The sequence below is a fragment of the Taudactylus pleione genome, unplaced genomic scaffold (genome assembly GCF_031769625.1).
Source record: "Taudactylus pleione unplaced genomic scaffold, aTauple2 ptg000003l, whole genome shotgun sequence".
NCBI lineage: Eukaryota > Metazoa > Chordata > Amphibia > Anura > Myobatrachidae > Taudactylus > Taudactylus pleione.
In genome coordinates, this window is record NW_028284406.1 from 2649253 (window position 1) to 2771148 (window position 121896).

The 121896-nt window shown below is 46.6% G+C and overlaps 4 protein-coding genes across 5 annotated transcripts in view; 1 reads left to right on the forward strand and 3 right to left on the reverse strand.

Moving 5' to 3' along the window:
- The window catches only part of PIP5KL1 (phosphatidylinositol-4-phosphate 5-kinase like 1), a 23598-nt gene extending 13866 nt beyond the window's left edge, over positions 1–9732 (reverse strand). Inside the window, exons 1-4 of one of the 2 annotated variants that reach the window (XM_088457629.1) lie at positions 9123–9732; positions 6795–6968; positions 3922–3972; positions 3508–3662 (exon numbers count right to left, since the gene is read on the reverse strand). In XM_088457629.1, coding sequence (XP_088313755.1) covers positions 3508–3662; positions 3922–3972; positions 6795–6968; positions 9123–9173 — 431 coding nt within the window. In that variant the 5' untranslated portion in view covers positions 9174–9732. Of the gene's footprint in view, positions 1–3507; positions 3663–3921; positions 3976–6794; positions 6969–9122 lie in introns of both variants that reach the window. The other variant, XM_088457547.1, reaches the window with a different exon arrangement.
- A 14908-nt stretch (positions 9733–24640) lies between these two features.
- DPM2 (dolichyl-phosphate mannosyltransferase subunit 2, regulatory) lies at positions 24641–29767 on the reverse strand. The gene is made up of 4 exons (XM_088458188.1): positions 29663–29767; positions 29296–29385; positions 27467–27569; positions 24641–26176 (listed from the first exon to the last, which is right to left on the reverse strand). The coding sequence occupies exons 1-4, from the start codon at positions 29663–29665 to the stop codon at positions 26118–26120; spliced, it is 255 nt and encodes an 84-aa protein (XP_088314314.1). The 5' UTR covers positions 29666–29767; the 3' UTR covers positions 24641–26117.
- Positions 29768–37781: 8014 nt separating this feature from the next.
- On the forward strand, positions 37782–49738 carry LOC148543438 (uncharacterized). Its single transcript, XM_088459211.1, has 4 exons — positions 37782–38071; positions 39633–39742; positions 46650–46865; positions 49446–49738. Exons 1-4 carry the CDS (start codon positions 37782–37784, stop codon positions 49604–49606), a joined length of 777 nt encoding a protein of 258 aa, XP_088315337.1. The 3' UTR covers positions 49607–49738.
- Positions 49739–53513: 3775 nt separating this feature from the next.
- On the reverse strand, positions 53514–116764 carry EEIG1 (estrogen-induced osteoclastogenesis regulator 1). Its single transcript, XM_088464662.1, has 12 exons — positions 116626–116764; positions 98867–99669; positions 75972–76092; positions 70792–70821; positions 69536–69652; positions 67919–67965; positions 67418–67557; positions 66392–66496; positions 64765–64954; positions 61981–62102; positions 60524–60593; positions 53514–58458 (listed from the first exon to the last, which is right to left on the reverse strand). Exons 2-12 carry the CDS (start codon positions 99010–99012, stop codon positions 58413–58415), a joined length of 1134 nt encoding a protein of 377 aa, XP_088320788.1. The 5' UTR covers positions 99013–99669; positions 116626–116764; the 3' UTR covers positions 53514–58412.
- Positions 116765–121896: the final 5132 nt, after the last annotated feature.

The window sequence follows — 121896 nt, forward strand, 5'->3', positions numbered from 1 at the left end:
GGGTACAGACATATAGAGAGTAAAAGAGGGGGCACAGGAGAGCAGTAGGGGTACAGACATGGAGAGAGGGTAAGAGGGGGCACAGACGTTAGAGGGCAGAGTACAACGGGAGTGCAGAAGGGGTACAGACATGGTAAGAGGGGGTACAGGAGAGCAGAAGGGGTACAGATATATAGAGAGGTTAAGAGGGGGCACAGGAGAGCAGTAGGGGTACAGACATGGAGAGAGGGTAAGAGGGGGCACAGAGGTGGGAGAGCAGAGAACGGGAGAGCAGAAGGGGTACAGACATGGTAAAAGGGGGTACAGGAGAGCAGAAGGGGTACAGACATGGAAAGCGGGTAAGAGGGGACACAGGAGAGCAGAAGGGGTACAAACATGGGGAGAGGGTAACGAGTGGGAGGGAAGAATACACAGGAGAGCAGAAGGGGTACAGACATGGGGAACGGCAAATGGGTGGGAGGGCAGAGTAGGATTTAATAATGGTCATAATCTATGTATAAAACAGTACAGACCAATGGGTTTATCAATGAGAAACATCAAACAGTTCACTCCAAGTTGTTTTATTACCAAAAGTAAAGTGTCTGCGGCCCACCACAGTTATACCCCGAAACGTGCATCACTCTGTGAATAATAGGGCCCTCAGTGTCCCTAAGGCCTGACGCTGTGCCCCTCAATGCTTCTAGGCAGGACCCTTCAGCTGAACTCTCCTCTCCTGTGGGGAGCCTCTGGCCACGGTGGTGAACAGCAGGTGGCGCCCTGTCACAGATATCTGCAGGGTGCCCAATGATACAGGTATGAGAGGAGCTGCATCATTCAGTTGATGGAAATGGATCTCTGTCCGTCTCATAGGTGAAGCCTCTTGGTGGCAGATCGGTTGTGAGGGGGCTGGAGGTAGACACAGCCCGGCTGCAGTCCCATTGCTGTCTTCAGCTGCCACTTTCTGAATTATTTTAATCAATTGGAAGAGCCGGGCGCTCGCAGTCCTCGATACTTTGTACTCCCAAGCTCAGCCTCGCACAGACAGTCACTCTTCGAAGCAGGGCACCTGGAGCAGCGCGAAAGACAGGTGGAATGCACAGCCCACGGCTTTTGGATGAGAGACACCGCCGGCGGTGATTGGTTGGTGAATGCTGCCGGCGGTGATTGGCTGTTCTGCGATGCGCACACAACGCGTCTTGGGGGACCCGGTCATTTTTAAAAACAGAGTCCCTCACTTCCTGTATCATGTAAAACCGCGCTATAGCGCTATTTTGCGATCACTGATATATATATATACATATACACACACACACACACACACACACACAATTACAACTATTATTGAGGGTCCTATTTATTAAGTAAATATGATGGGGCCATGCTGCTTATTATACCTTATCACAGCATATTGCGGCAATACAGGTTTTTCTTTTTGTAGTTATTTACCAATGTACAGCTCCAATAAGAGGCTGTCCCGGCCAGGGCACCATGGACCTCATTCAGAGTCGGTCGAAGCGGTCACACGGGAAAAGGGGCCGGATATGCAAATGATACACTCGCATGTTGCGTCCCTAAGTTCGGATCGTTAGCTGCCCGACCAAGGGGAGGAAGCGGCCGGAAGATAAAAAATACGCCCACTTCTCGTACGCATTACACGTCATCTCCGGCCATATAAGCATTAATCGAGACCATCGGGCACCATCGGAACTGGTCGTAGAGCTTAAGGTTGACCATACCCTCTCTTAAGCTCTACAATCATGTCAGTGTAAAAACCTCCCATGTCACATGTGCCATGACGCTACTTTGTTAATTATGCACTCCCATAAACCGTATGCACTCCCATAAAACGCTGTTCGCATAATTAGGCACGCCTGTGTTCGGATCTCCACTCCCCCGTTTTCAAGCACCTTCCCCTGTTACCACCCACAAACGCCTCATTCTGTCACTCAAACTACCGATCTGGCTGTGTTCAAGGAGAGAGAAATTTCTGATCGTAGCGGCTAGTTAGCGCACGCGCATTGCGAACTTTACGCATGCGCAGTATAGCGAACATCGGTGGCGTACGACCGTGCGGCCGCTTCGACCGACTCTGAATGAGGTCCCAAGACTTTAGGCGGGTCCATGTGGTAAGGGGGGCATGGTCATGGCTAGTGGAGCTACGCCCCCTCGTTGTCTACATACAACGGGGGGACATGATCACGGAATCACAGGGGGGCGTGGTTACTTCTCCTCTGCATTCCAGGGCCCCCATAACATGGGTGTATCTACAACACTTTGTTATCCGTCGGTGCCGCAGAAATTGCCAGGAAATAGCGCAGGGGGGCGCCATTTTCCTGAAGATCTGTGCATGCCCTGTAGAGCGGTCACTGGGAACATGTTCCTGGAGATCAGCACATATGCAATAGACTCTGGCACATTGACATGAACAGATTAAGGGCCTGATTCAGAGGCACTCACTATTTGCGTGCGCTCGCTCTGAATCAGGGCGGATTTTTTTTTTTAAGAATCCGCCTCCAGGCCGCTCGCATAGCTGTGGGTGACAGCTATGTCCAGCCAGCCCCCCTCCCCGCCTACAAAACGTTTTGTAGCGAGCCCCGGAGAGAGTGAAGTTCTCACTCGCGCCGGTGCTCGAGCACCCGCATTGCGCACTGGCCGACTATGCGCTCGTGAGCGGGTCTGAATCAGGCCCTAAGACCGCAGTTAACATAATGCATTAGGCTCTTGTTAAATAGCCTCAATAGCTAAATCGTGTGGAAACTGCAGTCTTCTTAGGAATTCTGGGCCCGATTCAGACCCGCTCGCGAGCGCTGAGCACTCGCTAGCGGGTCGATGTTGGCCCAGTGCGCATGCACGAGACCCGGATAGCGACGGCCAAGCCGTCGCTCCGGGTCTCGCTACAAAGGGGGCGTGCTGTCGATGGTGAGTGACAGCACGCCCCCTTTGGTGGGCGTGCCGGGGGCGTGGCTGCCCAGACGGAGGCGCTCCCGTGGGAACGCCTACCGTCTGGGGCCGGCCCCACTGACATCACAAGTGATGTCAATGGGAGTGCTTTCGGCTCTGATAGAGCCGAAAGCACTCCAGGGCTTGCGGCAACGAGACCCTACCACAAGGGTCTCGTCGCAAGCCCGATGGTCGCGAATGTCTTGACCATCGTGAACATCTTTTTGGCCGCTCGCTATAGCTGTGGGTGGTCACCCACAGCTATGCGAGCGGCCAGGAGGCCGCTCTAAAAAAAAGAGAAGGACGGCCCTGATTCAGAGCCAGCGTTCTGTCAGAGCGTCCGGCTCTGAATCAGGGCCTCTAGGTGGAAGGGGCTTGATAATTAGGAACCTAACACCATAAACAAATCCTATTTGGGTAACCACTGAGGTAAATGTGTGGTAGATTCAAAGACCAGTTAAAGAAATAATTTTTGCATAAACAACAGTGGTAAAATACTAAGCACCAAACTCTGAGGAGAGCTATAAACGCCGTTAGACTTACGTCAGGAAGAACCCTGAGGAGAGCTATAAACGATGTTAGACTTACGTCAGGAAGAAGTCCGCCTTACTCTTGGAATTGCTAATGAATTGTAGGTACAGGCTGCAGGAGGAGAGAGACCGCTGGTAACCTTCCTCCGATAACCCCAGGGACTGACGAAAGTGCCTGAACACGGGACCTGCATACGTCCTCATAACATAGCCCTGTTGGACATAATACCAGTGAGATAAGACAAAGGGCCACAGGCTGGTGAAAGGCAGCGGTAGACAACCAGTGGATCTCCAGCTGCTGCGGAACTATACATCCCAGCAAGCCTCGCTACAGCTTTAGCATGCCCTAACAGTGAACCTGTAGCAATACATGCTGGGTTGTGTAGTTCCCCAGCAGCTGGAGTGCCACAGGCTGGCCACCCTGATGTAACGAATAATAGGACACAGGCGGAGGGATGAGATTGGGCCTTACCTCATGGCCCTGCGTGAGTTTAGCGCTGTAATCCTCATCTGTCAGGGACAGCTGCTGCAAGAGAGAGTTATTATTCTTACATTAATATAGAACCCTCATACGTCTCCCTCAAACGCTTACTGTTTGACACCAAGTACAGCTGATAATGAAACTTACTAAGGCGCATGTAAAATATTCACGCCAATAGATAAGCAGCTATAGTGTGCACTATTATCGGTGTATATCATTTCATTTATACAATCTAAAATAAAAAAAATCCTGGTTATTTCAACATTTAAACAAAACATCCATCACTGAACGTTCCCTTCCACATTAATACTCCAAGTCCCTCTAATTATGTGCTCGGACAAGGCCTGAGCACAGCCTGCGGGGGTGTAGTAATACTTACACCGTCAGCAAACTCACAATGGTGTACACAACAATATAAACGCAGCCTGCTGGGACTGAGCTGGGTCAATGGGGGAAATTTGACATGAATGACTGGAAAAGTCACAAGACACTTGTGAATGACGGCGCACTGACTTGGCTCTCGCACAGTGGGCGGAGCCACACCCCATTACCCTGGTTGGTGTGACAGAGGTGAGTGCAGCGGGTGGGGGGATGGGTGATTTTTGGAACGGTCTCTTTTTATATACAGGGAAAATTGTGACGGGGATTAAACTGTACAAATGCTCCTGTGTATTCTTTCCATTTTATCAGAGTTGTCCTTTAAACATCAAAATAAATACACATTGTTGGCATTTATCAAAAAATAAATAAATTGCTATGTACAACAGACATATTGGACCTCCTGCTGATTTCTATGATCATAATGAAACAATAATACAAAAATAATTTATATAACGTTTTCTCCAATAGGACTCAAGGCGGCTTACAGGAGTTTAGATTTATAATACAGAGGTTTAAGCTGGGTACACCCTAGACCAGGGGTCGCCAACCTCGGTCCTCGTGAGCTACCAACAGGCCATGTTTTCCAGACCACCTAGTAGGTGCACAGGTGTGTTCATTACTAACACATTTGAAAAGATCCACAGGTGGAGCTAATTATATCACTTGTGATTCTGTGAGACCTGCAAAACATGCACCGTTGGTAGCTCTTGAGGACCAGGGTTGGCTACCAATGCACTAGACGATATATAGTCCGACCCCGTGACATGCGTGCTGATGGGGGATGTCGCCAACGATGCCATTCTGCAGAATGCAGCATGAGACGTAGCACCCCCGTCCCTCGTCGGACCCGGCTTCGGCAAGTGTGCATACACTTGCCGTATGCAGGGTCCCATCGCCGGCGATGTCATGCTGGGCACACATCGTGTAGAGTGTACCCAGCTTTAGATCGCCATACAATACAGACACCATGAATGTAAGGTGGCCCTCGGGCTTGTGACGAGACCCTTGTGGTAGGGTCTCGTTGCTGCAAGCCCTGGAGTGCTTCCGGCTCAAACAGAGCCGAAAGCACTCCCACTGACATCGTGATGTCAGTGGGGCCGGCCCCAGACGGTAGGCGTTCCCATGGGAACGCCTCCGTCTGGGCAGCCACGCCCCCAGCACGCCTCCCAAAGGGGGTGTGCTGTCACTCAACATCGACAGCACGCCCCCTTTGGTACGAGACCCGGAGCGACGGAGTGCCCGTCGCTATCCGGGTCTCGTGCATGCGCACGACGGAGCCGGCTCCGTCGTGCACATGCGCACTGGGCCACCATCGTCCCACTTGCGAGTGCTCGCGAGCGGGTCTGAATCAGGCCCATAGTCTCCATCATTAATTAACATATCATCCTCAAAGTTGATGGTCTAAAAAGCTTGCAGTCAACCTACTATAGCAGCGTTTCCCAACCTCGGTCCTCAAGGCGTACTAAGGGCAGAATTCAATTGTTTGCGCCCCTCTTCGCGTCTGATGGAGCCATTCAATTGTTGCTGCTGTTGGGCGCAAAAAAAATTTAACTTTTCGCGATCGCGCCCAGCACTTTGGTCGGGTGTAGCGGTTTTACGCAGCTAAACCCGACCTCTATGGGAGCGCTCAGCGCAATAATCAGCATCAATTGAATAGCGCCCCGCGATCTTTAGACGGGAGACCGGGCACACTAAAACAATTGAATTCCGCCCTGACAGTCCAAGTTTTAAAAATATCCATGCTTGAGCACAGATAATTAGATCACAGTAACTGAGGTACTAATTAAACCAGGTGTAGTAGGTATTATTCCGACAGCGGAAGCCTGGCAGGGTTGAAGCTCCCGAACATCAAAATGTAAGTATTAACTAACCCTATTCTACCCCCTAACCCTCCCTTAGGGGTGCCTAACCCTAACCTCCCCCGTAAGTGCCTAACCCCCCTCTAAGTGCCTAAACCTAACCCCCCTTCCCCACAGCCTAACCCTAAGTCTCCCAGGGGGGGATGCCTAACCCTAACCTCCCCCCGGGGGTGCCTAATCCCCCACCCCCACCCCCCTTCCCTAGCCTAACCCTAACCTCCCGATGGGGGTGCCTAACCCTAAGTCCCACCCCGGGAGCCTCCTAACCTAACCCTCCCCCCCCGCGGCTGTCCGCGCCCGGCTTACCTTCGATCGGTAAGCCGGGTGTTGGGCTCCAGGCGTAGGTCTAATGACAGGCGTCGGGATTTCGACGCTTGCGATTAGTACCACGCTGGGATTAGAAAGTCGGGAAGGCGGCGGTCGGGATTTAGACAGTCGGCTTCCTGACTTCATCCCATTAAACCACCTCTGCTCAAATATGGCTATCTTTAAAACCTGAACTGTTAGTGTGGTTTGAGAATCACTGTACTCTAGGGTAGTATTTTAAATGAAGCTGATTAATTATACAAGTTTTAGGTGTACCACAGAGAGGGGCCGTAGGCGTGGGCACATAGCCAGGCTCACCGTGGCATCAGTGTGGACAGTATCCTGAATAGCATCTCTTAGTCCATCTTTTAGATCACAGGTCAATGGGTAAAACTCATGTTCTTTGTCAATCTCGAAGAGCCCAAGTAGTTTCCAGCGTTGCCGAAGTTTCCAAAATAGCCGGTGCCTCCTTGAGCTGCCGCGGGACTCCCCCTGATACAAAGAGAGGCAGAGAGGGAAACAGTTAGGTACAGACTAATACTACAGCGAGTAAAGAGAGCACAGCATGAAACAATTTAAATAAAATAAACTCACAGGGGTCTATTTACTAAGCAGTGCTAAGAGACAGAGTGAAAAGTGATAAGAAAGTGATAAGGTGCCAGCCAATCAGCTCCCAACTGTCATTTTTCAAACACAGCCTGTGAGATGACAGTTGGGAGCTGATTGTCTGGCACCTTATCACTGTCTTATCACTTTTCACTCTGTCTCCTAACACTGCTTAATAAATAGACCCCTCAGAGTGGTTCTGTCACGGAGCAGGGTTGGATGGGGAGTTATACAGTAGATCAGAGTGATGCAGGAGACAGATACATGGTTAGAGACAGAGAGCAACACAGAATGATAACACTACCACAGATCTCTCCATAAAGAGTACCAGTGACCGGTACAATGGTTCCAGTCTCCGTGATGCACAATCACCATCTGTAACAGTGAGCATGTCAGCCCTGTGTCATCACCAGAACGTCACTAACATAGGAGACACACAGGAGGCAGACAAAACATGGCTGGCTAGGAATGAGACACAAACATAGGATCAGATGAGGGAGACCCACAAACACTGACTACAGCTGGCAGAAAGACACACACACGCCACAAAGGGCTGAAAGCAACACACAAAACAGGTGGACGAATGACACACAAACATTCCAAAGCTGGCCCGAAAGATGCACACACTAACCACAGCTGTCCAAAATATACACAAACACACCACAACTGGCCGATAGACACACACAAATAGTTATATTCCACATCTGGACGAAAAATACACACCACAGCTGGCAAATATACTACCTGCCACTGCTGGCTGAAAGATATAACACACACGCTATAGTTTGCCGAAAAAGAGACACACCACAGCTGACCAAAACATACACACACAATACAGCTGTCTAAAATACACTCACAGCTGGCCAAAAGACACAAACACACATATTCTACAGCTACAAACATACACCTCCAGTGGCTGAAAGTAAGACACACACGGCACAGTTATGGTGCGTATACACGGTCAGATATTCTGGTCAATATAAACGATAACTATAGCGTTTATGCTTCGACCGTTTATATAGGCCGGAATATTACCCCTTTCTACGACCAAACGATGGTCAATGCATCGCCATCGCCCGTGCATGCAAGCTAACATGGTCGATATCGATATATATTAGCCTGTCTACTATAGGGACCCTCGATAGTAGTTGGGGGGTTGCTGCATGTGCAATCCTGCACATGCAGGGCGGTCAGATAACAATCGTTATCTGCTGGTCTGACCGTGTGTATCCTCCTTTAGACAAACAAACGCATTCTACAGCCAACCGAAAGATGCACATGTACTCCACAACTGAAAGAAAGAAAGACACACACCACAGCTGGCGGAAAGACACACAATACAGCTGGCGGAAAGACACACAATACAGCTGGCGGAAAGATACACCACAAGCTGGCCAAAATATAGACAGACACACAACTGGCCAATACACACACATTCCACGGCTGGATGAAAAATATACATCACAGCTGGTGGAAAGATGTTGTTACACACACACACACAGCTGGACATAAGACATGTACACTACAGCTGACCGAAAGGCACATGTACACCACAGCTGGAGGAAAAATACACACACATACAAAAGACACACACACCTGGCTGAGAGTCAAACACACCACAGCTGCACAGAAGACATACACAGCTGGACATAAGACACATGCACACCACAGCTGACTGAAAGGCACACATGTACACCACAGCTGCAGGAAAAATACACACACATACAATACAGCTGGACAAAAGATACACATGTACACCACAGCTGGAAGAAAAATACACACACATACAAAGGACACACACACACACACATGCTACAGCTAGACAAAAGACACACACATACACACACACACAACATAAATGATGCACACCAGCAGCTCATACAGGGCTATTGCAGGCAGGAACCATAGAAGGAAACAGCAGAGGCACAGATCACATTATTAACAGAGTATATTTGCATTATTGACCCTGATTGGAAATAAGGTGTGATGCAGAATGCAGGGATGACAGGGCAGGGTACAGGGGATACAATCACTGCTCACCTTATTAATCATGGCACTATGGACTGAGTCAGCTCCTCCTTCCATTTCCATTCTCAGGGGTGTCACAGTACTCAGCCCCCCTGTACCCTCAGGCTGCACTCAGTCACTGCTTCTCCTTACTCCCTTGTGTCTTCAATATCACAGCCCAACCCTACACCTGCTTCCTCCCCTCTCTCACACACTGATCTGTTACACCCCAGTGCTGCCTCCTCTGTCACCCATCAATGCTTCATCTCATGACACACATTCCCCTGTGCCCAGCCCTGTCCTGCTGCCACTAGCTCCTGACCCAGGACCCTCCCTGCCCAATACACTCCACTAAACTAAGTGGACACACAGAGTGGTGCCCAGCCAGCCAGGCATGTTCCATATGCAGCCGTGAGAGGGTGAGGTGTGACCGGGGGTGGTCTGTACAGCTCTCCGCTTATAGAGGATAACCACGTATTGGAGAGACTAGAGCGGAGAGGGATCTCAGGACCACCTGCTCCTGTAGATCTGCTGAGATGGCCAGATACTCCCCCTGCCCCATACGAGTAATAGACTGTTCCATTAAATCACTGCAGCAGAACACAGTGGATGACACACAAACCATCCCATAGACAGTTTCAGAGGAAGGAATAGCATGCTGCACATGTCAGCACACACTGATTGCAAGATACCAGCTGACTGGGTAAAACAAAGGGAAGAAGCCCATTATCTGTACTGTAGGGAAATACAGAGCAAATCTCTATTAATGACATTAATTTAAGGGCTGTAGCAATATTGGGCGCCTTAAAATTCACTGTGCCTCATGCCTCAGGGACATGACAGAAGCATGAGGCACTGGGCTGACCCTGAGGTGCAGGGGCAGAACTATGGGAGTCAATGGAGGCGCCTGCCACCGGACTCCAGCACCGAAGGGGCTCCTCCTCCATTGCCCACAATATATTCACCCCACTTAGGGCTGTAGCTGTGTACTCGGAGTGTACCGTTATGGCTGCCCAATACATGGCACCTGAGAAGCCACCATACACTAGAGCTCTGTGTCAGATCATCAGCTGCTCCCTCCGTCTATCTATAGCCTGTCCCTACTGATTGGTGTTGCTGCTCCTCAGCAGTTTCTGTCAGTGTGACACGTCCGACGCCCTCCTCACCCACAACTCTCTATTTCACTCCTCCATGGCATGTCTATATTCTGTGTGCAACTGCGGGTGGATCTGCTTGGGAAATGCTACAATACAGTGACGGTGGGGGGGCACCAAATTATAACTTGCATCCGGGATGAATTTACGCTACTGCTGAGGTGGGAGTAAAGCAAGAAAAAAGAGCAGGTAACTTTGCACCTTGGCAAAATCCAGTGGCATTTCTAGAGAGGAGGGGGCCCGTGTGCAGTCTCCGACATGGGCCCCCTCCTCTGCGACCGGCCGGGCACTGAGCTGTGCGCGGCCAGTGCTGGAATTATAGACTCTGGACACTAGAGTGTGCCCAGAGTCTATAGTGTATGCACAGGTCACCGGGAAAATGGCAGCGGCGGTCATTTTCCCTATACTGCGCATGCGCAAACGACGGGAAAATGTCCGCTGTGGCCATTTTCCAGTCTTACAGCGCCGGACGCCCGCGCCGACGTGGGACTCCGGAGAGGTGAGCAATATTATGGGTGCAGGGTGTGCGGTGCGGAGCCCCCCTGGACCCAGGGGCCCGTGTTCACCGCACACCCTGCACCCATTATAGATACCTGGGTTGAGTGACCCGGCAATCCAACCCAGGTAACTTGCAGGGTTTAACACGGGAATGACCCATGAAACCCTGCAGTGCAAACGGCGCGATCCGAGGCACGATGACCTGGAGCTCTCCGCATGCCGGCCGACCGGCCGCCTTCAGTGGCGCTTGGAGATGACGTCATCTCCAAGCGTCCACTTCCACCCCGGAAGAGCCGGGTCACTGCAGACTCGGCTCCAGTGTGAATGGCGCCTACTCGGGAATATCCTGGGTCAGCGCCGGCTAAATTCCATGTCTGATCCGGTTTGGAACCCTGTTCCAATCTCTAGGTCAGACCCGGAATTTAGGTATAAAAGCGGTATTACACTGCAGATGGGGCAGGTTTACAAGGGGAATGAGCCGCAACGGCACAAATGTGCCCTGTGCTGGCTCCACCCCTTGAGCGTGAAACCTCATGAGGTCGTTTGCTGAAGGGGCGGGCATGATGCTGCGCAAAACGGGCTTTGCTGGCAGCCCCGGTAAGTGCAGCGCTGACCTTGCCATCACCTGTGCTGAAACTCAATTCTCATCAATTAATCAGTTCAACACAAGTGGCTGCAAAAGTGAAGTCCAGGAGCAGAGAATTTTGTACCTGGTGGAAGGGGTCACATTTTAGGCTATGCTGCTAATTCAGTGGTTCTCAAACTCGGTCCTCAGGACCCCGCACAGTTCACGTTTTGCAGGTCACCCAGCAGGTGCACAGGTGCAGTCTTTACTCCCTGACACATTTTAAAAGATCCACAGGTGGAGCTAATTATTTCACTTGTGATTCTGTGAGGAGACCTGGAAAACATGCACTGTTTGGGGTCCTGAGGACCGAGTGTGAGAACCTGTGAGCTAATTGAATGCGCAGCCTGATTCAGTTCGCTGCAGGAACCCCGCGCACTAAGCCCCAGAGGGTGGCTTTTTTCTTTCAACCTCAGGAGCAGTTTACATTTTACCGTGCGGGGAAACCCACAGATTCCAGCAGTCTACGTGTAATCTATGGGTTAGTGCTTGTTAACCCCTGGTTTACTGTGCGCAGAAAATGCAGATTAATTGAATAGCTCCAGACATGACACCTGGAGCTTTTCACCACGCGGTAAACCCCCAACCTAATTGAATTCCCCTCAGAATGTGCAGAGAGATTTAGTGGTCCATCCAATTAGCCGCGAAGGGTTCAAATTGCCGTTGCCATGGTGCTTAAACACCAGCAACTCATTTTGCACCCCTCGCGGCCCGCTCTCAGATTTGCACAAGGTGCGGCTGTTGCCTCGATGACTTGCATCCACGAGTACTAAGGGGCTAATTGGATTAGCCATTTAGATTTGCGAGGGGCATGTCTAAACCAGTGGAGTGCCTAACATATTTGACACCTTAATAGGACTGTCAACTACCGTTTACAGGATGGTATATTGTTTATTTTATCCAATGGTTATATTCAATAAATTGTATTGTTTTTAATGCTATATCCGTTTCTCTGTTACAGTATTTTTTAATATTGTTTATATAGCGCTGGTGCCTTTTAAATATTTGACACCTAGGACGGGTCCTTCATTTTGCACAAAGACATCCCTCCCTGCAAACATTTTATAGTATGAAAGAGGGACTTTGCGTGCGCCTCCCGAAAAGGGAGCATGTCCTCACATGCAAGGGGCATAGCCTTGTGGGACTGCCCCACCAAAGTAGGGATGGTCATCGAACATGTTTTCAAAACATCAATGGTTGCTGGTAACTAGTTTAGCCACAGATGACAGAGAAGCAATGGTGCCATCAATGTTTTGTGGGGGGGGTTCAGTTGCAGGACAGAGCTTAGCCCTGCCCCCCAGTGGCTGCTAAACCCAACCCCTAAGTCCCCCCTGGGAGCCCCTATCCTAACCCTCCCCCCCCACAGCTGTCTTCGATCTGTAAGCCGGGTGTCGGGCTCCCGGTGTAGGTAAAATGACAGGCGCCAGGATTCTGACACCTGTCATTTAGCCCTTGCCGGGATTAGACAGTCGGGAAGCCAGCGGTCGGGATTCCGTCCTTCGGCTTCCCGAATGCTTCCCCTGTAGTATATGGGAGTCACTAATGCTGTCTGTAGTATATGGCGATCACTAATGCTGTCTGTAGTATATGGCAGTCACTAATGCTGGCTGTAGTATATGGCGGTCACTAATGCTGGCTGTAGTAGATGGTGGTCACTAATGCTGTCTGTAGTAGATGGCGGTCACTAATGCTGTCTGTAGTATATGGCGGTCACTAAAGTGGTCTGTAGTAAATGATCAGTTACTTATATAGTGCCTGCATATTTTGTTGTGGTTTGCAATTGGGAACAAACAGTAATAGAACAAGACTGGATAATAACACTGCTTGCAAGCTCACTATCTATAGAGATATAGGCATTTATACACAAGAATAGGTGCTACCTATTGCATATTGGCTAAGCCAGACTGCATAGGTACTTGGTGGGCTATATGATCCAGTCACACAGGTATGTTGGCCTATGGTCAGGAGAAAGTGAAAGTGAAGAAAGAGCACATATGTGCGGTCATGTATGGACTGTATAGAGGGGAGATAATTGGGTAGGGTAGCTTGTGGGTGATTGCGGAATTTGAAAATCTTATCGGAAGAGGTGAGTTTTTAGAGAACACTGGAAGGTTTGGAGATTAGAGGAAAGTCTTGTTGTACGTGGGAGGGCATTCTTCAGAGTGGGTGCAGCCAAAAAAAAAGTCTTGTAACGGTGAATGGGAGCAAGTAATGCCTGTGGATGAGAGACACAGATCGGGTTGGGAGATATTTTGAGGTAAGTGAAGAGATGTATGTTGGTGTGGTTTGGTTAATAGCCTTCTGTATAAGTAAAAGTATTTTATATTGAATTTTGTAGAATACAGGTAACCTATGGAGCAGCAGACGTGAGCGTTTAGCAAGGAAGATCAGGTTCGCAGCTGCATTCAACATGGATTGTAGTGGTGGTGAGAGTCTGTTTTGAGGAAGACCATTAAGAATCAATGCTGTCTAGTATATGGTGACTAGGCCATATCCCTACCCAAGGCCTGAGCCTTGATTTAGGGTTAGGAGCCAGAGGCCCAAACCATTTTGTTGTACCTGAGCACCTGGGCCCACCACACACTAGTTCCGCCACTGTAGGCAAGTAAGTTGAGTACTGTAAACAGTAGCCAAGGTGAGGTCTCGCTTCTGACCTATAAACGTGGCAATGTACCCCTTCCTACACAACTAAGCAGCCTACAGGCTCCTCCCACTTCCCATTACCTTCATATCATCAGACATCTATCTCCGGGGTACCTTTCCTCTGTTGACATTATTTTGCCATTCGTTCAGTATTAAGATTCTGAATTTTCAATTAAAATTTCTCATGCTTTAACAGCACTTTTCTGAGGATTGCTGCATTGTTTAGTATCAGGGCCATTTTCCATCAGGGTAACACCACATACATATCCCTCATTCTTCTGTTCTTGGACCTCTCGTATTCTCCCTCTATACTTCCTCTCTAGGTGAACGCATCAGCTCTTTTGACCTCCATTATCATCTCTATGCTGATGATACTCAGATCTTCCTTTTCTCCCCTGACCTCCCTCCCTCTCGCCTCACTCGTATCTCCAACTGTCTCTCTGCTGTCTCTTCCTGGATGTCCCAGCGATTTCTTAAACTTCATATGTCTAAGACAGAGCTGATCGTCTTCCCACCCTCCCACATAACCTCACTTCCCACTATTTCTTTATCAATTGATGGAATAACTATCTCATCTAGTCATTAGGTGCGCTGTCTTGGAGTTACCCTGGACTCATCCCTCTCCTTCAAACCACATATTCAGAATCTTTCACAGTCCTGTCGTTTCCATCTCAAATATATATCTAAGATCAGACCCTATCTCACCCAGGATGCTACTAAACCCTATCTGGCCTCCCCAAATCCCATCTCTCTCCTCTCCAGTCTATCCTTAATGCTGCTGCATGGCTTATCTTCCTCTCCAAACGCTCTACATCTGCCTCCCCTCTCCTACAAGCCCTCCACTGGCTCCCCTTCCCTTTTAGAATCCAATTTAAGGTTCTCACGCTCGCTTACAAAGCCCTCACCCAATCTTCTCCCATATACATCTCTGATCTCATCTCCCTTCACTCTCCTCTCCGCTCTCTTTGTTCAACGAATGCACGCCGCCTTTCATGCCAGCTGATTACTTCCTCCCACTCCCGCCTCCAAGATTTTGCCCGCACTGCTCCCCACCTCTGGAACTCTCTCCCACTCCCCATCAGACTCTCCACCTCTTTGCAATCCTTCAAATGGGTTCCCAAGACCCACTACTTCATCAAAGCCTTCCAGCTCTAATCATAACTCCCTGCTATATACTCCTTCCTCCCCATCTACCCTATCTGTGTCGAACCTGTTTGTCTTCCCCTCCCTTTTAGAATGTAAGCTCTCACAAGCAGGGCCCTCTACCCTCTTGTGCTTCTCCCTACTTTAGTTTCATCTACTTCTTACCCCCCACCAGGGCACCTAACACTTGGTTGCTTATGCTCTGTTGCTTATCTGGGTGTTATGGTCACTAATGTAGCAATACATATTATCCATGTCCTGGTCCTGTATTGTATTGTTCTGTAAGTCACTTGTCTAAAACTTGTTTATGTACTTTGTAAGACGCTGCGGAACACTTGTGGCGCCATATAAAAAAATTATAATAATAATAATTCTTTCTATGGTAACTGCGCAAATGGGCAATTGACCAAGCTCTGAAGAGCTTAGCATTCCCAAGCAGCACTAGGTAGCATTCAGGGAGAGTAGGTAACTACTGTATGCCACACTGAGTTTCAACATTGAATACAGGGATGCCAGTTACTGGGCAGTCTGCAATTTCTTTGTCTCCTTCAATGTATCCAACCCCTTCAGTTTGTAGTTTTTCTACTGCTGCCTTTGTTTCTATTCCTTTCACTAATGAATCTAAAGGATGTTTTGTGTGTTTTACTGACTGTGCTATGTTTTCTTCTTTTTGCACTTTAGCACTTTTAATTTGTGTGTGTTTAGTCTTTTAGACTAGTGTTGTATGCTTTGTTTTTTTCCACTTAAGGGGGGTATCCACTTAGCGATTTAAACAAGCGGTTGCACGATAACGATGTCGTTATCGTGCAATCGCTTGCAAATCGCACATGCATCGGGCATGTTTTGGACCGAAGCGACCCGCGATACGCGTGCCCGCGGGTCGCTTTTCCGACATCGCCCATACATGCAGGTCAACCTGACGATCTCGTCAGGTTCAGCATGTGCGGGGATGAGGGATGTGCCGGGACTGAACGAGTGAACGTTCAGTCTAGGCACATCACTAGCTATACAAACGACAGCACGATTGCAATGTCGCAATCGTGCTCTCGTTTGTATATCACTAAGTGGATACCCCCCATTATAATTGGGTCTGTTTATATTTCTGAAATGTGGTTTTCTCAGCACTTCTAAACCTTTGTCACTTCAATACAGAGCCAGGTGGAATTATCTTTACTTTGCATTTACTAATGTACTGTAATCATTGAATGATGCGTTTTGCAGTTTTATGTCAATTTAATATATCGACATTCATAATTTCATCATGAGAATGTTGACATGATTATAATGCCGACATGTTCAGCAGGTCAACATTGGCCATGTCGACACCACTGAAACGTCTACATGCCAACAATGTCGACAGTCGGCGATGCTGTTTTTTAAGCACTTGCGGAGGTAAGTACCCTAACCCGGGCGTCTGCTGCTAATGTTCCAGTGGTTGCGAGTAATGTCACAAAACCATTCCTCCCAACCTTACAGTTTTCGGATGCGGGACACCAAAAAAGGGGACAGGGCTTCACGTAAAGGGCATGGCCTTGCGGAAACGGTGACGGAGGCTCGCGGCACCGCCGTTCGCGTCACTGTGGCGGCGAACGGGGGTGTTGGGCTGCCCCCAGGCTCCCCCTCCACTGTGAATAGATGCGCACATCATTTATTCTCCCCCTGCTTCCCCGCTGATCTGCTATACAGAGCATCGGTGTATGCTCCCCCCTCCACTCACCCAGAGAAACGGGACTGTCCTGCTGAATGCGGGACACTTGGGAGGTATGACAAAACTGCAGTTGTGGCGGTAAGTATGTTCCTATCTCTAATCCTAACTGTAATGTCGGTATTTCTCAGAATTTCAGCATTTTATTTAATATAGAGTTCTCTCCTCATCTAAGGTCAGTCTTTCTAAAAACTAAAACTTTTGTTTTGGTGCAGGTCTGCGTTACCGCTGACTGGCACCTAGACACAGTGGCTATACAGGGGAAATATAATGAGCGCCAATTGTCTGCAATCGCCCCTTTAAATTCTGCAGTTAAATCTGCAATTTTGCCAAATGGGTGCTAATCTAAACTTGCTCCTAATGGGATAGACCCCTTAATATCACTTTACATAAATGGCTTACCCTCTGTTCCTCCTCCATAGGATAAATATGTTTGTGATACACGGACCTTCATAATCTAACAACCATGAATGTCCCTGCAGACTCTGTACACGAAGTGTGTGGAGGGGTCAGTTCTGCAGCTCTACTCACTAACTGCTAACATACCTAATTAACACAAGTATCCTAGCAACAGCAATGTGAGACACTCACCACTTAACACTTAAGATATCACTTCTGTATACCTTATGTGTCACGGTAAATAACACGTCATTTGGCTCACGTCCAGGCCATGAGATAATGTTTGACCAAGTGGGTGTGGCAAGCATGTTAAGCCCCACCCACATTAATGAGCATGATGCCACAATTAGGGATGGCTATCGGTGGGTGAATCATAAATGGTGCCATCAGTGATTAAATTCGATGCACCTATCGATGGACGTCCCTGCTGTGGGGAATGACAGGCAGCAAGTCAGTTACTGGAAAGGTTTAGTGCGTCACGAAGTAGCCGGGGGTGAGGCTAAGCTCTATTTCTCTGCGCCAAGGAAAAAATAAAAACATTGCTGCCTCTCAGCCTTAGGAAGTAGACGTTGGTTCTGTGAAACGTGTTGCCAAGTACCCACTGATTGGTACTCTCCACTTTTTCATTGATAGCAATGTTTATATATATATATATATATATATATATATATATATATATATTTATTTATTATTATTTTAATTTTATTTTGTATTTTTTTTAATTATTTTTTTTTATTATTTTATTCTTATATTTTATGATTATTTTTTTTCATTTTGTAAACTCTGTATTTTATTGTAGAAATTGTCTTATGTAGTATATCCTTTTACATTTGTAAACATTTGGGTGTAAATTTACTAAAGTGAGAATTTTTAGAAGTGAGTTTTAGAAGTGATGTTGCCCATAGCAACCAATCAGATTCTACTTAACATTTAACTAGCACCTCCTAGAAGATAATAGCTAGAATCTGATTGGTTGCTATGGGCAACATCACTTTTAAAACTCACTTCTAAAAACTCTCACTTTAGTAAATTTACCCCCTGGTGTTATATGACCACACCACAATAAATTAATATTTTATTATTTTAACTGGATCTTGCACAATTTTTTTGGATCCAAAGTTATTGTCGATCCATCCAACACCGACGGACATCGGGTTCTGATAAATAAATGTCCTAAGCTAAATTTATTTCCCATTCAAAGTGAGTATATTACTTGACCTTATAGGACCTTGCATTGGGTATACTGATTGGCACTATGGAGGCTTGTTATGTGTTTTCCCCAATTATACACATCAATCCAGAAGTACTCACAGACAATATTGACGGGCTCTACGTTGCATTCCACAACCACCACAGGACCATGGTGAAAGTTGGATCCAACGTCTATTTATCACCATAAAAGGGTGAGTGTACACCTATATCCTAGGAGAACTAACTTTTTACGTTATTACACGATATTGTTGTTTTCCATTTTTTAGATATATCTCTGAACAAATTGAGAACACTATCAAGAAGTTCTTTAATTCAGAATAGATCACAGACAGCGCCGGAACTACCCTTTTAATTCCAAATATTTCTCAGCCATCGATGGCAAAACCATTGACCATCAATGGCCGCAATTAATGTCAATATGTCCCTACCAACCTGAATATTGCAGCCTGGTGTACTGTACTAGCACTGTTGGTTACTTGTTTAAAAATTAAGAACACTAATTCTGGACTTATAACACCACCTACTAGTTAACATTGAATTTCTCCTGAAATATATATTAATAAGCGAGAATGCGCGTCTGTATGAGTTTTGGACCTAGCTCCACCAAATTTGGTAGGGTGGTGTAGTTTGACAAGGATTAGGTTTCTGCCTAGGTTTGTACTTCGTCAGGGCCACACACTGTCACACAATCCCTAAAAATGGGGACATTCTTAAATTACACAGTTCCTGGGGCTGGCTCAAATGGAAAGTGGCAGTCTGCCAAAAACCTGTGTGAAAGCTACAAAAGTCTACAGTCTGAGCAGTCATGGGCTCAATCCAATTAGTTGCGAATGGCGAGCAGGGGCGTATCTAGCTATTGGCCAGGATGACACTCGCCAGGGGCGCCGACCAAAGGGGGGGCGCCGTCCGGCAGTGCCACCAGCAGCCAAGGGGTAGACAATTCCCCAGGCCCCACAAGTGTAGGGCAGACTGCAGTGAGAACGGTCTGCCCTACACAGTTTACAAACTGACAGCCGCCGCAGGCGGTGATGTCACTGCAGCTTAAATGACTGCAGTCACATTTTTTTCTTCTGTATCAGATCCCATTAGGACCTTTCTCCGCTTTCTGTAATAGAGTAGAGAGGTAACACTTTACTTTTTAACAGAAACGAGGAGGAATGTTAGGGTAACACTGAATAGTGTATATTATCTGCATTCTATATATGTGAATATTTATACTTGGTATTTTAGTGGCCCTTAGGGCTCATGCCCAATTGTTTTATAAATGGGTTTTATATGGGTATATAATAGGTCTGATATGAGAAACCGTGGTTTAAAGAGTTACCATAGCCACTGGCATTTACTGTTTTTTTTTTTACCTTCACGGGGCTGATTCGGAGTGGGTGGAAACACCGATATTAACATAAATGGTGGATGATTTCCAGCTGTGCATGCGTCTAAGTCGCATAGCACATGCGTCACATGAAGTGCGTGTACAGAGGCCCTGATTCAGAGCCGGACGCTCTTTCAGAGCACTCGCTCTGAATCAGGGCCGTCCCTTCTCCTTTTTGGAGCGGCCTCCTGGAGCTCCCTCCGTCGTGCGTATGCGCACTAGGGCAACATCGACCCGCTTGCGAGCGCTCGCAAGCAGGTCTGAATCAGGCCCAGAGTTACAGGACTGATTGAGATTCACAGTCTCAGAAATGTATTGATGTGGGACTGGCTATACAGACGCATGGAGATGTACTGTCCTATGGCTCTGTCATGGGTATGTTGCAAAACTGCTTGCAGTCTCCGACGCTGAATCGGGTATATTGTACGCCATACTCTGCACTTAGCCTGGGGCTGGTGCAAATTTCGATGGTGTGCCCGATGCATCGGATTAAAGACGCACCATGCGTGACTGCAGCATCTAAAGACGCAGAAAGTCTCAGTCTAATGCAAGGATGTACGCAAGGGAAGGGCTTATACCAGAATTTAGCATTAAGGCGCAGACAAGACTGCGGCAAAAGACACCCACGGGTGTATGTGTTTAGGGCCTGATTCAGAGATAGACGCTAATGACGCCAGAGCTGCAAATTTGTACTCAACAGCCGTGCAAAAAATATGAAAATGGCGCAGCCGCCCGGATTTGTATTGAGGCGCTCACTGGCGGCTTCGCTAATCCATGCAACTGCGAACAAAGACACAGCATCGGTCGTAGATCAGATGTTTATCGGACTTTTGAGTAAGCATATGGTCGCACAGAATGGCTGCCAGAACGGAAACACCGGAGCCATTTTGCCTGCATACAGGATCGAAGTCGCAGGTAGAGACACACCCCAAAAACAGCTGCGACATGCCTACGTTTGGGCCCCCTCCATTGGGAGGCCCATAGATTGTAAGAGAACGCGAATGAGTCAATGTTTTCTGGCAAGCATTATATGATGTGGTGGCACCGTTGCTTTTTGTTATGTAATGGTACTCACCAGCGCACGCAGGGGGGGATTCTGAGTACCCGGAAACCCCCCCCTGACAGACTGGAGAGCAGGCACCTTCTCTTCTAAGTTAAGCCCCACCCCCTCGTGGCAAAATGCCACGATTCGCGGGTCAATCGGGAGGAGGCGGGGCCAATATGACGTGATTCCATTAGAATTGCATAATTTGCCTCCGGCCCCTCCCGATTGACCCGCGAATCGCGGCATTTTGCCGCTAGGGGGGAGGGGCCAGGTCCCATCCTTCAGATCTAGAAGTCGCAGTTGCTGCAAAGTAAATATGTGTGTAATGTATGTGTGACATACTGTAAGTGTAAGGTATGTGTGTGTGTATATATATTATATATACATATATACACACACAGTATGGTTTTTTTTTTTTATCATTCTTACTTCTTAAAACTAGTTACTGAAATAGAAAGAAAATGGTGAAATAGGTTAAGAAAAGTAACAAAAAAGAAAAAGAAACATCTGAAGTGTAAAAACTAGAAGAACTTTAAGCTATTCTAAAAGTGTCATAAAAGGAGTTAAATAATGTACAAGCTGCAGTGACCGCTATGGGGTTGTAATGCTGAAGACTTTTATATTCCCAGAAAGGATTTCCCCTAGAAGCAGGCTTGCAGATCTAATGCAGTAGACTCATTTGCTGACTCACTATCGGGCCGTCACTGACCGGGGGGATGAATACTTACGGAGACTCTGCTTCCTGTCTGGGACCTGGTCTTTTTAATCTTCTCCATTTGCAGAGATCGGTGTCACCATAATCACTCTGGAAACGGGGGAACTGTAGAGATGACGCACAAGCCCAGAGGTGTCTAGAGATCCAAAACGCACAAGGTGAGGAACGCGATGAAGGTGAAAACCTAGACCGGGCTACAACCTGCAGAAAAGTAAGATGGCCGGTGGATGAAGGCAGACCATCGAGTGGTGAAGGACCAAGGCTGAGGGTATGTAATATTGGAGAGATGTAAGATGGCCAAAAAACATGATATGGATTGTCCTAAGCGCAGAGGCTTAAATTGGCCACGCGTGGTGTGATACACAAGTCATGGTGGTCAGCAAGGCCAAGGATGGACAAGACAGCAGAAGATGGGCAGGCTGGTCAAGCACAATCATCGGTTTAAGATTTGCAGCTGGTGAGGTGAGCCAGGCAGGGAGAGAGCAGGCCCGGCTGTTGGTCAAATGACAAAACCAGTTCTGCCCAAGCAAGAAGCCCCTAGCAGAGCAGTCACATCAAGACAGGATTGAAGTGTTGAGGGTGGGGCTGCAGGTAAAGGCAGACCCAGGTGAAAGGCTGAGATCACAGCGGAGTTACCTGCCTGGGTCTTGTTGCCAGGTGACACCTTGCTTTGTTGTGTCCCATGGGACTATTCCGACACGATGTGATGGCTCCTCAGAAAACCTTGAGACAAGTTTCCAGCCCCCTCTCACACTGCACAGAACCTGCTTACACCCCAATGTGCAGACCCTATACCTGTACAGCTCGCAGATCATGGTTATGGTCTTTTCTGAGCTATGGTTATGATATCCCCTTTACCAGCAAGCGGTACATCTCACACACACTGCAACGTACTGACTAAGCTGTTCCTGTGCGGAAACAGTAACTGTGATGGAAAAGAAAGCACTGGGCTCCTGTCTATGTCTGGATAAGAGCCATGTTAAAGCCACTGCCTGCGAGTCACATCCCTGGGGACGTTATAATCCTGTCTCTATTTACAGCAATCAGCGTACAGATTGCTGCCATGATTCTCTCACTGCAACAAAGAGGCACTCAGGGAGCTGGCGTGTTAATGATGTGTACGTGTAACTCTTGCCTGCTTTTCAGTGTAGAGTCTTCATGTCACGGTAACACACGTATGATTATACCATGCGTGTGTCTGCTGTTATACAACCATTGCTAACATGAGCGCAATACAAAACACCTGACAGCCCGCACACAGTGCCTTGATAAGACGGCAGTGCGTCCTGTGCCGGCCCTGGACGTGTGCCGAGTGAGCGCGGCCACTAGCACCGGGAAGTACAGGCTGCTCGGTGCATGCGTGGAGCGTCCAAAAGGCTCTCCGGACGGCATTGCGGCAGCCATACTGGTGGCAGGGTGCCGTGCCAAGCAGTGGGACAAATTTTATCTACAGATCATGCGCAGCAATTGGTTAGCGACGGCGGTGGTAGAGAGGATTTATTCGCAGGCGTGTCGGCGCAACTTTCTAAGTGAGCCTCTGTGACTGGTCACAGCTGGAGAAGCACCGGCGTCTTAGGCGAGACGCTCATTGTTGGCCAGCATAAGCTTACTCAAAGGTTCCATGTGCGACCGATGTTTCTGAAAGTCCTATTAATAATCAACAAACTACACCCACAAAATGGCCGACTCCACTTCACACAAAATCACAGGTTTGGGAGGCTCAGTAGTCCGTGACTATTGCAAGACATTACTTCTCCTAATTTTCAAAAAAACTTGTTTCACAAGAAGGAAATGTTCTGTCATTGATGATGACATTAGCACTGAGTGTCAATGTTACGTTGCAATTTATACTTACATTTACCCCACTACAGCAAAAGTATGGTGCCTTCTAAACCAGTACTATGCATAATAAATTATTTAATAATACATTATTTCTCCCGGTGCACATTATCCTACATATTAATTTTGTTACCATTTAGTGACTAGGTTAGGACCAGTCATGTTTTTTTTACCAGTAATAAATTTGATATGAAGTAGCTTTCGCCAACCCCCCAGCACAAATTCCTGACAGGAAAATAATTAAACGTATCACATTTTGGCATCAACTTTCCAAGAATCCTTGTTATTAGCTGAAGCTGGGAGCCAGAATGTATTACAACAGGCAGTATAGAATGACGCAATCCAACCAGCTCTCTGATGGAGCCTTACATAGGATTGCAAAGAGCGAGTCTTCCTGTACTGGGTACCGCACTGCAATACTGCTCCTTACTGCCTGTATCTGGCGAGGGTCTACATATTTACTACATGTGGTACTAGATGAAAGAGAGGGTGCCAAACAATATAACCCCTATAATAACAGAAAAAATCAGAACATCTTACAAACTTTAATTTATATCTGAACCCCTATGGTATGTCGATGGTACTACCTGAAATGTTTAATACATTATACAAAAAAAAAATTCCATTAGCATTTTATATCCCAAATGAAACTGTCAGTATTGTCAGAAAGTGCAGATTGTATATATCATAATGAGCTTTATTTCTAGGGGGAGCTAGTCAATTATTTCTGCTTGCAACCTCCTGGAGTGCGAGCAGATACCTGCTGCCATCCAAAGTGGGGCTTTTGGGTGCCTTAACCTGATCACGCTTTTGGGATTAGCCTCTTTACGCTGTTAATCCCCTACATTTTAAGCGCAAACATCCACGATTAGTGATGGGAGCCCAGTGGTACAAACAATTGAATAGCTCCTGTCAGTTTAGATGGGAGCTGTGGTGACAAAAAAAAACAACTTTTTGAGACAGGATAGGTTAGTATTTTTGTACTTGTAGACACCGGTGTTCAACTTTTTTTTATGTATTTTTTTTTTTAAACCCAAGTGTCAGTGCACGAAATAAATGGCATATCGCACAATTAGAGGAGCCCAAGAAAAAAAAAAAAAAAATTATGGCGTCCCAACCAAAAAGTATGAGGTAAAATCTCATCGCCTGAAACCTCCCAGCAGCGTATCAGTGGCCATTTCTCATACTAGAGGAGACATTACATTATTCTGTTTTTTTTTTTTAAAGGATTTTATTTGTGCTTTTTTATTTTTAACAATGAACAAAAGGAGGTCACACACCACAAGTATAAAGCAAATAAGAGAGCAACACAGGCCATGAAACTAAACCCACCATTTCCTAAAATCTCATATGGAGATCTCCAATTGGTCGACTGTTCAGTCATCCAATCAGCACAGCAGAATAATTCACCAGCACTGGGAGGAAGGTCTTTCACAATTTATGCGGGTTCGAAACAACCACTGCTGTTCTGCTATTTCTGGAAGGAAGGGGTGGACCTAACCTTTCAGAAACACTTTTGTTGAATCTTTCTGCACATATATAAGGTGGAGCATCCGATAACTGTCCTAGATTTCTGCATGGCAATAATACTCCTATAATAATAACCTGGAATGTATGAAGAATGTCCAGCGTCGTCAGTTTCTGGATGGTGCTTTTCTGCACAGAGGATTACAATGATCAATGGTTTTCATTACTGGGTTTGGGTTTAAACTATAACGTAACCCCAAGTCAAGCAGCTATAAGGAAAGCAGTACTTCACAAATCACTCTTTAACTTCCTATTTCCATATTAACAAAAGCGATCTTGCTGAGAATGACCACTTTCTTCTCAAAGGCTACACTGACGCTAAACTATTGCATCAAACATATAGGGGCCTATTCAAATAGACCCCGCGCCTATTTACCTCACGGGGAAAAGCTCTGGGTTTCATGGCCAGTCCTATACAATTTCTGCTTCCCCACCCCATGCACGGTAAAACCGGAGGGTAGCGTGAGCCCATAGATTATATGCAAAGTGCTGGAATCTGTGGGTTTCCCAGCGTGTTAAATGCAGAGGGTGCATTTTACTGCAGATTTTTTTCCTTGCAACTCCTGAGGCTGAGGAAAAATCCACCCTCTGGGGTTTAGCCCGTGGGGTTCTCGAAGATAATTGAATCAAACAGTGCTGACAATTAGCAGCAGGGTAAAAAGAAAAATGATAATAATATAAACTATTAATCACAATTCAATGTAGAAAGTATTATATTCAGGTCATATCCACTGTAGGAGCATTTCTCTGGGACCTCAGGTATAAGTAGGTATCTGCTGGGCTTTCTAACGAGAACACAAATGAAGGCTGTACCACTGGCTGTGCGATTATGCCATTTTAAACTGTAGACCTGGAATAGTGAACTTCAGTCAACAACCTACATACATGCTGTCATAATAAAGTTCAACCACAAGGTGGCAGCATTTCTTTACCAAATTTTGAGACTGCAGGTGCAAAGTTTACACTAATGGTCGCGTAGCATGTTAGTGTTCCCTTGATAACGGTGTTCTGTGATGCTGTGAGAGCTCACGGGTGTCTCATATCCCATCATTCCAGGTGTGAAAGGAGTAATGTCACGAAGGATGTGACCAATTTGTCTTGGAACCTTGCTGGTCAAAGTCAGTCACTTCAAGCAGGGAATATTCATATCTTCACTGTGATTTCTTCTTAGGGCTACGACTTTTCATCATGACATAAGTCACAAAGATTCCTAAGGGAACAGACAGGGACAAAGCATAAATGGTATGCATACTGTACTCTCTAGGTAGGGCTGGCATATACAAATTGGGTATCCTGTGAGATATCCAGAGCAGGGCCCCCCCCTATACCACTGGAGAGAGGGGACATGAGTATTGTCATAGGGGGCGTGGCTAATGTCCAACAAGATCTGGCTGCTCTCATCCTCCTTCTCTTCTATGCCGACACTATACAGCTGAATAGCTTTGACAGATGGGAATGTGACTGTGCGGACCAATAGGAATCCGCAAGCTCTCTGCTTGTGCTTTCCTATTGGTCAGAAAGATCACGCTTGCATAGGCGGTGCTAAATTACAGCATGCAGTTCCGCTACAGAAACAACTAAAGAATAAGGCAGGCAATGGGAATTAAGTGTGGGTGTCTGTACCATGGGAGCCCTCAAAAACAGGCCTGGTTTCTATTAACACTCCTGCACATTAGGATGGTTGACACACTGCCAAACATGAGCTGTCCCCCTAGAAGAGACCACCTGAATGCAACAACAAGAGGGATGGATGCAGGCAGGAACGCAAGTGGACGGACACATGGCCTGATTCAGAGACGCTCGCTCTGACAGAGTGCTCGCTCTGAATCAGGGCCGGGCTTTTTTTTTTTTTTGGAGCGGCCTCTTGGCCGCTCGCATAGTTGTGGGTGACCACCCACAGCTATTGCGAGCGGCCAGGATGATGGTCGCGATGGTCAAGACCATCGCGACCATCGGGCTTGTGACGAGACCCTTGTGGTAGGGTCTCACCCATCGCAAGCCCCAGAGAGATTTTGGCTCTAACAGATTTTGGCTCTTCACTTGTGATGTCAGTGGGGCCGCCCCCAAACGGCAGGCGTTCTCATGGGAACGCCTCCGTTTGGGCAGCCACCCCCCCGGCCCGCCCACCAAAGCGGGCGTGCTGTCACTCAACATCGACAGCTGGTCCCCTTTGGTGCGAGACCCGGAGCGAAGGATTGCCCGTCGCTAGCCGGGTCTCGCGCATGCGCACGACGGAGCTGGCTCTGTCGTGCGCATGCGCTGTGGGCTACCATCGACCCGGTTGCGAGCGCTCAGCGCTTGCGACCGGGTCTGAATCGGGCCCATTATCATCCTCAAATAGGGGACTAGACATCTGCCCTGAGCTGTGAGGGTCCAAGCTTCCTGCCAGACTCAAACAATCGCCTTCTAACAGGAATCTGCCATCAGGATTTGCTCATTTATACTCAGTCTGATATTAACCTTGTATAGATTTCTCCCAATTCCCCAAAATGTGACTCACCTATAAGCAGCAGCAGAATGAGGGCCGCCAGTAAGGGCAGCAGCACAGCGTACTCTCTTGGCAGGAAAAAGGAATGAATCACATGCTCGCTGTCAATGAATGGCTGGAAACAATAAGAGTTTGCATTAAAGACAAAGCTTATTTTAGTGAATGGTCACAGATTACAACTGGCATTATCTATATACAGAAGTAAACACAGAGTATAATGTACCAACCTAGCAACTGGTCTGTGTGATAAACAACAGGCTGGATGAAAGAACTTTGGGCCTGATTCAGACCCGGTCGCAAGTGCTGAGCGCTCGCAACCGGGTCGATGGTGGCCCACAGCGCATGTGCACGACATCGCTCCGGGTCTCGCAAACCGTCGCTCCGGGTCTCGCACCAAAGGGGGCGTGCTCTCGATGTTGAGTGTCAGCACGCCCCCTTTGGTGGGCGGGCCGGGGGGGGGGGGGGGTGGAGAGATTCCGGCTCTGTTAGAGCCGAAATCTCTCTGGGGCTTGCGGCAACGAGACCCTACCACAAGGGTCTCGTCGCAAGCCCGTTGGTCGCGATGGTCTTGACCATCTTCCTGGCCGCTCTATGCGAGCGGCCAGGAGGCCATTCTAAAAAAAAAGAAAAAAAGACCGGCCCCCGATTCAGAGCGAGCGCTCTGAATCAGGGCCATTGTTTTTAATAGAGGGGTGTCTGACTACTCAGTCTTTCCGCATCAGTAGGTACCTCTCGTCTCTACTGTGTGCTGCTGGGGGATCCTGCGCCTCCCACTATGTAAATTTCAGTCTGTGGCTTCCTGCTGCCACCATTCCCCTCCTCACACCAGGTCACTGCCCCTGTCACATGCAGCCCTGTTCTTACAGACACTTCACTCATCTTCTGATATACTCTGTGCTGCTGGGGGACCATGTGCCTCCCACTGTGTAAGTTTCAGTCTGTGGCTTCCTGCTGCCACCATTCCCTTGCTCACATCATGTACCCCTAGTCACATGCAGCCAAGGCCGGACTGGCTATTGGGCACTTCTGGCATATGCCAGAAGGGCCAATGGCTTAAGGCCCGGCTCGAGGAGGGGGAAATGAATAGTCCCCCGCCCGGCTCTGGAATCACTGTAATATCTAGGAGACGGAAGGGGTGGAGACGTGGATGGGCCAGTGGCTGCTGTGCTGGGCCGGGGAAAGACAGGGGCGTGCTGCGAGGCCAGCCCCCGTGACTCGCAGCACGCCCCTCTGAATTTAACCACGCACCCCTTCACACGCAAGTGCAGGGTGGACTGCCAGGGCTGAAATACAGCCCCAGTCCGTCCCTGCATGCAGCCCTGTCCACACTAACACACCACTCATCTCCTGATATACTCTGTGCTGCTGGGAATGTGCTCCTTTCTGTATGTATGTTTCAGTCTGTGGCTTCCTGCTGCCTCCATTCCCCTTCTTACATCATGTTACTGCCCCTGTCACATGCAGCCTTCCTAACACAACACTCATCTCCTAATATACTCTGTGCTGCTGGGGGACCCTGCTCCTCCCACTATATAACTCTCAGTCTGTGGCTTCCTGCTGCCTGTCCAACATCGATGGTGGAGAACTATCAATCAATGGTGGCTAACCATCCATGCTTAGGTTGATGGCCATCTCAGTCATTTACCCAAGTAAGCAAGGAAGTGCAGAGCTGTCTGGCCATCAGTTACTTATAAAGATCCCCTTCTTAAGTATGGACCTCTCCAGCTGTTACAAAATCTAAAAGTCCAAGAATTGATGTGGTTGACAGGGCAGCGGGAGCACCACACCAGGAGCCCAGCAAAGGCATGCAGGCACTTGTAGTTCTACAGGCAATGACATACCAGGCAAATGACCCACACTGTGTAATACCCGAACAGGAGGCTGCTGAACGCCACCAGCCCGGCCCCCGCCACCCGATCACTTCCAGTCGCCTGAAACGAAACACATAATGATGGTGAGCCACAGACAGGATTATATTATATCATTCATATGATCTTATAATACTGCAGGGGTATTCAATTTGTGGAACTACAAATCCCAGCACGCCCTGACAGTCTTAGCATGTCCTTAATAGCCAAACTGTGGCAGGGCATGCTGGGATGTGTAGTTCCACAGCAGCTGGAGCGCAACATGTTGAATACCCCTGTTATACTGTATTATATTATTATAACCATCATCCCATCAGCCTGGCAGCAATCCCCGGCTCACCATGGCCGCTCCACGTCACCGGACTCTTCCGGGTTACTCCCCCTCACCAATCAGAGGCCGCAGCCAGCGCGGTGCATCGCGGGAATTGTAGTCTTGTCCGTGGTCACGTGTGAGGTTTGGAACGTTCAGCGCTTCCTCAGCCAGCAGCTGCATAGAACGTGAGGTTTCTTGTTGCTAGGTTACTGGGAGTGCGCAATGTTCTATTAACCCCATAAATGATAATAAATTGCATTTTTCCCTATTGTTGCTCTTTTTATCTGTCATAAGCCTGCAACGTGATCCCTTTCATGCAGTACAATATGCTCTCCTAGCTTCTCACTAAGGGGCCCATTTATCATCAAATATTTGCGGCTTTTTCCCCGAAAACACCCATTTTCAGAAGGTAACTGCAAATACTTAGTATCACCCCCAAGTCTGAAGGAGGGACTGCAGCAGATATTGCCCATACCTGCTGTGATCCCTCCATCCCCCATAGAAACCGCGGCCGCCAGATTTATCAAATCCCAGAATTACGGAGATTGGCCCTCTTAGTGAGAAGCTAGGAGAGCATATTGTACTGCATGAAAGGGATCACGTTGGAGGCTTATGACAGGTAAAAAGAGCAGCAATAGGGAAAAATGCAATTTATTATCGGTTATGCAGTTAGCGTAAGCCGAGGAATAGACTGCTAGAGGCGCTGTAAGCGCATATAAAACGTGTGTATCTTTTTGGAAAGTGTCCCTACATCATATAAAAGTCATAGGCCCTGATTCAGAGTTGGGCGCAATGTCAATGTCGGACGCAGTGAAGCAATTTTTTGCCACTGCGCATGGGTTACACTGTGCACGTGCAGCGATTGATTAGCGATGACAGACGCAGAGAGGACAGGTAGAGACCATTTGGGGGAGGTAACGGGGGTGGCTGCAAAAACGTAGGCGTGCCGCCACTATTTTCTGGGCGTGTCCTAATCTGAAATCGCGGTTGCGAATGCAGCTGCCTCCACCTCTGAATCAGGCCTATAGTTACTTCTGAGAGGCGTATGTGTGTTTTTTTGGGTTGGTCTGTCAGAATGTAGGTGTTGGCCTTCTTTGCAAACAGCCAGAATGGGCCACAGTGTGGGCAGACTGGCCTGAAGCCGGGTACACGCTGGAGCGATGTCGGCACGATATGTAGTTTCCGGGCGAATCGGAACGACATACCGGCCGGATCGCTCAATGTGTATGCCCGATCTGCACGCTCCCGCGGGCGCATGCTTTATCGTCTGGTAGGGCCGAGCTGCACGGCCAACCGGACGATATCGCATGGAGCGCCGTGCAAGGTGATAAAAGGCGGAACGAGAGATCGTTCAGGCCTTTTTTACATCGCTCTGATGTGTAGTGCGGATACGATATATTGGCTGCCATATCGCCTGGGTACACATTGTCTAGTGTGTACTCAGCATAATCCTGCATTCTGAGAGGGGGGGTAAAAAGCCCTCTAGGGACCAATGCCACGACTATGCCCCCTGGTGCGTGTTCTGTGGCGACACACACCATAGGAATCTGCACCGTTACAGGTCCGCCCTCCAGTGGCCACACCCCTCAGTACCCGCCCAATGTCATGGTGTCCATTTTGAGCTGTTACCCATAAAAAGTTGCTCGCCTCTGACGCAGGGTTGAGAGACTCTCTACTAGAGAGAAGGTAGAGAGTCTGAATCCTGCCTCTGAGAGTTTAGAACAGTTTTACTTTTGAGCTATCTAATGGGGGCTCTCCAGGCTTGCAGGGTGCCATTCTGGGCACCGAGGAAACCATATACAGGGGACAGCGCCAGTGCTTCCCCCTCGGCCTTGCACTTTGAGCAGTGGCATCACTTGCATACCCCCAGCTACAGACCCAGTCCTGGGTGGTCCTCAAACCAAACGTGCATTATGCCATATAGGCAGGTAGAGGTAAATAAAGGATGAGTTTGATAAGAACATAAATCTGTAGGCTTGCGTGAGAGTTTTAAATCTTTTCGTTACCAATCTGGAGCAGTGTACCCAGCTCCAGCAATAAAAAGGTTTTAGCAAAATAAAAGCTATTTCCTCCAAACTCGTTTAGCGGCTGTAATTTCCCTTCTACTTGTTTTATCTTTAATTTTATTATGTTTTATATAATCAGGCATTTCCTGGATGATTGTTTACTCGCCATGTGAATTCAAATAAAAATTTTCCATAAAACTTTAACCCTTTGTCCCATTATTCATGTCACAACTCTACTCCTTGATCACATATAAACTTTATTCACTAGGACTGTATGAGTTTTACATCTAACATTTGAGGGGGTCTCAATGGGCCCGTGCTGCTTCCCATTCTACAATGGAAGGGGAGAAGCACAGGTGAGAAATTGCGCACTGATTACTTGGGAAAATGCGGACCACGTCACATGATCACCCATCATGTCCTTTATCATTATACATACAGCAGGTTACATTATTGTATACTGTTTTCCCGCTAGGTTGATTTAGCGGGGCACCGCGCCCTGCCCTATTTCTGAATGGCAGAAAGCACCCTGCCCTATAGCGCTGAAACAGCCTGCGGGTTCTGTCCTCCACCCGCGGGCCGCAGTGTCCCGCGGGTGGGAAAATGGCAGAGCAGCGGTCAACGCCAGTGAATGGATGCTGGGAGCATGCGCCCTGCATCCATTCACAGTGACCTCAGCGCTTGGGGGCTGCCCGGCATGTCCGTAAGTGTCGGGCACGCCCCCAAGAGTGTCGAAAAAGGGATGCGTCATAAAAACTCTCTCCTTTTCATTGGCCATGCCCCCTTTTCGGGCGCGCGCAGAAGTGCCCTTGCTCTAGGTCCATCGCCCTGCCTGCCGCGGACCTAGAGTGAACACTACAGGACTATGGTGTATTCACTAGAGTGCATAATCTGATAGATTACACTACATTAATTATCATGTAGTGGTTTTGCCCGTGCTGCTCCCTACCTCTGGAACTCTCTCCCTCTCCCTATCAGACTCTCTTCCTCACTACCAAATTTCAAACTGGCTTACCAACCCACTTCTTCACCAAAGCCATCCAGCTCTCACTCTTCCTCACTGTCTCCCCCATCTGTGTCACCCCTGTCTTTCTGACCCTCCCCTTTAGACTGTAAGCTCTCACGAGCAGGGCCCTCTTCCTTCACATGCTTCTCCTTCCCTTACTTATACTATCACCTACACCATACTGCCTCCATACTGGTTGCTGCCTCACTGCTGCTTACCTGAGTATTATGACCACTGATGCAGCGATGTTTATAAACTATGACCCTCATTCAGAGGCGGTCGCAAGAAACGATCGCTCTCTCTGAATTAGGGCGGCCGCTTCATTTGTGAAGTGCGGCCTCCTGGTCGTTAGTTAAGCTGTGGATTACCACCCACAGCTTAACGACCGACCAGGTTGATTGCGACCATCGGGGCTTGTGACGAGACCCTAAGGTTGGGTCTCGGCCGCCGCAAGCCCCAGGGAGCTTCCTGCTCTGATCGAGTAGGAAGCTCCCCACTGACATCACTGCTGATGTCAGTGCAGCCGCCCACAAAACGGCAGGCGTTCGCTTGGGAATGCCTCCGTTTGTGTAGCCACCCCCCCCCCCCCCGCTCCGCCTACAAAACGGGTCGAGCTGTCGACCACCCCTTTTGTAGTGAGCTCCGGAGCGAGAGAAATTCTCTCTCACTCCTGGGCTTGCGCACGCGCAGTGCGGCCGCTGCGCGTGTGCAGGGCCTTAACATCGACCCGGTTGCGAGCGCTCAGCGCTTGCGACCGGGTCTGAATGAGGTCCTATATCCTTGCCCTGCATTGTTTTGTCATTTGTTCTAGCTCATTCTGTTTATGTACTTGTAAGTGGCTGTGGACCCCTTGTGGCACCATATAAAATGTATAAATAAAGGATAATATATTACCGCAGTTTTAACGTTGATGCATACGCCCCAGATGAGACTCAGATTTCATAATAGCATATTATTACAAAAGACATGTAAATCCTAAACAAGGCAGTAATGTACAGAGCAATATTCCACGTGTGCTAGGAATGAGGGGGCTGAAAGCAGAAGCTTCTCATGTGGAGCCTAATACCCCAGCATCTGCCCTGCAAGCACACTAACCTACCCAGCATGCTTAAAGACCATGGGAAGATATCCAAACAAACACGGGAGAACATATAAACAACAAGGCAATAGTGCCTTGTTGGAGCGGATCCCATGGACCCCAGCACTGCTAACCACTGTACCACCTAATATTGTCAGATCCGTCAACTTTGAATTTTAAATAAGCCAATTTTGCACAGAGATTTATTTAGATAGATCTAATTATACATACAGTTTGGTGTTTCTTGTCATAATTTTCCTGAGCTCTAGCTGCCTTTTAATCTAAAAATGGTACAACATGGCTCCATTATTACAACCTGATCATTATGTTTATTTTATGTCTTGGCTGCTATTTAAAGCTGAGCCGTGTATAGTAAACGCTTCTGGTCTTTAATCCTGTTACACCGGTGTACCTATTCATTTACTGCCCTGTAATTTTGGATAAATTTGAGAAGTTCCTGGTTTTATGCTGCAGAGGGAAACAAACGTAACAGAATCGCCCTGTTTAGATGTTTTCCAGCCGTCATCGAGAGTCACACTATGGAGCTCATTCAGACCCGTTCGCAAGATGCGATCGCTCGCTGGCCAAAAGGGGCTGGATATTTAAATAAAGCACTCGCACTGTGTCGTGTAAGGACGCCCACTGTGTGTTATCGAGCTACGGCAAAGTGCGCTCGCAAGTGTCTGAAGACGCCCCCTTGCCTCTCGCATCACACGTCATCTCTGGGAAATGTATGATTAATCAGGACCAGCGTGAGCCATCGGAGCAGCTCGCAATCCTTGGGGTTGCCTTTCCCCACCGCAAGCACTGTGATCAGCGCTGGCTGAAATACATGCAGGTGACGTGTACAATGACGCTACTTTGCTAATTATGCACGCCCTTTAAACAGCGTTTTGGGGGACTGACACGCCTGCGTTCAGGACACCACTCCCCCGTTCACAAGCACCTTCCCCTGTTACCACCCACAAACGGCACTATCTGTCACTCAAAGCAGCGACCTGATAGTGGCTTGCAAGATACCAAAATCAGATTGCAACGAATGGCTTCTGCACGCGCACTGCGATGGGCGAAAATCGCTAGCGAGCGATCGTGCCTTAGCGAGCGGGTCTGAATCAGGTCTGTGGTCTGCGGGAAATTATTTGATTACCGTTGATGGTAAAAGTATTCAACATCGGCCATAAACTATCAAAAATTATTTAGAATCATTGATGGACGTTGGCCATTCCTACCCCTGTATATGTCAATACATAAATAAATAAATAAGTAAAGTCTGGGAAAAAAATAAATAATACAAAGTTCCTGTTTCTTTAATTTACATTAGAAATCTGTGACATAAAGTCCTTAAAAACAAAATGAATGGAGTGAGGAACGGAGGTAATACTGGTGCTGCAGTCAGGGCCACCGAGGTATTGGAAGGGTCCTGGTACTGCTTGGGGAATAGCCTACAGAGGGAGTGTTGCTATGCTCGTAGCTCACAGCGGGGGCGTGTTTGCACCATCGCAGGGAGGGAGAAGTGTACCATCGGTGGTTGACCTCGATGGTATTAAACCATCGGCTAGTAACCATCAATGGTTTCATCCACCGATGGTCATCCCTGCTTTCATAATTGCCATGCTGCGGACCAATCAGGGAGTGGGAGCGGGACTTCACAGGTCATCTTGGGGGGCAGAGCTATGCTCCGTGTCCTGGCACACGAGAAAAAAAAAATCCTGTTGCCCTGTGCGATCAATGGCAAAACCATTGATCACGGTGTAATGATTAGCATTACTGCCTCACAGCACTGAGGTCATGGGTTCGATTCCCACCACGGCCCTAACTGTGCGGAGTTTGTATATTCTCCCTGTGCTTGCGTGGGTTTCCTCCGGGTGCTCCGGTTTCCTCCCACACTCCAAAATTATACTGGTAGGTTAACAAAAAACATAACCCTAGTGTGTATGTGTGTGTACATGTACATTTGGTAGGGAATATAGATTGTAAGCTCCACTGGGGCAGGGACTGATGTGAATGGACAAATATTCTCTCTGTAAAGCGCTGCGGAATATGTGTGCACTATATATTTTTTAGTCTACAAACGTGAGTTTGCCTGTTCTCAGACTCTACAGTATTACATTGAGCGAGTTTAAAAAGTGTTAGAGTTTACTGCTAAACTCACATTAACTAAACTTTCACCCTATTACATTTGTCCCTTGTTGTTTATTTTAAAGATTTTGATTTATTATTATTATTTTTTTTTTTTTTAACAATTTTTATTAGTATTGTAAGAGCAAATAAAACAACAGATTAATTTTGCACAGAATATACAAAAATAATACAGTCAATCTCAATTTTTAAAATACAAAATAGAAAATACAATAAAATATATTCAGAGATTATAATAAAACCGTAACAAGTAGTACAATTACTTTGAAAATATAGATCCAATACCATCTTTTTAATTATATGTCAACAAAATAGAGGAAAGGAAAAAACAGAAATGAAAATAAAAATAAAAAGAAAGAGGAAAAGACAAAATAAAGTTACTTTTTGATTAGTATAACGCAGTACACATTCACGAGTGTAAAAGAAACAGAGCTTGAATATCATAATACAATACACTTATTTATGTAAGATTTTGCATCAATGATCACAAAGTGTTTTCAAATATTTACATTATATATGTCACATTTTCCGGAGGGAGATAGTCCAAATATAACTCCCATTTCTTATTAAAAGGTGCAATCCCAAAAATGCGGCAGCTCTTATTTTCGCAGAATTTTCAATATGGGAGTCTGAGTCCTCCTTGGGCCCATGGAAACCTGCTCTGAGAGTCATGGTTACAGTAGCTAAACAACTTATCCTTAATTACTGGATCTCAAAATCAGCACCTACACTAATGGAATGGAAAATTGCGCTGCTGGAGGTTATTTATGCGGAGAGACGTATGGCTATCTTTAACATCGAAAGAGGGGTACGGATTTTTTCCAAAAAATGGGAACCATACATACAATGTTTACCGGTCCAGATTCAGAATAACATATGGAAAGTCTTTGATCACACGGAATGGTTTATGCTAAGAAATATCACTTAAAATACCCCTATTGGTGCTATTTATATGTAGCTCTCTGTGAATCCCCCCAGACAAGGTATCTCTCACCTTCTGTCAGTGATTCCCCCTCTATTTCTATTTCACCTTTCTTTCTTCTTCTGTTTCTTTTATCATTTTATTCTAACTCTCCCCCCCTTTTTTCTAATATAATTCTGCATTGATGTAGATTATATTGACGCAACGATTGACTGATATACCGAAGTTGATGTGATAATTGGTTAACTCAAAATTCAATTGCTGCTTACACTGGCTCTATAAGTTGCATAGTTTGAGTGACATTGATTGTATATTTACTTGCATTTCTATACGGTGTACTATATTGATTTTTTTATACAGTATTTGTAATTTTGTAATTTTCTACATTATATTATATTCAAGTACTTTGTTTCTTTGTACTTTGACATAATTTCAATCTATATTTGTACTATTTTCCAAAAAAGTTTGAAAAGATTAACAGTAGTTTGTATATTGTTTGTTCCAAGAAACAGACTAGTCGTTTATCAGACAATTTTATTTTCTCTAATTCTTGGATTGTGCAATGTATAATTGTTTTATTGCTGTTCAATAAAAAGATATTTAAAAAAAAAAAAAAAAAAGGTGCAATCCCTTTTTCTATATCAATTAAAGCCCTCCTTCTCTCAAAATATAGGATAGAAAGTAGTTCAGTTCTCACCATACTAATCGATGGTGGGTTCGGAGACAACCAGTTTTGCAATATAGCTTTTTGAGATTTATTATTATTTTTATTTTATTTTTTATATCAGAATATTCTACCATCAGCCTTTATTTGTGATTTTTTTTTTTTTGTCCTTTATATTTTACAATACTATCAGAGAAACTACAACTTATTATGAGTTGCTGAGACCGTGGGACCCTCTGACAGTGCCCTGTTAGTATGGATGGGGTCACGTGCACTATTTCTCACCCAGGTGTTGCATATTTGCTCTACGTGCTGTTGCCTGTGTGTAGCAATGGCCACCGGATACATTACTCTGCTTTGGTGCTTGGGGCTGTATTTCGGGGCCTCCTCCGGCTGCATGAGAGTGAACCCCTGCAAGTGCCTGATGAAGGACGGCTCGGGGGTGATTAACCTGGCTGCGCTAGGGAATATGGAGGGTTTCCTGGTAAGGGATAGGAAGGTGCAGCGTGATGTAAAGGGAAGCACAATGGAACGATCTGTAACCTTCAGCCCCTGCCACCCTTTTGGCGAACCTATGGCTCTTGTGAACTGTTCCCGTGTCGCTGTGTGTGTTGTCACCAGGTAACGTACAGAGTGGGGCCACTTGACCTGTATATGATTTGTTACATGTTTATATGTACTGTGCATATCCAAATAATCTACATTCATCAAGTACTTGACTTTGGCACTACCATAGATAAAGTGGGGAAAGTCTAATGTCATATACAGATACAGTAATAAAGGTCCATCTGGGGATATATACCATAGGTGCAAGGGGTGCAGCTGCTATGGGTCCCAGAGCTGAGGGGGACCCATCTTCCTTGTCAAAGTTGTGTGTCATAGGCAAACGAAGGGGGGGTTCCGGTTGCCTAGAAACCCCCCTCCCTAGCTCACACCATGATGACCACAATAGAAATAGCATATAATACTAAAGTTGCATGTTTGTTTTTGTTTTTTTAAGATCCCCACAGTGTCACAAATTGAATAATTAGAAGTACCTGTTGATCTTTGAAAATGTGTGAGCCAGTAATAGATATACTTGGCAACCAAATAGGAGATCTGGTAAACATGCACTGTTAGGGGTGCACTGATATAAAATTTCTATAGAGTCAATTATTAATATTGTTTAATAATACACTTCCCAGTACATAAGGAGACCAAACTAGACGAGACCAGGGCAATGCTAGGTTCTTTTGCTGCTCCCCCAGATTTCCGAACTTGTTCAAATGATCTGGAATAGTGACCCTGATTCAGAGACTCTCTGAAAGAGCGCTCGCTCTGAATCAGGGCGTTTGGTTTTTTTTGTGCGGCCTCCTGGTCGCTCGCATAGCTGTGGGTGACCACCCACAGCTATAGCGAGCGGCAAGGATGATGGTCGCGATGGTCAAGACCATCGCGACCATCGGGCTTGCAACGAGACCCTTGTGGTAGGGTCTTGTTCATCGCAAGCCCAAGAGAGCTTTCGGCTCGAACAGAGCCGGAAGCTCTCCACTGACATCACTCGTGATGTCAGTGGGGCCTCCCCCAAACGGCAAGCGTTCCCTCGGGAACGCCTCTGTTTGGACAGCCACCCCCACCGGCCCGCCCACCAAACGGGGCAAGCTGTCACTCAACATCGACAGCTCGCCCCCTTTGGTGCAAGACCCGGAGCGACGGATTGCCCTTCGCTAGCCGGGTCTCGCGCATGCACTAGCCGGCTCCGTCGTGTGCATGCGCTGTGGGCCACCATCGACCCGGTTGCGAGCGCGGGTCTGAATCAGGCCCAGACCGGGTCTGAATCAGGCCCAGAGCCCACATCTGACATAATAACATTCAGCTCAGGCAGGATGGCCCTACTGCTGCATATAATGACATACTGTGATTGCTGGTCCTGTATATGTCAGAATTACATACCTTTGTACGACATGTATTATAACTGGTTAAGTGACGATTATGCCCTTTTCATGGACTGGCGACACTATTGGGTGGTACATAGGGGCCCTTATAAACTGTTGCTATGGGGCCTTCAAATACCTAGTTACGCCCCTGGAGACCATGTTTAGTGTCTCTTTAATGAGCTACTAAACTATATGCTGGTTTGTTTGACTTGTTTTATTACAGCCCAATCAGGTGCAAATTCACAATGGTTGTTTTGCTTATTTAGAGACCCAGAGACGAAAGGGAGTATCGCCCAGTATTTAGGATTTGGGCAGCATGAGGACAATGAATTCACCTACAGCAACGACAGTAAAATTCTGTCTGTCACATACAGAGGTAAGCAGCAAAACTATAGTCCTGATACAGAGGCGGACGCCATTCCCGCGCGTATGTGACTTCTTATGGATACGCACTTGCGAAAATATGTAAACGCCAGTTTAAGCGTTCCCCTTTGTGCAGTAACATGCGGCGGGCTGCACAAACCCTGCGACGCACACTTTGCATATCTAAGCAAAGCTCAAGTCCGCTGGTGGATCTGACCACTCCGCCATTGACGCACTATTGGACGGAACATCGTCTCTTCAAGTAGTCCCTGGCCTGAGCTTAAAATATGGCCACCGTGGCTGTGGTGCTGCAAAAGAGAACGCAGGCGTATGCCGAATCACGCCATTGACAAGCCCAAAACATGCCCATAAGACGCCCTCATTTTGCGTCCACTTTAGGTCACCTCCCAGACTCCATTCTGAAACATCCATGAATTGCAGATGCCGTCCCTACTCATAGCGATGCCATACGCAACTGCGTACGCCAGGAGTTACCGAACTCCGCCATTACAGTTCAGGTTTTTTAAGATATCCATGCTTGGGCACAGGTAACTTAATTAGTACCTCAGTCAATTTGATTTACCCGTCTGGATTCAAGCATGGATATCCTTAAAACTTGGGCTGTAATGGCAGAGTTTGGAAACCTCTGGCGTACGCCATCGCACACCTAGGTTCACCAGTGAAAACTTTTTGCCGAAAAACGGGTTATCGCAGATAAATGGATACCCCGCTATATATGTAAGAGTACATTTATTCTGGTATATTAATCATGAGAAAGGAGGGTCCTGAGTATTATTCCACCTCAGAAATAATCTAGGGCCACCAAACTTTGGCTGAAGTTGTACTCTCTACTCCCAACTCTCCGGGCTGCATGTGGAGTGTTAGCCTGCGACTTACAACATATGGGCAGACTCAGTGATACTAATGATGATGTTTGCGACTGTGGTTGGAAAAACTGCAGCACGGACCCTCGCATTAGCCCTACGGTAGTAAATATAGCCTCTGCTGCATCACGCAAACACAGACACTTTGCGTCCAGCTGAAAATCAGCCCCTGCTGAGAACTATGGGTCTAATTCAGAGATGTATACAGATTATTATTATTATTATCATTTATTTATATGGCGCCACAAGTTTTCCGTAGCGCCTTACAAAGTACATAAACAAATAGATTGATATACAGTGACTTACAGTACAGTACAGTACAATACAATACATTACAGGACATTGGTAATGTACATTGCTACATTCACGACCATAACACCCAGATAAGCAACAATGCAAAGCAATCAAGTGTTCGGTGCCCTGGTAGAGAGTAAGAAGTAGATGAAGGTATAGTAAGGAGATGCACAAGAGGGTAGAGGGATGAGAGATCGACAGGGTCTACATAGACACTCAATACGTCAACACCAGGTGGTCGACAGGTACAGAAGGTTGACAAATTGTTGACACAAAAAAAATGCTAACACCTATTTTTTTTCATGTTTTTTTCACCCTTTTTAAGGTTAGGGGTTACGTTTGGACACTTGGCGGAGGGTTAGGGTTAGGCTGCCAGAGGGGGTGGTTAGGGTTAGGCACTGGGGGGAGGGTTTGGTTTAGGCACTAGGGGGATGGTTAGGGTTAGGCACAGGCATTTGGGGGATGGTTAGGATTAGGCACTAGGGTGAGGGTTAGGCACTTGGGGGAGGGTTAGGCTGCGGAAGGGGGCGGTTAGGGTTAGGCGCTAAGGGGAGGGTTAGGTTTAGGCTAGGGTTAAAGTTAGGCACCAGGGGGAGGGTTACGGTTAGGTACCAGAGGGAAGGGTTAGGTTGAGGATTAGGCTTAAATTTAAAGGGGAAAAAAAACAGTATCAACCATTTGTCCCTGTCGACCTTTTGTCAGAGGAGCTAGACCTTTTGACCCTGTCGACCATCTGGTGTCGACCTATTGTGTGCCTATCTAGACACTGTCAAACTTTTATACAACACACCCGATTCAGAGGTGGCGGTAAATCAGGTTGCAGCTGCGATCCGTACACAGCGGTTACAGCAGCAGCAATGACAATGTAGCTCCAGTCGATGGCAGCGTGTCTTTAGGATGACTGGTGGTGACTGACAAGCTGTGACGTGAAGCCTTTGATAGTTATATTAATAAGGTGTGTTCTAGAAATAACCCAAAGGTAAAAGCTACGTGGTGTAGATAAAGGTGAAAGGGAATATGACTAAGGATACACCTGGATTATTACTATTTAGAGCTGTATATAGAAATGTTTAGCGTGCCTGGGGTCAGAAGATAAAATGATGCCTCAACTATAAAAATATAGCCTGTGCCACAGAGCTTTGCACCATGGGCGGTTGCCCTTTTGACCCACCTATTAATGTGAGGGCACAGTTTTATAGATTTCTGCATGTATTTCCAGCCTGTGGGAGGTTGGACTTTGTAGGCTTGTAGCAGCTCTCAGGTTTTAGGGAGAACTCTCTTCTGTTTTTAACATCCAGTTGTTTGGAGGCAGAGCAACTCTTTGGTATCAAACTTCATCCCCTGCTTGTCCACCTATCCCCCAATTTTACAGTGGGTGGGAATAGAAAAAAAACTATAGACAAGCAAATCATAGGGGTTTCACAGCAGCACATTGCATTTAAGGAAAACTGTGAGTATATGTTCTTGGGGGTTAAAGAAGTGACAAAAAAGGTATCCCCCAGCACTCAGTATGATATCAGCAATAAGACTTGAAAAACTACATGGTGGTAGATAAATCAGAGATCTTAGGCCCTCATTCAGAGCCGTACGCTCTGAGCAGAGCGCACGCTCTGAATGAGGGCCGCCCTCCATAAAAATGGAGCGTCCTCCTGGACGCTCGTATAGCTGTGGGTCACCACCCACAGCCTATACGAGTGTGCAGTTTGATGGCCGCGATGGTCGTGACCATCGCGACCATCGAAACTGCGAGCCGGAGCCTGCGTTTGAGGTTTTCAACCGCAAGGCCCGGAGTGATTTTGGCTCTATCAGAGCCAAAATCACTCCCACTGACATCACTAGTGATGTCAGTGGGCCGGCTTCTGACGGTAGGCGTTCCCTTGGGAACGCCCCCGTCAGGGAGGCACGCCCCCGGCACGCCCACCAAATGGGGCGTGCTGTCAATCAACATCGACAGCACGCCCCCTTTGATCAGACACAACGAGCGAAGGACTTTCCTTCGCTCATCACGTCTGGCGCATGTGCACGACGGAGCTCCCTCCGTCGTGCGCATGCTCAGTGCAGACCATCGACCCACTTGCGAGCGGACAGCCGCTCGCGAGTGGGTCTGAATCAGGCCCTTAGTTGCATATATTTGCAAAGCTATGTGTAAGCCTCCAGGCCACGTCACGGCGTCTCTGATACTGGAGGTTTCTACTTCTAGGTGCCTGGGGTGCGGAACCCCTAAAAACCAGCCACCCCAGGGCAGCACACCAGTGAAAAACTAAACTAAAGGTGTTAGTAAGTGTTAATAATATTATTAATAAGTCTATGTGTTAGGGGTGATACACAGGTGAAGGGTGTAATTAAAATGCTAAGTAAGTAGTATTAGTAGAAAATAAGTATTAATAATGTGCTAAATGGAGTGTTCTAGAGACGCCGTGACCTGGCCTTTTTTGTTTCTTGTATAGACTAACCCCTCCCTTTCATGCACTTGAGTGGTATTACCAGGGCCGGCTCTAGGGGTGTTCGAACAGTGTGGTCGCACAGGGGTGCCACCCGTAGAGGGCGCACCCCTCCCCAGCATCCCGATTTCAGCCGGACAGTATAGTGGCCCGCGGGTGGTCAAATCGGGAGGTTGGGGACCCCCAGCTGTGCGTCGGTGCCGGACCCCCGGAGTGTGAATGGATGCCGAGCGCATGCGTCCGGCATCCATTCACTGACGAGAGAGGGCTGGGGAAGCCCAGCCAGTGACTGAGTGCTGGGCATTACCCCCAGACTGACGTTATTTGGAGGCGTGCCATGCAAATAACATCACAATGGGCGTGGCCTATGGTAATTAGGCCACACCCCCAAATTTGTAAGTGCTCATTGTTAAGGGTCGGCTATGGGTGCTCCAACCCCTGGACCTGGCCCTGGGTATTACTCAGGTTATTGAGCAGCTACCAATATGCATTGCGGGAAGACAGACCTGCGTATGACAGAAGCTGTATCATGGTGGGTGTGAGGCTAAGAAATAAAGTACTAACCAACCAATCAGCCTCTAACTGTAATTTTACAGGCTGTGCTAGTAAAATGTCAGGAGCTGATTGGTTGATAGTTACTATAACTCTCACTGCTTCATCTCTTTCCAACATTTGATACATTTCCCCCATCCGGAAGGAGCAGGGTGCCTGATTATTGCAGAGCAGTGATAGGAGGTACATGTCGCACTGACACAGGGAGCTGGTGGTGTCAAACACTTCTACATTAAAGTCACACACATCCGAGTCAGTAAGTCCACGCACAGGTCAGTTGTGGCTTGTAATCCCTTCAACCAACAAAATGGAGGATAACATTACAAAGACTTTTTCAGCAAATGTACTGTGCCATAAATCTTAAAACTAAAACACTGTTCAGTTGTCCTGTATTTAAAGATGGAGGCAATAGTCTGCAAAAAGCACAAAATGGCAGAGGCGCCGCTCAAATTCCACTTTGGCGTTTAGGGCCTGATTAAGGTTTGTGGGGGCCCCAGGTCAACTAACTTGTGGGACCCCCCCACCGTTAAAATTGACATGCGTACTCTACATATATGTACCCCTGTTTCTTTGCACTCACAATCATTCCCACGCTATAAATCTCGTACCATGTATGTTCACATAAAGGTCGCCCCCCCCATTTCCCAATTGCATTCCTCCACTTTGGTGGTTTAAGGGTCTATTTACTAAACAGTGTTAGGAGACAGAGTGAAAAGTGATAAGGTGCCAGCCAATCAGCTCCCAACTGTCATTTTTCAAACACAGCCTGTGAAATGGCAGTTGGGAGCTGATTGGCTGGCACCTTATCACTTTCTTATCACTTTTTACTCTGTCTCCTAACACTGATTTGTAAATAGACCCCTAAGTTACCTCAGGCCATCCTGTCATGCTCCTCTGTCTCCAGACCGCTCCTCCAGGCTCCACTGACTGTAAATTTCATTACATCACGTCCGCAATGCTGCCGGGAACCAGGCCCGGGAATAGCGCTGGTGCGAGGGATCCAGGCACCTCTTTAGGGTGCCCATTTATTAATAATCACACCTGGAATGCGACCTGGGCATGATATTAGCAACCATGATCATATTGCAGGATACGATAATAGTGTCGGCATGTGCGGATATTTTTGTGGAAAATGCCGCAAATATTTAATGATAAATAACCCCCTAGGTGACCTTGACAGATACCACTAAGGCAATGGTTAGGGCCCTCCGTGTGTGTGGTGCCCCGGGTGACCAGCCCAGCCGCCCCACTTATAATCTGGTACTGTGGCCCTGGTGCATTTAGACCACCCTGGTGGATTTTTGACATTTTGGGGGGCGATCGTATTTCTTTGTGATGTTGGAGCAATGCACATGATACGAAGTTGAACGGCACGTGAAGTGTGATCATGGTGGCTCTACATCGCTCCAACATCACCTCAAAATCACGAATTTCGCTTTATGTTACGCTACTGCAGGCCTGGCCAACCTGTGGCTCTCCAGCTGTTGTGAAACTACAAGTCCCAGCATGCCCTGCAACTGTTTTAGCATTCCCTAATAACAAAACTGTGGCAAGGCATGCTGGGACTTGTAGTTTCACAACAGCTGGAGAGCCACAGGTTGGCCAGGCCTGCGCTACTGCATGTAAGGGTGAAGTGCACATTACAAATCACCGGTACATTAACTGAGCAAGACCTTGGTGTTTGGGAGTGGGAAAATGTGTTATTCAATGGTGTTTCTACAGTGCTAGTTGTTCGGACTCTTAAGTAGTGGTTAGGTTTGTATACAGTACACGCCTCTTGAGTTTTTACCACAACTTAGGTCGTCTTCAGGTTTACAGAGGTGTCTCCCCCAAGGGAGAAAACAGGATGTGCACACTGATGTTTGATGCTAGGACCTTGTAGGAGCAAAACCAGCTTTTAAATGAGGCCTAGGGGTAAATTTACTAAGGTGAGAGTTTTTATAAATGGAGATGTTGCCCATAGCAACCAATCAGATTCTACTTAACATTTAACTAGCACCTTATAGAAGATAATTGCTAGAATCTGATTGGTTGCTGGTTGCTATGGGCAACATCTCTACTTCTACAAACCCACACATTAGTAAATCTACCCCACAGACAGTCATCTGAATTCCAGCTACCACGGTGGTTTTAATTACTTTGTGTTCTTGAATGTAAAATGTCTACACAAGTGGTTTGTCTATGAAATACCCCATCTGCACAGTACAATAACAAGTTGCGGTTTTTAATTTTGAGACAAAAATCAGGCTCGTCATTTTATTTTGTTTTTTTTAAGCAAATACGTCCAGTTATTTATGTAATATATACAGTTTTTGTAATGATTAAAGCATGAAGCACTCGCCTGTACTGAACACGTACAGCAGCACGCAATACAAAATTACAGTACAGCCGCAATTTCACAGTACAATATGCCACATGCAGGTTAATTTTCTGGGATGTAAAATATGGGAAAAGACCATGCAAATTCACCAAAGTGGGTCCATTGTCACGCATTAGGGCAGTGGGGTTCTCAACGCCAGGTCATGTTTTCAGGATTTTTGTATGTGGATACCGGTGGGATAATTACTGACCCAACAAAATAGTTCAACTTACTAGTGCATAATTAAAGATATCCAGAAAACTTGACCTGTTGGGTACTTGCTGACTGGAGTTGAGAACCACTGCGTTTAGGAATGATGGGACCATGAAATTATAAAATTAGGTTATTTAAAATGGGGGTTTCATGTATAATGTCTTGCTCTCTCTCCAGCCGCACATGACAGCCCTGTGAGAACAATTGTCCAGTTTAACTGCAGTCCAGTCACATCGGTCAGCTTCTCCCCCCTGACGGACAGTACTGAGGTGCTTGAGATTGCTGTACAGAGCCCGTGTGCTTGTCCCAGCAGCTGCCAGGCTGAAGATGTCGGCCCAGGGAACACTATACTCGTCGTGTTTGCCCTGTCACTCACAGCATACTTCCTGTTTGGTGAGCATACGGGGTTGAATATTATTGCACGTTCAGCAGTAGATTGGGGTGAAGCCCTCAACAGATATTCAGATGCTAATTAACTAGTTAGAATTATTATCTTTTATTTATAAGGCACCAAAAGGGTTCTGTAGCGCTGTACAAAAGGGATAAAACTGACAACAGGACACATAAGTACAGACTAATACAGGGAGTGTATACATTCATGGATACATAATTACAGCGTGCAGTTAGCATAATGATGTAACCTTATATAGTTATGCAGAGAAAGCAAAGGGAAGAGGGTTTTGCATGCAGTGGTTTCTGAAGGTGATCGCTACACTGTGGAAATGCTGCATGCAGTGGTTTCTGAAGGTGATCGCTACACTGTGGAAATGCTGCATGCAGTAGTTTCTGAAGGTGATCGCTACACTGTGGAAATGCTGCATGCAGTGGTTTCTGAAGGTGATCGCTACACTGTGGAAATGCTGCATGCAGTGGTTTCTGAAGGTGAGCGCTACACTGTGGAAATGCTGCATGCAGTGGTTTCTGAAGGTGATCGCTACACTGTGGAAATGCTGCATGCAGTGGTTTCTGAAGGTGAGCGCTACACTGTGGAAATGCTGCATGCAGTAGTTTCTGAAGGTGAGCGCTACACTGTGGAAATGCTGCATGCAGTAGTTTCTGAAGGTGAGCGCTACACTGTGGAAATGCTGCATGCAGTAGTTTCTGAAGGTGAGCGCTACACTGTGGAAATGCTGCATGCAGTGGTTTCTGAAGGTGATTGCTACACTGTGGAAATGCTGCATGCAGTGGTTTCTGAAGGTGATTGCTACACTGTGGAAATGCTGCATGCAGTGGTTTCTGAAGGTGATCGCTACACTGTGGAAATGCTGCATGCAGTGGTTTCTGAAGGTGAGCGCTACACTGTGGAAATGCTGCATGCAGTGGTTTCTGAAGGTGAGCGCTACACTGTGGAAATGCTGCATGCAGTGGTTTCTGAAGGTGAGCGCTACACTGTGGAAATGCTGCATGCAGTGGTTTCTGAAGGTGATCGCTACACTGTGGAAATGCTGCATGCAGTAGTTTCTGAAGGTGAGCGCTACACTGTGGAAATGCTGCATGCAGTAGTTTCTGAAGGTGATCGCTACACTGTGGAAATGCTGCATGCAGTAGTTTCTGAAGGTGAGCGCTACACTGTGGAAATGCTGCATGCAGTAGTTTCTGAAGGTGAGCGCTACACTGTGGAAATGCTGCATGCAGTAGTTTCTGAAGGTGAGCGCTACACTGTGGAAATGCTGCATGCAGTGGTTTCTGAAGGTGATTGCTACACTGTGGAAATGCTGCATGCAGTGGTTTCTGAAGGTGATCGCTACATTGTGGAAATGCTGCATGCAGTGGTTTCTGAAGGTGATCGCTACACTGTGGAAATGCTGCATGCAGTGGTTTCTGAAGGTGATCGCTACACTGTGGAAATGCTGCATGCAGTGGTTTCTGAAGGTGAGCGCTACACTGTGGAAATGTGGCATGCAGTGGTTTCTGAAGGTGATCGCTACACTGTGGAAATGCTGCATGCAGTGGTTTCTGAAGGTGAGTGCTATACTGTGGAAATGTGGCATGCAGTGGTTTCTGAAGGTGAGCGCCACACTGTGGAAATGCTGCATGCAGTGATTTCTGAACGTGAGCACTACACTGTGGAAATGCTGCATGCAGTGGTTTCTGAAGGTGATCGCTACACTGTGGAAATGCTGCATGCAGTGGTTTCTGAAGGTGAGCGCTACACTGTGGAAATGCTGCATGCAGTGGTTTCTGAAGGTGAGCGCTACACTGTGGAAATGCTGCATGCAGTGGTTTCTGAAGGTGATCGCTACACTGTGGAAATGCTGCATGCAGTGGTTTCTGAAGATGAGCGCTACACTGTGGAAATGCTGCATGCAGTGGTTTCTGAAGGTGAGCACTACACTGTGGAAATGCTGCATGCAGTGGTTTCTGAATGTGAGCGCTACACTGTGGAAATGCTGCATGCAGTGGTTTCAGAAGGCAGAGCGCTACACTGTGTAAATACTGCATGCAGTGATTACTGAGAGTAACTGCTGCACTGTGGGAATGCTGCATGTAGTGATTACTGAGAGTAACCGCTGCACTGTGGAAATGCTGCATGCAGTGATTACTGAGAGTAACCGCTGCACTGTGGAAATGCTGCATGCAGTGATTACTGAGAGTAACCGCTGCACTGTGGAAATGTTGCATGCAGTGATTACTGAGAGTAACCGCTGCACTGCGGAAATGCTGCATGCAGTGATTACTGAGTAACCACTGCACTGTGGAAATGAATGAGTGTTATGAGCGCCCTCCAATCTCTTGTCTAGATACAACCGTAAGCATAAATTCAGGAGGACATATTTTATGGTCGCACTCACTAATATTAATCACAAACCTCCACCGCAAACAAACAGCCAACCCTTTGTAACCTCCATGTTATATAGTATTCTGCATTAACAGTATAAAATGTGTGCTACAAGCAGTGGTCCTCTGTATGTGACTTTCCTGGGGACCTTTAATGTACTGATATTGGGTGTATTATGACAACTGTTTTCTTAGGTGCCTGCTCCCTGCACTCTATGCAGACCCCAGACGGAAGTAACATCACCCCCGAACCTCGTCTCTGGTGCTGGATTTGCTGCCTGTTCGACCGACAGCGGGAACTCAACTTGACTGACAGTTTTAGTGAAGTTGAGTCCATTGACTATCTCAATGTGTAGTCGAAATGTCAGATGAGACAGACACCACTTATTACCATTTATTATTGATTTATGGCATAACAGCAACCACGGTAACTGTTAGGAGTATAGTTACTAAAGTGAGAGTTTTTAGAAGTGGAGATGTTGCCCATAGCAACCAATCAGATTCTACTTAACATTTATCTAGCACCTTCTAGCAGATAATAGCTAGAATCTGATTGGTTGCTATGGGCAACATCTCCACTTCTAGAAACCCGCCCTTTTGTAAATATAACCCTTATAAATCTTTACAGTATGTACAGAGACCACATGAGATAAATAAGCAACTTTGGTCTTAAAGGCTATTGTTTAGCTCTCATCTGCCCAGAAAATTTAACAAACAACAGTTTTCGTCCATTTTCCGGCATATGGGAGCAAATTGCTGATTGTCATTTGCTTTCATACCTTACCAAATTTTCATTCCAACCAACTAATTGGCTGGTTGGATGTAAGTTGGTCTAGTGTGTGGCCAGCTTAACAGTCCAGGTTTTAGTGATATCTATGCCTGAGCACAGGTGGTTAATCAAAATAACTGCAGTACTACTTAACACACTTGTGCTCAAGTATGGCTATCCTTAAACCCTGGACTGTTAAGTGTGCCTTGAGAGCCGTGGTTGGGAACCCCTGGTCTAGGGGGATATACAGAAAAGATGTGAATTTAGACAGTTCGTGGCTTCAAGGTCAGGGAGAGAGGTCAGTGAAAAGAGGGAATACATCATCATAATAATAATAATACTAGATGGGGGTGTGGCAACATCCATTCGTTAAAACAAGTGGAAGAAATACTTTAGAAATACTATGCACTTCACCGCGGCAGGCAGAGGAGGGGGGCAAGCAAGCCAGGGCCTGTGTAGTTAGTACCACCTCCCACCCGTTGTTCCCCGGCACCCATGCACATGCCATGTTCCATGGGTATGTACAATATATAGGGTGTAGATATATATCCAGTGGTTGGCAAGGTGTAAACTGACTCTCAAAGCCATTCGGATATCACTTGAAAAGTTGATCGCAAATAAGCTAAATGAAATGTACAGCTTAAAGATTTAATGCAAGGATCTGCATATTTGTGGACTGTGTTGATCAAACAGTAGCGCGTCAGTCATTGAGTGGAATCCTACATATTTACTTAGGAGGTATGTAGCCCAGTGTTGGGAGCTATTTCAGATACTTTGTACATGTTCATCCATAAGGGTGGGGCGTTTGATATGTTATCACAAGCCTTTGCTCAAGTTGCTAACAACATTGGCAAGTCAGAAGGGCAGGTTGTACTAAGCAGGTGAAAACAGCCCGTCCTACAATATTAACGCAACAGGTTTATATTCAGGGCGCTGCAAGAGGGGCGTGCGGGCGATGTTTGGACGTGGTCACACTATCACGGGCGGAAGTGCGATTAAAAAAAAACAATAAAGTGGACAATCATTAACCTATAGTTGAATAGATTGCATAAAAGTGAATGTGATTGTATGCCTTAACTATTAAAAAAAAAAAGTGTAATCGTATTATATTTATTTTTAAATAGAATTTTGTGTTTTGGGTCAAGTACAATTAATATTTTTTATGGTTTGTTTTAAGATTATTATTTTTACCTATATCTTCCCAATTTAAATGCCCTGCTCACCTGTTCTTATGGCTGAAGGTCACTGTAAGAATAAACAGACCCCACCCCCAGTTCTTACCTTGCTACTATCTCCATTACTAATCCAGCTGCCAAATTCCTTATAGATGTAACAAAGTATTAAGTTTACATGTAGTTGCAGGTGTCGCTACTTATTTCTGTCCATAACTAAACCTCTGCCAGTGTTAAACAATAAGGAGCATCAAACAAAATAGTGAATGACTTGGCTGTAAGGGTAAATAGCAGCCAATAACTCTTTCTTTGTGGTTGTATATAATACCGCTTTTATACCTAAATTCCGGGTCTGACCCGGAGGTTGGAACAGGGTCAGACCCAAAATTTAACCGACGCCGACCCAGGATTTTCCCGAGTCGGCGCCGTTCACACCGGAGCCGGGTCTGCCGTGACCCGGCTCTTATGGCGTGGAAGTAGACGCTTGGAGATTCCGTAATCTCCAAGTGCCACTGAAGCTGGCCAATCAGCCGGCATGCGGCGCGCTCCAGGTCATCGTGACCCAGATCACGCCGTTTACACTGCAGGGTTTCACGGGTCATTCCCCTGTTAAACCCTGCAAGTTACCTGGGTTGGATTGCAGGGTCACTCGACCCGGGAATCCAACCCTGTCCCTTTTACACCAAGGAGCTACCTGGGTTAACCCTGCAATAACCCGTGTTTAGCTCTGGTGTTAAAGGGGTATAACACACTTCGCCCTAAATACGTAAACTGTTTCCTCCTAGCTTCTTGGTATCTGCTAGACCTGGTTGCCCCCTGGTCACCGCCAAATGCGTTTCGTTTTGCAACTGTTATATTTCTGGATCTGCATGATCATTTGTTCACAAGTTACAGCTTGGCGTAGCCAGCCAGGTGTTCTATCATATTGCATGATAAGCATTATATGAGCATTGTGGAACTGCTCCATTAGAGTTTATGATGATGGTAACTGTTAATACATTAATCTATGAAAATGACTGATGATGTCATACTCAAATACAACGGTAGTATTATCTTTTCAGGGTTTTTTTTTTCAGTTTTTTTATTGTTTTTCGTATTGACAATAACATTTTGTTTAAATAATATAAGTTAAAAATCATGCATGACATGGTTTAAGAATATCTAGTTATACACACACTGTATGTACAGGACCACACAAGGTGAGATGTTATAGATAATGTTTCTGTATTGCATCTTTTACATGTTGTACTAGCACCTCATTTAATAAAAAAAAGGAGCGTTTCTGGCTTTATATAAACATAAATTCTTTTTACGTTAAAATATATTTAAATTGGTTTCTTGCATTTTTTTGGGGGGTAGCATTTTGGGTATCTCTGTGACCTCCTCCCAGACATCATCGCTTAGGGGACCTAGAATACTCTCTTAATTACTTTCTGATCTTATTGAATTTAATGTGAAGAACACCAATAAGCCAATTATATGCAGTGAAGTCATTATATGGGTGCTCCCAGATGCTAGCAGTCTTATAATCTCGGTGTCTGTATGGTAGTGGTGAAAGCCATAATTTGTGTGATAGAGTTGTACGTACACAGATGTGCCCTCACTAACCTCTCTAACCTATTCTCTAATCACTCCAAATGGACCCGTTTGGTGCACCACCTATAAAGCAACTAAGATCTGGTGACTCAGGAGTGTTAGAGATTAAGGTTAGGGGAGAAATACCAGGAAGCTACAGAATCGGAGATCTGACCCGGCCGGCAGTGGCGGTCTCATGACCCCTGAGACCCCCTGAAGACACGGTGGGGCCACAGCAGCTGTCAGGAGCAGGTAACCCACCACTGGACCAACAAGGACGATCGTATAACATGTCAACATTTCATCAGTGTCTACATGATGACCATGTCAACATGCTCATGTCGCTATGACGTCTCCTAAATATGCTGTCATTTCCCAATGTCATACATACGTACATGGTTTTATTACCCGCAGGTCGCCGTGCCTGCTAATGTTCACAGGATTCTGTGTCATAAGAAGTTTAACATATTACAGAACAAAATTATGGTTACATTCATAACATGTCCACTGGTATGTACTTACTACAGATTTCAGCACCATTTTTCACAATTAAATTATAACCACATTTTTCCAGTTTAGGAAATAAGTCAATCTAGTGGTTTACTGGGGTGACAGCACCGGTTACAGGTTACCTGTGCATTTGTTTGTGTAGGCGAGTCCTGGGGACATGAAACAGACAAAACTCCTGTTCTACCCAGGTAAATGATATATGACGAGCAAGGAAAAAGAAAAACAGGCAGACTACAGTTGCATTAACCAAAGAAAACTTTATTTTGCCCAAATCTCTCCCGAATGCCACCGATCACAGGGGTACAGTCTGAATCAGAAGAGCGTTTACAATGTAACAATTGAAACAGGTGAGATGTAGGGACAATGAAATGTGCCGAGCTTATCTCCAACTCCAGAGAACAAAACAAAAATACTGAAGCAGAAATATACATTTTTCAATCATTTTCGCTTTAAGAAAACTATACGCCGTTCACATCACCAGTGGATTCTGAATTATGTGCAACTCCGGACCGTCCATTTGCAAAAATAGCTTTTATACTTTTTTTTTTTTTATTCATATATCTCTCAATATACTTTATCATCTGAGTACAAAAAAATCCCCCAAAATTCTCATTGGAATATCTCATTATTTACTATTCAATTTAGAAAGGGAAAAAAAATAAAAATAGTGGTTATTTAGCCTAGTTTTGTGAAGTACTCCGGCATAGGTTAGGCTAAACCAAGAATTGCACAATATGGATTTTAGGAAGGGGTGAATCAGACGGAACTGCCCAAAAGCGAACCGGTTACTATTTTCTGAGAATATATCTTTTCTAGTATCTTTACAATAACGATAAATTTGACACTTTTGAGATGGCAGATGTAGTACTTAATATGCATTGTTTAAATGGAGGTGCTGTTAGTTAATACAGGAATTGTCATACCCCAAATGTGGCATGTTATACAAACCCGGATCACCATTGGACCATCAGTCTCGATTGGTTGCTCCTTCGGCCAGGATGCATAAGCTGAGACTTACCCAGCCTGGCCAGTTCCCGGTAGATTGCGAGGCCAGGAAATCTGCGTCCACAGACGCAGGCCCTGGCCTTGTCCCTCCCGGAAAAACGGGAACGATGGTCAGCTCTGTGAACGAGAGTAATGCACATGCACAGGCCATAAAATATCCGAGATGTACGCAAACCATCGGGTTTGCGTACGTCCCTGAATCAAGCTCTGAGGCAGTATGGCCTACAGTACGTACATTCGTTCTATGATGTCCCATTCAAGAAAGTGTATCCTACTCCTTATGAAAAGACCCGGATTCCCTGCAAACAGAGTCACCTCTTTGCAATTTACATTACTGAAAAGGAAATTTTGTCAACGGTAGGGAGATATATTGGACTGTACATGCCCTCCTGCAACTTTTACAGAATACATAGCTATATTCTGGCTCCTAGAATAATGCCTATAGTTAATACATGTCTCATGTGCAGTGTCATAGCTAAAGGTAACATAAACAACAACCTACCGGTAGATAAAAATAAGCCAAATATGAGAAGAGCAATGTTTAAAGTATAAGTTGCACGAGGGTGTATACAAACAATTGATTGTGTGAAGGAATAAGAGCTCCTATAGCCCAGTGGTTCTCAAACTCGGTCCTCAGAACCCCACACAGGTCATGTTTTCCAGGTCACCCAGCAGGTGCACAGGTGTATTCCTTACTCACTGACACACTTTAAAACATCCACAGGTGGAGCTAATTATATCACATGTGATTCTGTGAGGAAACCTGGAAAACATGCGCTGTTTGGGGTCCTGAGGACAGAGTTTGAGAACAAGAAGTCAGCTCTGCGCATCTCTGAATATTTGCTTAATAAATTTGCTTTATATAAAGCATACAGGGTTATAAAAATGCTTTTGTTTTCCCTATTTATCAAATTGTAAAATGATATACCCCCCCCTTGGTTTATCTGTCTTAATATGTGTAATAACCTTCGATTTGCATAATGAAGTAGTAAATATTTTGTATAGAAAATATATTTATATTATCCAAATATGGGACATAAAGCTACAGAATGACATACATGAATATGCCATCAAACCTGATCTGACAGAACTATTCGCAATTATAATCCACTTATTTGATATAAAGTGTTTTAAAACACAACATTAGATTAATGCATTATTGACTGCATGGTGCAAATAGTGGAAATGTGGTATAACCCAAAACAACCAATCAGATACAAGCTTTGCTCAAACTGGAGTAGTCTAAAATAGTGAAAGCAAATGTCTGATTGGCCGTTGAGGGATACAAAGCATTTGTTGTGATTTATTTGTACTATATTGGCCTTTCAAGCAGAGGGCATTATATTGTACAGGTTGTTCATTGCAGGCATCCATTATTGTGCAAATTGTGGTTTAGCCTAAAACTATGGCCCAGTGGGGAAGTCTTGAGACAAAAAAAAAAAAGATAACTCCACAATAGCTTTAAATTGAGGAGCTGTAAAGTGTATCCTTCGCTTACACACAGTGGAGGTAAAACGTTGTGTGGGTTAAACAAAGTGCAGCGTGTCCCATTCTGGGGAATGTCACTGGTTCCTAGTGAACAGGTTTCCATTTTCAGGAATATTGGTTCAACCCACAAAATGGCCGACTCCATTTGTCTTAAGGAACAGGTCCACTTTACCAGCTGGGTGCCTGCGGCTCACTCTAGTTTACACAAACTCCTTGTGGGAAATAGAGAGACGTTACTGTCGTTGACTCCATTATATATCATACTGGGAGTTGTAGTCCAACAAAACCCATTGCAGAGCCACAGGCCGCCTATACATACAGACAGTCTGTCACTTGGATACCTCAAGGAATGCAGTAACCGGATATTACCACACCCTACGATTTCTGCTATTTTTTATCATTGACGAGTCTGACCAATTACTCTAGCACTTCTGTACATAATCCCCAAACCAAATCGAAGCATTAAGCCGTGCCTAACACACAGGACAAAGTAGTAGGGGAAATATTGGTTAGTGAATTAACCCCTCAAGTCCTTAGGATTTATTCAAAGAAGGAATTGCAATTAATTGAAGAAAAAAAATGTTACACACTTCTGAATTTTCCAAAAATATTTTGTAAAATTATTTTTGTAGAGACATTTGAGAGAAAAAAAAAAAAGGAAAAGTTAACAATATAAACATTTTAGATTCCCTGCACCATTTACAACAATCATTAAAGTGCTGTGGACAGAAGTGGTTGTTTATACGGAACGGTAACATCAGTCGCAGCAAGTCGTCTGCCGGCCCTGACCTAAGGTTCCAGTTCGGTTATGTTAACAAAGAAATAATTAACAATCAAAGCAGTAGTGACATGGGTGACAAATATGGGGGTGAAAACACTCCTAAAAGGGGATTTATTCATTTTCCATGCGTGCACCTCGTTAAGGTGACCGAATATAGCAAAACAGATGGGGTCGGCAATACTTGCCGGCTTGCAGGTGCCGACAGAAGATTTAACAAAACACAACAAAAACCACACGCACTGCCCTGAGCACCAGATGACGGTACAGAAGAAGAACGTTTCACATTGAAAATCTAGAACAGGTACAGGAATGAAATGAAACACCAGCCTGCTGGTTTTAATGAAATAGCTGTGCAGTATTCACCAGTGGATATGGCCGAGCTAGATTCCACGAGGACGGGCTTCGGGGGGAACGGGAGCTGCGGCCGGCACATCTGACTCCTCCCCCCTCCCCTACCCCCTCCCCAACCTCTCCTCCTGACAACTGTCCCGTGGGTTTCCCATTTAATGGAATGTCTGGAAGAAAGATTCCAGTACAGAAAACCCGTGGCCCCCTCGTCATCCGATCTGACTTTTCGGGGGGGGGGGGCACACGTGTGTGGGCTTCACTGTCCCGCAGTGTCACCCCTGGGCTGGTTCCCTAAAACATCTTTTTTTTTACAGTCCTGCTGTCTACGCGTCCTTGTCTAAGTATTGACACAGCTCAGCTGCGCATTTGTGACTCCTACCAGAGGAGTACCTATACAGACCCGCTGTTTTACAAGACCCCCTCCCTGAGGGTGTCTACAGACCCGCTGTAATACTTGGCCCCTGCCAGAGGGTGCATTATTCATTATGAACAGTCCCGCTGTTTTCTGCCACCTAGTGTAGGGACCAGCCTCAGTTCTGCACTGAGATCTTTCCATTGGATATAAAGAATAACCCAGGAGAAAGTTCCATAGCTTTGCGTTACAGGAAACAGGAATGGTACCGTGTAATAAGAATAAATGAGGAGGGGGTAAGTGGATGCCTGATTGGACCTAAGGATCTTTTTATATTATTCTTACTAATTACTCATCAATGTTTCGTTACTCTTTTTTTTTTACTTGCCTTGTAAACAAGTGCCGACACATTACTGGGCTTACTGAACATAGTGGTATGTGTATAAATGTACTTTAACCCATAGCAACCAATCAGAAGTCTGCATTCCATTTGCTAAACTGCAAATAAAAAAAAAAACATGACAGCAAGATTTCGATTAGTTGCTGTAGGTTACAACACATTTGCACTCATAGCGCCATTTTATCTAATAAGCCCCTATGTGTTGCTTTCTAGGGCTCATTCCGCAGCCAGTTAATTTGGACCCAGATAATTTTTTTTCCTCCCTTTGATTCCAACCTCGCATTTTCGGATGTGGCATCTCGGGCAGATCTGTACAGCGCTGACGCGGCCCGGTGAGCACACAAAAGGTTTAAAAGGACACGTAACAAAGAAGAACAGTGGCTGCAGTTTTCACACAGTAAGAACAATGCTTTGTTGCCTCCCTTCTCCTGCCATGCTCCGCACTACCACAGAGCTGTAAGCGGGGGGGGGGGGGGGGGGGGGGTAAGAAGAGTCTGGGGTGTCCATGCCAGATGCCTGGACACAGTTGTAGTGATTAGAAGCAGACGAAAAAAACACTGTCACACGCTGGATATGTGCACACGACTGATGGACAAGTGCCAGGATGAACCGAGAACAGGAGAGAGAGTGGTGAGGGCTTCCAGCCGTCTGCGGTGTCTCATCCACCCCTCACGTGGGTACGTTTGTAAGCCCTGCAGCCTGGGATGGCGAGCTTGGCTGGGGGCCTAAGACTGCTGGCTGGATCTGCAGCCTCACTTGCACTTAATGGATTTCAATCACCACAGGTTCAAACACTCCTGCAGAGATTCTGAAAGGACAGAGAGAACAAGTCATTTAATAAGGATTATGTAATGTCATATACAGGCAGAGCCGTGTACTCTGCAAATACACCCGCTAGTGACGCCTTGAAGGCGTTTGGGTTATACCAGGCCAGATGTAGCTGGCAGGACACGCTGGGACTTACAGTTCGACAACAGCTGCAGGATGCTTTTAAGCCTGCTCTACAGTCATTGAGCCGAGCGTGAATGGCTTCTCGTGTGTTATTTGGCAGGATAGTCATAGATAAAGCCTACGGTCTAAATAACCTTATATAATCGGCTTCATCTGGGGTTATTGGATAAATGTCAGATTCCATCATAAAAGTGATATCTTATCAGGAGACACGCCTTAGAGAAACTGTATTACTGTCAGACAAGCTGGGTGTTGTGACGACCAATTAACCAGCCCAGATGAGCCACTGAGGTGTGTTGCCTGAGAAGCGGTCACTTTTATTAATGGATACCTGCCCTGGGAAGTAGGGGATCCAACAGAATACAAACAGAGGACCAAACACTTCACATTGGGATACAGACCCCACTGTAAGACATCTCTTAAGTCTAAGCACTTCCAAGTACTCGGGGTGGCAGACAGCCATGTTAATAGTAATCTTGGAAGGAAACAATACAGAACAGTCTTCCCATAAGGTATAACAGAGTGCAATGTAAAAAAACGCAGAACTCTGCAAACTACACAGGAAGGATGGGGGAGGGGGAGGGGATATACAGTGCGGCCACTAGAGGTCAAAGCGTTTCAAATTAAAGTCTCACAACATAAGAATTCCTGTGTATGTCAGCAGCCTGTTTATGTTTCACACAACCCAATTTCTCCAATTACTCAGGGTATAGTGTTCCCTCTCTGGTACGTTATAAAGCGATTACATGTCACAGAGGCATTCGGTTACCATTATTATTACGATGTAGTATACAGCATCATAATCATACAGAAAATAGGAATATATAAAATCACAAAAAAACTGAGCGCTGTCAGAGAGCTGCTGGTATATAGGGGCTGTAAGCCCCTAATATATAAATACAAGACAAAAGAAAAAGTATACCAGCGCTAATCAGTAGATAACAAACTATTACCCCAAATATCAATGGACAGTTGATATCACATTAAAAAGTAATTTCATAAATTGTAACAAACCTCAGAGAGGCATAAGACATAAAAATAATGAATATAAAAAATTGCCACAAATGTAAACATGAATGAACCAAGAAATAAGTTCCTTAATGAGTGCTCCCTCCAAAGTATACACAGTCATGTGCTGGGTGAATCAAGGTATATGACGTAAAGTGTCCCTTAGGCGATGATATTACAATAGTGTTCGAGGGACACGTCTGTACTTGCTGGTGCAGATTGAAATGAAAGGTTTTACTGCATTAAACTGTACCCACAAACAAAAAAAGCTGCCCCTCCCCCCCTTGATACCCGATGGAACTGCTCCCCAACCAGCCGGCCTCCAAAAGACTTGTTTGAGGCCCCGGCTTCCGTAAGGACTCCATAGTCATTTATGGGTTACTTGGTCCATTCCATAGAAACGCTCGGGCAGCACTTGTCCTATTATAATCCTCTCATTACTGACCTATTAAGGGGCCTATCCACTTGCCGACTTTCTGCACGATGCGACCAAAACCAGGAGGTTTTGGTCGGAACGTGCAGAAAGTCTGCTAGTGGATAGCCGGCAAGGACCAGCGATGCGCGTGCACTCTGGGTCCTTGCCGACCACGACTATCTATCGAACATGCCGATCAACCTGACGACGGTTGTCAGGTTCGGCATGTTAATAGATCGGGAGGTTGGGCTCCTGCACTGAAGACGTTCGGTGAACATCTTTCAGTGCGCTGCTCGCACCTCAGCGACATGAAAGTCTGAACGCTGGACGTTCAGACTTTCATGTTGTCAAATGGATAGGCCCCTTTACTGTTATTCAGGATACCGTATTACACTTGATGTGATAAATAAATGTAGTGTAATACCAGATATGCAGTACATGAGATGCAAGGTGCGGCCTTCAACTGTCATGTGCGGAATGGAAAATAAGCCCCATTTACCTGTTAGCCAGCTGGATTCCGCTGAGCGTGGTTGAGCCGTCTCTGCTGACGAACAGCCTCAGGTGACTGTCTGAATGTATACAGAGAGAAGGAATGGAGTGTGAGCCAGGGTTACATCTATAGAATCAGATACACAGCTTATAGCACATTACGAGAAAGAAATATTTCTACGTGTGTTTTCTGGAAACTCTCTCTACACAGCCTGGGGACTGTCAGGGGGATTAACTGTGGGGAAACTGAACGCTCATGGTCAATCCTCAGGGGAATAAATCGTCACGGTCCTTATTTACAATGACATGCCGACTTCCTAGTGCAGGCCCACCGAGACTCACCCTGCAGCTTTAGGCTGTGGCTTCACTAAACGGCCTCTGTCCTGCTGCACACGGCGAAGCAGCCAAATTATAGACTTGCGGGATTGATTCCGAGACTTACGCTAATGCAAACGCAGCTGCATTCTCTGACAGATCGCAGTTGCTAAAATATACTAATGTCTTCCACATGAAACGATGTTTAAACGGTGAGACACGTCTGCGTTTTTGTAAACCCCCCCCCCCCCTCGTTACCATCCCCAAACGCTGACTACCTGTCACTCACTTTGTGATTGGTACCTCGGTGCGGGCATTATCTAATTGCAATTGCTGAGCGTGCGTAGTGCGGCATTCGCGCATGCGCAATAGCAAACAATCGCTCCATCTGTGAAAAATATCGGCTTTGCGATAATCCCTCAATCAGGCACTGAGCCAACATTCAGCCTATTGGCTTTCTCAGCTGGGAGGAAGCGATGGCGCCATAATCTGATCTAATGATGGCCCCGACTGTAAAAGGGTGTTAGGGAGACATACTGCAGCCAGTACCTGCATGCCGTAATAAGGAGGAGCTATTTTATAAGATGGACATGTTCAGAAGCAGAATAGGGACCTTTAAATGTCATCATTGTTGGAGATATCTTTACTGTCATTAATGGATTAGAGGAAACCATGAGCCCTACTATATAAAATCCTATGGCCAGATCTGTTAAAGGTCTGACATGATCAGAAGTACTTCTAGGTTGCCTGGTATCACGACTGATACCTAGAAACGACTTTTAGTCATCAAATAAAGATCTATATATTATATAATGATCTGTGATGACTCCGTCATGGGCAGCGGGAGCCAGAGCGTGTGCCATAGGCGCCCCCATCCCCACTAACATCTCCTACCTCGGGTTGGCAGAGTGAAGGGGCAGAGCCTCTTTATCGGAGCTCCTGGGTGCATATTCTGTTCTCTGTATAAACTAAATGCAGAATTATGGACTACTGATAATGGTCACAAAGTGATCCTGGCCAGACAGACGCTGGAACGGAGGAGGCTCGGGAAGGGTGGGCTGGGAGAGCGATCTCTAAGTGGGAGCCAGGACTGTAGGCTACATTCCTGGTGTGTGCAGACTAGTCTATCCCTCAAACATTCTGCTCATTTACCTTCATTGTTGCTGACGTCGGTGAAGTCCTGACTCTGCATGATCTTCTCCACAATGTCGTCAGCATCTATTCTGGTGTCGTCCACCCAGGTGGGGTGACTCTCCACGGAATCCTTCTTTCTCCTACGGGAAGGGAGAAGACATGAATGAGAGGAGGAGGCCTGGGAACGATGCTGAGCACAACTGGCAGCATCTCCTCATACCCTGGGCCTGGGCACTGGTGACCAATCGCATAATAATAATGGAATTATTGGGCCCAAGCGTAGAGCTCTACTTGCTTCAATGACGTTTACAATCATTGTTACATGTTATTATTCTCAAGACCTGTAATACGGGCATCGGTACGACATACTGCCGGACTAAAGCCCAGCGGATGTAATATCGACGCCGGAAGGCAGAAGAATTAAGATCCCGACAGGGTAAGTATTTAAGCTATCCTTATGCCTGACCCTAGCTTCCCCCTCCCCGTACCCTAAACCTAACCTCCCCCCGGGGGTGTCTAACTAACCCTAACCACCCCTTCCCTTAGCCTAACTACCCTCCGGGGGGGGGGGGGGGGGTGCCTAATGCTAAGTCTCCCCGAGAGCCCCTAAACCTAACCCTCCCCCACTGCGGCTATCCGCTCCCGACGCCTGGCTTACCTTCGAATGGTATGCCGGGCATCGGGATTTTAGCGTAGAGATAATGATAGGTGTCGGTATTTAGACGCCTATCATTAGTCTCATGCCGGGATTTCACAGTCGTGAAGCCGGCGGTCGGCATTTCGACCGCCGGCTTCCTGACCGCATACCGGAACACGAATGTTATAAAAATATAGTGATCCAGTAGCTGGCTGTAATCAAAAGCAAAGACATTGTTAATTCAATATTAACCCGTGGATCCCAAACCTAAATGGCTATACAGGGACACCCCCACTGGAAAGGTTATTAACAAAGAGGGTAAACTTTTAAGGGCAACTGACCTAATTGTACTTTGTCTGCATTAGGAGTCTTATTGAATTGGTGTTGAAAACCAGGCGTGACGCTAGACCAGAACAGACGTGCCCTGAAAAAATCAGCACCTGGTATATAGGACAGCACCCAGCACTAGTACCACGAGTATGGCCTTCTCCGTCAGTGGTTTAGCGTCTGTATACGCCACCACTTTCACTGATGCTCCCACAACACGCCCATAAGACGGACCTTCTGCGTGTGTGCACTAAGGCACCTCCCAGTCACTGCCCAGGAACGCCCTTTACTTTTCCCAAGTAATTTCTGATATTGTGCATCTCAATCAAAATGGCACATTTGTGCGTAGACTCTGAGTAACGCGTGCGCCGCAGATCTTAGGGATTATCGTGCACACGCAGTAGCAAATAAATAAAAAAAAAATCGCTCAACTTGGTGAACCTCGGCATTGAGTGCGGCACTGAATGAAGCCATGTGCTTCATGGCTCTCTGGTAATGCTACTTCCTAGGCGACGATCTGTTGGACAAGGTTTCACCTCACAAAATGGTGTCTTTCACGGTGTGGGCCTAAACAGATGCTCTTGGCCTTGCACCAGTGCCTGTGGAGGGAATACTCAGCTCCATGCGACACCCTGTACTTAAGAGCGTAGAAGTCACGTTAAAATATCATTAGTACCGTCCCCTAGATTACGTTCAACTTTTAAATTTTTCTTCTAAAGTACTAATAGCCAAGCCTCATTCGTGTTTTCCAGAGAGCACGGTCTTCATTACGTGGCACTTGTGGGGGCAATGTTCCCAGTGCCTCTATAAAGTTCAACATGGGAGCGCAATGGGTCCCCTTACAAATAGAAGATGAGACCAGGGGCTTTATTCACGAAGTAGCTGCTTATTATTGTAAGCCACTGCTTCATGGTGGGTTTCTAGTGAAAATTCAAAATGGCCCCCGCAGTCAGTGTAATGCCCGGCGTGCTTCACACTAACTGCGGGCAGCGTTTTAAATGATCACCTGCAACCCGCCAGGAAGCGGCGCCTTACAAAAGCCTCTGCCTCGTAAATAAAGCTCCAGATCTCCTCAGCTCTGAAACGGTACAAGATTCAAGTCTCTGGCAGAGTGGAAATAGATGTGCACCCTTTCTCACAGCAAGTAACACCCCCTAAAAAAAGGCCTTCTCCGCTGCCCCTTAATGTCATTTCAATAATCTCACTGCGCTGTACCTGCCCGGGAATTTCCTTTCACTCAGCCTAACTCGTCTCCTCAGCCCTGTGCAAGCTTATATCCTATTCAGAAGGAGACGGTCAGGATAACACAAGGGTGAACTGGACTCCAATGAGAAGACAATTACCTTGTATGACCATGTAGCTGCATATCACTGAGCAAGCCCTGCAATAGGGGGCAGAAGAGCCATAATGATCAGAAACGGAATCTGTACCCCGAGCCAGACCAACAATAAAATCCACTGATGGAAGCCAAGTGGGAAAATCACGAGATTTCTATGTGTCAGAGGAGCTGGCTCCAGAATCCAGAGAAACCCTGAGCCAAGGTTCCAGGCTGAGTCAGTCCCAGCTGAGTCACATCACATATTCCATACTGAAAATGGGGGATGACACTCGCCGCCCTGTCACTAACTTGACATTTCAAAAGACAAAGGTTTTTTTTATGTATCTTCTGGTTTTCAAACTAGTAATTGAGAACATCTGTGAAGCGTTTGGACTTCCTTAAAATGAACGAAGATAAAAGAAAAAAACACCAGACAAACAGCTGTCTGGTAATTTCCAGAGGACCAATCTCATAAACCACCGCGTCTGACGTGGGCCACCTGTTTTCTGCACAGCCTTACCTGGACTGTCTGTCTAGGAGGAGGGGCTGTCTGATTGGCCTCGGGGGCTTTTCTGGTTTGGTTTCTTTTTCTCCTTCCGGTCCGTCCGCCGTGATGCTGATTCCCCCGGAGGCGCTGCTGCTCGTGGACGTGTTGCGTCTGTGGGTCAGGTCAGACATACTTGAACATCGGGAGTGTTCGGAGCTGTGCCCTGTTTGCCAAAAAGAAAAAAAAACAAGGTCAAGGTGGAATGGAGGAAGAGAGAGATGAACGGAGAACCACGCAAGCAGCTCGTTGTTACGTCATCGCGTCTCATGCCGATGTCACCATCACAAAACACCGTAATCACCATAACAGTAGTAATCATTCAGGAATATAATCATATTTGTTCACCCAAAAACATTTGCATTGCTATGTGTGTGAGCGTACGGAGCGTGCTCGCTGTACGAAGTCTATTGGCATTAGATCATTATGTGTGTGGCAATGAAAAAGGTCCTTTGTGCAAAGATCTTTCCGTAGCAATCTACAGAATTGTGGCGTGTGTGTGGTCACCTTCAGGTTATCGCCGTAAGAAAATCTGCAGATGGGCGGAAAATAAAAATGGCATAGTGGCCGATGCATCAAGGAACGCAACTGCTAATATGCACGCAATCGGCCGATTGTTGCGTACTGCTTATGCGCCAGCCGGCCACTGCGATCGCAGCAGCTACACAGACCCATCGAACAGTGATTAACGGTGGTAAAGGGGGGGTCGGGGAAACGCAGGCGTGCATAAATTAGCTACTGCCATGCCCTACGCAGCCTGAGGCCTCTTAGCGTGCGTGGCTGTTAGCAATTTCTGAGTAAAGTCAGGGCTTGTGCAAGTGTGCATGAGGCTGCGATGGTACCCGATTGTACCGATGTTTTCGCAGTCTTGCTAAACATTCTGGATGTGTGTAAGGTAAAGTGGGCGTCCTTATGTAGTGCTGCGGTGGCATAGCGATCGCAGGGGATTAGCATACCATCGTAGTTGAACTGCGTGCGTAATCGCTATTGCAATTCGCAGTTATGATCCGTAATGAATCAGGCCCACAGATAGTACATAATGGATTCAATTATTAATAAACAATTGTGCACATATAATAAAAATAGGAGTTGTTACCTCTGCTACTTTAAGGATATAATTAAATTCAGCGTTGTGGACGCGATGTGCTGGCCCGGAACGGCACACTGCGTCCATCCACATGGCAAGTTTTGTCTCACACCCCGCAGAGGTGCGCAGGAAACTTGCAATGTCGGCAATACCTTATATGGGTGATATGTGCAGAGGCCGAGCATCGAGGTGATGCTGGGCAGCACATGCCTTAGAATTGCACTCCCCTCTTTCAACGCTAACATCCATTGTTACTTACAGGACTGTTTATTGGGCACAGTCAGTGGCTAGGATTCTGTAATAGACTTTTAGAAAAATATGGCAGGATGTAGTGAGCAAATTCTCACTTGAATATTCAAAGAAAAGCACTCTTTAGTGTACATACCATATTTGATATAATTCCTGTTTCAGTAATAAGAACATAGTATTTAAGGTCCTTACTATAAAGAGCCCCCACTACATGTATGTACGGTGGTACTGTGCGGCACTGTGGTTAGTGTAGGGGAGAGGAGTTACCGGATGCTTTGGACTGCTGGCTGGCTTGGCTGGAGTTCCGCGAGTGGCCTGAATGAGACGTCTCCTCAGGGCTTGAGAGATTTTGATCGTTTTCCTCGAAGACCCCTGGATTATTGAGGGAAAATAAAAGGCTTAGATGAGGTTAGGGGGGAAAGTACATGGAAGAACACAGCTGTTGAAACTGGCTTCTATCCCGCAGTCTGTCCCCGTGAGAAAAAGCCAAAAGCGAGACATTCCTTGCTGGCTGTAAAACCTTACCCCCTAACCGATGCCGGTGACTACAGCTAACGATGGCGGTAAGAATAGACATGTATGCATGTATTAATAGAAGGAATCGGTATGATTTACCGCCGGATGCATGTGAAATCCCGATCGTCCTCAGGTAAGTATTAGCTAACCTAATTCTACCCCTTAACCCTCACTTGGGGGTGCCTAACCCTAACCTCCCCCCCAGTACCTAACCCTAATCCCCCCTCTAAGTGCCTGAACCTAACCCCCCCCCTTTCCCCCACCTAACCCTAAGTCCCCCGGTGGGGGGTGCCTAACCCTTACGCCCCCCAGGGGTGCCTATCCCTAACTCCCCCTTCCCGTAGCCTAACCCTAACCTCCCTAAACCTACCCCCCCCCCCCCCCCCGAGGCTTTCCGCGCTCAGCATATGTCTAATGACAGGCATCGGCATATCGACGCCTGTCTTTGGACCCTTGCCGGGATATGACAGTCGGGAAGCCAGCTGTCGGGATTAGGTCCGCTGGCATACCTAATAGAAGGCCTCTTCAAAATCACTTGCTAAACAAGCTCGTGCATGAGGTCATCCTCTTTTCTGGGTGTGTTTGCTTTTAGTAATTCTGCCAGCACTTTCAAAATAAGTTACGTAACAAGAATGATATGTTTCTGCATTTTGCTACAACTACCACCAATTCTGGAGGACCGCGGTGTACGTTTTTTTATGCATTTCATTCTAATTAACCATGTGGGGGAAAAAAGAAAGAAAGAAAAAAAAAAAAGAGTCAGTCGTGCCCACGCACCTGAACTGAGCAACGCCTGCCGGCTCCTATTCTGGCGCATGGCACAGCTGGCAGAGCGCACCGTCCCCTCACCCTTGCAGGTCATGTGCAGAGAAGAGTCCTGTCCTCGGGCAGAGATGGTTTTGGCAGTCGGCGGAGGCCTGAAAGAGACCGGATAATGCAATAGGCTTATACCAAATTGTTAAAAACAAAAATATAGCTACATAAACTTCAGAACTCCATTAGGCATCAGCGGTTTGTGCCCCTAGATCAGACATTATTGGCTGCTGTCATATTGATAACAGAAATGATTATCGGGGGTGTATTTACTAAAAAGTGCGGGGTTTTTAAAAGTGGAGATGTTGCCCATAGCAACCAGATTCTAGCTATTATCTTCTAGAAGGTGCTAGATAAATGGTAAGTAGAATCTGATTGGTTGCTATGGGCAACATCTCCACTTCTAAAAACCAGCACTTTAGTAAATATACCCCTCAGTCTTGGTTACACTGTCTAACGACTTACGTTTTGAAGCAGGGGTCTCCGGAAAGGAGGGACATTCCAATGATGACCTGCCATGGAAAGGAGCATAATTAATAAGGGGATTACAGTGTTAGGTGTGCTAATCAGTATACAACATTACAGTGATGGCAGGCAGACGGATAAGGCTATTTTAGAAGTAAGACATAAAAAAAAAAAAAAGCAAGATGGAGATGGACAAGACAAATAAATGCTAGTAAAAAATTATGGAGATCATATCAAGCTGCGTACACACTTGCCGATGTGGGGATGGGTATGAGATGCCAGCTTTTGGGATCCACGCATTAAAAATATTGACGCCGGCACGCCGACAGGGTTAGGATACCGACACTTGTCGGTCGGTATCCTAACCCTCCCCCTCTTTCTACCATAACCCTCCCTTCTTGGTGCCTAAACCTAACCTCCCCCCTAGGGCCTAAACCTAACCTCCCCCTCCCTGCACCCTAAATCTAACCATCCCCCTAGTGCCTAACCCTTACCCCTAACCTCGCTTCTTACCTTCGGGATGCCGGCAGTCAGGATGCCAGGATTCTGACTAGGGATGTGCAGGCTCGGATTAGTTCGGATTTTCCCGACAAATTTGGATTTTTCCCGGCAAAAAGTCATCTTTCATGGACTTTTGTCCAGGAATGATGATGTTTGTCCATGAAAAACTGTTTTGCCTCTTTCTGAGACACGATTTTTGTCGGGAAAAATCTGAATTCGGCGGGAAAATCCGAACTAATCCGAGCCTGCACATCCCTAATTCTGACAGGTGTCACTGGCATTCTAAACGCCGGAATCCCATCTGTCGGGATATTGAACGTATCCCGCCAATGTGTACCCTGACGATATGTCGGCCCGACATATGTATCGTTACCGCGGGTAAACATTGAGTGATGTTATCAATGACGGAACGATACCTCGTTCCGTCCTTCATCACCTGCAACAGCGCCTCATGTGATGTCATCCAGGCGGCCGCGCAGCGCGGCCAACCGGACGATATCGCATGCGTCCACGGGAGCGTACAGAGAGTCCGTACACACTATGTGATCCGCAATCTATGGTTCCAATCTGCGTCAACGGACGCTGGTTCAGTCAAGATAATGTCTGAAAATGGATGAACCAAAATGTGATGAACAAAATGGCTGCCGCTACTCCATCCCAACGCCTTGTCACTAATTTCTAGTGAATTTACAGGCTGAATGCTAACGGCAGGTGCACGTTAATGATGCCTGATGATATTATTGGACGTTTTATTTGGGGCCTTTTGCACTATGTATGTCTCTTCCCAGGAGAGAACAGGAAACCTCTGAGCTACATTCAAATGCTGAAGGTCACCTGCAGATAAGGACTGATTACCAGTACGGTGCGGCTTCCTCGCCAGTCACAACTCCCCGCCTTTACACGCGCAAGGGAGCTGTACGGGGAAGTCACCCAGGACTGATATCTGTCTGTCTCTATAGCTGACGCTTTAATAGACAGCATGGCCGCAGGGAGCATCGGGAGACTTGCGTGTAACATGAGGTGACAACATGCAAAATTATAACAAACATGGGGAAATGATCTGGAACATGCAAATCGGGATAATGAGACTATTGTGAGCGGACGGACGAATGCTACCTTTAGGATAGAGTTATCCTGCCTGGTGTGTCGCGTATCGTATCCTTCCAGAAGGCAGCATCGAACTGTGGATCCGGAACCCGCAAACTCGGACAGATTCAGGTCAGCAAAGCCCAGCTTGGAAGTAAAATAAAGACTGATTGGAGATACAGAAGCCAAAACTGTGGCGGCAGGACAGCTCAGAGAGAATGACAGGTGGCCGCCTGACGCGGGACATCCGGGTGTATCAGAACGGACATCCCTGCCCCTAGAGTTATGGGAGTTGTAGTCCTACTGGTCATAAATCTGTTCTCACATGTACCACAGGGGCCCTTACTGAATAGCCTGCCAGTTATAGGCACAGGGCGCGGTTCCAGCGAGCTAGCCAGGCTGGTTTTGCATTTTAAATTATGGCCGCTTTGATACAACGGGCAAACTCGCCACAATCGCGGGACGTGCCTGCAGCTCCCAGGCTATTAAATAAGGCCCATGGTCTGCTTGCATCAACAAAGGTCAGCAGCTCTTCATGTAATGGTGCTTTGCTCACAGACAGGTTACTTATGGTTACGTAAAGGCTGCAAGCACAGTGCAACTACCCCCATCCTATCAGGGAGGCGTTCTGCAAGGACGAGTGATGGTTATTTAACCCTGTATCCACCAAGCGTCCCCAGCGTGTTAAGAGAGAAATCATTTTTTTACCCTGATGTTTGTAATCGCCATCCGCTCTGCTCCCAATCTGCGTCACAAACCGCTGCTGGCAGGGGGTCCCTACATCACACTAATAAGGCAGGAAACTCAGAGGAAGGGGCTCAGGCATGGAAGGATGCTCAGCCCGGAGCGTCCGCTCTCTGCGCTTCCTTCTCACAGTGCTGACCAGGCTATTCTACCCGCACTCTCCTGGTCTGTGCCCTTCAGCAAGAGGACTATATAGGTCCCAGCTATTTGTCACGTGTTACACTACAGTACCAATCCCAAAACTGTGACTCCCTCTCTTACTAACAACAACCTGCACCTTGGGCATTGCATGGACGAGTACGGTCACATTCATAGGCAGTTACACATACTAGAGATGTTTAGGAATCCTATCGCAGCTATATACGGGACAGGCAATTATAGGTTTAATCCCCCCCCTCCCCATCGGTCAGGATGGCCTGAAATCCAATTTGTTTCTGTGGTAGGGGCTATTTTTGCACTGCGATGTGACAGGGAGGTGTTGTGCTGGGGATTAGGGGAGAGGGGACGGGAGGGCAGTGACTGATTTACGTCTCCTATCTTACCTTTGAAAATGTTTTTCCACCCTTTAATTCCTGTAACAGGAAAAGACAGATCATCATTTCCACTGTGTGACACCATCAAACAAACATAAATGAACGGTTCGAGACAAAAGGCCCATTTATTCAGCTGTCTGTGGGCCCGATACGGCAAGGAACGCAGTTGCTTATACGCACGCAATCGGCCGATTGTTGTGTTCTGCGCAAGCATCGCAGTGCGCGAACCGGCCACTGCGATCGGGATTGCGATCGCAGTGACTACGTAGACCCGTCGCAGAGTGATTGACAGGAAGTGCCGTTTGTGGGTCTTGACAGGGGGGGGGGAGGGGGGTCAGACAAACGCAGGCGCGCCAGTGCGTTGGGACAGCGTTGCAGGGGCCTGCATAAATTAGCCACTGCGATACCATACGCACCCTGAGGCCTCATAGCGTGTGTTGAAGTTAGCAATTCCTGAGTGAGGTCTGACCTGCCTTACCTGTACGTATGGGTCCGATGGTACCGTTTATTTTGCTATGTTTCCAAAGTATACGGATGTGAGTAAGGGGAAGTGGGCGTCCTTATGTCAGGCTGCGATCGCAATGCAAATGCAAACATTTACATATCACTGCTGATATTAGCAACTGCGTTGCGTGCGTATAAGATGAATAGCGATCCTTGCTGAATCAGGCCCTAGGTCAATGGCCAGGGCAGCAGAGTATTACCTCCTGCAATGTAAATGGTTAAAACTAAGTCTAGTTTTTTGTGTACTGCAGCCCACATCCTGCACCACTCACGCTAAGCCCACATCCTGCACCACTCACGCTAAGCCCACATCGCACACGCAGAGCATGTTATACAGTCTCCCACACACAGCTCCTTACATCACACTGAGCCCCTCGTCTATAGCACACATAGAAACATACCGAGACGCTCGTCTGTAGCACGTATATAAATACACCGAGCCCCACGTCTACAGCACACACAGAAATACACCGAGCCCCACGTCTGTAGCACGTATTGAACCCCAGGTCTGTAACACGTATATAAATACACTGAGCCACCTGTCTGTAGCATATATATGAAGACACTGAGCCCCACGTCTGTAGCACATATATAAATACACTGAGCCCCACATCTGTAGGTATATAAATACACTGAGCCCCACGTCTGTAGCATGTTCATAAATACACTGAGCCCACATCTGTAGGTATATAAATACACTGAGCCCCTCATCTGTAGGTATATAAATACACTGAGCCCCACGTCTGTAGCATGTACATAAATACACTGAGCCCACATCTGTAGGTATATAAATACACTGAGCCCCACGTCTGTAGCATGTACATAAATACACTGAGCCCCACGTCTGTAGCATGTACATAAATACACTGAGCCCCACGTCTGTAGGTATATAAATACACTGAGCCCCACATCTGTAGGTATATAAATACACTGAGCCCCACGTCTGTAGGTATATAAATACACTGAGCCCACATCTGTAGGTATATAAATACACTGAGCCCCACGTCTGTAGGTATATACACTGAGCCCCACGTCTGTAGGTATATAAATACACTGAGCCCCACGTCTGTAGCATGTACATAAATACACTGAGCCCCACGTCTGTAGGTATAAAAGTACACTGAGCCCCACGTCTGTAACACATATAGGAACACACTGAGTCCCTTGTCTAAAATGCGCACATAACACTGTGCCCCTCATCTGTAATGTGGACACACACTGAGCCCCCCGTCTATAATGTGCACATAACACTGAGCCCCTCATCTATAATGTGGACATAACACTGAGCCCCTCATCTATAATGTGGACATAACACTGAGCCCCTCATCTATAATGTGCACATAACACTGAGCCCCTCATCTATAATGTGGACATAACACTGAGCCCCCCTGTCTATAATGTGCACATAACACTGAGCCCCCCTGTCTATAATGTGCACATAACACTGAGCCCCCCTGTCTATAATGTGCACATAACACTGAGCCCCCCCTGTCTATAATGTGCACATAACACTGAGCCCCCCTGTCTATAATGTGCACATAACACTGAGCCCCCCTGTCTATAATGTGCACATAACACTGAGCCCCCCTGTCTATAATGTGCACATAACACTGAGCCCCCCTGTCTATAATGTGCACATAACACTGAGCCCCTCATCTATAATGCGCACATAACACTGAGCCCCTCATCTATAATGCGCACATAACACTGAGCCCCCGTCTATAATGCGCACATAACACTGAGCCCCTCATCTATTATGAGTACATAACACTGAGCCCCCGTCTATAATGCGCACATAACACTGAGCCCCTCATCTATTATGAGTACATAACACTGAGCCCCCCCTGTCTATAATGTGCACATAACACTGAGCCCCTCATCTATAATGTGCACATAACACTGAGCCCCCCTGTCTATAATGTGCACATAACACTGAGCCCCTCATCTATAATGCGCACATAACACTGAGCCCCCGTCTATAATGCGCACATAACACTGAGCCCCTCATCTATTATGAGTACATAACACCGAGCCCCCGTCTATAATGCGCACATAACACTGAGCCCCCCTGTCTATAATGTGCACATAACACTGAGCCCCCGTCTATAATGTGCACATAACACTGAGCCCATCATCTATTATGAGTACATAACACTGAGCCCCTCATCTATAATGCGCACATAACACTGAGCCCCCGTCTATAATGTGCACATAACACTGAGCCCCCCGTCTATAATGTGCACATAACACTGAGCCCCTCATCTATTATGAGTACATAACACTGAGCCCCCGTCTATAATGCGCACATAACACTGAGCCCCCATCTATAATGCGCACATAACACTGAGCCCCCATCTATAATGCGCACATAACACTGAGCCCCCATCTATAATGCGCACATAACACTGAGCCCCTCATCTATAATGTGCACATAACACTGAGCCCCCGTCTATAATGTGCACATAACACTGAGCCCCCCTGTCTATAATGTGCACATAACACTGAGCCCCCGTCTATAATGTGCACATAACACTGAGCCCCCGTCTATAATGTGCACATAACACTGAGCCCCCGTCTATAATGTGCACATAACACTGAGCCCCCCTGTCTATAATGTGCACATAACACTGAGCCCATCATCTATTATGAGTACATAACACTGAGCCCCTCATCTATTATGAGTACATAACACTGAGCCCCCCCGTCTATAATGCGCACATAACACTGAGCCCCTCATCTATAATGCGCACATAACACTGAGCCCCCATCTATAATGCGCACATAACACTGAGCCCCTCATCTATAATGTGCACATAACACTGAGCCCCCGTCTATAATGTGCACATAACACTGAGCCCCCGTCTATAATGCGCACATAACACTGAGTCCCCCATCTATAATGTGCACATAACACTGAGCCCCCCTGTCTATAATGTGCACATAACACTGAGCCCCCCTGTCTATAATGCGCACATAACACTGAGCCCCCATCTATAATGCGCACATAACACTGAGCCCCCATCTATAATGCGCACATAACACTGAGCCCCTCATCTATAATGCGCACATAACACTGAGCCCCCATCTATAATGCGCACATAACACTGAGCCCCTCATCTATAATGTGCACATAACACTGAGCCCCCGTCTATAATGCGCACATAACACTGAGCCCCCATCTATAATGCGCACACAACACTGAGCCCCTCATCTATAATGCGCACACAACACTGAGCCCCTCATCTATAATGCGCACACAACACTGAGCCCATCATCTATAATGTGCACATAACACTGAGCCCCTCATCTATTATGAGTACATAACACTGAGCCCCCGTCTATAATGCGCACATAACAATGAGCCCCCCTGTCTATAATGCGCACACAACACTGAGCCCCTCATCTATAATGTGCACATAACACTGAGCCCCTCATCTATTATGAGTACATAACACTGAGCCCCCCCGTCTATAATGTGCACATAACACTGAGCCCCTCATCTATTATGAGTACATAACACTGAGCCCCCGTCTATAATGCGCACATAACACTGAGCCCCCCGTCTATAATGCGCACATAACACTGAGCCCCCATCTATAATGCGCACATAACACTGAGCCCCCATCTATAATGCGCACATAACACTGAGTCCCCCATCTATAATGCGCACATAACACTGAGCCCCCCGTCTATAATGCGCACATAACACTGAGCCCCCATCTATAATGCGCACATAACACTGAGCCCCCATCTATAATGCGCACATAACACTGAGCCCCCATCTATAATGCGCACATAACACTGAGCCCCCCGTCTATAATGTGCACATAACACTGAGCCCCCGTCTATAATGCGCACATAACACTGAGCCCCCCGTCTATAATGCGCACATAACACTGAGCCCCCATCTATAATGCGCACATAACACTGAATCCCCCGTTACACTACTCTGAGTGTATGTAGTGCAAATTGTTTAGTCTTAATAGTGCAAACAAGGTGGCAACGATCATGCAAAGCAGCTCACACAAGTGTAGCAACAAAATATTCAGTCTACAATAAATTACTTCATCATGTTTTACTGGACATCTATAAAACAGTAAACTGAATATAAGATGTATTTCTAGATTTCAGTCACAGGTACATCTCAAATTTGTTATAGATTTGGCTATAAAGGTACCATTCCCTCACGGCTAATGGGTAGCGCATTATTTTAAAATGATTTTATGCAGAACAGTCATTATTACCTGTTTTTATTGCATAAACACAAACAGGGATGTTATGTTATACATTGTCTTTTGGTTGCAAGTTGTTTAAAGCACAACTATCGCTGACACACAGTGGAGGAAGCCATTTTGTAGGCTAAACCAAAATCCATGAGAAAGCAGTGCAACAATTCACCTCAGTATGGTCAATGGTTATCCTTGAATGGATACGCTGCCTACTCATTTCAGCACACAAAATGGCCGCCTACAGGATAGTTGACAGACCCACGTTAAGTGAAGCAAAGTTGCATCCATGCTAATGATGTCATTCAGCCCATTCAATAGCATAATGGCTCGGTGCACAATTACGTAGCCTCAGCATCAAACTAAATCCGTGGGCCACACGCTCAGATTATACAGTTTAGTGGCCATAATGGCCTCTTCATGCGAACACCACACAATGTGTCACAGTCATCTGCTTACCTTCCGGACGGAGACTCTGCAGATACAGGGATCCAGCACGCCAGTCGTAGGATTGGCGCTCATTTTACAGACAAAGGTCAGCTTCTTCTTCCAGCGGACGCAGTTTTCCTGCACTTCCTCCCTGTGTAAGGAAACACAAGGTGAGAGCCTCAGCCAAGTAGATCCTTCAAACTACATTATATGACAAAACGCGCACACACAAACACATTATTTAGTATATATGTATTATACAGATATATATATATATATATATATATAAAATCATAATCTCATAGAGTGCTTTCCACTTCTTATTAACGGACTATATTCCCTCACAAGTCCCATGCCGATTACAATGCATGTTGGGAGTTGTACTCCAGAAACTACTGCAGGTTTTCTAGCCCTAGGTTAGAGCATCGTTTTAATCTGGTTCTCATTTCTGTGAAAGGAAATAGCCAAAGCCACAAACGTTTCACAGTATCCTGTGGAGGCCGTTCTTCATCACCGACCTACTTCTGTACACCTCAAGCGGTTTTCCGAATAATAATAATAATGGCTAGTTTGCAAGAGAAGGGACATTAAAGAAGATCCTATAAAAAATACATTCTGATATATCTTCTTTAATGCAATGCTCCCCCTTTATACCCCCTCCATCAGCTTATAATTTGTACAATCGTTGCTTCAAAAAATATTATTAAATTCCCTTACAGTTACCCTCCTTATAAACCAGCGTTATAATCCTGGGGAAACGACCTTTTTCGAGTAGTAGGTAGCAAAATTGCTGGGTGGCCACTCATTGAGGTCGGACATTGGTACGCCAATTTACTGACCACCACCATGTTTTACTGACAGACTGTTTAAGCAACATAAAAATCTCAGTCACAGACAGGTGTTGTTTAATACTACTAACAGGGCGTCACATAATACAGATGACCGTTTTATTTTACCTTTAAAAAAAAATTATATATATATATATATATATATATATATATATATATAATGTGCAGGCTCGGATAGGTTCGAGTCCCTCCCCAAACCCCCCCCCCCCCCCCCGAGTTTGGATTTTTCCCTCCAAAAAAATGGAACTCAGAAAGAGGCAAAATGTCATCTTGCATGGACAAACATCATTCCTGGGCTTTGCCTCTTACTGAGTTCCGTTTTTTTGGAGGGAAAAATCCGGACTCGGCGTGCAAACTCGAACCTATCCAAGCCTGCACATCCCTAATATATACATCTCAAAGTTATTTTTCCGAGTGGCTGTCAGTAAATTTCCTGACAGTTTATGACATCCGGTTGCCCATGAGATAATTTATTGGGGAGTCTTGTTTTATTATGTTATTGCGTTTGTCTCTAATATGTAAAGCACAATGGCGTGTGTGTTGGCCCTATATAAATAATGGATAATAAAAATAGGCAGCTGGGAGAGTCAGGTAAAGCAACAAGGGCGCCGGTCTAATAAACAGGACACAGAGCCGCACAGCTATTCCTGGGCCCTGATTCCTATCTCAGCATCTGACTGGAAATCTGACAACAGCGCAGAAACCTGGGGAAATATTTGCAGTAATTATGCTGATGGATGTCTAGCGGTGCAGCAACCCAGTGATGTGTGATTGCAGCGGACAGGGGCTCAGGCTGCCATATCTAGGCAGCCCTTCCTGTGCTTCACAGCTGACTGCACAGGCTGAGATAAAAAAAACCAATGAGTCCCATTAGAATGAGCCCAGAAGCTAAGAGCAGATACAGAGGGGAGGGGGGGGGAGCCTGAAGCCCTGGCTATATCACCAAGCTTTCCTTTCCTCAGTAATTGCTTTTGCCTTTCCTGAAACAGTAACCTTCATTTCGAATCCTTCAGTGATTTTCAATTTCAGGTAAAATATAGACCTGAGATAGAGCTGGCGGCTCTACAGAAACTGCATTGTTTGCGGTCCGTCATCGATGCAAGCCAGATTGCTGGTGCTCTGAGGTTTGGCTGGTTATCCACCAAACTCCTAGCAACGTCTACCAAGTGCCCTCTAATGACTATGGGGTCTATTTACTAAGCAGTGTTAGGAGACACAAGTGAAAAGTGATAAGGTGCCTGCAGCCAATCAGCTCATTACTGCCATCTCACAGGCTGTGTTTGAAAAATGACAACTGGGAGCTGATTGGCTGGTACCTTGTCTCTTTTCACTCTGTCTCCTAACACTGCTTAGTAAATAGACCTCTATATGTGTTCTAAATAAGCCCTTATGCCTATCTCTGTGGTACATGGACTTCTGGGTGATGAACACTGCTTGTATATGACCTGCCTAGACTCATGGCAGGCTGGGGAGGTGTAAGCACCAGGCAGTAGTGCTTGACACCCTGTACCACGAAGTTTAAAACCCCTACGTTTAGAACTACAACTCTCAGCATGTTGAGAGTAGTCACTGCTAAAATGGATGAGAGAGGCCGTGGCTGCCTATCTGGTAGTACTGTATATGTCTGGCAGGTTTGCCGAGAGCCAGAACACTACTTCCTTGCAGTAATCTTGTTTTGCTGTCTATCTCGCCGTCTTATCAGACTCAGGGGACAGGAGGTCTGATGTAGCTCATGATGCGGAGATAACAAGCTGATGTAAGCGGCAGCTGGGGACACGCAGGACGGTAAACAGGAGTTTACATTAATGACAGAACCTCCCTGTGCGGCCTGGGGACCTGCTGAAACCAATGTGGTATAGTCTACAGACAGTCTCCTCAACTAGAAGCGCCAGAACGCCCGTACACACAGCACGATGCCCCCAATAGATCTGACGATATATTGGCAATTGGCTGTGCAGCAGAGCCGCAGCGATAAGTCTGTGAATGACTGGTTCACAGACATGTCGCTGGTACACACTGGCCAACGAGCACCCGATATATATTGGCCGATCGATTGATCTGCCACTATATCTGCCAGTGTGTACCCAGCATGAGTGACAGGCTGTGAGCGTTTGCGGGCGACTACTTACTGCGTGCGACGAGACTTGCAGTTTCTGCTGGCTGGTCAGACCTGGTGTAAATGTTGCATGACTGCCCGACATGCGTCGATGTTACCGATGTATACGCAGGTAGTGCGAGGTAGTACGGACGTGAGAAAGCAGCAGTGGGCGTCCCTATGCCGGCTGAGCTGTGCCAGGCATTGGCATACATTCCATTCGCAGCTGCGTTCCGTGAGAATTCGCAGTTGCGTACGCAATAGCGATCCTTACGAAACAGTTCCTCAGACCGTAGGCAAAACAACAGCTTAAAAGCAGGTTTGTGGAAACATAAAATCAGTTGGCCACAAGATCCTCAACAACATTTGGGGAAACAGGTTATTTACCACCGTTTTAAGAGGTCAGATAGATTCCTCATAGCCCAAACATGGTTGGTGAGAATCTTGCTACGCTGGGGGATCAACCTCAAGGGTTAAAAAGATCTAGCTTTATAATTTGCCAACACGTGCAGTGTAATGCTGACAAACTGTACATGCACGTGCAAGGTCTCATGAAGGCGCCAAGAGCCAAAAAAACAGAACTCTCAAAAAAAAAAAAAAACACTAAAAGTAACTGCCCCTATATCTCTATATTAAAGATTCAGGATGACTTAAGCTGCATACACACACAACGATTGAGTTAATGAACGATTTTAGTAAACGATTTTCTACCTTGAAAAAATGAACTAAAAAGCTGCATACACACACAACGATTTTTTTAATGATTATCGTTAAACGATATCGTTTAACAATAATCGTTTGAAAAAAGCGTTCACTTTCTGAGCCAAACGATGAACGATTATCGTTCATGCGCGTTCACGTTTGTAGTTCAGTCAGACTTGTCAACTGAACGATTTTCATTAAGGGAATATGCAAAAATCGTTTGTAGTTCATAAAAATCGTTCATTACAGTTTAAAAAATCTGACAGAAAATCGTTCATAAAATCGTTGGTAAGAAAATCGTTGTGTGTGTATGCAGCTAAATAGTTTACTAAAGTTGTTCATTTACTATGTTCATTTAAATGTAATGAACGATTTTTATGCACTACAAACGATTTTTGAATATCAACTTAATGAAAATCGTTCAGTTGACAAGTCTGACTGAACTACAAACTACAAACGTGAACGCGCATGAACGATAATCGTTCATCGTTTGACTCAGAAAGTGAACGATTTTTCCAAACGATTATCGTTAAACGATATCGTTTAACGATAGTCGTTCGAAAAATCGTTGTGTGTGTGTATGCACCTTTAAGCCTTATTAGCAGCCTCATCTGACACTTTCTGTTATTAGGAGATACTGTACAGATCACCAACTCGAGTCAAGTTTGTCCTGTGGAGGCTCAAGGTTACTTCAAAACAATTTTCCTGGCCTGGAACACTGTAGTTGTGATATATACGAGAGTCGTGAAAGGCCCATTAGTCTTTGCTTTGAACCTACAGGGTTTCTGAAAGCTGTGTAATTAATTTATGACCAACCGTTATGGCGTTTGAATTCAAAGAGGTGTCAACGCCCTTCCCTGTACTTATCAGTAAGGATAACTTTTATAATCACAGGTTAATGGTACAGACTGCTGCAAATGGAGGTATTTCCAAAACGTGCGACCCACCGCGGATGAACTGCGCAACAGACAACCTTATCATGACTGATAACATGCACGAAGGCAACTTCCCTGATGTAAACTAGAGGAGGATTGACCAGATTCCTGGCCCTACCGGTGGGAACAAGTTTCTCATGAACACATTCCTAAAATTCTTCAGGGATCAGAGAGGGTCAAAGTCTAACCTCACATAAAAAGGGAGAGGACACGAATTATCAAATTCATGCCATCGCTTGGAGAAGAAACTGCCACAGAATATACTGTAGTACAGAATAAGCATCCTGTGGTTTACCGCTCATGGTGGTACTACAAAGCACAGGCAGCCTATGTTAGGAAATGCAGAGATGTATTATTAACAGTTATTTATCTAGTGCACACATATACCGCAGCTAACATTTACTCATTCACATCAGTCCCTCTCCCAGTGGAGGTTGCAATCTATATCGCATGTACACACACACATACATTGGGGTTCATTTTAGTCAGAATCGAATTAACCTTCCAGAATGTTGCTGTGAAGCAGCGATGCTAACCACTATGCCAACACTGCTGCCCTTACAGATGTACCCAAGTAACACAAATGTATATATTAAACCAAATATTGAAATATACAGGCAACTTTGGGTTCGTCAAGTATTGTGGACCTACAAGTCAGAAGGCTGGAAGGGCATGCTGGGAACTGCAGTTTCCCAATAGCTGGTAAGCCACAGATTACACTGCGGACTCACAGCACCGGGATCACGGTTCGAGCAGGGCCCTCTTCTGTGTGGAGTTTTTATGTGCTCACATTTTCCTACTGGCACTCTGGTTTCCTCGTACCTTACATTTATAAATATTAGTGGGAGCTGGCATGCTGATGATTCTGCAAAGTACAAGGAAATGTCAGCCAGGGACGGCAAGAGAACAGCACTACCTAGTGGTCAACTTATCGAGAAGAATGTCTGCACTTGTTTAGAACAGCTATAGAGTACATGACAAGACAGTGCGATTGAATCATAACCCAGAAAGCAAACAGGCTCTGGAGTACAGTATGTGTGCAAATAGCACATGTTTAAGTGCAAATAAAAGGTTAGAAAATGTTTTTTTTTTTAAAGGTATTTAAAAAAAAAGTGACACAAATTTTCTACAGTAATCACTGCAGATCAGCACTTTCATGTCAAAGGCTTCACTCTTACCCACAAGCTGCTAGTATGGGGCGTGAGCAGGGGGTTATTGCTCTAGCTTGTTTGTGAAAACAAAGACACATTATACAGCAGCGGGGATGGAATTTCTCCAAACTGTGGCCTAACAATAGCAGCACCCTCCTCCCACTGCCTTGTGCAGACACACAAAAGGACACTATACTGCAAGGATGCCACAATTCCCCCTGTGAGCCGCAGCAGACCTGAGGGGCAGCTGCTCGATAGTGGGGTAAAGCTGGTGGTAGAGCCGAAGGTGGCTGCACCTGCAGAGGGGACAGGGCAGATGGAGATGGGGAATTCGGCATGAGTACCTTCTTACCTAGCAGGTGCACCTTCACTAAGGGCAAATGTATCAAAGCTTGATGTGAGATAAAATTGTGAGGTATATAATCACCAACCAATCAGCTTCTAACTTACATTTTGCAGGCTGTGTTTAAGAAATGATAGTTTGGAGCTGATTGGTTGGTGATATATATTTCATTTTTTTTCTCACATCAAGCTTTGATACATACAGTATGCCCCTTAGTGTACTATTTCCACAGAAGAACTTCTGTGTGCTTGCAAAGTGTGCCATTTATCCAGACATGGAGGCCACCATTATGTGAACTGAAGTAACAGTCATGAGAATACAGTCAATTTACTAATAAGCCAAGTGACATTACTGAGGCAATAAGTGTTGTCACTAATTCCTAAGAAACCGCTGATCTGCACGTAGATAAATATTGGTTTAGCAAAATGTCCGCCTCCCCTGACTTTACGCCATGGAATGCCTCAGTGACACCACTGACAGCATTTTTTTGTCTTGTCAAACAGACTGCGTAGATAAAAAACGTGAGGCACCAGGAGATGATAGGCTTCGCTGATTAATGACAAAGGCATGAAGGGAATGACAGGTTAGTGTACCACACCAAAGGCTGGGTCAGAGTTGAAATTACAAAGCCAGACAGCAGAGTTAATGTTGACACATCCAGAGGAATTGTCACTTAACCTGTTGCCCGTTAAGCAGCGGTGATTGCCTGGGACCCTGTGGCCTTGTCCATATGTCACAATACCCCCAGAGGACTGTAAAGCCGTGTGACCCTGATGCTGGGAGTGTTACACCCATGTACAGTACAGTCTCTCTCAATGCTGGGAAGACACCGCTGCAAAGTTGCTATGTACCTTTGCTAACAAGTAAAATCGAGGTCAGAACAGGAGGAGGGGGGGGGTCTGGCTGTAATCACATGGAGGTGACAGATGGGGACAAAGGAACACTGTGAATGAAAAAAAAAAAAAAAGCGATGTTCTTACATTTCAAGAATTAGAGATTAGTGAACTGTAATGCAATAGCGCAAGGCCAGGATCCAACCAGCTTAACCCCTTCACCACCTTCCGCGTCTGAATAATTGCAAATCTAATGTTATTTTCCCCCTATCCGTGGCTTGGAAGAGGTTAAGGGGCGACGGTGAAGGTTGGATTTTATGGTTTCCATGGCAATGTGAGAATGTAGATAACTTTTTTTTTTCTTTCCCCCCCCCCCCCCCCGAGTGATTAAAACCAAAATAGCTGTAAGTAACAATGCTCTGGGCCCACGCTATGGAAGGGGGAGTTTCCACATGAGCTTCCAAGGGAAAAAAAAAAAAATTGGGGAACGGAACGGTGGTTTACAAGGTGCAAGGACTGGCCTGCTGTAATTGCATTCAGATGTTCTGTTCCACCTCCTGCCCAAATTTCCCCTACAAGCCCCTCGTTGCTGGCGTCAAATTTCAGTGAATAATCTGGACACAATGAAGGAATTTAGCAAACATCTCTCGCCGATATTAATCTCCTTTCCAGAGGAAGGAGGGGGTATTGGTAACGAGCCATCCCTCCGCCAGGCCCATGCGTGTTTGTTTAGTTACTGCCCGTGTTGTTATATTCGCAGACACGACATGAATGGTTATCACACTCATCTATTCAGGAGCTGTACCTTTCCCATGTATGAGATCCCAGAGGGCGGCCTGGCTTCTTGTGTTCTGTGCATGATCCACACAAAGAGCCCTATTAATAAACAGGCTCACGTTCCCCTTTAGTAACAAAGATCTCCCTTAGTACCTATCCATGAATGAATTCCTTCAGGTTCCTGACTTACAGAAAAGCGGATACATCCAATGCAGGAGGAATAGCACAGATCGGCTTTCATTTTTTTTTTTAAAGGACAGTTGCATTCATGCGTCTATATCACTACTAATCTTGGCGATTAAAAATGGCAGCTGCCTATGAACCGCTAGGTAGCCCGAGTGTGCCAAGGTAAGGCGGCTACAAAGATGTCAAAATATAGGGCCTGATCCATCAGCGTACGAACACATATCTAGCGATTGTTTGCCATCGCGCATGTGTATAAGACGTACTGTGCGTGTGCGCTGCGATTGCATTGCGATCACGGACGCACAGAGGAATTCATCGCAAAGTGAGTGACAGGCTGTCAGCGCTTGGGGAGCGGTGACATTGGGGAGGGGCAAAAGAACGCTGGCGTGTCTCCGTTTGAACGCAGTTTCATGGGCATGCATAAATTAGCCACTGCAATCGCATACGCAGCATTAGAGCTCTGCGCGTGCGTGGAGACTTGTTGTAAATGCTGCGTGACTGACCGATGTGCGACGATTGAACTGAAGTTTTTACGCAGAAGTGCGACATTTGACGTATATGAGAAAGCAGCTGTGGACGTCTTTATGCCGGCTGAGCTTATTTTCGCAGCTGCGTTCCGCGCGAAATCGCAGTTGCGATAATATTTGCGTTCACTGCTGAATTTTACCCATAGTGCGGATGTGGGAAAGAGGCTTCTCTTAATGGGCGGCCTATCTTTTAAAGTCTTTACTTAAGGTTTCAGCTTCTCGGAGAGATAAATCAGCCGTGTTTACCGGAACAATTATAGGAAAGAGGGCGACAGACATAGGTCCCCCACTCCCCCAAGGCTCTCATACTCACTTTGGTATTCTCATGGATAGCCGGCGTGGCTCTGCTTGACACAGTTAATACAATACAGGTGGGGATCGTTGTTTGAAGCCCCAAACGTACCATTAAAAACACTCCGGTTTGTTTTATTCCATGTGTGAGGCAATCGTGTTTCGTCAGCTGCCTCTGTAATTACCATGGCGCAACTGCTGGAGAGTTACAACAACCTAATGTGAAGATATACTGATAACACAAACTATTAAAGGAAAACAGAGACTGGTTATTAAACCGGTCAAAACTAAATAACATTTTTGTTACAATAATGATTGCCTCATCAGACTGACCTATTGCCTAGACATGGGGGGCCCTATTTACTAAGCATACTCCATGCTACCTAATGCTTTGGTTATGCGTCGCTGTGCCAGGTGGTCCATCCATGCGCCTAACTTCGTAAGGAACGCCTCCACTTACCCAAACTCCTCCTTACAGCGCTAGAAAACTTCTGCTCCTTTGCAAATGCCACGACCCTGCTTCTATTCAACCATAACACGGTCTGCTCCTACCTCCCTATATGCAGTTACCATTATTTCCCTACTTTATTAGATGCTCTGGTCCTGCTTACCTTGTAAACTCATTACAGCAGGGACGTTTCCTTATATTGCAGTAGAACACTCTAAAAGGGCCTATCCATTCCGCGACCTGAAAAACTGAACGTCTATCCTTCAGGTCGCCGGGTGCGGTGCCTGCACTGAACGGCGTTCACTGAACGTTATTCAGTGCTTGAGACTGACCTCCCTATCTGCTAACATGTGGAACCTGACGAGCGTCGTCAGGTTGACCAGCGCGTTCGGCAGATAGTCGGGGTCGGCAAGGACCCAGCGTGCACGCGCATCGCTGGTCCTTGCCGGCTATCCATTACACGACTTTGTGAACAATGCAATCATTCAAAACATTGTGTAATGGATAGGCCCCTTAAATATTTTATTTGTAGCTACAGTATTTCTTGTTCATGAAACAAGAAAGCCTTATTACTATGAGATCTTCTATGGCAGGTGGTACAGTGCCAATTATATTAATAAACAAATATATGTAATATATTTCTATTTGATTTATTTGTTTGTTTATTTATAATTTATTCTCCACATTATGGGCCTGATTCAAAAGGTGCACGCAATTTGAGCGCAATGACGATGCTCCCGTAGTTATTTATTACCAGTTATTTATATAGCGCACACATATTCCGCAGCGATGTACAGAGAATATTTGGCTATTCACATCCGTCCCTGTCCCAGTGGAGCTTACACTCTATATTCCCTATCACATGCTCACACACACACATACACACTAGGGCAGTGGTTCCCAAACTGTGCGCCGCGGCAGCCCAGTGCCGGGGCCTGAGGGAAGCTGCTGTTATCTCAGCAGACCTTGCCAAAACGTCGATCGCCATCTACCGGAGCTCCCGCCAGTGGATCGTGATCAACTTTCCTACAGAAACTGGATCGCTGACCTCCGAAGCTATCAGAGGCTAAATAAGCCTCTGATCGCTTCAGCGTTCCCACTGATGCAGTGCGCGGGTGACATCATGACGTCACCCGTGCACCCGCGGCCCCGCGCAATGCATCACTGGGAACTTCTGAGGATCCTGCACGCCTGCTGGATTCAGTCAGCGCAGCGGGAGTGACAGCAGGAGGAGCGGTCCCCAGCGTGAACTTCAGTCAGGTAAGTTCTGCACAGGGGTGTGGGGGCACTGCCTAAGAGGCACTACTACAAGGGGTACTGCATAATGGGCACAACTACAGTGGGCATTGCATAATGGGCAGTACTACAGGGGGCACTACATAAAGGGCAGTACTACAGGGGACATTGCATTATCCTTTACATAAGGAGCACTACTACAGGGGGCATTACATAAGAGGCACTACTACTGGGGGGCATTGAATAAGGAGCACTACTATAGTAAGCATTGCATTATGGGCACTACTACAGGGGACATTGCATAAGGGGCACTACTACTGGGGGAACTGCATAAGGGGCGCTACTACAGGGGACACTACATAAAGGGCAGTACTACAGGTAATTAATTTGGCTTAGGGGTGCCTTGAAAAAATGAAGGCGACCCTAAGGGTGTTTTGAACTGAAAAAGTTTGGGAACCACTGCACTAGGGTTAATTTTTGTTGGAAGCTAATGAACCTACCAGTATATTTTTGGAGTGTGGGAGGAAACCGGAGTGCCCGGAGGAAACTCCACACAGGTAGGGCCCGTGGTGGGAACCGCACCCACGACCTCAGGGCTGTGAGGCATTAATGCGAATTATTACACCGTCCGTGCTGTAGTTGAATGATTATTTGCTACTGCGCGAAAGATTCCAAGAGCGTGTTATGGGAATGTCGGGGGTATGTCAGTGAAAGCGGCCGCATTCTCGGGCGCGGAACCACACAGGCCATGTTCAGACATTGATACAGCTACTGCCATAGGGCTGGTGCCAGTGCTGATGGAGCAAGCGATAGTGCGCCAATGGGGGCCTGTTAATACACCGTACAGAGATGCTGAAAGTGGGCGTTTCAGCGCTAGCACACTCAGGTGCACGCCAGTGCACATGGGGCGGGCTAAAACCAGCATTTGCATATTATCGCCGCCGTGAGTCTGCTTAAAATAAAAACGCACCGGCAGACAGCAGCGTCCACCTATGGCTTAGGCCCCCATTCCTGACGATTTCTATGCAAATCACATTCACGGACAAACTCAGCAGCTCATGTAGTAGTATAAACAGCCTGGTACAGTTGGTTATACGTATTTAAGAGTGTTAAAAAAAAAAAAAAGGGAAAGCTTTACGTATGTGATGACGGATCTATCAATGTGCTAAAGACAGATCTACTTTAACCACAAAAAGATGAGAATAGAAAAAAAATAAATAAATCACAGACACAATGTTTAGTGTGTAACCGCACTCTCTCCAAACTGGCACAACTGGCAAACAAATAGTGAAGTGAAACTGGGTACCTGCTAGCAGAAAAGCTGTACCGTTCCAGATATTTAGGACTTTTTACGGAATCGGTATGATTTACCGCTGGACCCATGCCCGGCGGTTGGAATCCCGACTGCGGCATCCCTGCAGAGGAGGAAATCCCGATCGTCCAAGGTAAGTATAAACTAACCTATTTCTAACCCCCTAACCCTCCCTTAGGGATGCCTAACCCTAACCTTCCCCCCCAGTGCCTAACCCTAAGTCCCCCGGGGGGGTGCCTGAACCCTAACCTTCTCCCCCCCCCCCCCCGCAGCTATATGCGCTCGGCGCCTGGCGTCCCTTCGATCGGGATGCCGGGCGTCGGGCTCCTGGCGTAGGTCTAATGACAGGCATCGGGATTTCGACACCTGTCATTAGACACTTGCCGGGATATGACAGTCGGGAAGCCGGCTGTCGGGATTAGGTCCGCCGGCTTCCAGACTGCATACCCTTTTTACTGATGATGTAACATAAACTAGTCAGCGAAAGAAGAATTTGACTGGGATTAAATCTATGTGAATGGGTGACCAATGTAGCTATATCACAATAACTGGTCTATACATCTGTCATCCGGATGGTCTGAGTATAGCAGAATTTAAGGGGAATTTTATTAAACGGATGTACACTTGGTTCAGGGATCGGTGACCTTTTGGAGTTCTACATTTTACTTATTAAATGATATTAATATCATTTGTCTATATTCCCCTATGCTCAACCACATCCTCTTTATAAGAGCTGTGGGTTGGAGTCTATCAGGCTATTATTATTGTGCAATTCCAACGTGTTCATTATCAAAGTTGGGAATTCACACTTTAACCACAAAATAAGGGCCTGATTCAGAGTCGGTCGCTATTTGCGGTCGTTCGTTCAACAAAAAGGGGTGGCTATTCAAATGAACCGTTCGCTCTTTGCGGTCTGTTGACGCCTCTATGTCTGAACGAGCGAACAAAACTTGCGGTTGTAATTTTGAAAAATACGCCCCCTGGCCGCTCGCACCATACGTCATGTCCGCTATTTATTAGATTAATCAAGTACATCGAACAGCGTATGAACTGCTCGCTATTCTTGGGGCTGGTGTTTGCTACCACAAATTTGCGAGCAGTTCTGGCTATAAAATAACCCAGTGACGTGGTCAATTACACTCCAGTAGTAATTATGCACACCCTTAAAACGCCCATTTTGACCTTTAAGCACGCCTGCGTTCGGATCTCCACTCCCCGTTTTCAAGCACCTTCCCCTGTTACCACCCACATACGCCTCCTCCTGTCACTCATATTAGCAGGCATTTGCTATTTAGCGAACAAACGATTTTCGGCCGCACTGACTGGTTCGCACATGCGTATAACTATCCGACCGCATGCGCAGTTGGGCAAACAACGCTCGGAGCGAACGAGCGACCGCTTACGAGCGGCTCTGAATCAGGCCCTAACTCCCTACACCCACGAGCGTTTGGGTTAAGGATGACATTGGATGGATTCCCCTTGCCGCGTCTCTGCAGGTCTAGCCATGTCCGGCGGAGCTTGTCCAAGCCACAGGCGCGTGAGGGAAGCCTAAGCGGTGACCGGGTTACCCACGGGTGACGATTCCTAAGGCTGTGTGTACTTACGGAGAGTTATATGCTCTGCACAAGCAGTAACCGGGGATTGCGGAGACAGCCCTCAGCGTTTAGAGACTTAAAAGTCTAGCGAGTAGCAGAATCAGTCTCAATATGCAACGCGCCAGGATCAGGCAGGACTGGGGTGGAAGGGGTTAACGGGAGGCCGATGTGCATTGCACAGATAAGCTGCCGCAAGCAGGGGGCAGGAAGGATTTTTATGATAAACTAGCAACTTCCTAAACAACAGGAATTGAGAGAGGAAGGACATAAGGACAGAGAGATGTTATGGTCAATTTCCCAGCGATTTATGACACCCACTGTACAGGATACATGGGAGAGATCACAGATCGGACCTGGATAACTCTGATGCCAAGAAAATCACCCACTGGGCATCATATTCTATGGCCGATAGGCTTGTACGTACGCCATGGTTACTGGGGACAGCATCAGCTCAAAGAAATTCACTTATCCGACAAAATGAAAATGTTGTCTTTGTCCATGGCCGCAAAAGGGGGCAAGTAGTCACATTAAGCAGGAATAACACCCCCCCCCCCTATCTGCCCAGTTTCAGACAGATCCTCCTAACAGAGGGTGAAGACTTGGAGTCCCCCCGCAGGCACAGTTCTGTGAGCAGGTAAAACTGGGGGCACGTCAATGTATTCTGCAGTAATGGTTTCTGGGTCAGCTCCAGCTTCTCCAGACATACTTGTAGAACAGTCAGTAAGGACGGCATTATCAGAGTGACTGCAACTAATTGTATTGCAAGGACGAGTTGTCATCTTCCCCTTCCAGTTTGACCAATGACGTCTGACATGCAGGTGTGGTCATTCCTCCATTTGATTGCCCATTGTAAATGAACAGATACAGAGAAATCATTTGTGGAGACCATTCACGGTGTCATTTGCCAGCTGTACTTGAAAACACACAAAATGAGCCAATTTCTTCCTGGACAATGACTATTTATGACTATCACTCTTCATGGTGGTGCTGTGCACCGTACACACTGGGCGATATTTTGGACGACGGAACGATATCGTTATCGTTCAGTCGTCTCAGTTTTTTGCGGAAAAACGATCAACGATAGTGACCAGCGATGCGTGCTCCCGCTGGTCGTTGGTCTTTGACGTTCATCGCCTGAACATGCAGGCCAACCTGACGATAAAGTCAGGATTTTGCATATTCGGGAATGAGGGAGGGAGCCCGGTACTGAACGATATCGTTAACGACACTGAGCACACCACTGCCCACCCCTGCCGCGGACACACTAGATGATGTCGTTCATGGAGCAAGTCGTCTAGTGTGTACGCACCTTTACCGGTAATAATGCATAGACAATGATAAAAGGCAAGCTTTAGCAGCGCAGATGGGTGGATATGTTTATCTAGTGACTGTTTATCACTGTGTCTTTAAAAGATAAGAGGGACTTTGCAGAACAAAGGTATTACTTATACACTGTCCTTACACTACAGGTATTAACCTTCTACCTGCTGCTAGGATCATCATATAAGATAGCAGAAACTTTCCTGAAACCATACAGGTGGAAACTTCAGAAGATCTGCCCGATTGGATCAATCTCTGCACAAATGGATCTGTAACCAACTTGGCCTCACATCACACATCCAGTTAGTCGGCGGCGGGGATGAGCGAGTTTTCCTGCCAACCAATAACATCATCAACCTGTGTGTGCTTGTAACAGGTTTAGATTGTCTAGGTCACCAGGTCACACAGGGACGTAACTAGATATGGGCTACCGGTGCGCAGAGCTCTGTGGGCGCCACCGCCGACAATACACGGCCCCTGTATCTGGCTAGCAGGATAACTGGAACAACCAGCCAGAATTGCAGATGCAGACTGCGGCAATAAAACAGCCCCCTGGAGCATGCCGGGGATGCTCTGGGCAGCGCTGTTTTTCCAGGCGCTTGTGGCCCCGCCCACCGTAGCATGACATCATGCACTGTGGGGGCGTGGCTGGCACCGGGCGCCGTAACTCGACGTTACGGCACTGGTGCCACGGGTTGGTGGTCCAGGACCAAATCAGATTATTTATTTTTCATGTGATGGGTAAGACTAGAGCTAGTGGCTGCCACTCAAACCATTTAGACAAACAAGTGCTAACAAGTGGAGATGGATGTTGCCCATAGCAACCAATCAGATTCTACTTAACATTTATCTAGCACCTTCTAGATTAGGGGTTGGCAATTAGCAACCCCCCATAAGCTGCTGTAGAACTACACATCCCAGCATGTTTCAGTTTTGCTATTTAGCCATGCTAAAACTGTTGCAAGGCATACTGGGATTTGTAGTTGAACAACGGCTGGAGGGTAGCTTATTGCCCACCCCTGTTCTAGATAATAGCTAGAATCTGATTGGTTGCCGTGGGCAACATCACCACTCCTAAAAACTCTCACTGTAGTAAATTTACCCCAAAGACTGTAATAGACGGCTACTTGACATAACAGCCGACCTGAAGCTAACAATATTTTATTTCACATAAAATGCAGTCATACATGTTTAATAACATTTCAAACAGGTTGTCATAGGTAACGGACCTCTATTATAGCGTAAAATTCACTTATCACTTTTTATTACCATTGATTTGATGCTTTCATGAGAATAGCGAGCTTATGAAAGTTTATAGGGCTCCAGCACCAAAAGAGGATTATTACCGGCTAGGAATGTAGCACCTTAATACAAAGTTTATTTTATTCACATTTTGTTTAAAATTCCTGCGTGTTACAGTTGGCTATTACCACCACCCTAGTAAGCGGTTACTAAGCAAACACTAGGAGACATAGCAATGCTGCATGCTGTACACAGACAAGACTAGGCACTGGCCTGAATAAGCATGAACAAGCAGATGTGTATAGAGAAAAGGTATAGAAAAGGTACAAGCATCGCCTGGCAGAAACAGCCTACCGCCCGGCACTTTCCCCCGCCAACCCCCGCTGTGGAACGCTGGCCTCTGAAGTGACCGGACGCTAAAGAAGCCTCCGATCGCTTCAGAGGCAAGCGTTCCCAGTGATGCAGTGCACGGGTGATGTCATGACGTCACCCGCGACGTGAGCAGCCTGCCCCGCACGCCTGCTGGATCTAGTCAGATCCAGTCAGAGCGAGGCAGTGGGAGTGGGAGCGTAAGCGGCAAGCAAGTGAAGGTAAGTTCTGGGCTGGGACCAGTCTGGGGGCACTGCCTAAGGGGCACTATTTAAGCCTGGGGGCACTGCATAAGGGACACTATTTAAGCCTGGGGGCACTGCATAAGGGACACTATTTAAGCCTGGGGGCACTGCATAAGGGGCCAGTCTGGGGGCACTATTTAAGCCTGGGGGCACTACATAGGGGCACTACTTCAGCCTGGGGGCACTGCATACGGGCAAAGCAAAACTACAGGGGGCACTGTATAAAGGGGAAAACTACAGGGAGCACAGTATAAAGGGGAAAACTACAGGGGGTACTGTATAAAGGGCACAAATACAGGGGGCACTGCACATTGTGGATAACTACAGGGGGCACTGTATAAAGGGCACAAATACAGGAGGCACTGCACATGTGGATAACTACAGGGGGCACTGTATAAAGGGCACAAATACAGGGGGCACTGCATATGGGGATAACTACAGGGGGTATTGCATAATGGGCACTTTTGACTGAGAGCCAGTGGGGGAGCAGCCTGAGACCTGTCGGGCTGGAATGGTAAGGGAGATACCCCTTTTCCCGGTGCACGCCTAACTGCGAAGGCCCCCACCCGGCTACTTCTTGATGCCACCCGGCTGGAAAAAATATCTGAGGAAAACACTGGTACAAGCATGTCTACCTCTGCTTGCTCTGAATACACTGATCCCTCGCTAACATTATAAATGAACACGATCTGCTTTCTACACCCTTCAGTACAATGCTGGGAGCGAGCACCTAAGTTTAAAAAAAAAACAAAAACAAAGATATCCGATTTCTTTTTCCAAGGCCCTGATGTGTATCTTAAAACAAACCATTTCAAAGTAAGTGTCAAACAAAGTCATGAGGAACGTCAGGTATTTAATGCTGGTATCTGGAAATCCGAACTGAGTGTACAGAACCTATTGTGCTTTTTGCTGTACGGCGGCCAACACACCTTGTGCGCTCAGTACCCACCAGTCCCGAGGACATGTTGTCACGGAGCTATTTACCTGCACTGCGCACAGAGAGGTCACCTCTCCGTGTGTGACTGGGCTGAGGAAAATTAGCGGGGCAAGTCCGTTTCTAGGAACAACTTCGTTAGCAAACAAAATAAAAAATGCTTGTAATTACCAAAATGCTAATTGTTTTATGTAGCTCCATAGCAGGAGGCAATTGTAGTTCTAAGAGCAGAGTTTCCCCAGGTACAGTCCTCGGACACCTAACGGTGCATGTTTTGCAGAACTCCTAGATTAAGGGGTGTAGGCATCCTGTGGCATGCCAGCTGCTGTGGAACTACACATTCCAGCATGCAGTGCCACAGTTTTAACATGTCTTAACAAGCAAAACTGTGGCAGGTCATGCTGGGATGTGTAGTTCCGTAGCAGCTGGGAGTGCCACAGATTGCGTACCCCTGTCCTAGTGGGTGCTGAGATGTATTCATTACTGGCTGGCACATTTTAAAAGATCCGACAGATGGAGCTACAGTAATTATGATACGGGGACACCGGTAAAACATGCACTGTTAGGAGTCCCTGAGGACTGTTGGGAAACACGGAGTTAACATTTATTCAATGCAGGATGTTTGTGAAACCTTTGTTTCTCTAGCTGTTAGGGAACTACAAGAACCGGCATGCTGGGACAAGTTTGCATTGTCATGTAAGTGGTGGCTCCCTAGCTATAATGGAGACGGTCAGAGAGAGAGAGAGCGCGATACGTTCGCAGATCCTTGCTGATCAATGTAGTGATCTGCATGAAGGAGAATGTAGTGATGTTATGAGGTCACCTACACCGACCTGCACCAGGTCTTCAAAAAGGTGCCGGGGGAACACTACTGTATCTTTTGAGCTAGCCGAGCGCGTGGGAGCTATTTACTATATAACTGCATAAAAAGTTCTAAATGATTATGTACTTTCAATATCTAGTTTATTATCAAACAGGAGAATATGGGGGCCCAGTGCAATAGGCAAGGCAACCCATTTTCTAGGCCCACAGGTTGGAGACCTCTGTGATAATAGAAGGTTATGACAGCAGGTCCCAGAAACACTGGCTGGCTCATAGCGATTCCTGCTGATGACACACCTGTATTCAGTAAACAGAAATAGTCTGAGGACGTGCTTGAGGCTAAAGGCCTAGCAGGTTATGTTGCTGCTTGATCGCTTGCATGCAACTGGGTCAGCACGTTATGCAGTCAGTGCGATAACGAGGATGACAGCAGTTCCTTACAGACTTATTACACGTGTTGCAGTCTCCAGTGGCTGCTGGGGGTAATAGCAGCACAAGGAGGCCAGGTGTCACATTTTTTCCTACTTATCATTTGAAGGAGAGAGACAGAGAACAGATAAGAGCTAAGGGGCAAAGTGATGTAGGCAGAAAAACAGCGAAGGGGATGGACGAAGGAGCCTGTATTCTAGATATGGAATAGCCACCGGTCATCCCGCAGGAATCCAGCCGACCTACGCTGTACATACAAACAGCTACTGCAGTCGCCTGATCCATCTGTCTGTACCCAGAATACAGGCTCCTTCCACTGCCTGAAATCTCACCCACTGAAAATGTGTTTAATAATAAGAATAGCCAACAATCTATTTAGTACATAACAGAACCGTTGCAACGTCGACGAAACATAGCTCTCCTCTTATACAACTACGATACAGCAAACATGAAACCGCTCTATGTTTTCCATGGATACTGTTAAGCCTTTTCCCATGCCACTCCGCAACCCTTAGGGACCCAGTCATCTACGTCACAGGTTTTCTGGCTTCTCCAAAATCCGGCTCAATGCTAAAAGTGAATCTGCATCTATATTGTAAAATGTACGCTGGGCAGAATAAAAGCCATATAACTGTATGCAAACCACATCCGTGTGACGCAAGTACTTCACGCAACCGATACATGTAAATAAGGGTGGAAAACAGGGTGAATTTAATATTAACCCATACACTACTAGGCAGACCTAGGTATACAACACGTGCCCCCAGATTCTGCCCTAACATCTTAATATGCTAAGCAGGCTAAGTGGTGCGTAAATATATATACTATTAACCTGCTCAAGACAATGTCAGATTTGAGAAGGTTAGAATAGGACAAAAGCGTGAAACAGAGGTGGTTCCACGCAGCAAAATTGTTTGGGTAGATTAAGAGTTATCTGGCTATTGAAGTGACAAACCTATAAATCATGCAAGAAACGGCAAATGTAGAGAGAGTCACATTCCAGGTCCATGTGCTCCAACATCATCACACGGCGAGCTTCTAACTCGCAGGTCAGTTCCCACAGGGCAGCGTACGACTAAGTAATGTGCCAGTTACTGATGTGATGCCGTGTCTGAATGAGAGACTGCATGTGGCGATAGAGACTGTGAGAGCACGCAAACGAGAACAAAAGTGAGCTAGAAAGTAAGCACGCGGGAAAGTGGGCGAGAATGCAAGAGTGAGCTTCTAACTCGCAGGTCAGTTCCCACAGGGCAGCGTACGACTAAGTAATGTGCCAGTTACTGATGTGATGCCGTGTCTGAATGAGAGACTGCATGTGGCGCTGGAGACTGTGAGAGCACGCAAGCGAGAATAAAAGTGAGCTAGCAAGTACAGCACGCGGGAAAGTGAGCAAGAATGCAAGAGTGAGCTACTAACTCGCAGGTCAGTTCCCACGGGGAAGCGCATGACTAAGTAATGTGCCAGTCACTGATGTGATGCCGTGTCTGAATGAGAGACTGCATGTGGCGCTAGAGACTGTGAGAGCAGGCAAGCGAGAACAAAAGTAAGCTGGCAAGTAAGCGCGCGGGAAAGTGAGCAAGAATGCAAGACTGAGCTACTAACTCGCAGGTCAGTTCCCACGGGGAAGCGCATGACTAAGTAATGTGCCAGTCACTGATGTGATGCCGTGTCTGAATGAGAGACTGCATGTGGCGCTGGAGACTGTGAGAGCACGCAAACGAGAACAAAAGTGAGCTAGAAAGTAAGCACGTGGGAAAGTGGGCGAGAATGCAAGAGTGAGCTACTAACTCGCAGGTCAGTTCCCACGGGGAAGCGCATGACTAAGTAATGTGCCAGTCACTGATGTGATGCCGTGTCTGAATGAGAGACTGCATGTGGCGCTAGAGACTGTGAGAGCACGCAAACGAGAACAAAAGTGAGCTAGAAAGTAAGCACGTGGGAAAGTGGGCGAGAATGCAAGAGTGAGCTTCTAACTCGCAGGTCAGTTCCCACAGGGCAGCGTACGACTAAGTAATGTGCCAGTCACTGATGTGATGCCACCTCTGAATGAGAGACTGCATGTGGCGCTAGAGACTGGGAGAGCACGCAAACGAGAACAAAAGTGAACTGGCAAGTAAGCGCGCGGGAAAGTGAGCAAGAATGCAAGACTGAGCTACTAACTCGCAGGTCAGTTCCCACGGGGAAGCGCATGACTAAGTAATGTGCCAGTCACTGATGTGATGCCGTGTCTGAATGAGAGACTGCATGTGGCGCTAGAGACTGTGAGAGCACGCAAACGAGAACAAAAGTGAGCTAGAAAGTAAGCACGCGGGAAAGTGGGCGAGAATGCAAGAGTGAGCTTCTAACTCGCAGGTCAGTTCCCACGGGGAAGCGCATGACTAAGTAATGTGCCAGTCACTGATGTGATGCCGTGTCTGAATGAGAGACTGCATGTGGCACTAGAGACTGTGAGAGCACGCAAGCGAGAACAAAAGTGAGCTAGCAAGTAAGCGAGAATGCAAGAGTGAGCTTCTAACTCGCAGGTCAGTTCCCACAGGGAAGTGCACGCCTAAAGAGTGTGCCAGATCCTGATGCGCTGTTGGTGTCTCAATGAGAAACGGCATGTGGAGACAGAGACTGTGAGAGCGCACAAGTGAGCCAGGAAGTAAGCACGTGGGAAAGCGAGCAAGAAAGTAAGGGGGAGCTACTAACTTGTAGGTCAGATTCCACAGGAAAGCGCACAATTACGTAACATGCCAGATACGGATGAGCTGTTGGGACTGTTTGAGAGAGATGCAAAAGACTATGGGGTATATTTACTAAAGTGCAGGTTTTCAGAAGTGGAGAGGTTGCCCATAGCAACCTATCAGATTCTACTTTACATTTATCTAGCACCTTCTATATTAGAAGATAATAGCTAGACTCTGATTGGTTGCTATGGGCAACATCTCTATTTCTAACAACCAGCACTTTAGTAAATATACCTCTAGGAACGTAAAAGCGGGCGAGAGCAAGTGCACCAGACAGCGAGCACAAGGGGAAGGGCTTTTTTCTTTCATATGAATTCACATTCTTACATGCTGTACAAAAATTCTTTACACCTAAAGACACTGTCTCAAAGTGCAATTTCTGACTTGTACTCATGGAAGTTCTGGGTTCTCTTCAGTTGCTTTCTGTTCACTGTCTTAGGATCCGGGCTGACATGACAATGATGTACAAGTATTTTCGACCATCAGCAATATAAATAAATACATTCTGTGGATATGGGAATGACAGTGGCCGCTAACAAGGCATCCTGAGCCTTGTAGTACCACGGTAGTTGATAAGCCAAATATGTAATACTTCTGGCTTGCAGGTGTGTTGTTGGGACACAAATTAAAAGACTGTGGAAAGTTCTAAGTGTCTCTTGCAATTTATACTGAGCCTTCCGCAGGCAGAGAACTAAGTAATGAGCGTTAAGGGCATGTTGGGACCAGCCTCACCTGTACAAACACAGACAGCGCTCCCCAATGTGTGCACGTGTGTCTTTTACCTGCAGAGTGCAACGTCATGGAAACCTCCACACTCCTACACGGAAAAAGCCCAATTTTACCCATAATAAAGCTTACATGTAGTTCCCATCTCGTGAATAGAAGGTACACAGATTCTTGTTCCGATAGGCGCAGCACAAACTCACCTGTGTTCCACCTTTACACTGTCACCTACACAACATAGACTCTGGGGGCCTGTCAGCCACCTGTGCATTCCATTCAGTCTGTATGGTACCATTTCAGCTACCTTAGGACAGGTACAAATATAATTATCCTCAAAAGGTGTCAGCGATGCCGAACAGGTGTCCCTACATCATTTATAGCAGAATATTGTGCGTGTGATTGACAATAGCTATTTTTTTTTAATATATATATTATATATATCCTCCTGCAAATAAAAATAAATAATGTTTGCACTTTATACCTAAACCATTGTGAGGCTCTAGAACCGTGATCGGTCACTTCTTACAGTATCTGGATAGAATAGCATACAGTCCATATATCTATACCGTCTGGTGCCTCTGGTCTTTTCGTTCAGAGAGAAGCAATCAATTAATCGATCAATCATTTAAAGGGCTACATAACATGTACCACGTAGATTACAGCTTAGTTTGTCAAGAACCATTTTGATTTGTAAATTGCAAACAGAAGTAGTTCGGTCTGGGCATGCTGGGGGTAAACAGCCCGGCAGCCACTCAGACGGAGCTACCCGGGCACCGACACTTAGATTCTGGGCAGTGTGCGCGGTGTTGGACGCCTTTATGAATAGCACCTACCTGCTAGACAAGCTGACAAAGTCCCCTCCGTCCAGCAGCCTGACCTTACAGAACAGGACCCCGTTCACGAATGGGACGGCCGTCAGCTCCTCCAGGTTGAAGCTGGTCTGGAACTTAAATTTCTTCTTCTTGGTCAGGAAAGCCATGAGTGACCCCCACCCCCCCCCACCCCCCAAAATGGAAATGTATCAAAGCAGTAAGAGAAAACAGATGGGATGTAAAGGGTCAGGGGGAGAGGGGGGGTGGAACTGGAAGGAATTCTCTCCCTTGTTTCAAGAAAAGTCAAATCTCTGAGCTGCAAGTCTTTTATCGGCCGTCAACTTCTAAGTATCTGTGGTTGGGGTGTCCGGCCCTCCCTCGGGAATGGATGCCCCAAGAATTTACGGATGAGAGGAATAATCTTTGGAGCATCTCCAGGTGTAGGAGGAGTGGACCCACAAGCTCCAAACCAGCAGAGGTGGGGGGTCCCTGAACTCCTTGTCTCCTGCCTTTACGTGCACAAGGCTTCTTTCCTGGCAATCACAGCGGACAGAGGGTACAAAGTCTCTATGTGGTGTTCTTATCTCCAGGCAGGCGTGTACTCTGATAGGCAGGAAAGCTCTCTGCTTCTTCCTCCTGTGGCTGCGATGGCTCAGTCAGTGAGCAGCAGGAACCTAAACTCAGCACTAGGCTGCTAAAGACTCCTCCTCTACCGGCTCTGTGGGAGGTGGAGGGGGAGAAGGGCAGCTTCTCACTCAGTACCCAGCACCCTTCTTATAGGCACATCATCACCATCATCATCATCATCATCATCACCGCCAGCCCTGCAACAAAACAAACACATCACTGTGAGAGAGAGAGAGAGAGAGAGAGAGAGAGAGAGAGAGAGAGAGAGAGAGAGAGAGAGAGACGTCAGCCCTGTACCCAGATCTAGTGCTGCTCTGCAGAGTCTACATTACAGCTTGCTGCATAGAAAAACCATTAGCAACCCTGATCTGTATGCCTGCTAATACCCAACACCCCCTGCAGGAAGGATCACTCACCGATTTACCATTAGAAAAGACACTGATCTCCCAAATTATCAAACTCGGGGACTGCCGGCAGCAGAGCTGTATTCAGCTTATAACATATATATGTTTGAATTAAACACAAAGATAAACGTATGGCTCTAATGCTGCGGGACTACAAGTCCCAGCATACATCCATGCTGGTATTTGTAGTTCCACTGCAGCTAGAAAGGCAGCTTGCGTCTGATGTGCAGGGTACGAGTATTGCATGAACACTCGCGGCACCTAGACAGCTATTAAACCTTATTCCGCACCCAAAAACAAAAATAAAAGGCCCTTGTATTTACGCCTGGCCGCAGTCTGCACACCACGATCACCATCTCTATTTCAAGTCTTGGAACTTCTGCCACCTCCCGCAATTCCCAGTCGCCCGCTGTTCTATTGTTCCCCATTCTTTTCACATTTTCGGGAACTATACAGATAACACAATAGGAGCCCACATACACTAACCTAATGCTGTAACTGGTTCATCAGTGCTAATCTTACTGCCGGTATAGGCTGCCGGGCCAATATAGACAAGTATGGCGTGTAACAGATCCGAAGCATGGATATCGCTGACGTGCTAATTAATAAAGTGATCTTCCTGTACTGTATCTCTCTCATGGCTGATTGCACTACAGTCACTGCAAATTCATTATAAAAACAGGGTCCCATAAAATAAAGGAAACATCTATACAGAGATCTGCCTGCCTGCTAGCCTGCTGGGGGACAGATAAATAATCAGTAAAGGTAATTTTTTGACCAGCAGGTAATAATAATAATAATAATAATAATATCAATCGAAAGTAAGTTTTTGTTATTTTTGCAAAAAAATTCCAAAACCTTGCCAAACATAACGGAGGTTGCACCCGTCACTGGAAACAGATTTCAGACACAAAATTATGTTTTCATGTTTGTTTTTCAATAACCACAAAATTTTTAAGGAAAAAGAAAACAATTTGTCAGGTTACATAATGACTTTTATTGGTTCAAAGAAACATAATAAAAGTATTCTCACCAGTTACTTCATTTTGCTTTAATGGTTCACACAGGTCAAAGATCAGAAAAGATAAACTACATCAATAGGGTAATATATCTTGGACAACGTAAAGCTGCCAGCTTTTCTATGCAGAGGATAAAACCAGAACATCTTCAGCCACATTTACAATTAATGATGGTCACTTAAACCTCCATTTTTAAAATGATGGTATTAAAACTGATGGAAAGTATGCAGAACAGAGCCAAAAACTGCTTAATCAAATTCATTATTTTCCCCGAACAGTAGACATAGGGGGCGATTCCATTGTTAGTCCCTGTAGCGGCATGCGCCGGATGCCCGACAGCGCAACTCAATTGTTGCTCAATATGGGCGGGTACAGCCGCGGGAGCATACATTTTAGCTCGCAGCCCCTGGGGCTGGAGCTGAAATGTGAGATAAAATCGGCACTTTGGGCGCCCCCAAAGCAGGACTTTAGACGGGTTTAGCCATTTTACGCGGCTAAACCCTGTCTGTTTGGGCGCGACATGCGCGATATGCATGGCCGCCCCAACAAAATTGAATATCGCACCCTGATCTCCCATCACTTTAGACAGGAGAACTGTTTCAACGCACCCTCCCTTCCATATAAAAAGTGACGGGAGATCGTGGGCGATATTCAATTGTTTTTAGGCGCCAATGCCGTTTTTGCCCCAAAATAGACCAGGTTTAGTCATGTAAAACAGCTAAACCCAACTAAAGTCCTGGTTAGAGTGCCCAAACAGCGGTTTAGGTGCCCAAAACCAGGATTTTTCGCACATTTCTGCTCACCACCACAGGAGGGTGCTAGCAGAAATGTGTCCACCCGCGGTATTCACGCCCGAACGGAGCAACGATTGAAGTGATTCATTGGGCGCCCATTACTCACAGTGCGGGATGAAAACAATTGAGATTCGCCCCTGATGACTCCATCCACTGTATGAACATTCACTGGCCAAAAACACTGTGCCCCTGGTGATCTGGTCATTCGGCACAAGCAACAAGAAACCGGATGGGTGGCAGAATGGGTCAAATGACCAGATTGTCAGAATTATTCAGTGTTCCGAGCTGTGGATATGACAATACGATGGGCATAAACTATGCAATTAAATGAGCGATCCATCTAATATCGGCGGATCGCCCAGATAATTGTACTGTGCATGCGCGCGACCGATCTGAAAATATTGATTGGTTGGACGTGTCTAATCGGCGAACATGTCCATCGGATGCGATATTTTGAAGACGGAGAGCTGAATTATACATTGTGGGCAGTTTGGCTATTTTAGTCGATGTCTAAGAGCCCTTTCATAAGCGCAGTAAACACACAGATTTAGATTGGATTTTGTGTTTATAAATACACATGAATAATGTGCGAATAGGTCCGTTCACATATTTAAGGCAATAAGCACATTTTGTTTATTCTGACTTGGCAAGTATCGAAATATTACTTTCGCAAGTACGCATGTTAACAGACCTGTATTCTATATTCCATTAGTCATTACGTGGGAATGTTTACATGTTCTAACTAATGTGTATCCTAACAAACTGCTAATATTAACCTTTATTTATATAGTGACAACATACTATGCAGTGCTTTGCAATATATATACATTCACTTCCAGTCTCTGTCCCAGTGGATCAATGGAGGACACCCACCCAAACACGGGGAGAACATACAATCTCCACACAGATGGTGTCCTGGCTGGACTAGAACATAGCACTGAGAGACAACACTGTAAAACAACCAATAAGCATTTTGTCAGAATACACGCACTTATGCACATTTGAATGGGCTCTAAGACCTTGATGGGCAAGGCAAAACGCTCAAGAGAACCCCTGGTAAGTATCATTCAATAGTCCTGACTAATCCACTAATTTTATTTTAAAAGGCAGCACAGGCAAAATATGACTATGAATTTGGAGTCCTGTGAACAAACATAATTGTATGTGGTATAGGATAAACAACGCTCCCTGTTCTATACTGTCCTTAGAACCCACCAGATAGGAAGAGTTCCACTGCACTTTATGAATTGTGTTAATGTCGGTCAGGCTGATGCTACACTGTATCTATGACCCACCCCCAGCCTTACCACCATGACCAGTCCGAGCCACCCTCATGGGACCAAATAGACCAACGATTCATTCATTCAGAACCAGAAGTATGCTTGGCCAGCTATAGATTCATAGGCAATTTTAGTATATGCTGCAGACAGGGTTGCATAAAATTGGATTTAAAAAAATAAAATAAAAATTATATATCTATATATATATCTATATATATATATATATATATATATCTATCTCAAAAACAAATTTATTTGATTTAAATAGGATTTTTTATTTTTATTTTATTTTAAATAAACGTTTAAAAAATGTAAAACGTTTACTTAAAAAAAAAAAAAAAAAAAAAAAAAAAAATTTCATGAAAAATCCTATTTAAATCCAAAAAAAAAAATCTTATTTAAATCAAATAAATCCGTGTTTGTTTGGTTTTGTTTTGTAAATCCGATTTTTTTTTTATGCAACCCTGGCTGCAGATTACTTTTTATTTTAATAGATTTTTACAATAAAGCAGTCATTCATTTCTTTTTTTATTACTATACAAAGGGACTAAAAAATTTAATAGCCAACATACCAAAATATTAAGGTCCTTTTGACTGAGTGATGATGGATTACCATATTGTATCTGAAACAGGGTTTTATATAAAAAGGGATGACAGACTGTAGGGATCACCTTCTCTAAATGATGCTCCCTACTTGGGACAGGTGCAGGGTTTCAGTGTCACCGCTGGCTCATAAGCCATTATGTGTCATCTAGCCCCGCTGCACTAAATGGCCACTATCCTTTTCAAAGTCCTACCGCTGATCCCTGCCTAAAGCGGGGATTAGTGCATAAAGAAGGGAGGGTGTATGGTTACTTTAGCAAAATTCAAAGCTGTTGCAATCTGCAATGCACTGTAAGGACCTCTACTGCCTCCGAAGGAGTTTAGGGAACTTTTAAAAATACATCTGTCCTCTGCATGTAGTGGGGGCAGCCATTTTGTTGGATGAACCAGCGCCTCATGAATATTATTATTATTATTATCCTTTATTTATATGGCGCCACAAGGGTTCCGCAGCGCCTTACAAAGTACAAAAACAAATGAGCACACAAGACAACAGTTATTAACAGTACAGACAATGCAGGACAAGCACATGATTTATAAACAATGCTGCATAACACCTAAATAAGCAGCAGGGTGTCAGTAAGCAGTTTTAGGCACCATTGTAAATGAAAGTAAAAGTAAGGCAAGAAGAAGCACGTGAGGGAAGAGGGCCCTGCTTGTGAGAGCTTACATTCTATGGGGAGGGTCAGACAAACAGGGGTGACACAGATGGGCTAGATAGTGAGGAAGGAGCATAGAGTAGTGGGTTAGGATGAGCGCTGGAAAGCATTGAGGAAGAAATGGGTCTTGAGGGCCCAGTTGAAGATTAAAAGCCAGGAAGCCAAGTGATGGAGGAATTTTGCAGGAGCAGTGGTGTCAGAGGGGTAAACCCAGGGTTTGGTGATGGCTAGGAGAATCAAGGCATTACAGATGAAGTGCTCATGAACAGGGACCAGTTTATTATAGACAAAACTGGCTTTCCAGAAGGAACAGGAGAGAGGGATAGAGTTAAGAGGCGAGAGGAGAATGAGATTATTAGGGTTGATGTAGTGTGGAGGTGATATTGATCTAGAGAAGGGGGATAAGGAGTGTGGGGTTATGTGGCTGGCTTCTGAATGAGGAAGGGTGACAGCAGGTGATGGGTAAGGTGGAGGTTTAGTGTGGTGTGGGGGGGGGAGAAGGATAAGTATCTTGGAGAAAAGAGGGTTTAGTGGTGGTGCAGCAGGACCATGGTGAAACAGTAGTGAATAATACTGCCTCATGAATATTTGGTCATTAATGTGACACAATTATGCCACTGGTTCCTGAAGAATTGACAACGTGCACTTGTATGAATATTGATGCCGCCCTCAAAATAGCTGCTTTCACTTGCATAAAGGTGATTTTAGCTAATGCTATTTTTATGGTGGAGGATTACATGGTTTAGTAACTAAATATTGAATAGAATAGCCATGAATAAGAAATGTCTCAGTCTGCCCCATAAAACAAACTGAAAAATTACAGGGAGTGACTGCAGCATTGCCCTGGCTCCTTGTGACTGACTGACATCTTATTTTATCTCATGTCAAGGACTGCAGTGTTCTGCAGACTGATCTATTGTGTCTGTAAATACCACAAATCAACATTTTTCCAGACTATAGCCAAGGCTGGTAAAACATCAGAGGATAATCAGTTAGCATAAGAGTCTACTTACTCAGCCCTCAAATAGGCAAAACACAATTATACTCAATATAACCTCTTCTTGTCTAAAGGTACGTGCACACTTACCGATATATTGGACGACTGAACGATATTCATTATATCAGCCAGTGTGTACGCTAAAACGATGAATGATAACAACGAACGACCAATGATGCGCGCTCCCGCAGATCGTTGGTCATTGACGTTCATCGCCCGAAGATGCAGGCCAACCTGACGATATTGTCAGGTTGTTGCATGTTCGAGGATGAGGGAGGGTGACCGGCACTGACCGATATCGTTCATGATATCGTTCAGTGTGTGCGCTCAATGTCGTTGAGCACACCCCTGCAGGGGACACACTAGACGACATCACTCATGGAGCGAATAGTCTAGTGTGTACGCACCTTAAAGGACATTAAATACATGTTTGTTTGTTTGTTTTTTATTATATTATAGCAAGTGGAGAGCCAGGGGTTGTGGATTCACTAAAACTTCTAAAAAAAAGGAAAAGTGGAAGTATTGCTGTTGCCTCTAGCAACCAATCAGATTATAGCTATTATTTATACAGTACACTCTAGAAAATTACAGCTAGAATCTGATTGGTTGGGCATGGACTCACTTCTACTTTTCCTTATAAAAGTGTAAAGCAAATCTGGTGTAACTACCTTCTTTTAGGCCATCTGAAGCAGCCATTTTGTGGACGGAACCAATATTACATTCACTAATAACTAGCGTCGGGGAACCTCTGCTAAGTCACTAGCTCCTAGCGAACTGAGAAGCTAAGCACTGGCGCAGCACAAAATAAAAAATGGCTGCCTCCGCTTGATGTTTGTGTTAGTTAACAAGCATATCTGCTACGGTTTCCCTTTATTGGCTATACCCTTTTTAATTAAAACACAAATTAAAAGTGGAATAATGTGTGGTAGGGCAGCCTTCTGATACAAACCGTGTCATGTTCACATTACCCGCAGTCAAATGACCTGGCAGGGAGAACAAGCTTGTAAAAACAGATATGAAAATGATTTGGTTTTTGAAAGTGAAACCCTTATGTTGGGATCGGGTGACAATGATTCAGGAGAGATGTCACAGTGACAGTATGTCAGTATGTGACACCCACACTGTGTGACTCTGTCTCTCTCACACAGACATCTCAATGAACGTTCCCATGAGTTGCTGGAACTCAGTCGGGGATTTTGTGACATCTCCGCAAACTATGACATAGATGGGTTATATATCCGGTCCTGCCGGGAATTAAATGTTCTTAAAAGTAACGTGCTTCATTCATGGAGATCTCAAGTCTCCATTCAGATATACAGATGGGACTGCAACCCATCGTATACTGGGAAAGTGGCTATCAGTTAGCAGAGCATGCTTGGGCTTGTGGTACCACAAAACCTGGTGCACTACAGATTGTCCAGGCATGATTTTTTAGGGTTCTGCCCTTTTAAATAATTTAAATGGTGCAATGCTTTTACAGGTCTCATTCTCCGCTGTTAAAGGAGATGACAATATAACCCATGTTGAATATTTGACATATGGACGGCCACTGATAGCTCTATCATCAATTGTCAATGGGCCTGATTCAGAGCCGAACGCTCTGACCAGAGCGCTCGCTCTGAATCAGTGCCCTCCTCCATGAAATGGACGGCCTCCTGGCCGCTCGCATAGCTGTGGGTGACCACCCACAGCATATGCGAGCGTCCATGATGCGTTAGGGTCTCACTGCCGCAAGCCCTGGAGTGATTTTGGCTCTATCAGAGCCAAAATCACTCCCACTGACATCACTACTGATGTCAGTGGGGCCGGCTTCAGACGGTAGGCTTTCACATGGGAATGCCTCCGTCTGGCAGGCACGCCCCCGGCACGCCCACCAAAGGGGGCGTGCTGTCAATCAACATCGACAGCACGCCCCCTTTGGGGCAAGACCTGGAGCGATGGAGAGCCCGTCGCTCGCCGGGTCTCGTGCATGCGCACGACGGAGCTCCCTCCATCGTGCGCATGCGCAGTGGGGGAACATAAACCCGCTTGCGAGCGTCCTGCGCTCGCGAGCGGGTCTGAATGACCCCCAATGTTCAATGGTTTTAAACTATCAACAGCAAACCATCGATAGTTTAGCTCTTGATGGCTGGGTGCTGCCTATGCGCAAATCAGGAAGCCGAAATCCCTCAATACCGGGCTACCACCACTGATGGTGCCGCATCTGTGATCATCGATAGCAAAAACACTTGCCATATGTCACAGACTATCGATAGTTACAAATCCATAGTTAGACCATCCCTAATTTCACTTTTACATGTGGACCAACACTTATGTTCTATAATAGCTATACGATGTGTTTTTCAAAATGTTCTTTACAATCTATTTATTTTTTCCAACAAAGGGTGGGGTGGAGGATCATTTTTATTATACAAGTATAGCCCCATACACACTGCATGATTTGTGTATTGAGCGATGCTGGCAAGGGCAGGCCCGGCAGGGTTGCCGGCATCGGTAAGTGCATATACTCTTGCCGATGCCGGCAACAACGAATGACGACGGAGGGGCGAGGAGCGGGTCGTGCTGCATTCGGCGGCATGGTATCGTTAACGATATCCCCAGATTGAGCTGCATGTACAGACGATTGTGGATATCGTTAGCGACCCGCGAGAGCGTGCATCGTTCATCGCTTAGTGCATACACACTGGATGATTTGAACGATGTATCGATCAAAGATGTCGTCATCGCTCATATCGTTCGCAAATGTCGTCCAGTGTGTACGGGGCTCATCATAGATCTGACCTATGACCCAAGCTGCCCACGTGGTGACTGACATCCTTCCTAGAATGTCACTTTCCAATGTAGCATAATCCAAATCATTGCAGAGACACACAATTGCGAGCAATTTGTACTTAAACCATGAATTACAGATCTTCGTTAAACAAAAGTCAGGAAGTACAAATGTACAGCTACCACTAGACGGCAGGCAGCGTATTCTTTGGAATACAATTTCCAGGCATAATTCGCTATGAATCTATCCCTGTCAAACACAACGGGGAACATTTATAGAAACTGCGCCATAGTTAAATTATACCAAAATCAGCAAAGAAATAACAAGACTGTGAACTCTACATCTATAAACACTGCACTGACGTTTTTACTAACAATCCCCTCCAATTGGCATCTTGTGTAAGTTCTTTGCCAGGTCTGACCTAGGGTGGAACAAGTGCCTTATAATAATCTCTTTCTCGTAACCTCTGTTTGCACATTAATATGTATAGATTTATTTATTGGAATCTGCTAATACATGTCTATTCTGCATAGTTATTTGTAAAGGTGCATACACACACAACAATTTTGTAAATTAACGATTTTATTCAACGATTTTCGTTCATTTTTTCAAGGGAAAAATGAACGAAAATAGTTTACTAAAAGTGCTCATTTACTAAATGTAATGAATGATTTTTTTGAACTACAAACGATTTTTGCATATTCCCTTCATGAAAATCATTGAGTTGGTCAGTCTGACTGAACTACAAACGTGAACGATAATCGTTCATCGTTTTAACTTAGAAAGTGAACAATTTTTTTCAACGATGATCGATATCGGTTATCGATAATCGTTCAAAAAAATCGTTATGGGTGTATGCACCTTAAGTGTGTTTTTGTTACTCTATCAGTGAGTGACACTGGGAAACACTCAATTATAATACACACACCCTAAGCAAAGCCAATTAGGATTGCATGCAAAGAGTAAGTAGAAATGTTACCACCGGGGGCAAGAAGGACATTTTATATCTCCCTAAACTGTAACCAAATCAACCTTAAACATTCATTCCCTGCACCCACCGCAGATTATCACCCTGGGCAGCGGCCAATCTCACACAGCCATAATTTAGGCCCTGCCTGTACGTATTGTGTAGTCTCCCTAACAACATTGTTACTTATACACAGAAGGTGAACACATGACCCCCAGTGATTGCAATCAATGGCTATAGTTCAGGTATTACAGTCATTAAATAAACCTATAAAAGTCCACTTAGAGCACAAACATTGACTACGGCCATTAATGACTCAAGTGTGCCAGTATCTCCCAGCTTGAGCACAGTCATTCACTATACACTCGCTAGTGATTACAGTGTGCTCAGTAACAGACTATGGGGCCTATTCATCAACACTAAAATAACGTTTTTAAGGACATTTTCCTTAATTACCATTATTTTAGTAATCATGAAGACACTTAACACAGGAGATATCTCTGATATCTCCTGGTTAAGTCCGCCTGCGTTAATTTCCACACTCCCCATATAAAAATTAGGTTATTCATCAAATTCCGAAAATTATGTATTTTTGGAATTTGATGGTGTTACTATATGCCACTCTGAGGTGGCATACAGCGGGTGACACTTACCTGCTGTCAGGTGGGCAGGTCCTCTGCCAGCTCCCCCCCCTTCACTTCTCAGGCTCCGTATGCTGTGCTGACACTGTACAACACTTTACTGTGTTCTCCCGGCAGAACACAGTAAAGTTTAGACAAAAAATAAAAATAAAAACATTTTGTTATTTTTTTCTAAACTTTACTGTGTTCTGCCAGGAGAACACAGGGCCTGATTTAGAGTTGGGAATAGAGAGAGATATCTCTCTCAACTGATCATCTTGGTGAAACCACGCTGCACTGCAGGTGGGGCAGATTTAAAATGTGCAGAGAGATTTAGATTTGGGAGGGGGGTGTCCAAACTGACATCTAAAGTGCAGTGTAATAATAAAGCTGTGCAGTATTTGTGAGCTACATGCAAAAGCAGCCAGTATTTACCCCACATGCAAAAGAATGTAGGTATTTACACCCCTTGCATTGCAACATGGTTTGCCCAGGTACACGGTTAAGTGCTATCTCTCTCTATTTCCAACTCTGAATCAGGCCCACAGTGTAGGCACAGCAGACGGAGCCTGAAGCGGCTGCAGCGGCTAGGTAAGTGGGGGACAGGGGGCAAGTGAGGACAGTATTACCGCAGCTGTAATCAGTGCTGCACATGCACCGCTTTTGTGAGCGTAACGGCACATGCGCAGCACTGATTACAGCTGCGGTAAGCAGGCCGCTGAGAGCTGCGGCGGGCCCGGGTAATAGGGGGCGTGGCCTAATCGCGGGATGCGTGGCCACGCCCCCTTCCCGAAAAAAAAAATTGCAACGCGCTGGGGAGGGGGGCGCTCTGGGCCCCCTCAACCCTGCTTAAAGCCAGGGGGGCGCGATCAGTGTGATCGCTCCTCCCCACAGGTATAGGAGACTGCTCGTGGCTGCTGCTCAGCAGCCACGAGCAGTCTCCACTGCAGCTCAGCACACAGCGTGTGAGGGAGGGGGAGCGGCGCCGGACCCGGGCCCCCTGCCGGGCCCCTCAGGAAGCCAGGGCCCCGGTAATCTGTACCCGCTCCCCCCCCCTCTCGGCGCCCCTGGCGGTAAGGTAGAGTAGGGAGGGAAAATAATCTACTTCCCAAAAAGCTGTCATCGCAAAAATGACAGCTTTTCGGAATAGATACTTAAGGAGAGGAGGAATGAAGAATTCCTCCAGTAGTTAGGTAGAACTTCATGCGAGTTCTAAACCCAATTACCACCAGAGAATTTTTAGTTATGATGAATAGGCCCCTATGAGGCTAATAAAGATATGAACAAAAGTCTGTTTTGCAGACGTACCTTGCTTGTAAGGGGCAAAACTGGGTAGTAACAATGCATATGCACGTAGGCTAAGTCATCGATGCCGTGGTGTGACTCGGTATCGCCGAGCGTCTTTCCGTGCGACTTTTTACAATTTAAATGAATCTTATTCGCAAAGCGATGTGAATAGGAAGCACAAGCAGCTTTTGCTGAGTAAAAGGATATGCGGCATGCCTGTAATCTGTGTGCGACTGTGGTTACATCTGCATGTGAAATGCTACGTTACAGCGTCAGCGACTGTGATACGGTAACGTAGCATTTCCCAATGCAGATACGCCCGCAGTCACACACAGAATATAGGCATGCCGTGTATCATGTAATCAGCAAAAGCTGCTTGTGCATCGCTTTTTGAACAAGATGCATTTGAAGGTAAAAAGTTGCACGGAAACACACTCGGCGATACCGAGTTGCATGGCGCTTACGCGTTATGTTTAATGCGACTTGTAGCACACGGAGGTAAGATAGATATATACAAATTAGTGACCCAGTGTGCACAGGACAGGACTATATACCTGCACCTGCCAGCTAGTGCACATACACTCACTATATAGCCATTAGTGACCCCAGTGTGCACAGGACAGGATTATATACCCGCACCTGCCAGCTAGTGCACATACACTCACTATATAGCCATTAGTGACCCCAGTGTGCACAGGACAGGACTATATACCCGCACCTGCCAGCTAGTGCACATACACTCACTATATAGCCATTAGTGACCCCAGTGTGCACAGGACAGGACTATATACCCGCACCTGCCAGCTAGTGCACATACACTCACTATATAGCCATTAGTGACCCCAGTGTGCACAGGACAGGACTATATACCCGCACCTGCCAGCTAGTGCACATACACTCACTATATAGCCATTAGTGACCCCAGTGTGCACAGGACAGGACTATATACCCGCACCTGCCAGCTAGTGCACATACACTCACTATATAGCCATTAGTGACCCCAGTGTGCACAGGACAGGACTATATACCCGCACCTGCCAGCTAGTGCACATACACTCACTATATAGCCATTAGTGACCCCAGTGTGCACAGGACAGGACTATATACCCGCACCTGCCAGCTAGTGCACATACACTCACTATATAGCCATTAGTGACCCCAGTGTGCACAGGACAGGACTATATACCCGCACCTGCCAGCTAGTGCACATACACTCACTATATAGCCATTAGTGACCCCAGTGTGCACAGGACAGGACTATATACCCGCACCTGCCAGCTAGTGCACATACACTCACTATATAGCCATTAGTGACCCCAGTGTGCACAGGACAGGACTATATACCCGCACCTGCCAGCTAGTGCACATACACTCACTATATAGCCATTAGTGACCCCAGTGTGCACAGGACAGGACTATATACCCGCACCTGCCAGCTAGTGCACATACACTCACTATATAGCCATTAGTGACCCCAGTGTGCACAGGACAGGACTATATACCCGCACCTGCCAGCTAGTGCACATACACTCACTATATAGCCATTAGTGACCCCAGTGTGCACAGGACAGGACTATATACCCGCACCTGCCAGCTAGTGCACATACACTCACTATATAGCCATTAGTGACCCCAGTGTGCACAGGACAGGACTATATACCCGCACCTGCCAGCTAGTGCACATACACTCACTATATAGCCATTAGTGACCCCAGTGTGCACAGGACAGGACTATATACCCGCACCTGCCAGCTAGTGCACATACACTCACTATATAGCCATTAGTGACCCCAGTGTGCACAGGACAGGACTATATACCCGCACCTGCCAGCTAGTGCACATACACTCACTATATAGCCATTAGTGACCCCAGTGTGCACAGGACAGGACTATATACCCGCACCTGCCAGCTAGTGCACATACACTCACTATATAGCCATTAGTGACCCCAGTGTGCACAGGACAGGACTATATACCCGCACCTGCCAGCTAGTGCACATACACTCACTATATAGCCATTAGTGACCCCAGTGTGCACAGGACAGGACTATATACCCGCACCTGCCAGCTAGTGCACATACACTCACTATATAGCCATTAGTGACCCCAGTGTGCACAGGACAGGACTATATACCCGCACCTGCCAGCTAGTGCACATACACTCACTATATAGCCATTAGTGACCCCAGTGTGCACAGGACAGGACTATATACCCGCACCTGCCAGCTAGTGCACATACACTCACTATATAGCCATTAGTGACCCCAGTGTGCACAGGACAGGACTATATACCCGCACCTGCCAGCTAGTGCACATACACTCACTATATAGCCATTAGTGACCCCAGTGTGCACAGGACAGGACTATATACCCGCACCTGCCAGCTAGTGCACATACACTCACTATATAGCCATTAGTGACCCCAGTGTGCACAGGACAGGACTATATACCCGCACCTGCCAGCTAGTGCACATACACTCACTATATAGCCATTAGTGACCCCAGTGTGCACAGGACAGGACTATATACCTGCACCTGCCAGCTAGTGCACATACACTCACTATATAGCCATTAGTGACCCCAGTGTGCACAGGACAGGACTATATACCTGCACCTGCCAGCTAGTGCACATACACTCACTATATAGCCATTAGTGACCCCAGTGTGCACAGGACAGGACTATATATCCGCACCTGCCAGCTAGTGCACATACACTCACTATATAGCCATTAGTGACCCCAGTGTGCACAGGACATGACTATATACCCGCACCTGCCAGCTAGTGCACATACACTCACTATATAGCCATTAGTGACCCCAGTGTGCACAGGACAGGACTATATACCCGCACCTGCCAGCTAGTGCACATACACTCACTATATAGCCATTAGTGACCCCAGTGTGCACAGGACAGGACTATATACCCGCACCTGCCAGCTAGTGCACATACACTCACTATATAGCCATTAGTGACCCCAGTGTGCACAGGACAGAACTATATACCCGCACCTGCCAGCTAGTGCACATACACTCACTATATAGCCATTAGTGACCCCAGTGTGCACAGGACAGGACTATATACCTGCACCTGCCAGCTAGTGCACATACACTCACTATATAGCCATTAGTGACCCCAGTGTGCACAGGACAGGACTATATACCCGCACCTGCCAGCTAGTGCACATACACTCACTATATAGCCATTAGTGACCCCAGTGTGCACAGGACAGGACTATATACCCGCACCTGCCAGCTAGTGCACATACACTCACTATATAGCCATTAGTGACCCCAGTGTGCACAGGACAGGACTATATACCCGCACCTGCCAGCTAGTGCACATACACTCACTATATAGCCATTAGTGACCCCAGTGTGCACAGGACAGGACTATATACCCGCACCTGCCAGCTAGTGCACATACACTCACTATATAGCCATTAGTGACCCCAGTGTGCACAGGACAGGACTATATACCCGCACCTGCCAGCTAGTGCACATACACTCACTATATAGCCATTAGTGACCCCAGTGTGCACAGGACAGGACTATATACCCGCACCTGCCAGCTAGTGCACATACACTCACTATATAGCCATTAGTGACCCCAGTGTGCACAGGACAGGACTATATACCTGCACCTGCCAGCTAGTGCACATACACTCACTATATAGCCATTAGTGACCCCAGTGTGCACAGGACAGGACTATATACCCGCACCTGCCAGCTAGTGCACATACACTCACTATATAGCCATTAGTGACCCCAGTGTGCACAGGACAGGACTATATACCCGCACCTGCCAGCTAGTGCACATACACTCACTATATAGCCATTAGTGACCCCAGTGTGCACAGGACAGGACTATATACCCGCACCTGCCAGCTAGTGCACATACACTCACTATATAGCCATTAGTGACCCCAGTGTGCACAGGACAGGACTATATACCCGCACCTGCCAGCTAGTGCACATACACTCACTATATAGCCATTAGTGACCCCAGTGTGCACAGGACAGGACTATATACCCGCACCTGCCAGCTAGTGCACATACACTCACTATATAGCCATTAGTGACCCCAGTGTGCACAGGACAGAACTATATACCTGCACCTGCCAGCTAGTGCACATACACTCACTATATAGCCATTAGTGACCCCAGTGTGCACAGGACAGGACTATATACCTGCACCTGCCAGCTAGTGCACATACACTCACTATATAGCCATTAGTGACCCCAGTGTGCACAGGACAGGACTATATACCCGCACCTGCCAGCTAGTGCACATACACTCACTATATAGCCATTAGTGACCCCAGTGTGCACAGGACAGGACTATATACCCGCACCTGCCAGCTAGTGCACATACACTCACTATATAGCCATTAGTGACCCCAGTGTGCACAGGACAGGACTATATACCCGCACCTGCCAGCTAGTGCACATACACTCACTATATAGCCATTAGTGACCCCAGTGTGCACAGGACAGGACTATATACCCGCACCTGCCAGCTAGTGCACATACACTCACTATATAGCCATTAGTGACCCCAGTGTGCACAGGACAGGACTATATACCCGCACCTGCCAGCTAGTGCACATACACTCACTATATAGCCATTAGTGACCCCAGTGTGCACAGGACAGGACTATATACCTGCACCTGCCAGCTAGTGCACATACACTCACTATATAGCCATTAGTGACCCCAGTGTGCACAGGACAGGACTATATACCCGCACCTGCCAGCTAGTGCACATACACTCACTATATAGCCATTAGTGACCCCAGTGTGCACAGGACAGGACTATATACCCGCACCTGCCAGCTAGTGCACATACACTCACTATATAGCCATTAGTGACCCCAGTGTGCACAGGACAGGACTATATACCCGCACCTGCCAGCTAGTGCACATACACTCACTATATAGCCATTAGTGACCCCAGTGTGCACAGGACAGGACTATATACCCGCACCTGCCAGCTAGTGCACATACACTCACTATATAGCCATTAGTGACCCCAGTGTGCACAGGACAGGACTATATACCCGCACCTGCCAGCTAGTGCACATACACTCACTATATAGCCATTAGTGACCCCAGTGTGCACAGGACAGGACTATATACCTGCACCTGCCAGCTAGTGCACATACACTCACTATATAGCCATTAGTGACCCCAGTGTGCACAGGACAGGACTATATACCCGCACCTGCCAGCTAGTGCACATACACTCACTATATAGCCATTAGTGACCCCAGTGTGCACAGGACAGGACTATATACCCGCACCTGCCAGCTAGTGCACATACACTCACTATATAGCCATTAGTGACCCCAGTGTGCACAGGACAGGACTATATACCCGCACCTGCCAGCTAGTGCACATACACTCACTATATAGCCATTAGTGACCCCAGTGTGCACAGGACAGGACTATATACCCGCACCTGCCAGCTAGTGCACATACACTCACTATATAGCCATTAGTGACCCCAGTGTGCACAGGACAGGACTATATACCCGCACCTGCCAGCTAGTGCACAGACACTCATTGTATACCTGTCAGTGACTACAATATGTGCAGGAGGTATAGGCATCATCATGTAACTGCACCTTCCACTCCAAGCTGCTGCATGCACACAGCGCACAGCCTGAGCCACTCACTGCCAACCCGCCAAGGAATGCAGAGTCCCAGCATGATGATATTGTACCTGCAGTGACAAGTGACAGAGCTGCACCTACCTTGTTATCTCAATCCCAGACGCCGCCTTCTGTTCTGAGTGACCACAGACCTGACAATCCCGTTACGCTATGTGCGTTAGAAGCGCCACGGGACCATCCGCTGTCAGCACAGTAGTGAGCCTCCTTCCTACGTAATATACGTAATTGCCGCCAACTGTTCACCTTCTAGAATAGCAGCTCTACGCTGAAATGATAGAATCTGTGACGCAGCCGTAGGATGCACGCAGTGATTGGCGGCATGCACAAATTGGCGCTAGACCATTGGCTGGTAACAAGGGGCATGGATTTGATTGGCCAGAAATTGATACGTGAGTCCTGTGATTGGAGGACATATGAGTTGATTAGCTGATGCTGAGTTTGGGCCTCAGATACAGGAGGCAGCACTGGAGTCTCAGGGTCTATTTACTAAGCAGTGTTAGGAGACAGACACAAACAGCCTGTGAGATGACAGTTGAGATCTGATTGGCTGGCACCTTATCACTTTTCACTCTGTCTCCTAACACTGCTTAGTAAATAGACCCCTCAGCTTCAGAGGTGCTGGCAGCAATTCATATTACAAACAATGGAGTTAATGTAAATAAAAATAGAACTCAATTATAGTGCAACTTCCAAAAGTCACCAAACTACAGTTTTTACAGTGAGAGCCTGTTCCCAAAATTTTATAAATAATGAAGTATTTGTCACATCTGCTCCAGCTCTAAAAAATGTCTGTTACCTATTTACATGAAACTTGTCATCTGCCAGGCCAGCCAAAGACTCGCAGTGCACCGTGCAGATGCACCTTGGCGGAAGCTGTGTGCGCGTCCGATTCTCTAGCCGTAAACTGGTAACTAGGATGCTACTGGAACTTGCGAATACACGATAGAGATCTGTTTCGTGGCAATGAAGCAGGGACACCTGTTTCTGGCAGATCTTTTACATGGGATGGGTCCGGCGGTCAGAACTCTGATGTCGGCATCCCGATAGGGTTAGGATACCGACACCTGTCGGTAAGTACCCTAACCCTGTATCTAACCTCTCCCACTAATGCCTAAACCTAACCTCCCCATCCCGCACCCTAAAGCTAACCCTCCCCACCCCTTAGTGCCTAACCTTCCCCCTAGTACCTAACGCTAACCCTCCTCCTAACCCCGCTACTTACCTTTGGGATTCGCAGTCAGGATGCCAGCGCCGGGATTCTGACAGGTGTTGGGGTTCCTGCATCGGCATTCTGACCGCCGGAATCCCCGCAGTCAAAATATTGAGTGCATCCCCTTTTACGTCCAGCGCGGGGCTGGTGTAAGAGACATTGGTAATAATGACGGCTGCAGAGGCAAAAACACTGGGCGGTGCGACTATACGCAGTTATGCATATACTCGCGTTAGAATAAGGTAGTGAACCTGGCTGCCGTCCGTGTTGCATCCGGCTCAGCCCAAGTGGGAGTGATTCAGGGGTGGACGCAGTTCGCAGCTGCTATTGCATCTTTATGCTGACGCTGCAGTTATATGGGCGCCCTATTCAGATGCCCCCGGATGCAGTGCAAATCCACCGATGTGCATACAAAGACGCACTATCGGACATTGCACCTGCCTATGGCATACGCAGAATGTCCAAGTGACCAACTGTGGTCTGCCCAGACAGCACCTCGTATACCGTTCTTATATAAACCTCCCCAGCAGCAAGTGTTTGGGAAACTACTTCAAATGTTGGCAATAATGACAAGCTCACCTTGGCCCGTCCTTTTAGGGACAATAGAGTCGTAATGACAGTGAAGCATGTTGTTCTATGTCTCCTTACTTGGGTTGGTAATATGCATACTCTCTGTACCTCCCAAACCGATTCTTTATACAGAGTTGGAATTCTCTTTTTCTGATTTTGCCACCTCTCCAAATCAAAACAGCCTAGGCTGATTCTGTTGACCGGAATCAAAGACATTACTGTAACCGCATGCCTCCCAACCCTCCAGATGTCAGGGGGCTCTGTTCTGCTGTCTTGATTGGTACTGCATTGTCCCAATATGCCTGAGAGTCGGCCCGACTTTAGGGGTTTATTTATCAAGTGTGGAAAACTAAACCAGTGGAGAAGTTGCCCATAGCAACCAATCAGTTCCTACCTATTATTTTACAGACTGTACTTGATAAATGCTACTTGAAAGCTGATTGGTTGCTATGGGCAACTTCTCCACTGGTTCACTTCTCCACACTTTTCACTGCTTGATAAATAGACATCCATTCCCGGGGGCTGTCGGAGAGGAGCCGCTTCTCCCTGGTTCGGGGGCGGGACCAAGCTATCGCCATCATTAGGTCCCGCCCCTTTACATGAAAACCCAGCTATTTGCGGGTCCGTGAGGAGAGGGCGTGGCTAAATGATGCGTTACTCGTCATTTAGCCCCGCCCCATTCATAAGGACCTGCAAATTTCTCAGAAAATCTCTCCGTCCAACCCACTTCATGGCGAAGTGGGCGGGATGCGCGAGAATTTCCCTTCTCTTTAAGGGGTGTGAAAAATCAGGAGCCTTCTGAGACTCTCGGGAGAGTAGGAAAGTATGGAGTCGGGAGGTGTGAACCTTTCACACCATACTCGCCGACTTTCTGGCTTGCTCAGTAAGGGGGGGGGGCGAGGAGCAGATGGCAGCCAACTCCAGGAGACTTGCGTACTCTTCCGGGCGGCCGAGAGCCACACGATTTTCGGGAGCCTCCCATAGAGTAGGCCAGTATTTCACGCTTCTCATCATCACAGAGCGGTAGTACACTGGCGCGTGCAGCATAGAAAGGGTTGTAGGAGGTTATCTAGAAAGGGATGAAGGGCATCCTAGGCCATGCCTGGTCAACCTGTGGCTCTCCAGCTGTTGTGAAACTACACATCCCAGCATGCCCTGCCACAGTTTGAGAGCCACAGGTTGACCAGGCCTGGCCTAGGCCTTTTTAGTGCTAGACACGCCCCCTCTGTGATAAAGACACTCCCTCTCCTGGATATCGCCCCGCCCATGGTCCCGATCAGCTTACCCCGCAATGTTGGTAAGCATGTAACTGTAACCTCACCCCATATTACTGCAATAGGAAATTAACTGGTAAAAACAGAAAAAATTGTTAAGGTGGCCATACACGGCACGATATACGTGCTGATCCGTCGGATCGGCACGATATAGGTGCTATATCGTGCCGTATATGGGCACGATATCGTGCCGTATATGGGCACGATATCGTACCTGATATCGTGCTGCGCGCTCCCACGGGGTCGTACATCGCATCCCCAGGTCTTCCTGCAAAACCATCTGACCTGGGATGCGATGTACGATCCCATTCAAATAGTGGAGGGGGGAGCCGTCATATCGTGCGGTCTGCGGTGACCGCACGAATGCCGGCAGTGACAGCACGATCCATCTGCCGACGGATCGGCAGTCGCACTGCACGGTGCATCGCACCGTGTATGGCCAGCATTACAATGTGAAAGGATGCATTGATTGCAGATGTGTACATTTGTTATGATAGAGTGACATGTATATATCACACCATGATAAAAGGCTTTTCACCGCTTTTTAAATAGACCCCTTAATATTTTATTCCAAGCAGACTCATTTAGGAAAAGATAGTTACTTACGTATGTTACTGAGAATGCTGCTACTGCTGAATCTATAATTGTATTAATATTGTACCAGCGACGGATGCAACGCTCTTAGATGAGGGGGGCTACCGCCGCCGCCGAGGTGGAGAGAAGAGAAAAAAACACTCACCGGCTACATGCTGGTTCCCGGCGCCTGCACAATCGATCTGACAGGCACTGGAACTGGCGCATACGCACTAGCGGCGGGGAGCTGCACAGACGCATATCACCGGCTTCCATAGGGCTATATCGTCTACAGCCCCTAGGAGCCGGTTAGGGCTGGCGGAAAGGCAGAGTAGGAGGTGACTCCTCCCCCTGAGACTGCTTGTTGTGTATGTGACTGGCAGGCAGAGCTTCCAATGGGAAGCCACCGCCAGTCACAGTGTAGCCAGTCACAGACACGGACTGCACTGACTACATTGAGGTGGCGGATTTTACTGGGGGGGGGGCTGCAGCCCCTAGGTAAAATCCGCCATTTGTAACTGCATGCTGTTGCTAAGCATTATTAATAAATATCATCTTCACATTGCACTAAGGGCCGCAGCTGCGATACTGTACGCCGCTGTTGTGCGAATATGTGCAGATGACGCAGACACTAAGGATTATATTGAGACGCCCACCTGGGGCTTTGCAAATCCAAGCATCTGCGTACAGATTCTCCTCCGCTTTGGTCGCAGAGCATTCCATTATCGCTGTTCTAAGTAACCCTGCGTGGGAACTAAGACGCCAGAGCCATTTTCACAGCATACAGGATCGCAGGCGCAGGCTGGTGACACGCCTCCCAAAAAAGGTCACAACATATCTGCCATACTTGTCGCCACTCGGTCAATCACACCGAGAATACAAAGCAGCCCTTTTATCGATGCAGAGGGTAACGCCAGAAAAACCCTATAGAAGCCATGGGGCTTCTTACCGCACACCGCTCCCGACGCTTCGCCGCCGCCCCGCCGTCGCCCTGCGCTGGCCTCTATTCACCTGCTCTCCATGGTTGCTGGCCCGCGCTCCTCCTGGGTCCTCCTCCTCCTAATCTTCCGGGTGCAGGGAGGAGGCGGAGCAGCCCAGGACTTCCTGCCCAGGTCACCAGCAGGAAGTTCCCGGGGCTTGGAAGGGGCGGAGACAGAGACCCCCCTCACCCGGCATTGGCTGCTTCGCAAAGGGCGGCTCTTATCACAAGAGCTGTCCTTTGCGATACTAATTGCATATGTTAGTACATATGCAATTAGTAAGGTTGCGATGACTGGCGAAATGGTCAACGCAACCTTAGTACATCCCGGCCTGAGCCTTTAATTTACATGTCCATTTAATAAACGTGCCAAGTTTTCTGGTATGTGTGTGAATCATCATCAGTTATATTGAGACTGGCTTGGGTCTCCCGAGATCACCTGGTAGAACTGGCCAAGATCTGCAACCCCCATTGACAGGACACGTTTCAGGTAGAGGAGATGTGTTTGTGAAGAGGTGAGATTAACTTGACCATTTACCATCCCCCCCCCCCTCCAGTTATGCTGCCAGTGCAGGGGCTACACTAGTAACGGCTTAGCTCTGCCCATCTCCGTTCTGGCGAATGGCATCTTGCTCAGCAAACCTATACGCGCTAGCAGACGTCTAGGCACATTTACGCAAACTGAGGCGGGTCCAAAGCTCACACCCATGACCTTCTCTCTCCGGATGACCAGGAGAGGTCAGGCG

Bases quoted from the DNA above. Each gene is read 5' to 3' on its own strand.
- EEIG1 (XM_088464662.1), bottom strand. From the start codon at position 99,012: ATGGCTTTCCTGACCAAGAAGAAGAAATTTAAGTTCCAGACCAGCTTC. The intron at 62,103-64,764 runs GTAAGGCTGTGC...CCCTTCCCGTAG, and splicing joins CTCCTAGACAGACAGTCCAG to GAGAAAGAAGGATTCCGTGG. The intron at 60,594-61,980 runs GTAAATGAGCAG...GTATACATTCAG, and splicing joins CGACGTCAGCAACAATGAAG to ACAGTCACCTGAGGCTGTTC.
- LOC148543438 (XM_088459211.1), top strand. From the start codon at position 37,782: ATGGCCACCGGATACATTACTCTGCTTTGGTGCTTGGGGCTGTATTTC. The intron at 38,072-39,632 runs GTAACGTACAGA...TTGCTTATTTAG, and splicing joins GCTGTGTGTGTTGTCACCAG to AGACCCAGAGACGAAAGGGA. The intron at 39,743-46,649 runs GTAAGCAGCAAA...CTCTCTCTCCAG, and splicing joins TCTGTCTGTCACATACAGAG to CCGCACATGACAGCCCTGTG.
- DPM2 (XM_088458188.1), bottom strand. The intron at 27,570-29,295 runs GTATGTCATTGC...TATTGTTTCCAG, and splicing joins CAGTGTGGGTCATTTGCCTG to CCATTCATTGACAGCGAGCA. The intron at 26,177-27,466 runs GTGAGTCACATT...CTGTTCCCTTAG, and splicing joins CATTCTGCTGCTGCTTATAG to GAATCTTTGTGACTTATGTC.